General features: G+C 41.9%; 2 protein-coding genes and 1 long non-coding RNA gene across 36 annotated transcripts in view; all 3 read left to right on the forward strand.

The window, feature by feature from the left end:
- The first annotated feature begins 23,370 nt into the window (after window positions 1–23,370).
- TPPP (tubulin polymerization promoting protein) lies at window positions 23,371–89,897 on the forward strand. The gene is made up of 4 exons (XM_055800183.1): window positions 23,371–23,467; window positions 37,022–37,339; window positions 67,624–67,777; window positions 81,427–89,897. The coding sequence occupies exons 2-4, from the start codon at window positions 37,029–37,031 to the stop codon at window positions 81,619–81,621; spliced, it is 660 nt and encodes a 219-aa protein (XP_055656158.1). The 5' UTR covers window positions 23,371–23,467; window positions 37,022–37,028; the 3' UTR covers window positions 81,622–89,897.
- An 8,406-nt stretch (window positions 89,898–98,303) lies between these two features.
- LOC106112128 (uncharacterized) lies at window positions 98,304–122,380 on the forward strand. Of its 33 annotated transcripts, XR_008746555.1 has the most exons (9): window positions 98,304–98,566; window positions 99,561–99,635; window positions 99,846–99,914; window positions 102,958–103,166; window positions 104,764–111,124; window positions 111,358–111,509; window positions 113,330–113,404; window positions 119,474–119,578; window positions 121,438–122,380. It is a non-coding gene; the product is annotated as an uncharacterized LOC106112128 (long non-coding RNA). The 33 variants fall into 33 exon arrangements; XR_008746544.1 differs by lacking the exons at window positions 111,358–111,509; window positions 113,330–113,404; window positions 119,474–119,578 and adding an exon at window positions 104,049–104,157 and having other exon boundaries at window positions 98,305–98,566; window positions 104,764–104,845; window positions 105,469–111,124; XR_008746558.1 differs by lacking the exon at window positions 119,474–119,578 and having other exon boundaries at window positions 98,305–98,566.
- Window positions 122,381–142,299: 19,919 nt separating this feature from the next.
- Window positions 142,300–144,179, forward strand: part of SLC9A3 (solute carrier family 9 member A3) — a 53,879-nt gene continuing 51,999 nt past the window's right edge. For both annotated transcript variants that reach the window (XM_027779159.2, XM_013294916.3), the window contains exon 1: window positions 142,300–143,961. In XM_027779159.2, coding sequence (XP_027634960.1) covers window positions 143,766–143,961 — 196 coding nt within the window. In that variant the 5' untranslated portion in view covers window positions 142,300–143,765. The remainder of the gene's footprint in view (window positions 143,962–144,179) is intronic.

Genomic DNA, 144,179 nt, shown 5'->3' on the forward strand with positions numbered 1-144,179 from the left:
TGGACTATTTATTATTGCACTGTATTGTGACCTACTGAGACCATAGTGTGTTTCTACATAGCTGGCCCTCTTTGGTGGCTAAGTAGAAATGCTAATTTTCTACTGTGTACACACATACTGTCTCTCACAAAATGCCGCTACGGTTATTTGTACATCAAAGACACCAGTCTGACCATCTTTTCTGCTGAGTGGTTGGGTGTAGAAGTGTCTGGAAGTGGATTGCTGTGGAATGTATGTAAAGAGAATGATGATTTCTCTATGATGATTAAAAAAACCCCTCCAGCTAACTGTCTGTTCCTGCTTTGTGTATTCCCAATACAAAGCAAAGAAGACATTTTTCTTTAAAGGCCTTGTAAAAGCATTCGCCTCTCTTCTGCACCAACCCCTGTTGGCTTACCCTTCACTTACTCAATTGTTTGGGTTATGTTTATAGTCATTATTGACCCCTTTGTTAACATAGCTACTGTTGACATCATTCCTTATCCAACAGAGATAAGGCCTTGTGTTCTGTTGCATCGTTACAGGGCAGCTCTCCAAGTCCAAATTGTTCATCTATATTTGAAATATTTGTCTTTTGAGCTTTGTAATGAGGCTTGTTTACATGGGGGAGGGAAGGAGAAAAATCCCTGTAAATGAATGCAGTAGTTTCAGTGTAAAAACAAGAATTCAGTGAAAGAATAAGGAGAATGTGTTTTCCAGCTGCTGTTTGTAGATTCCAGTTGCTAGGGTGCTTGATATCACAGCATATAACCTTGTCCCGTGGTTACGGTTTGCATATCTTTGCTTTTCTTGACAACGAGGTTAAAGACTCATACCCTCATTACTTATCTGATTAGAACTTGCTCATAAAATTAATGGTAAGAGAAAAAAAATCTTATGCAGCCCATGTAACCATCAGAATGTTGGATTTAATTAACGAACTGTTAAACCTGTGAATGACTCATTGGAGGGGCAGACATAAAAACCTGCCTTGCTTGCATTCATTTTATTGACTCTAATTAAGGGAAACGTCCTTCAATGTGATAACATGCTGCTGTAGGCACAATGTCTTTGCAGGAAGGGGAAGCTTTTACTCTTTAGAATGAGCTGGCTGCTTGTTTCTTGCATTAAAAGAAACAGCCGTTTAACAATTTAACAAGCAAGCTGGATCATACATCTATCTCATTGCCCTCATGTGTGCCTGCAGATTGTAAAAAACCTCCCCTTCCCAGTTAGCTCAAACACCTCTTTGGTACCAGTTAGCCAGTGTCAAAATGTGTTCTAGGAGCTGCATAAAGAAACGTAGCAAGAGATTTGTCTTGAAAAATCCCTGTGCTCTGTGCTTGAAACAAGACTAAAACAACATAAAACAACAAAAAAGGAAGAAGGTAACAGACTAACAGCTGTGGCTGGAGGAAAAGAAAGCAAAGACTGGAAGAGATGGCAAAAGTTTATTAGTGTTCATGAGCTGCCAAAATGCGCTGTTGGGCTTTTACTTTTCTGTCTTCAACAGTAGATCTTGTTTGTGACCTGAATTGGTCCTCCCTAGCCTCATTAGCCTGGCTGTGTCCTAAGCTGAGCGGCTGCCTGATGGCACTGGACACACTGGACACACGCCAGCCATCAGGACCAGAACAACTCACGGGGCTTTGAACTCCCAGCGAGACCCAACTGTTGTTTGTCTGGGGCACGAACCTGCGCAGTACTTGAAATCTTGAATGTTAAGACTGTTTTTTATAAAACTGAGAAATATACACGTAATAGGCCTTTTAAAATAAGCTAGATAGGATATTTTGATTAAAAATGCTTTAGTGTTTCTCAGTTTTTCATTGCATTAATGCACTGGCATTAAGACAGCGAATTTTTCATCAAAAAATTAGCCTTCTTTGAAAGATACTGTCTTAAAAAGGAGAGTCTGGCCAGCACCTTTCCGTTCCTTTGCCATGGCTCCCCAGTCCTGGGAGGCATATTGGCCTCAGGTTCCTGGTTTGTGATAAAGTAATCTCGGGCTTACTCTTGGTTTTGCATGAGTAGTGAGTGTTCTAGACATGGCTGTTGAGAATCATTTTGTCACCATATCTCCCTGGCTGTGATTTCTCTTTTTCTTGCTTATGTCTTAAGTGTGAGGGCAGGAATGAAAAACTAAGATGCAGCTGGTCACCCGCTCTGCTTTCAGGAAGCGACATTCTTCGCTTGAGGTAAGGGAGCTCAGCTGCTTCATATGGTTGGTGTAAAGGGCACCTAGTAGCAAACTGTTAATAACGTTTGCAGTTGTGGATCTGTCATACTGAGCACATTTCAGTTAGAAAGCACCACTGATCCTTATTAATTTATCTGTTACATTTGCTTAGGCTACTAACCATTTGCAAAGAAGAATTGCAGCTAGAGTCATAATGTGACCTATGTCTGAGTGACCGAACAGCATGGTCCCCTTTTCAGTGGGGACTTGGGAGGAAAGCTGTTCAATGGACGAGCACAGGGTCCAGCTTCCACTGCTCTCAGTAACTTATCAGCCTCCTTTTTTAGAGAAACATAAAATGTCTGTAAATGAGCTTCAGACATTCACTTAGCTGTACATGAATAATAACAGTATTGCAATATGAAGGTAAATTTAAAATGTAAATGACCAGTGCTAAGGAGGCAGCATATTAGTCCAGGAGAATTATTGTCTGGTTTGACAGGAATTAATCAACAGGTATCAAGGTCACCAAACTGAGCATTCTACCAGAAAGATGCTCTAACTGCTCCTAATGTTCCAATGTTCATGACTCTCTTAAAAATACTGACAAAGTAGAGATTGGAAGAACTACCATCAGAGACCAAGCAGTTCTGCAGGAAGGGTACTGAAGATTCAAGTTCCTTAAAATCCTTCACCTTAAAATGGTCCAGTTCCTTAAGAGCCGTCCTGTGGTAACAGAAGTGTTAAACTACCAAGTTCAATTCCAAAAGAGCTCCTGTCTGTACGGATGTGGCTGAAAATAGCTGACCTTACCAGACCTTAGTCTTATCAGGAACTTGTTTGTCAAATAATTGAATGCTAGATGTGAGAGAATCCATATCTGTTCCTGCAGGTTCATGGGTGCCAACATGATAATTCTGTGAAATTCCTTTGTTAGCCAGCTGGATTTTCTTGCCCCATGCCTGTACTGTAAGTTTATTCCTCGCTTTGTTGTTGTTTGTAAGGTTTTCCTGTTTACACAGAAGTACTGGGTCCCTGGAGGCTGGCCAGCCTGGCCGCTGTGGTCGGGTGCAGCATCACTTAGCCGAGTCCTGACCACTTCCAGGGCTGGAGATACCTAACCTCTGCGGCAACCTGTTCCAGGGGTACACAACCCCTCCTAGGGGAAGTCTGTCCTGATGTTTTTCCTAACTCCTAGCAAGAAAATTATAAACCAGGGTCTGTGTACTTCACCATGCAAGAAATCCACAATCTAAAGCAGCATACAAACAAGGAAGACACCTTTCTTAAGTGATGTCCAATCTGTATTTTAAAGGGGAAGAAGTGGGACTTAGTTCACACTGACATTTATCCAACTAAACAAGGTGAGAATTTGTATCGGGTTGAAAAGTGAACGTATCATGTTAATTATTTTTTTTTTTTCCTGAGGTGCAAATCTGGCAATCCCGAAAATGGAAATTCACTTTCTTTTCTCTTACCCCTGACCTACTGCCTTTTCTTTAAGGGTTTTCCAGACACATTCATGGCCACCCTTCTCAAACCGGTTGGGGAGAGCCTGCAGACCTCTGTAAGAACTACTTCATTATTAATGCCCACTAATAAAAGGATGCTCTATATGGAACTGTATAAATTATGTACAGGCTTCCCCTAAAGTGGGCCTAACTGAAGAAACACCTTTGTGCAAAAGCACACTCAATTTTTATTCTGCATGTGAGATACTTCTTCCCTTCCCCACCTCCCCTTTTCACTTGTGCTCACACTGCCTTTACCAGGCGTGCCGAGAGCCTGTGCCACACTGCGCGTTCTTTTGCTTGGAAAAGGCAGAACCCCCCTGCTGAGCTGTCAGCCCCCTTCAGAGCATCACGCGGGAAAGAAGTATTGCCTGTCTTTTGCAGTCAATGTTGTCTTTGTGGGTTCAAGTTTTTTTTCCCATCAGTATTTTATCTTGAAATTAGTTCTGTGGGGAAGTAATAAATGTGCATTTGTACATTAATTTTATTACTCACCATTAGTATGCTGAGGGCACGATGAAGCAGATCATATTCTCTGCTTTGTTGCCTTTGGGAAGGACTCAGGCTGTCACGGACTGGCAGCCAAACAATTTGTTGGAACAGCAGCTTTACAGTATGACATAATGTGCTTTCGAATCACTTCTAAGTTGGGTCAAAGGAAAAACCCGAAGGATTGACCACAGCGATCCTGGGGCAAGGGGCTCTGCCCGCTGGTCGGGGTGCCGCAGGGCTCTGGCCATGTACAAGCAGGACTGTGGCTTTTCCTTTCCAGTTAGTGCAAAAACACTGGGAGAGAGCTTTCCACTTCCACTCCAAAGTGCGCTTTGGCACGGGTTCTAGGACAAGCCCTGTAACTCTGTCCTCACCTAAAACTTCACTTCGCTTTATAAGCTTAATCTCATGAATAATTTTAGTGTGGGTGAGCAACTGTGCTAGAAATGTTGTGATTCCTCTGCAAGTAACGCAGCAGCTCTTCACAGCCTCTGAAAATGGATTCCTTGTGGCTTTAGACGGGAAACAGCTGTGGAAGCTAAGCTCCGGTGGGTGCTTTGCGTTTTGCCGATTCTTCTGCAAAATAGCTTTCAACTTTATTGCTAACTTTTGACTGTATATTTTAACCTTTTGTTTGATTAGCGAAATATAACCTCCTAGGACAAAGTAGCATTGATTTTCTAAAGGCAGATAGTACTGCGTTGGGAGCAGAGTTTTCAGGAACTAAGTTCTTACTCATTCTGTGTTCTCACATGAAGCTAAAAAGCTCTTGGAGAAGTGCTACTCGCTGACATTTTCCATTCCCATTTCAGGCCGTGATTTCGGTACTCCATGGCTTTGGAGGGATGACTGCAGCTTCCATTTCCCGTGAAGTTCAGCTCCAAGCCATGGTGCTGCTCTGTGCCCTACCATATTCCCATTCAACCCAAAGGAGGGAGGTGGGGGGGGAGGCTGGCCTGGCATAGCAATGAATGAAATTCGGTAGTAGATGATATGAGGGAGTCAATTCGGTCATACACACCAGGCAGGCTCTGGTCTCACATAAATACAGCTCTTCCTTGTTACCTTCGTGGGGTGGGGAGTGGTTATGCATTTAAAAAAAGAAGTAAATTTGAAATGGCTCAAAGAGAACATTAGGCTGTGTGTTCACACAGAGCTGTGCGGGCACTGCAGGTGCTACCGTGCAAGAATTGCTGGGGATTTCCCATCTGATCCTGCTCACCAGAACTGCCAGGTGGGCATGCCTGGCTGGCAGGGAATGGCTAGGCATCGCTGCTGTCTTCTGGTCACTGTTCAGGGTTCTCCATAGGTGAAATTTCATCCTGACCTTCCTTTAAAGTTTGTCATTGTTTGACAGAGTACTAGTTGTAATTACATTTAACTTTATTAGTGTCATTTTTTTATTCCAGTAACCTATCCTGTGGGCTTCAGCCTGGACACAATGCTCCAGGAGCGCTGTGGCTGCCTGCGTGTGGCTAGGTGTGTTTCAGTTCCAGGAACGCACACTTTGGCATTCCAGGTCCTGAATGTAAAGCTGTATAGACAACCTTCCAAACTGAATGATTTCCCAGAGAAATTAGAGAGAGTAGTTGAGCCCTGCAACCGGTTCCAGAGGGAGATCTGTCTGTAGAGACAGCGGAGAACTGGCCTGAAGCCCAAGCACTGAACTTAGTCCTGCCTTCGCCCTGAAGTATGGAATGAGACGACCTCGGCAAGTCCCTTCCAGCCCAACTTATTTACAATTGATCTAGATACACCCTACAATGTTTCTCAAGGGAAATTTAATTTGTATTATTGGTAATAACTTTTTTAGCAGGTTTCTCTACTGACCTCAGAGAAAGTTACCATTTAAAGATGCAAAGAATTAAAATGAACAGACCAGTACTGATTGCAAAGTGAGCCAGTGGTGAAAATGAATTTCCTTTACCACTGCTCAGATGTCTTCTTTAATTTTCAAAATGTTTGTTAGTATGTAAGAGTGAGTGAGCTGATCAAATTTATTTTAAACCTTTTTCGTTTTCCTACCAGTTCTAATGAGCTTGGGTATATGAAATAGAATACTGGAATTTTATATTATTAAGAATTCCATTTGGTAATTAGTAGCAGTACTTATCACTCTTGTACCAGTTATCTGCTTCATTTGATCTTGCGTAATATTTCAATATACTATTTTATATATTTTTAACACTCTGATTAAGGCATATATTTTAAATAGCCTTCATGGTAATGAAAGCTATACTTGGGGAGATTTTAGGTATTATCCTTATTGCTATACTCCAGTGCATGTCTTCTGTTGCTTAATAAAGGTATGTGTTTATTTTATTAACTAGCTTTCTGAACAAAGTGGAGATGGTAAGGACCCGTATCATGGAAAATGCACGCTTCAGCTTTCTGATGGCTTATAGTCAATGGTTGGGTTTCTTTTAGTCTTTAATAATGCCTGAAATGTGTATGCATCTGGAAAATGTTTTCTATTACTTTTACACGTTAACAGTTGTGTGTGTTGAGATTATATCTGGAGAAGTTTAATCTATCTTCTTTGAACAGCACAGCTTTTGTTAGCTGTGTTTCCACAAACATGTAGAAAATGTTTTGGCTTTTTTGTGTGAATACGATACAATCTGGAGGAGAAGAACAAGTTAGGCAATGTAATACTGAGAGGGTACTGTTGAAAAGGTGCGTAACCAAACAATTACTTAGTGGTTGGAACTATTTGGCAAGATGAATGGTTTGCGGTTAGTGATCTTCCTGACTGAAATGTAATACTTATCAAAACTGAGTACAGATTTTCTCCCCAGAACCATTAAATAACGTCTCCAAACACATTCATCCACCTTACCATTTCTGCATTAGTTCTGTTCAGATTTTAAAGTCCATCTTCTAGGTTCAGGTTTTGATATTCTGCAGTGTGTTCTAGATGCAATGGGTTTTGTTGCCAGTATTTATAATTGCCTTTTTGTTTGGTATTTAATGAAAAAATGCAAGTAGAATAAATTTTAACTTTAAAATTAATCATAATTTAAATACAATTATTCTTGTTGTAAAGCTTTCCTTAATCCAACTTCCTCCAGTTTTAGCATGTAGTCTTGTGGGAAACTGGACAATTGTAACAAAGGCTGTAAAAACTACTTAAAAGAACTAGGTAAGTAAACTGGAAGTTTTGCACTGGTTTTAATTTGTGCTACTCTGCTGAAGAATCAAAAGGCTAGTCAGAGAAAACTAGAAAGAGGGAAAATGCAGTAATTCAGAGTTTCTTCCAAGCAACTGAGTTTCCTGGAGAGTGTACGACCTATTGCTGTTCTGTGTGCTCAGGGCTGGCTTATCTACATCTGGTAATTTTTCCATAGCCTTTGGCCAGTTTTTATCAGTGTTTGGTTTTAATCTTTTAATACCTAACTGGGTGGCCAGAGCTGTACAGGATGGTGAATGAATTCTCCCGTGGCAAGGTGGTCAAAAGCCCGCGATGCTCTGGCTCCCTGGCTCGCAGGGGGAAGGGCCAGGCAGAGGGTGGTTGTGCCAGCTCTGCGTGGGCACAGGCAAAGCGGGTGCTTCCTCAGCACATCACCAGGGTGTCAAGGTGTATCTCTCTCTGCTATGCATATCGTGTACTATGATATTATTTCTCAAGTAGTGCAATTTAACCTCTAGACATTTCCTCACCTTTTTTTGCTTTTGTTTCTTTGCTTGGTATTCTTTCTTTGCAAGAAGTTACCGGCCAGGCTTTGCAGGGTGAAGGCTTTGAGCCTCCCACGTAGCGTCTTTGCCTCGCAGGAGTGAGTGAACTGGTACGGAGGCAGCGAGAGGCAGACCCCCCCAGCTCGTCCCGTGTTCACTGTGAACACCCAGCGGAAGAACCTGCGTTTATATGGTATGAAGAAAAACGTAAGTGCGCTGCCTGTGTGTGGACTGCTAAGGGAATCCGGAGGGGAGGATTAGCTAATCTTGCACTGCTAATTAGAAAATCTTGCTTTTGACCACATCCTTACCTTCCCTTTCATGGGTCCGCTCCCCGTGCCGCTTTGTGACTGCGGAGGAACTGCACGCGCCTCAGCTGTAACAAGCCGCAACCGCGAGCTGCGCGGTGCTCCCCGCAACGGGAGCGGGGGCTCCGCAGCCGGTCACCAGCAGCTCCAGGGCAGCCCCGCCGGGGCAGCCCGCTCTCCGCTCTCGCCCCACACCCCGCTCCCGCTCCACGCTCCCCGCTCCCGCTCCCCGCGCCTCCTGCCGCACGGTGACCCGCCGCTCGGCGACGGACGGGCGGTGAGTGGCGCGTGCCTGGGCCCCCGCAAAGCCTTTGCCGCCGCCCCCCATCCCCCGGCAAAACGGGCCGCGGGTGGCCGGGGCTCGGCGGCGGCGGGGAGCGGCGGGGCCGCGGGGGCGCTGGGGGGGCCGCGGCGAGGGACCGCGTGGGGCCCGCCCCGCTCCCGCCCAGCGGCCGGCGGACCCGAACGCACCTCGCTGCGCCGCACGGGTTTGCCCGGCCCCCAGCCCCTGCCCCGCCGCCTGTGCTAGCGGGGGCAAGGCCGCCCCCCGGCCCGCCGGCGGCACGCTGCCGCACGCGGGCACCGCTCTGCTCCGCCCGGGGATGCCGCCGGTCCCCGCCTCCGGTCCCCGCCGCCCGCCTGGCAGCCGCCTTCCGACAGCTGCCGGGGTCCCCCGGCCACCCGCGTACCTGGGCCGCCCCGAAGATCTGCCCCGTCCCCGTCCTGTTGCGGGGGTAGGCTGCCGGCCGCTGCGGTGTTCGGGGAGGGGGCGCCGCGCGGGGGCGTCGCTCAGGCCCAGCCGCCTCCGCGCACCCCCGGCCAGACCAGCTGCCCCCCGCCGCGCAGCGGCAGCCCCTCGGTCGCGCTGCTGCTTGAATCCACCGTTTATTTCACTAAGAAGCCGGAGCGGCCATGGATTCCTTCCAGCCTTACTGGAAAAGGCTGTTTAACACAATGTTAGAACGTGTTTGCCTTTCAGTAACCTCATATTTTTGGTTTACTGGTAGCTAATACGTGTCCTTATGTTTACTTTCCAATTTTGGATTTTCTTCAGCTAATGCCCAAGGTTCAGTGTTTTATACTGTCCACTTGTAAGGTATTGCTGCAGTTCCGAGTCACCTGGTTTTATTGCTCAGTATCCTCCTGCTCTGAACTGGCCATGTCGCCCAGTGGTGTTGCTTTGTATGGGTGTTCCCTTTTCTTGGGCCTTAGTTAAGGAACCTGTTAAACCAAAGGCCCAGGTGCGAAACTAAATACCCAGCCCTTTAAGGAACACAACCTTTAACATCCTTCTGGTTCTGCCACGGAGAAGGAAGGTGCAATGTTTTGTTTTGTACGGATGTGAAGAAACAATTTTATCTCTCTTTTTTTCTTTCTGTCTTTATGCTGTATCTCTAACATAAGACCTATCCTCTTCTTTTAATGTGCTTTGATGGCTAAGAAATAATAAAAAAAAAAAAAGGCAAGAACAACTAAAAGAAAGCTATGGGTGTATGGAAAAGTTCAGGCAGAGATTACTGTATCCTGGGAGGCTGGCATCATTTCAGTGATGGTACCCATTGCTGCAACGACCTGGATTTGACTGTTCAGATATTCTTGGCCACGCAAGGTTCCCCGCACTGGGCATGACTGTCAAGGTTTCGGTAGCGGCTGGGCTGCAGGGTGACCCATGTGGGAGGGGGCCAGGCATGGCCCTGTGCCCATCACAGCCCCTCAGCAACAGCCAAGAAGCCGGTTCATGGCACCTCTGCAGAGCCCTGTTTAAGAAAGGGTGGTAACAGCTAGGAGAGGTAGGGGAGAGATGCCAAGCAGGAGGGGTGCTGAAGAAAGAGAGAGGCACAGGAGTGGCAAGGGACAGAACAGGGCTGGGCAACATGGGTGCATAAGGAGAGGTGCCAGGGCAGTGCTGGAGCATGTCGCTGCCTGGGCAGGGGCTGGAGCAAAGAGCTGCCCCAGAAAGGCCTGGTGCACAGAGCCACTGACAGAGGACGGAGGGGAGACCCAGGGCTGGGTACCACTCCAGAAGTCCTGGGGCCAGTGGAGGGACCTGTGATGGAGTAAGAAACAAAAAAGCAGCAAAAGAAAGGTAATTGGCGGCACAGCGACCCCCGCCCCCTGCACCAACTGTGCTCATGGCTGGACTGGGTGGAACTTGTGGCACAGAGGCTGGGTGTGGGAAGGGGGGTCAGGGTGGGAGCTGAGGTGTTCTAGCTGAGTGTTTGTCATTATTGCTCAATATTGGAATCAATAATGAACTTTTTTAATTACCAGTTAACTATATTAGCAATGTTCCATGACTTGAAACTTCTTTTTAACTGCGATGCTCCCACACGTGTAGTACAGTGAGACCTGCTTTCCTATGTTAAACCAGAGCAGGAAAGGGTGCAGACACCTGGCTGGGGATATATGCTACTCTTTATTATAGACTATTGTTTCTCTAAATTAGCGAAGTTCAGTAATGGCAATGCATGCCATTGATGTGGCATCTAATGTAAGCAAACTCGATGCAAGACCATACAGGAAGGGATGGCAATTTTTATTTTAAAGCTCATCTTACCTATGCTCACTCTCTTACATGTCACCCATTCTTTAGACCTCTTCTTGTGTACTCACATATTCAGAAGCACTAAGGTGTGTGTATCTGAGTGGTCTGGCCAGGATTACTTCTGGTGACAGAGCAAGGAGCGCTGGTTTCTAAATCCTCATCACACCTCCTGGATTACTGTTGACCAGTAACCACATCCTGGTTCTCTGGGCATACCTTTTGTACCTTTGTAAGTTCACAGTTTGGTCATCTTTTGTTTTTTTCATCATGTCCTACCTCTGAAAGTCATTAGGTAACATTACTAACTTACTAATTATCCTTTTGCCACCGCTTTGGAAAACAGTCTGTCCTTTGTCTCACTAAAGTGGGCATGTCAGTAAGTTGTGCATTCCTGTGCCGAGCCATGCCAGCCTGCTGTGCACCAGGGTCTGGGCTGTGCGAGGGGTGAGAGGGACAGTGCAGGGCTCCTCCTGCCACTTGCATGTCCACATGCACCATCGGATGGACCCTGGATAGATTTTGCCAGGGCACACCGTACGGGTGCCATCTGCCGAGGGAATCCTCCTTTTTGGTCCTTAGAGATAGTGAGTAATTTTCTTACAAGAAAGCAGCTCCTGACGGTTGCTGATGTGCGAGCTCATCGTGGCGCGGCTGGGCTCAGGCAGGGCGTGCAGGTGGCACAGTGCAGAGCGGGAGCTGCCCACGGGCTCTCAGCTGCAGCCGGGGTCTGAGGTGGCCGCACGCAGCCCCAGCACAGCACAGCCCGCGTGGGACACGCAGCGCAGCCCTGGGCCTGCTCGCACCAGCCGCACTGGCAGCCCAGTCACCATCAATACACCAGCTGATCCGGGTGTTGCTAGCACTTGCAGTTTATTTTCCCCCTCTGCTTTCACACTTAAATGTTTCCTGCTTGATTCATACCAGCCTTGATGCTTCTGTTTCTCTGCAGTGCTGTGTCCATGTACTGTTCCAGGGAGCACTGTGCAAAGGTCTGCCTCCCTCTGTGCTTCTCTTCGCATCAGCTAGAAAGATATGAGATAATGAGTTTAGTCTCTGAAAGGTTTTACCTGGGAAAAAACCCCAATCTCTTTGTGAAACTAGATCTCTCTTAAATTAAAATCCACTAAATTCCAAAATACAGAGTTGCATCAACCAGTGTGCACCATCTTCCCCTCCTGCCACCAGAAGAAGAGCGCACATGGATTATCAGACCAGTGGCCATGAAACATAGCGCTCTGCTTCATTATAAAAAACACTATTCTGGACATGAATAACTGGTGGAAGTGTTCTGAGACGGTCATTTTGTAAACTGATTTTTTTTAGATGCATCTGGGTGTAGTTTGGTATATAAAGAATGCCAGTGCAACATTTAGTGGCTTTATTGCTGACTTACTTTGTTGGGAAAAAAGTAGTCCACAATTGCATTTTGTAAAACCTTGCCAAATATTTTTCACAGAGATTTTATATCTATAACGCACAATGCTTTTTTTTTAACCCTTATATTTCATCTTGGATTTTTTGCTTAGCACTTTTCTGCTAGACTAATAGTGCTTTTAAAAAATAAAACTTGCACTTAATAAAGCAAAGTAATATTATTTTAAGCCAATTATTTATGAATCATTGGCTTATAGGGGAATGTAACAATTCACAGAGCCAAGGCTTTTGAAATTGAGCTATACAGCTCAGTTGAGATGGTAGCTGCTAAATCACAGCTTTGAGTACATTGCAGCCAACTGCCATAAGGACTTTGCTTTCCTTACAAATCTGAAGAAGTTGCCCCTCTGATTCCAGTTATTGTCAAATCTCTCTGTCTTATGAGACAAATGCATCTTTCTGGCTCACATTACTGGTTCTGCTGCTGTAATAAAAGAGTATGGGAGCATATTAAACAAATTTCCAATGTTGAAACATTTTTTGTTTGATAATTTAGTACTAATGGAGTGGGGTTTTTTGTTGATTTTAGGTTTTGTTTGTGGAGGTTTTTTTCCCCAAGCCCATCAAGTATTATCCCTCTGTGATGCAATCAGAGCACTAGTTATTGTTGTTCCTCTAAATAGGATGTATATCCAACACAAAAGCACAAAGCTGACAAACTATGTACTGTTTGTTCTGGGTCACTCTGCTGGTGTGATTTAGTGATCATTTAACCATGAGCATGTAAATGCGATCTGAGACTATTCTAGGAGAAGCCTGATCCCATGCTTGAGTCTGGTAATGCAAACAACATAGCCTTGCTGTTTGTCAGACATGACTTGTATGGCTACTTGATGTGCATGCGCACACACACGCACACAAAATGGGGGAGGGGGGGGGGGGAAGAGCAAGGACATAGCAAACCTCCAGATTTGAGGCTTAGAATGTCCTTTAGCAATTCATGCCTCATTACACCTCAGTATAATGTCTCATTTCTTTTCTTCCTTATACTTAGCTGTTTGTGTTCACTGCAGGGCAGGAGTTTTACAGTCCTAGAGCAGAAGCAGCAGAGCATCTTTCCATGGTGCAGGTATCCCCATTCACAGTCTGACACAGAGTAACCTGCCTGTAGCAGTACCTGGACATGTGAGAGCATGAAATTGCCTGTTTGAGATGTGGACAAGTACTGCGTTTGGACATTCTGCCACAATGGGGTAAAAGTGGAAGAGGTCTAACCTAAAACCCTTAAGACCAGGATTTCTTGATCAGCTTCAGCCAAAATTTGACAGAATGCGTCTGTGCCTTTCACTGTGAAAAGAACAGTCTTCACTTCCATTGGGTAGGAAAAAGGATTCTTGTATTAGCTGTCATTATTGACTGGAAAATACTCTGGTTTTACTCTAGTTGACTGCATGCTTTGTATTTTGTCATTGTTTGGCTTTTGTTTGTAGTAGATGAAGGCCTAAATTAAGAGTGGGATTCAGGTATTCAAATACTTCTAGGGAGTAAGCACTAAGTGGCCAAATATAACGTTAGACCTAAATCAAACAATACAGAATATGAGCACCTTTGTTATGTTTGGCCCTTTACTTGTCATGTTGAACCACGTGCTCCCTAAGAAGTACAGAACAGACTCTGTTTTAGTCTGGGTTTGGCTTGGTTTGGTTTTAAACTGACTTTTCTATGGCTTTATTGAGTAACAGTAGGTGAGAAAGCAAGGGAATTGCAAACGAAATGCTAACTGCTTTCATGTTAATGGTAAAACTCTCAGTTTTAGTGGAGCTATAACTTCACATCTTGATTCTAGGCTGAATTGCGTAAGTCCACATGCGGTATCTGGGTTTATTCGCACTGATGGGATGCGCTCTGACAAAGCTGTTTTTCTTACCACTACTAGAAAAAGAAGGTGTCACAACTAAGAGTGTTGGATAGGCTTATATTATTGTCTCTAGCCAAGAAAAAAGATGAGTGGTAGCTGCTTGGATAACTATTGCTTATTTTTAACACAAATCTACATCTCTTATCACTTCATTTCCTAATCAATGAATGCTTGTTAACAGTAGTCTGTTATACAATGTAACAGTAAAAGAATTCTTACTTTTACACAAAGAAAACAGTTGTGGAATTTAGTGCCAGGGGCAGTCAGCAACATTTGAGATGAACAAATGGGTGAGTTTAAGACACGCTTTGTATGTTTTCATATCTGCTGACACGAAGTAATTTAAGCTAAACTGAACAAAAAAGTACCCAGCTTCTCAGATTCTAGCAGCTTATTGCCGGGAGGACCTGAAGGGCTGCTTTTGTTCTGTGGGCAGACTTGGTAAAGTTTTTATTTTTCATTTTGGCTTCCCTACTTCTCCTTGAAGCATTCCAGAATGTAGGTCACCAGAGGCAGAACAGTGCTGAAAAAGTCTTGCACTAAGGAAATAGCTTGGCGTGGCCATTTCCATATAAATGCCGTCAGGTTTTGTTTACTGTCTTAACTGCATTGCTGAATCTTTGTTATTGGACATCACTGATGCTTACCCTCTCTGCACTTCTAAGGTTCACTTCCTAACCATCACCCTTCCTGTCAAAAGTGCAATTTATATCTCCTCCCACAGAGTATTTTAGGGCTTTGAATAAATGCTGAGTTAAGAAAGATAGAGTGAAGTTGCGACTATATGTGATAAATTGAATAAACTACCCAAAAAGGGACAAAAAATGTTTTTCAGCAGTTAACTGAGGGGAAAAGAAATCAGAAAACCAATAAGGCTGCAGCAACTACTTCAGTCTTTGTGATGCAGAAAACAGGTATTTAGAAGGAGAAGCGGCTGTGGGCTTTTGAATGTGCCGTCTTTAAACTCAAAGTCAGTGGCTTTAACTACAAAGTCACTTCATATAGAGCAAAGATACTCAGTGCATGAAGGACCTGCTTTAAAAAGCTTCCTCCCCCCACACACACACACCAAGAACTGCCTCTGGTCATAACCTTCACATCACTGAATGCTTCCCTAAGAAAGACTTTTTTCCTTTTAAGTAATGGCTTTGTGCTACAATATTTCTATGCCTCTCATATATCCTTACTGTAAAATGGATTTATCCTTACTGTAAAATGGATTGTCCCCAATTTATGTCCGCAAAACAGATGCAGATAGAAACTGAGCATGTTGCTAGCTGCTCCATGGAAAGCCTGTACAAAATACACTGCTGGAATCCAGTTTTCTTAAATCTGGTCCAAATTATTGGATCTGCTGCAGAAGTTTATTCTTTTCTAGAGTTGTTATGCATTGTCCTATTTTTTGTTCCTTTTCACTTTTTGGTAGGTGATTGGGGAAAAGAATAGACTAGGGGTTAGAATAGCATTCCATCTGAAAGAGCGAGCATGTGATAAGGTACTCCCCAAAAGGGTCTGTGTGCAACAGAGACGAGTGAAGAACATAGGCCATTTCTTTAACTTTATAGCTTCTGAAGCTCTGTGTGCTCTGATTCAAGTTCAGCTTTTCATTAACATTGTTTGTGACGAGACCTTTGGCAAATGCAAATAAATAAGGAATTCTATCATAGTCAGACATTTGCAGGACTGTGTGATCAAGTATTTTCAATAATACATGCACACATCTCCTGAACTCTGGCTTGTATATTTGCATGATTTTATTATTAATTTATATTCTAGTAAAATTGATGAGCAGCACAGATTCCATAAACATAATTGGATTAGTTTCTCTACAAAGTTACTGGACAGAACATTGCAAAATACAGAATGTTCTATGTCATACTTCCTGTGCACAAGAATGGCCCTTTATGCTTGTCTACCTATTTGAAATTCTGCCACGTTGTTTATACAATTAAATATTCCTTGTAATTTTATATCTAAAAAATGTATTTGCACTGCTAGTGGGGGTCTGGCAGGTAGCTAGGTTTTGCCCTCCTTAAATGATCGAGACTGTACATATAGCTGTACATAAATCAACTATGTGTAACATAGTATGACATATTGACAATACATACATTGCACATACTTATACAAATGACAATATATTTATGACTGTTAGTATAACATAATATAACTTGGGAAATGGTACTTGATTTTCACCAAATGAAAGACTGGAATAAACTTGATTGCTTTTTAGTTTCTGTAACTCTTCCAAGAAGTGGCTAAAAAAAGCAACAACAGAAAAAACCTGGTTTTCTAAATGGAGTGGCTACCGGCATTTAAAAATTATTCCATCATTTTGATGGAAGTTTCAACCAAATTAATACTTTTTGTTACACACAAGTATTCTGATTAAAACTTACAATGTTTGAAAATTACAAGTGAACTAAAGTGACCTTTTATAACGATAATAAGGTCTTGATGTTACATTTTACTACCCAGGCGTGATGACTTGAAAAATCTTTTTATTTACTGTTTAATAGTTCTGGCTCAAGGTATGATGTCACTGCTGATTCACTGAACACCCACTGTTTATGTAATCCATCACTTTGTCAGTGCTGCAGTCCATCTCTCTCAGTCCAGGAACTACTGTTGGGCACAAAGTTTTCCAACTCCAGTCAAACTAGTTCAGTGTATTAGCAAAGGAGCTGCCTAAGCAGAGAAGAATTCTCCATCTCATAGAGAACTAGGGAAGGAAGGAGGAAAAAGCTAAAACATATTTAAAATAACAAAACTTTTAAACAGAATTCATATGATAAACATCATATCAATAACAAGGATGGGCAATAACTATAGGATCTTGAAAAGAAGCTGTCCCAACTGCAGGAAGCTGATCTACCTCCCTCCCAAAAGACTTTGCCTTGAAAGAACTGGCATGTTACTTGACAGGGAGAATGAGGTAGGGGAATAGGTACAGTTTTATTTTTAATAGATCTGTATACTTCTCGTAGTGTTAATTAAAATCAGTAATATTCTGGAATTCAGCAAGAAGTATGGTTGTGCTTTTCTTATTGTGAAATGGGAAGTTTTAAAAAGCTTCCCCCCCCACCCCCCCCCCCTGCAAGAAATGCCTCTGGTCATAACCTTCACATCACTGAATGCTTCAAGAAAGACTTTTTTCCTTTTAAGTAATGGCTTTGTGCTACAATATTTAGAGGGAGTTTTCCCTCTGAAAAGAAAAAATGTAGGGTCAGTTTTTCTACTCTCTGTTGCCATTAGCCCAGAAGAAAGCCAGTTCATTCTCAAACTGCAGCTTGTAGGAATTTTGCATTCTGAAAGTCTCTGTGGGATCCAGGATACAGCCAGTGCCTGCACTCTGCTCCATTCCTGCACTCTAAGGAAATGTTCTCCAGCTGCAGTGGTTTGGGAATGTCTAACAAGAATCCATCAGAGAGAATGACATTTATCAATCATATTTTCAAATGTTTATTTCAAAGAGCGAAAGAGAAGTTACAATGCTAGCTCACACTGAGAAATCATCGGGTCACGCTGCATGTGGACTTACGCAGTGGCCTGTGCCTAGGAGAAAAGATGGTATCCTTCAGCCACAGCCTGCAAGCACAGCTGTGCTAGCCCCCTGGGGAAAGGCAGCCAATCTTAGGATAAGATAGCGAGGTCTCAAGGTTGTGGTCAAGGGTCTTGTTTCCTTGAGAGGGAATGGACTTCCAGAGGAGAGCGAGCTAATCAAGGGCTGGACTACTCTGGATTTGCTGCAAGGCCCTGTTCTGTGGCAGAGCACTACTGTCTTACCAGTGTACAACTGAATAGATTGTTTTCTGCACTGAGAAAAATCATTCTTTTTGCAGGGATGAGAGAAGGCTTCTGGGAGCTCTAGGGAATTAATTGTAACAGTGTAATTGCATCATGCAAAGTAAGCATAGAGAGTGGCAGAAATCCACAATATAGATGCATGTTGGCAGTCACGTGATTTTATTTTTGAATAAATGTCAAGGCACACATAGCACTCAATGATAGCATTCTCGCATTAAAAATGAAAATAAACGCAAACAAAGAACTGGCCAGGCTCCTGCTTTAAAATATAAAAGTTCATTTACACACAGGATTAAAATGAATCCAAAGTTACATTGCTTTATTTAGTGTGATAATATGGTGGGTTGGCCTTGGCTAGCTGCCAGGTTCCCACCAAGTCACTCTATTCCTCCCCTTCCTCAAGAGGAATTATGACAAAAGCCTCATCAATCAAGATAAAGATTGGGAGATCACTCAGCAATTACCATCGTTACCAAGGCAGACTCGACTCAGGGAAATTAATTTAATTTCTTACCAATTAAACAGAGTAGGGTAGTGAGAAATCGGAACAAACCCAAACCCATCTCCTCTCCACCCCTCCCTTCCCAGGCTCAACTTCACTCCTGACTTCTCTGCCTCCTCCCCTCAAGCAGCGCAGAGGGATGGGGAATGGGGGCTGTGGTCGGTTCATAACGCTTTGCCTCTGTCACTTCTTCCTCCTTTTGCTCTTCCCCTGCTCCAGCCTGGAGTCCTTCCATGGGAGACGGTCCTTCACAAACTTCTCCAGTGTGGGTCCTTCCCATGGGGTGCAGCTCTTCATGAACTGCTCCAGCGTGGGTCTCTTCCACAGGGTGCAGTCCAGGAACAGCCTGCTCCAGCATGGGACCCCCAGTGTGGTCACAGATCCTACCAGCAAACCTGCTGCAGCCTGGGCTTCTCTCCACAGGGCTGCAGGTCCTGCCAGGAGCCTGCTCCAGCACAGGCTTCCCATGGGGTCACAGCTTCCTTCAGGGATCATCCACCTGCTCCGGCGTGGGGTCCTCCCCAGGCTTTAGGTAAGTATCCGCGCCACCCTTAACCTCCACGGGCTGCAGGGGGACAGCCTGCCTCACCATGGGCTCCCACCACAGGCTGCTGAGGAACATCTGCTCTGGTGCCTGGCGCACCTCCTGCCCTCCTTCTGCACTGACTTTGGTGTATGCAGGGCTGTTTCTCTCGCATATTCTCACTCCTGTCTCCTGGCTGCTGCTGTTGTGCAGTGGTTTTCCCTCATTCTTCCATATGCTATCAGAGCGCACTACCACTGGGCTCAGCCTTGGCCGACAGTGGGTCCGTCTTGGAGCCAGCTGGAACTGGCTCTGTCTAACACAGGGGCAGCTTCTGTCAGCTTCTCACAGAAGCCTCCACTGTAGCCCCCAGCTACCAAAACCTTGCCACGTAAACCCAATACAGACAACCCTAAAATGGGCTCTTGTGATTTTATACTACATTTCTCTAAAAATTAGTTTGGGAGGTGTAAGAGATAAATGTCTTGAACAGCAAACATCAGTTGAAGAAAGAAATAAAGAAACTAACCTTTTTTCTCATCCCCACCCTGGCCCCTGGAGGGTGAGCTACCTGGCAAACTGTGAACTGAAAGATGGAATGGAAGCCAGTGAGGATTAGGTTGGCAGAACGTGCTTGCCCTTGAGGTATCCTTGATTTCTTTTAGTGACTCATTTATCTTTACCAAAACTGGATGATGGCAGATTTTCAACAGTATGCACTCAGGACTAGGAACGAAATACATAAATTTAGTTAAATTGCTAAATTAAACCTCTAAATCCCTGTCTATTTGAGAATATGGGGTCTTCAAAGTGCAACCAGAAATTGTTGTTAGGTTATTGGATAAAAAGTTCATCTCCACACACTAAATATAGCACAGAACAACAATGGAAAGCAGGATGGGTCAGGATGGGTCGGGTGAAAAGTAAAGTCAGAACTCTGAATTTTAGGAAAGCAAACTTCAAGGAGTTAGTCAATAGGACTACCTGGGAAACTGCTCTTAGGGACAGGGGAGCAGAACAGAGCTGACAGATCTTTAAGGATGCTGTAGGGTGCAAGAACTCTCGATCACCAGCTGTAAGAAAACAGGAAAGGAAGGCAAGAGACAAGCATGGGTAAGTCAAGACCTGCTGGTCAAACTAAAGAGCAAGAAGGAAATGCACAGGCAGTGGAAGCAGGGACCAGGACCAGGTATCCTGAGAATAGTATAGGGACGCTGCCCTGTTATGCAGAGGTGGGATCAGGAAGGCCAAGGTGCAGCTGGAGCTGAACTTAGCAAGAGATGCAAAAAAGATTAGCAAGAGCTTCTACAGATATGTCAGCCAGAAAAACAAGGTCAAAGAAAGTGTACTCCCCTGATGAACATGACTGGCAAACTGGTAACAATGGACAAGGAGAAGGCTGAGATACTCAACAAATTTTTTGCCTCAGTCTTCACTGGCAGTCTCTCTTCTCACACCTCTCGAGTGGATGGACCTCAAGGCAGGGACTGGGGGAGAAAAGTCCCTCCCACTGTAAGAGAAGAACAGGTTTGAGACCACCTGAGGGACCTGAACGTACATAAGTCTATGGGACCTGAAAAGATGCATCCCAGAGTCCTAAGGGAATTGGCTGATGTAGTTGCCAAGCCACCTGAAAAGTCATGGCAGTCAGTTGAAGACCTGGTGACTGGAAAAAGGGAAACATTGCACCCATTTTTAAAAACAGTCGAAAGGAGGGCCCTGGGAACTACCGACCTGTCAGCCTCACCTCTGTGCCTGGGAAGGTGGTGGAACAGATCCTCCCATGCCAAGGCACATGGAGGACGAGTAGGTGATTCGAGACAGCCAGCATGACTTCACCAAGGGCAGGTCTTTCCTGGCCAGCCTAGTGGCCTTCTGCAGTGGAGTGACTACATCAATGGACAAGGGATGTAGTCTATGGATGTTGTCTATCTGGACTTCTGTAAGGTCTTTGACATGGTCCCCCACAACATCCTTCTCTCTGAACTGGAGATACGGATTTGATGGGCAGACTGTTTGGTGGATAAGGAATTGGCTGGATAGACACATCCAGGGAGTAGTGGTCAAACACTCCATGTCCGAATGGAGATCAGTGATGAGTAATGTCCCTCAGGGATCCACATTGGGACCAGTATTGTTTAGTATCTTCATCGGTGATGTAGATGGTGGGATTGAGTGCACCCTCACCAAATTTGCAGATGACACCAAGCTGAGTGATGTGGTTGACATGCCTGAGGGACAGGATGCCATGCAGGGGGACCTGGACAACCTCAAGAAGTGGACCCATGTGAACCTCATGAGGTTCAACAAGGCCAAGTGCAAACTCCTGCACCAGCACTGGGGCAAGCCCCGGTATTGATGCAAGCTGGGGGATGAAAGGATTGAGAGCAGCCCTGTGGAGAAGGACTTGGGGATGCTGGTGGATGAAAAATTGGGTATAAGCTGACAATGTGCACTTGCAGCCCAGAAAGCCAACCATACCCCGGTGGCATCACTAGCAGCATGGCTGGCAGGTGGAGGGAGCTGATTCTGCCCCTCTGCTCTGTTCTTGTGAGACCCCATCTGGAGTACTGCATCCAGCTCTGGAGTCCTCAGTACAGGAAAGACATGGACCTGTTGGAGTATGTCCAGAGGAGGCCACAACAATGCTCAGAGGGATGGAGCAGCTCTCCTGTGAGGGAAGGCTGAGAGAGTTGGGGTGGCTCAGCCTGGGGAAGAGAAGGCTCTGCGGAAACCTGTCTGCAGCCTTTAAATACTGAAGGGGAGGTTATAAGAAAGATGGGGACAGATTTTTAGGATGACCAGTAGCGATAGGACAAGGGCGAATGGCTTTAAACTAGAAGACAGCAGATGCAGACTAGATGTGAGGAAGAAAGTTTTTGCGATGAGGGTGGTGGGGCACTGGCACAGGTTGCCCAGAGAGGCTGTGGGTGCTCCATCCCTGGGAACATCCAAGGCCAGCCTGGCCGGGGCTCTGAGCATCCCGATCCAGCTGAAGGTGTTCCTGCCCGTGGCAGGGGGGCTGGGCTAGATGGCCTTGGAAGGTCCCTTCCTACACAAACCATTCTAACAATCTATGATTCTGTGAATTTTGCTTCCTCCTGTTTTTATTTTTTTAAATGAAGCTCAAATAAATAGTGAAATTTGTCTGAATTCTATCACAGAATAAAATTTGGGTGATTCTGATTCTGCATATTTTGTAAGATTGATGGTATGGCTTGTGACAGAAAATTCTGTCACAGAAACAGATAGTTGTATTCTAAACTGTGTAGGATAGGTGAGAGAATTGAAAATAATGTAGGACTAGCCCCATATTAAACATTAGCAGAATAGTCTCTACTATCATACCTTGTTTCATGTTAATCCATATTGCATTCATTTTTGCCCTTGAGAGCATGTTCTGATTTAAAGCTGTACCTGTCCTAATCTGTGCCTCAGCTGTATGGCAGGCACTCCTCTGGTGTCTCCAAAGGGTGCGTTTGTGCCTGTGTGATGAAGGAGAAAACTTGGGGGGAAAAAAACCAACGTGATTTTGGTTTGTGCTCTCTTGAGAGATCGCAAGTCCAGTTGCCATGCTGTACCACAAACCCCCGGTCGGTAGTGCAGCCAAACTCCACCCCAGCATGACATGGTCTTAGAGCATTTATGACATTCTGGGTCATCCCAATGGTTGCCATAAGATACTGAACTAAGGGTTTATAAGGTAGTTTTAGAATAGCTCATAAATTATTATTGTGCTTCTTAAGGCAAGTGTAGGTGTATGACTGTTTTAGAGGTTCACCCTGCACCCCTGCTGCCTCCGAGGCACTGAGGCTCCGCGGCGCCGGGGCTGGGCCACCCTGCTCCCCCCTCATGGCTGCAGGTGGGCGCCTCAACCCGACTCCCGCGCAGCAGCCGCCGAGTCGCGGCCCGCCGCCCCTGTGGGCCCCGGGCGCCTGGCTGGGGGGCTCCTGGCTGCGGGGCGGGCCGGGGGTCGCGCAGCCGGTGCCCCAGGGTAGGGGGGCTGCGGGCCGGCGGCGGGCCCGGGGAGCGCCAGGCCGTAGGAGGCGGCCGCCGCACCGCGCACCCGCTCTTTTGCACGGCGTTTACTTGCTTTGTCAACAACCGCAGCCTAAAGCACAGCCGAACGGCACCCCGGGCCCAGGCGAGCCAGGGCCCGGCATGACGTTGGGGGCCGCCCTTCGGCCCCGGGGAGGGGGCGCGGGATGCGCGGAGCCGGCCGGGCGAGGTCTCACCTGGCCCGCCACGCCACGCCGCCAGCGGCCGGCGAGGGAAGCGGCCCAGTGGCTGCCGCCCGCCGGCCTCACCTGCCGCCGGCACCGGGCAGCGAGCGGGGCGGAGCGGAGCGAGCAGGGCAGCGCCAGCCACCACAGCCATGTAAGGAGCGGAGGCGGCTGCGGCCCCGCGCTGAGCCATTACCTCAGGCTCCGCGGGGGGCGGGAGCGGCCGGAGCGGCGGCCAATGCCCGGGCGACGGGGGCGGTGCCTGCCGGGGCGGCCGCGCCGGCTTGACAGGGGCTGCGGAGCGCGGCGGAGCCGAGCGAGCGGCGGTTAGGCTGCGGGACCTGCCGCCCCCGGAGCCGGCGGTGAGCGGGCGCCTGTGGTGGGGAGCGCGGGGGTGGCGGCGCGTCGGTAGCTGATCGCAGCTGAGGAGGGTACGGGGGCTCTCGGTGCCGGGGGAGCGCCCGGGGGGGGAGGGTGGCGCCCGGCGGGGGCGCGCCGCCCGGCCCGGCCGCGCCGCCGTTGTGTAACGCGGGCGGGGGGCTGCGGGCGAGGCGGCGGCTTGCCTCCGCTGGATTAACCCCCTGCTACCCTCCCCCAGGAAGGGCCGGCGGGGAGGGAGGCCCGGTACGGAGCCGCTTCTCTCCGCCTGCCCGTCGGTTCTCGCACCTCCACGGCAGCGGAACGGTGCCGGGGCGGCCCCGCGCTCCTGCGGCCGCGCCCGGGGCGGCGAGGGAGGCCGCGCCGCCGTTGGCTATCGGCCGGAGGCGGCGGAGGAGCCGCCGCTGCGTGCCGCCGGGCGGAGCGGGTGGCCCGTCTCCCGGAGGCTGACAGGCGCAGCCGTTCGGTGCCAGACGCGCAGGTGTCAGCTGGAGGCTGCGGGCTCCGCCGCCCCCCGGCGCCCTGCGTGAGGAGGCCCCGGGCGCGGGGCTGCGGGGGGCGCGGGGCGAGGCGGAGCCCCCGGGCCGGCCCGGACTCGCCGGCGGCCCAGAGCGGCGGCGCCCCCCAGGTCCGCGTGGCGCCCCCGAGGGCCGAGCGCGTGCCGCGGGGCCAGTGAGCTGCGTGCGGGGCCGCGTGCCCGCGGGCCGGGCGGGGGTCGTCGCGCGCAGCGGGTGGCGCAGCTGCCGGGGCTGCCCGGGAGCGCGGAGGAGGGGCGGTGTCGCCCCCGGCGTGGAGCCGGGCGGCGGCGCGGGGCTGCGCTCACCGGCGCTGCGCGCTGGCGCCGTGCCCGGCCGTGCCCCGCAGCACTGCGCCTCGGGGGCCGCTCGGCCTCAGCCCGGCCGTGGAGCGCGGGGGCTGGGGGCTTCTCCCACCCATACTGCGAGCGGGCGGAGGAAGAGCGGAGCGGCGCGTACGGGCTCCCGGAGTCTCGGGCTTAAAATACCACGGGTGGCTATTTGGACGCGCGCGCTGTATTTACTTTGAGATGTCGGTGCTCTTTTTGCTAATCGTTTAGTGATGAGCTGCTGCTTTTTCGAATTATGTTTTTCACACCGGCTCAACCTCGCTCCTCCCAGAGCCAAAATAAAAATAAAATGCTGTTTCGATTGCTCTTGTGCCTCTGTGGGTGACAGTCATAGGCCTTTAAATAGCCGGGCCCCGGTGATTGCTGCAGCGCGTGCCCGGCTCGGGAGCGGCCGCGCGGCTCCGGTGCAGATAAAGTTCCCACAGGAGCCTCCTGCAGTGCTCGCGCTCGGCCCTCGTGAATGTAGGAACAGATCTTTATACAGGGAAGTACACATCCAGCAATTCTGTGCCCCATTTAAACTGTGGCTTGAATGTGGTGAAAAATAACATCTTTTAATTTAGTTTTCGTGGTAGATATATTTATGCCAGCTACTTTCCCTAGGCAGCTGTATGATGCAAGTTATTTTTATTTATTGTACCTTGCAAAAAGAAGGCTCTTAAAGAGTGAGGCAGGCAGTTAATTTATGTTTAGTGTATTCTCTTTATAGGCAGAGGCAATTAATTGTTTTTCGTGTATCTTGGAATGCTTTAAAGAATAAACCATATTTAAGCTTGGTAACTTGCTCTGAGATGATAAGCTTAATATGTAAATTAAAATAATATCAATATATTTTTCTTGCTTGGCACACTTTGATTATGTAAAAGTCTTTGAGTGTGAGAATGTGACTGTATTCACAATCCTGTATCACTGTATGAAGAAAAATTTATAACAAGAACAGTCTTTCCTGTAGTCACTCAGTGATGTCATGTCCTTTCTATTTGTATGTGCATACTGCTTGCAGCCCTTGCATAAATGATACTCTTTTTCAGCAAGCAACAAACAGGGGTTTGGGGTTTTTTCTCCCTCTAAAAAAACATTTTTATGCCATGTGTAACTGAAATTAAATGCAGGTGTATAATTTTAACGCCTAGTGTTTCTCTGCCATAGTGGCATGACTACTACTAATGGCATAAAAGCATTATGTGGGCATAAATGCTTTTAGGTGCCTCTGCCAGTGGAAGAGAAATTAGTGGAAAAGAAACATTTTGCCCACTGTTTATATTGCCATAGTGTCTAGGAGTTGTGATCAGGGACCTTAACTATATGTGTTGGGTACAAAAACTTGGGCCTGGCCCTCAAAATATTGTGATCCAAAATACAGAACAAGATACTGTTAAATGATATAAAAAAGGGAATGCAGCTGCTATTAAGAAGGATACATTGGTACATGTGTGCATTATCCGGCTAGGTATTTTCTTTTTCTCGTATGTTGGAGCAAAGGAAGTTGTAGAACTTCATGTAAGACTTGCACGGTTCTCTGAGGGAAGTTCTGATATCAGAGGGTGATCTTGGGATATGTAAATGGTTTGGGGGAATTTTTAAGTGTATTTAGCTTCACTAAATGCTGAAACAAATTAAATTTAAAATAAACCAAACACCTACATTGACCCAATATAAAACATTTTATCTTCAAGCTACTTATTTTTTACCGTAGTTTAAATTTAACACCATTTAAAAACATTTTGAAATGGAATTTTTGTTTAGAAAAATCAAAGTTATACAGGAAAAATCACATTGCTTTGCCTTTCCCCCAGTGTTATCTATAAATTGTTTTAGTTCTTTCTTCTTCTCATCTTCTTTATGTGCCCAAACCCACAAAAAATACATGGTAACAAATACAGCTTCAACAGAAAGAAATTTCTTGGTGAATACATCTTTCTGCCCATCCCAAATTGCCATACACAGAGGTACTGCAAGAATTTCCCATCACAATGTAGTCTGGTTATTGGAATATTTTGAAATAGTAGTGAAAGTAACTGTGCATTGAGAGGGTGTTATTGGTAAAATACTCCAATATAAATATGGTATTTACGTTCACAGGGCCCGTACATGTGATACAGGATGAGTATGCGTAGCCTGGCTGGGTTTCAGGGAGCTTCTTCTGACTGGATGTTCACCTTAAACGCTGATGGAGCAGAACAGACTGACTGTGCTGGTTGTTTCTTGCCTCACAGTGGTGTGTCCATCAAAGGAGAGGGAGATTTTTACTCTGTTGTTAGTTGTTATGTGTAGTGGGTGGGCAATTAAGATTCCCTTGTAGCAGAAGAAAACTGAACTGTGTCAGGACCCTAAGGCAGACGTGGAGAAGCCCAGGTTCTTACTCTTGCCAGTTGTCTTAAGATTCCCTCTTCCTTTTCTTTTCCTCCTGGTCTTTCCCCTGCCTCATAGTGTTCTGAGTGCGTGATATAAACTTACCTTCTCCGTGTTAGAAAACCAGAAGCATACAGACCAAAGTTTCAATGTGTTATGGGGCAAGTGAAAAGAAAAATGAATCTGCAGTAGAACCATCTTAGATAATTTTATGAGGTTAATTCTTGCCTGGTTTGGCTGATCTCAAGAATATGCTTGTGTGTCAGTGTCCATGTATTGGAGTATTTGGCAAAGTGAGCACAGAAAAACTTCTTTTAAAAAAAAGAGAAGTCAAGGATGTAGCAGGTTTTGGTTGAATCTCTTAGGGATGCAGTCTTAGTTCAAACAAGTTCTTAAATGCACAGTTGAGGAGCGCTGTTCTGTTGGATCAGTGCTAAGGAGTTTTTTGCGATGGAAATTCAAATGCTAAGAGGTCTTGCTCCCAAAAGTGTTCCTTCGTTGTTGATGAGACTATTTTTAGATTAAAAACAAATCTGTGTCTGCCTGTCTCATGTCATTTCACAATCAGAAGGACCAGTACCCAAACAGTTCATCTTAGTGAAGCTTATAGATGTGAAATAATTATTGATGATTTAACAAGGGAAGTATTCCCCTCCTATTTTGTACTGAGCTGTGGGTGGTTGAAAAAAATCTGTACTTAAAGGTTAGTTTTGGGGGTTTTTTGATTCAGACAAAACTGAAGCACCAGACTTTTAAGAACATATAAGAGATCTTCAGGCAGTCTAATCTGACTCAAGTAGTATTTGCTTGACGTTAATTACCTGAGACCAATAACATACACTTAGTCAAACGTCTCTGAAAGACAGGTTTTTATCAACGTTCTTCTGCATTAAAGGAACTCTAATGTGCAGACATCAGGTTATGAGCAGCAATTCTTGGAAGTTACCTGTAGTATTTCCCATGGTTGATTGTCCCTCCCTAAGAAAGTCTTATTTCTAATTTGCGTTGGCATAGCCTGAATTTTCAGCTGTTGAGGTTTTTGAGATCTTTGACAGTTAAGAGCCATTTAGTATGTGATGTTTGAATACCTTGTGGAAGTGACTTTAATTGCCTAACAGATCACATTGGTGGCATTCTTTAAGTCTTACAGGTAAAACATCTCGTCTCATGATTTTATAGCTCTTATACCATCTCCAGTTCTTTGATCAGAGGTGATGCTTCATGACTATTAAATCTTACTTTCAAGGCCTATAAGTCTCAATTAGCTCATTTTTTCTTGAATCCAGTTCCATCCCTGTCAATAGTATTGCCATAGTTCTCTTGATATTTTTGCATATAGGTGGTTACAAAGCTCGCTGGCATTCAAAGTCATCTCCTTGCTGTATGGTCTCCGACCTCCTTTCATGGAGTGGTTCTTTATTGCTCGTGGCTTTTGCAGAAATATTTTGGAAAGGTTCTATGGAAGTTCAGATTAGTGGTCTGCTGTGGATGCGGGTGGCAGGGAGGGTACAGTGTGTAGTGATGAAGAAACGAGGCTGAGCAAACTCTACAATTGTAATGGTACAAGCCAGGGAACCTGTACTCAGCTAATCTCTGAAGTGATGATGATAGGCCTGGCATGTTATTTGGAGCTATAAATTAATTGTAAGACTAACTGCTGCAGAGAGCAGCTGTTGTCTACCAGTCTTTTTGGATCTGTGGTTCCCAAGTCTTTTTCTGATACACCGTGAAAAAGTACCTCGTCGAAATAGTTGAGGCTCCTCTTTTGTTGTGCTCTAATCAGTGTCATATTCACTTTATTCTGTGAAGGCTGTTCTAGGCACTGGCTTATATCCTTGCCTGTGTGTGTAATTGCAGAGCAATTGTGTCCAGATTATTTCTTCATCTAACAATGATAGCAGCCTAGTGGAGCTCAGGATGAATACTTAGTAAGTGGAATCCTCAAGTGGGACAGTTGCATAATGGGGAAAAAAAAGTGTGATAGGAGTTCACCAGTACATAAATGTGTGGTGGATAGCTGTATTTATGATTCTGCCTTCACAGTTGAAACCTGGTATGACGCAGTGGTATTACAGTATGTTGTAGAGTTAGTCAAGAGTTATTTCGTTAAAGAGTTTTTGTGTAGCTTTAAGTGTTGTCAAGTGAACGCATGCCTTTTGAAACAAAAAAGTTCTAATACAACTATTGCTGATAAAGGTGTGTATATGTTTGTGTATAGGTGCTTCATTTATGGGTATATAAAGAGGTGGTATTTTATGAAGTAGTTCTTTGGAATGGAGGAATGTAATTTACTAACAGCTAAACTTATATTTGTATATAAATGATACAGTACCAGTAACTGTGTAGGCAGGTAGCAATAGTTTTTAGAAATAGAACAGTAGAAGCCATTTGCCAGCACTCAAAATTATTGTGTTTGGTAATGTGTTTTCTAAGGTTGTTCTTTTAATGACACACGTAACTTCATCACAGTTTGAAATAGTGTTTTGCTGAGGAGAGAAACTGGACAGCTAGACTAACCACCTTTTTTGTTACTCTGTGTGTCCTGCTGAAGGTCTTAATGTAGCTCTGTATGATCTAGCCAGCTTTGTCTGTGTCCATAATGCTGGGTGCATGTATATCGGTCAAGAGAACTCAAGGTTCAGCCATGCAGTTCCTCATAAAGCCTGTGAAAAGATTTAATTTTCTTTAAATAAGGGTTGGTTTAAATGTAAATAGAGTTGTTAGCTTTGCTTGGTCTGCAGTGTTCCCTGCTCATTTTCCTTCTGCTATATGCTAGGGAAAATGGATGGCACTCATGCACTTGAGCACCACACGTGGAGAAATACATTCAAAGTACAACTCAAAAGAAAAATGCCTTAACTCTGGTTCCTACAGATAGCTCTGAAGGAGGCTTTAGGACCATTATCTAAAGCATTGCATCTTATTAGGAGGATGTTGCATTTCTCCAGTTGTATATCACTTCCTTCAGCTTGAATGTTTATCCAAAAATGTGGGAAAAAGATTCCATCTTCTGTGCTTTGTCCCTGCTGTTGTTATTTTGTATAAATAATTACAGACAAAATAAATGAGAATTCCTTTTAACTGCAATTCTGTAACATTTCTAAAAGAAGGGGAAGATAGTTCGAGTACTAAAATAAAACAGATGCAGTCAGACAAATTTCAAATGCCTTGCACAGTTTGACAGTGTTATGCATCCAGTTCACTCATAAAAATAGCACCTCTCGTGCTCGTTGAAGAGGTGCTTTCTTTTTTTGCTCAGATTGGCTAGAAGGTCTTAAGAAATCTTGGATGACAGCTATTTGTGGTGTAGTGAATAAGTTTTACCGACAGCACACCAACAGTGCAGAAACAGATTCTGATAAAGGTTACATGTTAAGCACTTGCATGCTTACTAACACTTGATGCGCAGGAATGATTAGCAGGAGAATGGAAGGTAAAACCGGGTAACAATTAACGTAAAACTACTAGGTTGTGTACCTGTGGGCAGAATTCTTTGTAGCATGCCTATTTTCTAAAAGCCAATAAATGAGCTTTCAGGTTTAAGACTATCTAAGAAATATCATTAGGAAGGCTGTTAGTTTGTCTGGGTTGAGGAGCTGAGAATGTAAGTACAGAGAGGCTGAGGCTAATGCATTTATAAGAGAATGGCACAGAAATATTACTGCTTATTGTGACATAAAACAGAAGTAAAATTGTTAATGTTAACAATGTATGGTTCTTCAAATCTTTATGGAATACCAGATGTACCTCACCTTGCTGGCAGTGTTAACCGCATTGCAAGGGTCCACCATCTTTCTCCTTTCCCCCTACTCTGTTTCTGGTTCTCCATAAAATTGGTAGATATCTGACTGCTGCTTTCTTGAGCGTTCATTCACATGTCTGATGTGATCACATACATGAGAGATACTGTCTGACAATGTAGAATCATATTTTCCTTGGCCAACTAAACAGATGCATAGATGCTTTTGCAGATGAATCTGTTATATTTTCCCACCCTTTGGAAGGTGAGGATGCCAGGAAGATCAGTTGAGTGCCATTTGCCCATGAACTGGGGAATTTTTTGATCTGAGTATCCGTTACAAAGAGCAAGAGTATTGGAAAGCCTGCATACTCGGCTTAAGGCCAGCAAGAAATGGAATAGAGTGCTTGAAAGAATATTTTTACTGGTTTTTTTAACCTGCTGGTGACATTTTGCAGATAGTAGAACAGTATCTTTGCTTATAAGTCTAGGGTTTGTGCTGTGGAGTACCTACTTGCCCTTCTCACTTAAGAGCTCATGGAGACAAAAGGTACAACAGAATTGCTGGGTGGCAAGGAGGTTGCAGAAAGACTGTCTGGGCAATCTCTGGTTTGGATTATATCTTGGTGGATATTTAGGGCACAGTTAGCGTATCACCTCCACTCTGCCTTGTGGCCAAAGCTCTATGGTGTGACTGTAAGCAAAGCAGAACCTTGGACTCTGCATAAAAAGAACAGCAAAAAGAATTGCAAAATCAAGAATTCGTAGATTTTTGCTGCTTAGTTGCCTGGGGCATATGGTGGAAAGGGTTAAGAATTTAGGGAGGGGATCAGGACTAAGATTGAGAACTTGAGCAGATACTCCATTTTAGGGCTATTTTATCCAAGTTACTGTCTTTGGGCTCAAGATGAGGAATCTGGACTGCAGACTTTGGATTTTAGCTAGAGGATGACCCCGATGCTCAGTGTAAACATAACTTTGGGGTCTTTTGGGGGTTGTGTCGCAAATTGCAATGGAGCTAGGTTGCACCTGAGAAATAAGGCTGGCATATGCAAAGGTGAGCATTACAGGGAAGAGCAGATGTTACTGCATTGCAGTTGCGCCATGGTGCTATTGAATGGTTTCTTGAAATTTGTCAGTCTCGGCAGTTTCCTAAACAGAGGTCTGCTTGATGCTTGAATGCTTTCTGCCATTATAAAATTTGAACTGAAAGTGTTCCTTAGTTCACAGGACTTTCAGTATAGTTTTAGTCAATTCTTGGTTGGTAAATATGCTGAAGAATGAACAGTTTTAAAATAAGCTGCCTTTTCCATTACCTGAATTGTATCTGAGGCTGCTGTAAGTATCAACTGTAGTGTTCTAGTCTTTTGGACAAATAGACTGTTATTAATTTCCATGCCAGTTAATGCTGCAAGAATACTTCCACTAAAACCTGGTTTTGTAATACTTGCAAATGAAAGCAATTTAATGTACATTGGGACAGAATATTCCTAGCATTCTAGGGGCAAGCTAAACAAAGCAGATGAGAAAGTACATGGTATAGTTCAAAAAGTTAGCTATTCACACTTTTGATAGTTTTCTGTTAATTTTTTTAAAGCATTTTTTGATGTGGAGATCATAAACTGGGTTAATACATTTGCAGCTGGTGAGACTATATTTCCTTCATAGAGCCAGAGAACACTGGTTCTTCTGAGCGCTCCATACAGTCATGTACCTGCTTTGTGTGGCCCAATAATTAAAGCAGTGTGGAGTACGGGTCCTAGGGCCCTCATTATGCTCTGAACTCTGGCAGCAGAACAGACATGTTTCTCTGTCCTTCTGCTTTGGCTTCCCTGTCTGTGACATGGCAGTGAGGCTAACTTCTGTTACAATCTGTGCTTCCTGAGCAGATTAGCCATGCACTAGTTCTCAGGGACAGGGAAGATGCTGCAGTGAATTCTGACCAGGTAGGACACATGGATATTCTGTAGAGTTGCATAAGCTGCAGAAGTTGTTGGCAAAAATACTCTGGGTTTTAGTAAGACTTCAGGTCTTCCTTGTTGGCGCTGAGAGATGGATTGCTTCTAAGAGCAATTCCCCCAAATCTAAATCAAAGCTGTACCAGAAATTTCTGCACTGCATTATATTGATACCTGGAGAGGATTTGGGTAAGTGAAAGAGTGTGAATTCGTAGAAATCTTTCAGTAGAGCTGACAGTTGGTCGGTACTGAGGCTTTGGGTTTGTTTACATGTACCTGGTGTTCATGCAACTATAGAGAATCAGCAAGTGGAATTCACAGGAACAATAGCTGCTTGTCTCCCTCATTTTTGGAAGAATCCAGATTAATAGGTGGCTTTATCTGGGAGAGCTCTCCCAGCTGTCTGTCAGCAGATGAGTATGTTTTGTAGTTGCTGGCTGAAAGGAAGTTCGATGATATGAGAAAACTTTTTCTAATGGGTTAGGCATACGCTGAGAACACAGATCTACACTTCCAGTCTATTTTAGCATGGGCTAGCCATGACCTCAGTCAGTTTGATGCCTAGCTTAATCTCCGTCTGCATAGATATCTCTCTGTGATGTGCTGTGTTATTTACCTGTTGCAGAGTGGGAGAAGGGACAAGAACTGCTTTTTCATTATGCTAAAGGAGTATTACATGACACAGACTATAGCAGATCATAACACCTGGTTGCCTAAATATTTTGTGGATTTCTGGAACTCCATTTTTTGGGAACAGTTCTTTCACAAAGCCTTCTGAATTCTGGCATCTGCTTATACCTCTTTCTTAATTTTTGTGATGTGGACCTGCTAGGTTGGAGCCAGAAGTACTTGGAGAGGATGCGATGGGTGGCTAGTCCCACCTCCCTTCCCTCTGCCAGCTCTGGAAATGTAATATTATCTAATTGTGTGCATACTAGACTTTTTGGGTGGTGATGAAAGGTGTTTCTTTGGTTAACTGCAGTTGTTATAGTTGGTATCCTCACAGTTAAGGCTTTTGAACAGTCGCTTAATTTTATGTTACTGAATTTCAGAATTGGTACTTTAGAGTAGTCACTTTCTTTTGTCACTTCCATCTATCACCCTGCTGTGGCCCCTCCACAAGTAACTGCTAATCTTTCCTTCTGGCAGAAGCCAGCAAGTGCCTGCTGATCCCTTTGTCTAACGGAGAAAGGGTAAGGAAGACTCAAACCAGCATTTGATCTTGAATTTTTAGCAAACAAGTTATTCTGTACTTCTCTTTTAGAGATCATTTCTTTAACGTGGCATGATCTCCTTCCTCATCTCTAATAGCTAAAAAAAGTTAAAGGAGCTGACGTCATTAAAAATCTGATGTCATATCCTGTGTTGTACAATTCTTTACCTTCTGATATAGTATATTAATGAATATTCTCTTCAGAGTGTGTTCTTTCTAATGTTAAGAAACAAAAAATTAAGTTGAGGCTAGGTCAGTATTTTCATAAACAAGGTAGCTTCTTTTAGTAAATTTCACGCTATTACATGGGATTTTTAATAAGTAAACTGTAATTACGGTTCAACAAGAAAAAGAGTATCCATGACAATTTTTGGCAACCACAGCAGAACCCTTAGTTTAATCTATCCTTGACCTTTAGTTGGTGAGGATTGCTTTGAAATTAGTCCACTTTGTGTACCAGATTTCATCATTCAAAACTGAAACCTTTTCTGTAGAGTGTATCCTATTCCCCCTGGCCCAGAAAAACTCAAAACAGCCCAATACAAACTTCATTTATTGATGTCTGAGGGAACTAAGTCTGGAATTGAAGTGTCTTTCTCAAGGCCAAATATGTTCCTTTAAGAATTTTTCTTATGCCAAGTTTATAAACTTTTAACGTATTAGCAACTGAAAGTAAGCAAAAAATATTTTCAATCACTACAGCTATCATATTAAAGACAGTATAAGACAGCAGCACAGACGAAAAATGATGTAGTCCTTTTAAAAATCACACCGTTCAGAAACTCGGAACCCTTTCAAGTGTGGGTTTCAGCTCATCGTTTGAAATCATGACTTGCTTTTTAAAACCCAGTTCTGCTGTGCTGTGTGAAGTTGAGTTGTGGTTATGGGTGATGTGGGACTGGACAGAGTTGGCCAGCAAGGTGCTGATACTGGCTAAAGAAAGATTTTGTTCAGGGGAGAGTTAAAGGTGTAGACATGTAGTTATTTTTTCTAATTTCAGATGAGACAGAGTGGCACAGTCATTTTCTTACTTACAGTTTGTAAGCTGTGCAAGTGTCTCAAGGATGTTCACACGGAGCATAGCTTCTTGACAGAATTGCTAAGAGCAGGCGGGGGCTATCCCCAAAAATCTTGTGGAAGGTTTATTTGGCACAAGCTAAAATGGCAATGTGGTATGAGCTGCACACAGTATAACAGATCTTCACCTTTCATCCTGTTACTTCTTCTGGAGGTAACTTCAGGTTTTAATGTCCTATACAGACATTATTCTTTTTGCTGATGTGTACTCTCCCTGCTTTCCCTTTCCACCAGTTAGTGTTAGCTTGGTAGATCTCTGGTTCTAATTTCCAGTTCTAGTAGATTTGAAATGGTGGAAGCTTGGAAGAGACTTCTGCTTTTGGAAGTCAGGCTGCCTCACAGACGGAGGTGGATCATAGATCTTCATGATCTGATTTTTTTAATGTAATTCTTTTTTGCATAGATTGTGTCAGCAGTGTTTTTGTTTTCTTCTTACATTTGCTCATCACTGTTTTGTTAGCAAAAGAATGTGCGTAGCCTGGTGAATCAGACATTTCAGACTGATGTAGGCACTATTTTGGTAAACATGTATGCATCTGCAATACTTGTAAATCTTAAGCTACTATTGTGGGTACTTATAGTATGGAGTTTCAGTGTTGGCAGACTATCAGAAAAGTTTATTGAGGTAAAATTGCTGTTCTTTGGAGAGAGGCAGGGTGCAAAGGAAATGGAAATGGGAATTGGTGAGTTTTTAAACTTTTTAATGAACTTCTGCGTTTTCAAACTTTTTATCTCCCTCTGTGCTTTTCTTTTAATTTCAGGGTGCATCTAGAACTCTCAGGCAACAGTCAGTAAATTCCTGACATGTTAACTTTAATTTAGCGTTTTGGTTATTTGGCCGGAATTTGTGCTGGCATTGTAAACAAAACGGAAGGATCTCCAGGCTTAAGATATAACAAAGTTTTTAGGCATTTACTTGAATGTTTTCAAAATAGACAGTAGTGATTTGGCCATGCTGCATTTGCTCAAGTGTAAAGGATAAAGGTCCTTTAGTATAATTTTTATTAAAAGGTTGTTTCTAATCATGAAGCTTAGCAGTAACTGCTGCAGAGAAGGTAATTACAGTTAGTTCTGTTGCAGCTTGCAAGAAAGGGTATGCCTTGGCTACTCAAGTGACAGAGCTTAATCAATATCAGAAGAGGCAGAATTCTAGAATTGTTTCCATTGCTGAGGAGTTTGTATTGAAGTACAGTATATAAGCTAAAAGAGCTTTCTGTCTGATGCAGAACTAAAACCTTAACTAGAAATACATACCAACCTTTGCATGTTAGTTGCATACCATGTGTAGCTGTGACTTCAGAAGAGTGGATGAGGCAAGTATAGTGGGCTTTCCAGCCCTTACCTAGTATTTGCCCAACTTCTGATACCTTAAGCACCTCTTTATGGGTTAAAATTTCTAGCAGCACCACAGATGTGCGTCTGGGCCACAGTCTGTGTGTAGCTGTTGGGACAGGCACACAGAGCACCCTATCCCTAAGCTTTTCAGTGCCTCTTGCTTCTGCCAAGCTGAGTGGGTGAGCAAAAAGCAAAGGCTTCTGTGAGATGCTTCTGGCATGATAGGTTTTTACTCTTTATGAAGACACCTGAAAATGACTTGGTGTTCTGTTTCTCAGTTTATGGTTTCTTTTAAGAGGCAAACCTGTCCTACGTGAACATGGTAATCTGAAAGTTGTTCTCTGCAGTAATGACATCCCTTCTCAGTGCTCCTGCATCATGAATGTATTCATTCCAAATTAATTCCACAGCTACAGTTCTTTGGGCATAAACTTGAGAAATGGTTTTGTTAACAAGAGAGACTTGTCTAAGCATTTCTGAGGCTTCCTTACTTACTAGCCCTTACATTATATAACACAAGGGTTATAACATTAATATTTTTTGCTGCACTTTAAAAATACTTAATTTGTCAATGAATAAAAAAATATTTAAACCCCACAGTCCAGAAAATAAAATGCTGCTTATTTTTCCATCAGAAATAAAAGTAGGTAGTAATGCCTACAATGTAAAGGGAATACTTATATTCAAATCAGTAAAGTGACCGTGGTGATTGCCATTGGAAAAAAAAAAAGATCACACACCCCCACAAATACCTACATGCTCTCTTCTCTTGTTGGCTGATAATGGTGAAATTAGGTTTGTGCCCCATTTTGGAATGTTCTTTCCCTGTCCTTTTTTTTTTTTTTTTTTTTTTTTTTTTTTTTTTAAATATGCTAGATTTTTTTTCTAGATGGGCAGAGTTCCATAGTTCTGTGTGTAGACTGTTGTTTGATGGTAGAGGGCACTGAGTTCTTGATAGCTGTATAAACCACTTACTCTTCATAAGTTGTGAAATGAATGTAGCCTGTAACTTAACAGAAAGTGAACCTAGTGCAAATTAATGTACTGAGTTTACCCTCTTCTTTGCAGCACAAAAATGGCTGACAGTAAAGGAAAGATGACCAAACCTGCGAATAAGACTCCTCCAAAGTCTCCTTCGGACCCAGCAAAGGACCGAGCAGCAAAACGATTATCCTGTGATTCAAACAGCTCCCATGAGGGGGCTATGGCAGGAGAAATAAGTGCTCTGGAAGAGGCCTTTAGAAAATTTGCCATCCATGGTGATACAAGAGCCACAGGAAAAGAAATGCATGGGAAGAACTGGTCAAAGCTATGTAAGGACTGTCATGTGATAGATGGGAAAAACGTGACAATCACAGATGTTGACATTGTCTTCAGTAAAATCAAGTAAGTTCCTTTCTGCCATCATTTCCCTGTTTCCCCAACATGTTCTGTAGATATCATCTAAACTTACCTTCTGTTGCTTACAGATGTTGCAAGGCACTGTTTGTATTTGTCACAATTGGTCTCTTGTGTTCTTCTATGAAATTGTGCTGCTTTGTCTGAAAATACAGCTTTCAGCTTCTGTCATGCTGTCTTAAATGGACTTCAGTGTCACAGGTGTTACGCTGTATGAAGAGGTATGATGTGATTGGGACAAATGCAGGCTATTTCATGAAAAGTAATTTTTTTTTTACTGCAGTAAATAATGTGAATGTTTCCTGAAGGATATCTGGATGAAGTCAGGATGTAGTTTCACATCTTGCCAAAACTTAGCCTCAGAAGAATGAGGCTAAGCTGGGACATGTACTAAAAGCCATTATTCTAATAGTCCTGGTGTCCAGCACACCACCTACTCATGTTTAAAGTGTTGTAGGGCCATGCCATACTGATGGTGAATTTGTGATGGAGACTGATGGCTGTGATTAATTGGTTAGGATTATCTCAGTGGACCTAGCTTATTCTTGTGAGCAGACTGGAGCTTTAGTTGAACTTTCTCCCCAGATTGAAAACCTAGGCAAGCGTGATCCAGAAAGTCATCAAATCCAAGGAAAGGCATTCAGCTGTTCCAGCATATTCTGTATGAAGCCCCAAATAATTGTTTTTGTTCTTGCTTGATGTGCTGAACTGGATCGTTCTCACCTGCCGCAGTATCTGATCTGATAGCCCTGTCCTCCCACCCCCACCCCACCACTGTTCGATACCACAGTAACTGTTTAAAATGTCCCTCAACACAACCAGGAGTCAGACAAGCTTTAAGGAAGGTCCCTTAATTGTACTTGCAGCTCGTAGGAACATCTGTTTGGCTTGTGTTTTCAACTGCTCTGCTATAATGCTGGGGAGGACAAGCAAACCTAGCTGCTGACAAGGGTAGTTTGGAAAACTGGCTACAAGCACTGACTCTTCAAGAGTGCATCAAAGCATAGAAAGGCAGAGGAGAAAAGGCCCTTGATCTCCAAAGACTGTCCAGTGTAACATGCGCAGTTAGGATGACATTATGTATTTTATTTCTTTCTTTGTTACTTTTCTCCTTGGGGATTTTACTAGGCAATTTAAAACACTATATATGCGTACTCCAGCCCACTTGATCTTGTAATAATAATATTAATAAATATATTTAAAAATAATAACAAATAAAAATAAAATAACTTTCTCTTTGAGTCCCTACTTTTACGTTTTGGAAGCTGTGTTGCCAGAGTCAGGTATGCTGTCAGTGAACTAGTCATTTGAAATGGATGTTTAGGCGGTAGGGTTGTTTGTTTCTTTTTTGATCTATGATAGGCAATGCTGGCATTTATTTTCAATTTTTCTTCGGCTTTCATTGACTTAAAAATTTCTCTGTATCTGTCATCTGAGAAAAAATCTTAGCGCTGCTTTCTCATGTTGGTATCTGGGCAAGTTAGTGGTAGGCCAGCGCAGTGGTACGGCATAAGCAGCTATGCAGCATTGGCAGGTACAAAGGAGTGTCAGTTCTGGTGCCTGAGGGGCAGGAGGAGTCCTGTCCTCTTCTCCGGAGGAGCTGTGAGGGGTGGGTACCCGTGGCCCCAGGGGAAGGGGAGGTGTCCCCTTGCAGCTGCTCAGCAGCCCCTCCTCAGCCCCGAGGTTCCGTCTCTGCCTCTGGGGAGGTGCCTGTTCAGCAGTTTCTCAGACCTTTCTCCCATGACCACTGTGAAGCGTTGCCATTTCTCTTGAAAGAACGTGCCATCTTTTCCTCTCTTTATCTGGTATTTAATAGTTCAGAAGAGAACTGCGTTAAATGCAAAAGCATCTTTATCTTAATTGTTTATTAATTACTTGCTTATTCCTCACCTGTGCGTGTACATATAACGTGTTTTATCCATTCTTATCTTTTAAAATTATTATGTTTTTAAATTAATACCGCTTAAAAGGCAAGTGGGGAAACTTACAGTAGCTGAGACTTGCTGTCTTTATTAGGAAGGTCTGGTTTTCATGTGCATGTTTTCGGTAGGTATACTTCCATGTTTCCTGACGTGTTGGGTTTTTTTTACATTTTTATTCTTGAGAGCATGTGTCAACAATTCCTTTTAGTCTCAATCACATTTATTTCACATCTAGTATTTTAAGTCTTACAAAGGAAGATTTTAATGGCTGTAGTTACTCAAGTGTTAGTAATATGCTGTAACATAGGAGGTTTATGCATAGGCTGAGTATACAGGGTTTCTCAAGCATGTTCAGACAACTGCTTTTCCTTGCTTTCTCTTTTGCCTCACATTTAACCCTAAGCTAAAGGATAATGATAGATTTGATGATGCTTCAAAACAGGCATACTTGCAAAATAAACTTTTGCTCATTTCCATTTTGCAGGCAACTTCCTCCCAGCAGAGCACAAAGGTTTTTTGACAACCCAAGTTTTTCCCCATTTGTTGAAACTCTTAAGTCCCCATAATGCACAAGAGTACTGCTTCCATGCCTAATACACCCATAAGCATAATAGGGGTTATGCTTATGTGTGTCAGAAGACTCTGTACTTTGGCTTTAGGTTCTTCAGCCAGTCGGCATCTCTCGAGATGGACTCTGGGACAACCACAGTGGTTCAGTGAGGTGGGGCTGGTGGGTCTTGGCCATTGTAGTCTGGCCAGGGAGCTGGCCAAAGGTAAGAAGAGACATCTGTCAGATCCAACTACAGTTGCTATCTAGCATTGCAGTAGACTTGGGTTTTCTCTTGGGTCTGTTACTGGAAAGCCACTGTGTTTAGCAAGTTTTGCTTTCTAGCCAGCTCTGCCTACAGTTTATGACAATGGCACATGTTGTCCGAATGTTAGAAAATAATTAATCTAATAGAATTGTTCTTTGGATTATGAATTACTACGTCTGTGTATAAAGCCCATGTTTGTCATCTTGCTAAATTTACCAGCCTTCATTTATTGTTCTGCGATAGATACTTGCAAAATAGGTAGGAACACAGCATTGCTGACAGTCAGGGTAAAGTAAGAGGGAAGTTAGTAACAGATATGTTTACCTAAGAGCTACTTAAAGATAGTGTTTTATTTTCTTGGATTGGTGACTTTCTCTACTGCAGGAGAGATTTTATCTGTTCTATCCTGAGAAGTAATGAACATTTTTGTAGATTCAACACCCCCGTCCCCACCTCTGCCAAACCAGGTGAACAAAACTTCTGAAAGTTTTGAATAGTCCATGATAACTTCTTCAAAGCTGGAACTGTGTCAGTCTTCCAGAGATTAGTTTGTATAAGGTTATGTTATAAAAGTTGAGGAAATTCTGATGAACCTTTGTTACAAATAAGACAGTAAGTGTAGAATGCTGTTGTCCTTCTGCACGAGGATGTCAGGACAGACTGAAGTGTAATTTTTCTATTTATCTTGCATAAAAAGTCCATTAAAGGCTTTCATATAAGTGCATTTGTATGTACTTCAGGACAAGAAGAATGAATGGTCTAATGCAGAAAATGCACAGTAGCAGGCATGAAAGAAGAACTGCTAGAATTGCATTCTTTGGTAAGAAAAGATAAAAATTGAGTGATCTCCCCCTTCTCCCCAACAAGTATTTTTGTTTGACAGCAATTTGTAGGTTCTTAAGGGTCTTGCAAATCCTTCCAGTTTGGTAGATTGAAATGTAAGCTGTGTTAAGAAATGATTTAATAGATGTCTTTTTTTTCTTTTTTTTTTTTTCTTTTCTATTGTAAGAACTTCATATTTTCAGCTCGGAAAATCCAAGAAATTAAGCAGCATTGAATCTTGCAATGGAATTGCTTGAAATGAAAAGCCAAAGTCCACTTGTGAGAGTAGTCACATGTATGCATATTTATAATTTGCACCACTACAGATCAGAGGAAAACCACTTACACTTTTGCCAAATATTTGGATTGCATTAATATAGTTGGGATAGACTGCCATTTCTGTAATAAGCAGAAAAGTAATTTTTAATTTTTTTGGTTATAAAAACATACAATAAAGATATCTCATACAATATCATTATCTTTTTGTGCATGTTGCAGCTGTAAAAGCAAGACGTGAAGAGGGAATTACAAAGTTTTGCAATATCTTATGGGATTAAATCTATGAAAAAAGCAGCAAAACCAATAGAAGTGTACATAACTAAATGCAATTATGTAGTAGACTTTCCCTGCTATATTTTGTAGTTTCACAGTCAAAACTTGTGATGTTGGACTCTTCTTCGTATGTTCATTGGACTGCATACAACAGTAACTATGGTTGCAGGGTAAATTTTTATTTCAAAGCTAGCTCCTTGCTTAAGGTAATGTAAAAATCTCTTTTGCTGATTGGTATCAGGATAGCTTTCTCTTTTTAAATGGCAAGAATGAAGCAACTCTTTCTCTGAAAAACCTGCTGATAAAATTGTTTTTTAAAAAAAGCCTGAAAATACTTTGTAGGAAGCAGTTTTTTTCAACTGGTCCCTAAATTCTCTGCCATACTTGAAGACAAAGTCACAGTCATGTTCTATGAGAAGGAGAGTTTTTATGAATGACTGACATTTTCATGACAGGACCAAAAACAGTATTTCACCACTTTTGTAATGATAACTTCAGTTTCCCTGTAGTTCAGGCTTCTGCTAAAATACCACATTTTCATATAAATAGCTTAGTAATATTTGATTGTTCCAAGGATTAATTTTTCACATACTATCTGAACTTTATATAGATATCTTTCTTTTATATTTTGTAAATTAAGAGTGGTAATGCAATCTGGGTCTACTGAATTTAGAGACCTACGATTTGCAGACATAGCAGTAGCATTTGAAAATGGATGGATTTCATGAAGAATGAGATTTTCGTGTGTGTCTTTTTAATAGCTGAAACAATTGCCTGCCTTCTTGGAAATTTTCCTCATTAATGACAATTTCTTTTATGTTACTCTTCCAGAGTTGCAGGAGTTGGTAGGCTGTGTGTCTCATATTGTGCTTGCAGAGTGCAAATATGGGTTTAGTGAATCTTGTTGCCTCGGAGAAAGCAAGCTCATTGGTGATACAGGAGAAGGGCATAGAAATGTTGTGTGTTTGGTATGAAAAGCAACATGTGGCTGCATTCTTTTTAATCCAGCAAGACAGTGAGACACAGCAGTCTAAGAACTTCAGGGTTTTTGTATTAAGGAAAGCAGAATACCCAAGAAGAATAGATGTTACTGATCTCTGACCAGCATTCTGGCATGTTGCCTTAGGAACTTAAATTTCTTTGTTTATTGGGGTCAACAACTGCTCTGGGAAATGTGATATGTTAGCTATGCCATACACATACTCCACTTGTTGTATGTAGTTAATATGGTAATAGTAATAGCCTTGATAGAAATGCCTCTGCTCTTATTTTAGAAGTGTTACCACTCAGCACTGCAAGAATATGGTTTAAGCACTGCCATAAAACTTCTAATTCTATGACATTATTAGACAGAAAAATAAAAATATTTCTGTTTACACTGGCATGTTGCTATGGTTGCAGGCAGGCCTGGGTGACGTCACACCTTGGATCCATTGTGAGCATTTATTTAGGTAGTTGTCTCCATGGAAACATTTGTTTGTTTTCATGTTACTATGTGTTAAATTTTAAACAAATTTTTGTGGTTCTATACTGGATTGTTAACTGAAGACTAGTTAATCTACAGAAGCTTTTTAAATATACCTTACTCCCTGCCCTCTAAAATATTTCTGGTAAAAGATCAAGTGAAAGCATAATTGTCCTCTCAAATTCCATTAATAGCTTCTTATGTTGCTTTGACATGTTTTCTTGTTGCTGAGGAAGCCGTGTGTTCTGAAGGGCAGAAAACTCTCCTCCATCTTTTTGAGAAAGGAAGGTTTTGTTCCCATGGAGAATCTTCACAACACACTTTATTGTGCCCTGACTTCTGCACAGTTCCACCCATACTCTGTCCTTCGTATATCTTGCACAGTCAGCTATTTAGCCTAATTCCCACAGTGTGGATCCATCAGGTCTCTGCAGGAGCACTTCCACTGAAGACCAGCTGGGTCTTAATTCAACAGTAATTCACCATTGCTGCAAGACTGTGGAAGAATTAAAAAGGATGCTTGCTCCAAGCAGCTAGCAAGATAACACTTGGCAAGAATGAGTGCATGCCTTCCCTATTTGTCACCTAGAATATAATTATTGTCTTGTCTTTGTATCAAAACATTATGATGCTTCTTGCTTTCTTCATGTATTTGAAAGGAGTAGTACTTCGACACCAATACTGTGACTCTCATTCAAAACAACTCGCTCTCCGTGAGATTCTCTGATGTCATTTATGTCTAGCAGAGGTTTTACTGAAGCTTCTCTTAATTTTTTTAAAATATGTAAATAGATATGAAGTGGTCTTTGTATATAAATGAAGCACATGTTAGTTGTAAGTGGTGTTTTACTTCCCTACCAGGGAGATTATTTTTCTAGTGACACAGAATTTGATTTGTGTAATGCTACTTTGTGCATGAAGTAGGCATAACAGTTGACTTCTGTACTTTTAAAATGTCTGCATGAGGAAGTAAATTTTAAGTGGATATAGAATGGTATGCAGAGCATAATCTGTGCTGATAAATCTCTCCCAGGATAATTGGGAAATAGTGTGGTTATAGGTAGAAATGTAGGTAAAGTTACCACAGAACATGTTCCTTGCCACATCATCTCTACTTTATTTTAATTGAAATTAAGAGATATTTTTCATTCTTGACCAAGAAGCTAAATGTAATGTTGCCTTTTGCACTTTATCCTTGAAATGCTTTTTATTTAAAAAAACAAAGTAACACTTCTCCCACTTCTGCCAAGAGGCATAAATTCTAAAAGTAAACCAGTGATAGATTTAGATTCACTGGCTTGTTACGCAGGCTTGCTTTTTGCATGTGAGATGGTAAGTTCTGTACCTCTAAAGATGTATGCTGATTATGATTTTAAAAACACCTTTTTGTGTGAGTAGACATCACATGAAAACCTATAGATACAGTGGTGGGTGATTCATTTCCTGGCTGATATGGAATGCTGCATGATATACACAGTACTATATAGCAGCTTGCATGGTATTTGCTATACTTTGTGGCATATGTTGCTTGTGGACTACAAGGACTACTTCTACTGGTTTCGAGTAGTAGGGATCTGGTATGAGATCTTGTCTTGTGGGTATTTAGAGGACTTTTCCTGTCCTGTCCAACCCCTCACGCCACCCCCACCCTCTTTCTTTTGGAAATAAGCCTAGTATGACCATATTGCACCTGGTTTTCATTTATAAATTGCATCTATGCGAAATCTGTGTTAGTTTTACTGATTAGCAAGTGAATATTTTCCATATTCTTAAACATCAGTGTAGTTTCTCAGTTTCCATGGATTGAAGTAGAAGACGATTAAGATGTCAGGGATCAGGCAGGCTTGGCATAGGGAGGAGACAGCAAGTTGCAATGGATAATGGCTGCATAATGATCTTTATTACTTCCTATCCATTGAGCAACACTGAGGTTCATTCTTTTCCTGCAGCAAAAGCAGTGTGCTGTAGCTGTCAAATGCATTTCTACACCTTCTGTGGAGCAGATACTTGCTTTGGTCATTGCTGGCTCTCAAAGTGAAACCAGTTGAAGCTCAGTGTATATCCACTGTGTCCCTGACATAGAAATGTAATTTCGATGGAAGGGACCTGGGATGGGCTCATTCAACCTGCTGCTCGGGGGGAGAGCCATCTGCAAAGCTGGGTGAGGTTGCTCGGGGCCCAGCACAGTTGAATTTGCTCCGAGGGTGGTGTGGGTGGCAGGGCAGTGCAGCAGCGACAGCACTTTGAAAGCTAGGTGTGGGTGCTCCGGGTGCTGGCAATGCAGGCAGGACTGTATTCTCACCAGAAGGGACCCATCAGGGGAAAGCAAGGAAGCCAGAGTGCAGCCCCGAGAGCGCAGCAGCTGAGATGTGGCAGTGGTTGCAGCAGGAGCGCAGAGAGGCTCAGGAGTTCCACTTGGCACTATGTGGGTCTGCCTGAAGGCTGGACAGCGGTGGTCTCTGCACGCTGCAGGATGTGGTCCCCAGCACATGGACACCCGCTGGGATGCAGTGGTACTCCACAGGAGTGCCGTTAGCACATCGAGTCCTGGGCCCCAGGGCTGGAGCCCTCTGTCCAGGCCCTGTGCTGCAGAGGGCTCCTGCCTGTCGCTGGGGTCGGGGCAGGGGTGGCCTCTCCTGTGGGAGATGTGCTACGGCCAAGGCCCCGAGGTCCCAGGCTGAGGGGAAGGGTGAGGAGGAGACTGATGTGGTATTTGTGGAAAACCCAAGCTACACAAGGGGAGGAAGGAGCAGCAGCTGGAGACCAAGTGGACAGAGACTGTCAGGATGGAGAAGGCTGGAAGCTCCTGACTTCTGGCAGTAAGGAGTAGTCACAAACGTGTTCCACCTGCAGGTCTCCAGTCTGAGTACTCTGGGCACTCGTGGGGGTCAACGAGACCCATCAGAGTCAGCTGAGCCTGGGCTTAGTGCCCACACACAAGGGGAAAAATGGGCGATAGCGTGACCCAGCACCACCTGATGCTATGGGGGCAGGCAGGTTCTTTTAAGGATCCTTGGTAGCATGGGAACTCGCCACAGGTTTGTAGTTCTAATTATGAGCTTTATTATTGTAGAAAGATTTGAGTAATCAGCGTAGCTTGTTGTTAGACAGAATTGTTAACATTTAGGATCTCTTTCTTACTAGGTAAAATTGCAGTTACCTATTCTTTTCAGTCACCTGGACCCTCTACAGATCAGGTCAAATCCTTAATAATCAGCATGCAATAGATTAGCCATGATGTGGACTCTGACTTTAAATCTGGTACCCAAGAGGTGAGCCATTTCCAAGTTACGCACACACCCCCCTTAGGCACTAACAGCACGTCTAAAGCAGATGCGTGTATGTATGTTGTTTGACTGTGAAAATAAAGACATTAGCTGGAAATCATCCATCTCGTAGAGAAGATTAATATATCATAAATGTTGTAATTAAGCTATATTTAATCTACCTATGTCTATAAAGCTACTAAAAGAATTGGGATGTGATGCTGGTAAAGGGGAGCATGCTGCATTTGATGCAGTTTTTTATTTTCCTTCAGCTGTGGCAGGTTGGTTGGTTGGTTAGTTTGTTTTGAAAAAAACCAACAAAGCAAACAATGGGTTGGCTTGGGAGACACCAGCTCTTGCAATGTTTCCCATTATCTAGAAGGTTAAGAGGGCTGTAGCCAGATGCTCATTGGTGAGGAGTTTTAGGCGCTACATGTAGAGCCAGGACTTGCAATGTTGAAACACCTGAGTGGCGTTACTGGAAACCAGTCCTTTGAAAGTCATTGCCCTGATTGATTAAAACGGGTGTTACTTTCTACTTTCTGGCTTTATTGGAGTGGCTTATCGCTTTCTTTTGTGTGTCTGTGTGCACACTAAACTGAAGAAACATGAATGAAATCCGGATTTTTCATTGAAGCTTGACACCTGTTCCTGGCTTTTTGCAGGTTTTTTTATAATGCATACGCATGTGTTCCCATGATTTTTTTTTATTTTTTTTTTAAATTTATTTTTAAATCCTTTTGGTATGGAGTCCTGGTATAATCCCCAGAAAAGGAAAAACTTAGGCTTTGAGAATTTCTTTTTTCCTGTTTCCTCGTGAGTTTGAGGGTCTCATTCTTTACAAAGGTTCTGGATGTTACCAGCAAATAAATAATTTTAAAAGACTTGCTCAGATTGCTGACGGTGGTGCGGATTCTGAAGGCTCCCAGAACATTTTAATTACATAACCAGATCTCTATGGCAACGTTTTCTAGGAAGAAATGCTATTGGGTACTAAAGTTTTATGGTTGAAGGAGCAAATACAGAAAGCCAGCCAGTTTCAGTGAGGAGCTGAGCAAGGGTGATCACAGTTGACAGTGTAGCCGGGAAGACTGTGGCTAAAATGCGTACCGTCCTGGTGAGGAGCAATGTTAGCGCCTTGCCCCCTGCCCATCACCAGCGCTTTTGGCAGTGCAAGCACTGCCAGCACGCTGCTGCCTTCCTGCACAGAAGTGCTGCTCCCAAGTTCCTGGCTGTTCTGAGGAGCGGCATTGCTTCCGTAGTAGCCAGCTCCAAGTTTTGCAGCTCTCCCATCAGAGTGTTAATATTGTTGATTTCATTCAGCAGGTCAGTTGAGAAAAAGTTAAAAAAAAGGTGTGTGGGGGCAGCAGTGCTTGCAGTCTGCCATTTTGCTAGGTGATGTTGGCCTCCCATACTTCATGTGATCCACCACCTACTAAAAAGACACAGTACCTAGGGCAGGAAGGGAATGTTTCTGTACTATCTGGACACTCATAGATCGGGCAGAACACCCCAGAAAACCTTACTGCAGTGTTTTGCGTCAAGCCAGTAAGTTTCTGCTTAAGCTGTGGAGCAGCTTTAAATCAAATCTGAACCTTTGTCAGTGATGGCAAGCAGTGGAAAATCTCTTCAGGCAAGGTGTTTCAGTGGAGACAAGTTCATGGCAAAAACCATTGCACTTCATGTCTGTTTTGAATGTGTGGTACTCCTACAGCCCAGTAGCTTTTCTTGCTGCATTTAGCCCCAGTAACTGGTTTGGGAGATCCTTTTAGGGATGGTGCCAGGCTCTGTGCAAAGCCCCACGGCGCACGGCTGACGAGAGCTCACACGGGCTGTGCTGGCTGCAGAAGTGGAAGCCCTGCAGCTGCCTGGTGCTGCGCTGATCTGGTTGTCCAGCCTGTTGCATTGTGCCAGGTGGATGCCCCAGCTTTCTTGGCGTTAGCTCGGCATTTTAAACTGCGTGCTTCATAAAAAGGATGGTAATGAGTGCTAACTGAAAACGGTGGACATGACGTTAGCAGCACTGAATTGTCTTCCTTCTTCTTTGCCTTAGCCTTGTCCTGGAAGGAAGAGTCCTGAAAGTCTGGGGGATCTTTTAGTCTTACGCTGTTTTTCTATTTTCATGGTTGTGGCACAGGCGTCATAGGATGCTTAGGAAAGTGAAAAGCTTTCTGGAGTGCTCCTTCAGCAGACACAGTAATACAGTACTCCAAAGAAAAGGATAAGGCAGCATCATCTGGTGAGAAGGACTTAGTGCTGTAGACCTGTTCATCTCCTTGTCTCTGCTGGTACAGCTGAGCATTGTACCACTTAGTGTCATTTGTGATCATGGGCACCAGCAGCTGCAGAACAGTGGTGGTCCTTGGCACCAGGCTGTGACTCTCATGACACATGACAGCACTTGCTTCATTGCCCAGATGTCTTGGGTCTTTATGCCCTTCAGTTGCAGATAGTGTTTAAAAATGCAAGTGAGCCAATGAGAGGAGCAGTAGTTGTGCTGTCAGAGGCTGTGATTTTTTTACGCTGTGTAAAATACGCAGCTGATAGCTTTTATATCATGATAAAAGTGTGTATAAGGATGTTGTTTTTCTTTCAGCTAACAGTAGGTATACAGTGATGCTGTAATGTGATAGCAGTTCATTACACCACAACCGAAAAATAAGTATGAGAAAACAAGATAGGCCTGGGCTTACTGTTTGGAATTTCACTCAGTTACACAAGTTCTCCAGAATACTCAATATAATTCCCTGTGCAGTAGCAATTAACCCTGGATTTGTCTGCTTCAGGATATTTGAGGTGTTTGTTACTCATTGCTGTGAGGTGGTGTTTGTTAAGCTGCTGAATGGAACTGACAGTGCTGAAGATGGAGAGTTTATCCAACCCAGAGCAGCGTGGGAGGAATACAAGAGGCTACTGAAGAGGATCACAGAGGAGAGGACAGGCAGCTCTTACTCATCATCATGTGCAGTCTGTATTTCACAAAAAGGTGTTGTGTCTTCTCTTCTGCAAGAACAGGGCTCTGTGGTATGGGATAGATGAAAAAATGGTGACTGCACTGTTTACCATTCTGTCCAGTTACTTCCCTGTGTACAGCAGCTACTACTGCTGCATGCCAAGCTAGTTTGTGGCACTAGGGGAATGTAATGAACTCTCTTTTGATAGTCCTTATGCTTGGTCTTCCTGTGTCTCAATTTGAAGCAGGTAGTAACCTTTCTTCCAAATTTAAGCTATTTATATTTTCTTCCTGTGGTGGATGCTGTATGGAAACAGGTGTCTGGGGCACTTGTAATCCAAGTGGAGATCAGTGTGCTCCTGTGGGTGAATAGCATGTGTCATACTATGCTCATCTAGCATGGTGTCAATTAAGGTGTTGCAGGTTTGCAAGCAGTGTACGTTGATTGGTGTTTACAGCTCTGCAAGAGGGTGTCTAGGGAGAAGATTTTAAGTGGGGTTTTTTGGTGTCCTGGGGTTTTTTTTGGTTTGTTTTTTTGGCAAATTAAATGAGCAGATGAGTTGCTGTTCTTAAGAGTCTATGAATAGACAGCGGAAGAAAAATGGAGTAATTTGGCATTTATAGGGTCTTAAGTTTTTTATTTACAGTGCTTTGTAAGTTGAGAGGTAGGTTTCACATATAAGAAAACAATAGGAGAAGATACTGAAAGGTAGCTGTATACCTTTATATATGTATATATGTATACTTGTATATATATACCTGTATACATATGTATACCTGTATAATGGATATGTTGTGTGTGCAGCACGTAGAGCTTAACAGTGTGTATGTACATGGCATTGTCTTAATCTGTTGATTTTACGTCATCTTGTGTTCCTGCAGTGGTCATTTTGCAGTTTTGCAAGTCAGGTATATCCTTACAGTCTATAAAGCAGTGTACCCTACAGGCAGTGCTAGTGGAGTGTGAAAGACCAGGTGTCAAATTAGCTCCCATGGAAATTCATTAGTGGTCCTCATTCAGAAGATTTTATGTTGCAAATAAATGGGTATATAAGAATCTGGTAGGTAAGATAGTCTTCTGACGCTGCGCTGGAATAAGAGCACAGGATTCTGATACTAATTGCACCATTAACAGGCCACAATGTAAAACCCTTACCTACCTATACTAAATGTTGTGGGAATGGATATTACTATACTGAGTATCCTTCTTGCACCAAAATACTGTATTGTCAGCAAATGACCGTTTGGAGGAATACTTGACTTTCTTGCTTCAGCTGGTAAAATCATTGGCTTTGGAGAAAATGGAAGCTTTAGAACTGACATAGTAATTCAGGAAAAAAGATGTGAAACCTTATTTTCTGAATGTAACTAACTAAACTGCTAGGTACTGCTAATGTAAGAATGTAATAATTCCTGTTTGGAAATGAAACAGAAAGTGCCCTTTGTAGAAAGCAAAAATTAAGAGGTCAGGACAGCACATGTTTAGAAGTTTGTATTCAGAACCTGGAGAGTTGTTACCTCTCAGAGAATGAGAAACAGATGCATCGAGAGGGGGTTGGTATTCCCCTTCAAGAAGGTTTCTGATGTTTGGTATGGCTTGTTACGTTGGGAGTGAGTGTGTGTGTGTGTTCTTGGAAGGAAAAGTTTCTAAGGTGTTTTGAGTTTATTAAATGCTATTAACTATTCAGTGGCATCTGATCACAGCAACGTTGTTCAACTGGAATCATCTAAGGACAGCTTTGCTTTCACCCTGGCATGCAGGGTGGTCCTGTGCCCTGATAGACTTTGCAGCAGATGTGAGAGAGGCTAAATTTGACAGAAATTTCCCTTAATAGTTCAGTAACTAGCTGCTTCCTTAGTTCAGTCACTGAGGTTATGTCAGGCATCTCCAAAACTGTTGGAATCTTTCCAGCCCTGGCTTGATACACAGACTAGTCAGGGTGGGAAGGGACCTCTGGAGACCACCCAGTCCAGCCCCTGCTAGGGCTGCACAGAGCTGCATCCAGGCGAGTTTGAATGTCTCCAGAGAAGGAGCCTCCACAGCCTTTCTGGCAGCCTGTTCAGTGCTCTGGCACCCTCAAGGGAAAGAAGTTCTTCCTCACGTTCAGGTGGAACTTCTTGTGTCATAGTTGGTGCCCATTGCCCCTTGTTCTGTCACTGGACACCACTGGAAAGAGCCCATCTCTGTCCTCCTGACACCTGCCCCTCAGGTATCTGTAGGCATTGATGGGATCCCCTCAGCCTCCTCTTCTCCAGGCTGAACAGCCCCAGCTCCCTCAGCCCTTCCCTCTCAGGAAGATGCTCCAGCCCCTCATCACCTTCACAGCCTTCGCTGGACCCTCACCAGTGGTTCCCTCTCTCCTGAACTGGGGCGCCCAGCACTGGACCCAGCACTCCAGATGTGCCTCACCAGGGCAGAGCAGAGGGGCAGCATCCCCTCCCTCGACCTGCTGGCCACGCTCCTCCTCACACCCCCCAGGGTCCCACTGGCCCCTTGGCCACCGGGTCACGCTGCTGGCCCAGGGGCAACGTGCTGCCCCCCAGCCCTCCCAGGCCCTTCCCTGCAGAGCTGCCCCCCAGCAGGCCAGCCCAGCCCGTGCTGGTGCGTGGGGCTGGCCCTGCCCAGGGGCAGGACCCAACACTGGCTGTGGTTGGTCTGGCTGAGTGGCAGCACAGCCTCTGGGGTACCAGCTGCTCCTCTGGGTTTTGCATCATCTGTAATCAGTATCATCACCTTCCTTCAGTAGCTGTTGATCTAAACAAGTCACCAATTTCCAGAAGAATGTACACTTGTTCTCTGCTTTCACGATTCATTCCAGCATCTTGGAGGCTTCCCAGTTGTTCCTTGTCATCTTGGTTCATGATGGTGATGTCTGCAAGGTAGACAACTATGTGGGTAAATCTCTGTTTATTGAAACCTGTGGATCTTTTAAATACAGCTAGGGCTTTGACTTGAGAGAAGTATGATATAAATGTTAGAATATCTGTATTGATGTTAACTGTCATAATTTTCTGCATTTCTTTTGTGTTGGTTTCAGATGCACATGAGTCAGCACTGTAAAGTGATAAACAAACCTTTAATCCAGGGGAGGGGAGAGATTCCCACAGAGAATTTGGTCACTGTTTATAGCTTTCACAGAATGCCAGCACATTTTTGGCATGGGCTGTTCTGCAGATTCTGTGGTACAACTGAGACTTCCATTAGTAAAATATGTTTCCCTCTTTGGACACGGAGAGAGGATTGATCTCTCTCACCCCAAGGAGGACTGCCTTAGAATCAAAATTACTTTTTTCTGAACCTGGGTGTAGCTACTTGTTTGGCAGACTTTCTCTGGTAGAGTTAGCTTAGGATTTTTATCAGGAAATGGATAGAACTCTGTGGTTTGTAAACCCTCTGGTTTTTATCTTCAACCTGTGCTTTGCCTACATGGAATTGTTTAGGTCCCAGAGCTCAAGGGCCTGCACTTAACGCTTGCGAGGTATATTGTGCTTCCTGCAGATACTCCTTGTTATAATTAGTAGGGGAATCTTCATTCAGATTGATGGTTGCCTTGTCAATTACTGCAACTTCGTGTTGGGAGGGAAAGTGCACAGAGATGGCTCTTGAGATATACAAAACAAGTAAGTAGGCAGATGCATTAGCTATTTTTTCTGTAAGCTGTGCAAAGGAGAAATGACAGGGGCACAGCAGAGGGATTTAGTACAGAATGTTCTCTGCATTGGCAGTAGCATACATACAAAATTGTCTTTAGACTTGTGGATCTGTAGAGTAAATGAGGTGCCACATCTCTTATATGCAAGTGTTACACAGCTTTTGCTGCCGTGTAATTTAACCTGAAGACTTCCCATCTGTTTTGACTACCTGAGCCCCAGTTCTCTTTCTGTAGGAAAGAGAAACTTGCTACTGGAGGAATTAACAACCAGTGAAACAGTTCAGAACTGGTACTTGACCAGAAGGCATAGATAACAGAAAAGCAAGTATTTTTATGGATATCTCTGTGGAACACAGGAGCAATAGTGTTTTGAGACCAGATACAAGTGTTAGCAGAACATGAGACTTTTCAGCTTCTACATGAAAAGTCTTGGACTTCCCAATAGTCAGAAACTGCTCATCACTCTGTACATTCTCATGGAGGTTGTTTCAGTGCCTGTTCTGCAAAGAAACAGTAAGATTTTTCTGGAAATTACATTGACGCTTGAGTGAGCAGAGAGAAGTGACTTCTGTAATGTGCATCGTTGCTTTATGGTAATGTTGCAACAGAGCTTTTTCTGAGAATGTAGGACATGTATGAAATCAGACCACTCAAAGCCAAATTAGCTTCTTTGGATCCAGACAAAAAACTAAAGCACTGTGCTTAAATAAGGATCCTGTTGCCATGACAATTGTCTTACACTTATTCTTCGGTCTAAATGGAAGCAGCTTTGGTTTATGGATATTCTTGGGTTTGGTTTGCTGGGTTTGTTAGTTTCTTGTCATCTTTACAGCATCAGCTCTCTGAAAAATGTTGGCATGTTTGTTTTTGTTGGGCTCTTTTTCACTATGTTTCAGTTTCAGGTTAACTCTAAAGCATTTTATTACGTGTCATGTGAAGAATTCAGTGTTCCGTGTTCCCCTATTTATTCACTGTGGTCAGGACATACCGAAGCTATTGCAAAAGGGGAACTGAGCAAAACTGTGCTCTTGTCAGAGAATTTCTCTTCTGACACTCTCTTGAGCACCTCACCTTAGAGAATTAATTTGCAACGTGATTTCTGAGCAGGTTACAATTTTGCATATGTAGTTTTCAAAGATACTGTGTTCACCAATTGTCCTGGTTTCAGCTAGGGTGGAGTTAATTATCTTCCTAGGAGCTAGTGTGGTCCTGTGTTTTGGCTTCATGTATTGGCTTCCAGTTTCTCAGGCCTTGCTAGCAAAAAGGCTGAAGGGGCACAAGGAACTGGGAGGGCACACAGCCAGGCCAGCTGACCTGAACCAGGCAAAGAGGTATTCCATACCATGGGATGTCATCCTTGGTATATCTACCTGGGGGGTTGGCCGGGGCAGGTGGATCATTCTCTGGGACTGGCTGGGCATCTGGGTGATGAGCAAGTTGCATTGTGCACCATGTGCTCCCTTCTTCTTTTCCCTCTGGATTTTAGTCTTTTCCTCCCCCTTTTCATTTTAACTGTTATTGTCATCATTGTTATTATTCTTTCATTTTTATTATATTTCAATTATAAAATTTTTCTTACCTCAACCCCGGAGTTTTACATGCCTTTCCAACTCTCCTCCTCGTCCCTGTGGGTGAGGGGGGAGTGAGCGACTGGCCGGGGTTAAGCTATGACACCAATTAAAACTCTTTGTGGATTAAAAGCCTTCATTTATGTGCATAGTGTTCTAGATGACTTGTATATAATCTGAACTAGAAATCATAATGTCTACCAAATAAGAATAAGAGCAAATTTAGAGATATTTCTGAAAATTTGGATTTGATGTCTGGAGTACCTTTTGGTTTTTATTTTGTTTTGTCATGTGAAGATTTTAAAAATGCAAGACTGGACATTTTAAAACTAATTCTTACAATACTTGTTTAAGTTCAGCTTGCCTACATAGGAAAATAGAAAGTAAGAATTAGCTTGGACTCATAGATTTCCTGCTTTGTTTCCCATCTCCTGGTTGTTTCTTTTCCCCAAATTTTTTTCCAAATGAAAGGAAAATACTTTTTTTCCACAATTTTTTGTGTGCATTCAGTTTTTGAGTGAACTAATTAGCTTTGTTCCTGGTTGAAGTAACTTGATGTTTTAGCAAGTTTGTAGCTGATTGAACAACTCTGTACCCAAAGCAAGAATATGATTTAAAGTGTTGAAATGTCAATTGTATACATCTCAAATATGTGCAGTCTTTTTTTACTCTGTGTATCCTTTTTTCACTTGTGGGCAAAGATTAGGAGGAATAATTTGCACATCAAACAACTACAGGTTTCCTGTTTTCCTCTTTTAAATAGTATGGTTTTCTTCGGGTTGATACCTCTTCAAATATTCTCATACTCCCATTGTAAAAACTGTTTCAGAGACTGTTGTGGCCACAATCTGACTGGTTTTCTGTCATGCTTTTTGTTTTGTAAAATGGGAATGACTGCTGACAATGCAAACAATTGCATCGGCAATATTAATTCTCTTAACTGTTGTTTCAGAAGACATGAAGGTAAGAGGGATATGGGGAGCAGGACATTGTCATGAATGTTGGAGTTTTAACACAGATTTAAGTCTCCCATACAAGGAGCACAGATAGAATGGGAAGGTTGGAGACCATCTGCATATTCAGAGCTTTTCCATGTCCAGCTTTCCCTTTCATGCGGGGAGGCAATTTTCCGGGGGGGGGGGGGGGGGGGGGCATGTGAAGTTTCTTTATTATTTAGGTTATACGTCTTGTTTTGATTGACAGAGAAATTGTGATATTTCTGCTGCATGCATACCTGCAGTGTGGAGTCTCCTTTCTTGAAGGCTGTGATTTGGTCCTTGGCCGTTGGTTATGACAAACAGATGTCTTGTGGGGCATGAATAGTCCCTGGATATGGACTGCCATTGTAGTTAGTTTTTCTTCTTTCCCTTGGTGTGTCATTCTTGATTTCACACCTTTCTATCTCCGTCTGTGTTCAGTGATTCCCATAGACTGAGCTTGCGCTCCCAGTTAACGCCAGCTGTCTATTTTTAATGCTGCCACCTTCTCATGTTGCCAGCAGAAAATGTTAGCAGATATACATATGTCCATGTTTTCACCCTGTCTTCAGGATCACTAAAACAACCCCTCCCACATACACACATTTTGTAACTTACTTGCATATATCTGACCTCTCAGGAAAGTTCACTATCATTGAAGTTACTTTCATGCTTATGTGATTTCACATGGGAAAAATCCCAACCCTGTTAAATCCTTTAAAAAAAATTGAAATGTTGCTGTTGTAAAACCATCTGAAAATGGTATTTTGTTATTGGGTCAGTCTGATAAAAATGTGCTGTTTTTCAATTCTGTGTTACTAAATTCTAAAGGAAAGTCCCAACTTGCATTAGATGAGACTGATGCTCTGGCTTCCGTAGTAGCATTTTTGGAAGCAATGAGCTACTGTCACAGTCCCCAAATACATCAAGCCATGTCACTTGATGTTTAAGTTGTTTTAGAAATAGCTATCCAAAGACACTTGGTTTGTGTAGTGTTAAATGGTACTATACTTTTCTCTCTCAAAAAAACTCCCACCAAACCAACTCCCAACCAGTTTGTAACTTGGAAATATTTACTGGAAATATTACTGGATACCTCAGCTGTCAGCTAGTGCTTTCTTGGCACAAAATATGAATAAACTTGCTGTGTCTTGGCAGTGTGGTCCTTAACAAACAGCTACAGTGCCTGAATAATAGAGTGAATATGCTCTGTGTGAATTAAAGGTTGCTTTTCCCATCCCTTTCTCTTAATTTTTCTTGTCTTCAGTCAGTGACAAGACTTTTATTTTCTTCTTTATACTGAACAGTATATCTTCGGAATTAGGATGGGAGTTTTGTTGGAGGCCTCCCTGGAACAGCGTGTTCCAGACATGTTTCCCTCCAGCAATAAAATGTTCAAATAGCACTTGTAGTTTTGCTTGAGCTTCATAGTGACTTAAAAATGGGTCCCCACAATACACACCATTTGCCTTGCCACCATCTTGCATTGTTCTTTTCATGCTCCATTGATGTGGATTGCTCCAACATAGGTGAAATGGCCATTTTGGTAGCTATAAAGGTCCTTCCTGGGAATTAAAAAGCCTTTATTAATATGTGGAGCTAGGCTTTTTGCTGAAACATCACAAAATCCCAGGAGGAAAACAAGAAAGAAATTCTAGGAAAGTTAGCAGCACATAGAAGTGGTTTGTGGTTTTTTAAAGTGTAATTTTAAGGAAAACAGAGAAGAAAACCTTTTGGATGATAAGTTGCTAGAAAGACGCTTGGATTCTCATTGTTCTTGCATAATAATGAGTTTGATGAATTTATTATTCTGTTCCTTGTGCAATGGTTTACTTTCAAGGTCCAATTCTGTTCTTAATGAAAGCATAATTTGAGCTCTAATATCTTGAGACTTAATGAGTTAAGATCTTACTGTGTCAAATCCTATTTAATAATGCCATTGTTCTTTGACCTCTTCTGTTTGAATTTTGTCTGAACTAAGTTGTTGCATCATATAATCATACAATATCTAGCCCTCAGTGAGATACTGAGCTTTTCTGAGTCTCATTAATGAAAACAGCACTGTCTTATGTAACTGTTTGATTTCTGCTGCAGAAATTTCATTTTTTTTTTTTCCTCTATGTGAAAATACTTGGTTAACTGGTCTCATCAAAAGAGGTAACTTGGCTTCCCTGAATGTCCACACAGTCAGAACACAGATACTGCATCTGGAGAGAAAGCAGTAAAGGCAGGCTGTTGGCTTTCCAGAGCCTGAGGGGACTGGGTGCTAACATGAAAATTCACTGGGTTACATCTCTTCTATCTCTGGGGTTATGTATTTATACAGATTCAGGCTAATAGTGTAACTGAAGTCCTGAAAAAATGGCTGATAATCTGAAAGCTGTCCTTGAGAATCTGCTTTTCATACTTACGAACTATTTTGTATAGTTTCTCTGGGTAAACTGCTTGAGATAAAATGCATTCGCTTTTGCTTAGAGGATGTTTAGCCATGCAGTGCTGGCCTGCCTGCGGTCACGACTTGTGACAGTATTCTAGCTTCCTTTCAGCAGTGTTTGTGTTGGACATTGTTTCATTGTATGTAGACTGGTCTCCTTTTTAACCAAATATTTTCACATTGCTGGAGAGAGTGAATCAAAGCAAACCTAGCTGATGATTTGTTTTGTTTTGGTGGTTGGGGTTTTTTTCTGGGACATGAATGACATGCTCACCAGCAATCGCATATGAGCTGACAAGAAGGGTGCTTTACCTGTGTTTCCTTCTTCTCTTTCCCTGGGTTATCAAGCAATGAGTTTATGTGCACTGCTTTAGCTGACTGAGAAAGTACAGGTGATGCTGGTTCTTTGCCCTGTCCTGTCAGCTGTAATGTATTTGCCATAAGCCTCTGTACTTCAGCAGCAGAAAGAGGTTTTGAAACTGTAATGGTTGTATCAGCTTCTTCATCCCTCAAAGATAAAATGCTAAGTATTATTATAAGAAAGTAGCTTCTTACTACTAACTTGTATAGTAAGCTTGTCACAGCCTGGGGAAGACTGACAGATTAGACGATTAGCTATTGAGAACTATTAGTAAATCTTGAGCTTCCTTAACTGCTTTCATTTATTGGTATGAGGCTGACTTAATGAGCACTACAACATCATCCTCTTGGATTTTTGTGTTTTGGATGTGCTCAGCAGTATCCTGGCAGCTGTGAACTGTATTAGATTGTTAGACTGCAGTTAACAGTTTCCACTCCCTTGCTCTATGATTCTGCACGTGTGCCCAGCCTAGTGCATATACTTACTTAAGGGAAAAGAACCAAAGAGAACGGCAAATAAATTGAGCACTCTGGAGAAGGGGCCAGCATATCTGCAAAACTCTGATGCTGAGGCATTGTCTTTCTGCTTCAGCACTAGCTTGTCCCCTACCATTTGGGTCTGAGATCTGTCTGCAGCCTCTCATTTTTTTGGCTATCCATTTCTTACAATTTTCTTTACTTTGGCTAACTTCCCTGCTTTTGTCACTTACTCCTGCCATGTCCTTTCACTTGCACCTGAGTTGTGCTGACAAATAGTGCCAGTCCTTCGTGCACCCAAAAGATAGATTTCTACATTACTGAACAACATGCACTGTAAGTTGCCTGTCATTTATTGGGTTCTTTCACAGAAGTAGATAACATTCTAAGGATAAAAGCAATGTATATGATAAAATCACTATAATTTATCTGTGTACGGTTATTACATTATTTGTGTAGAGTCCAGGGCACTGACAGCCAGAACATGTCTTCTTTTTATGATACCAGTTAACAAGGAAAAGTTGAAGTCCTCCCAGACTAATTGGTAGTACGTTTCTAACTCTTCTCAAACTCAGGTACATGCCCGTCATGAGAAATGCACTTGCAAGCTCCTGCGGCGCAGGTTGGGGAATAGGCCTTCTCCAGGCTTCGCAGTGTTTTCCAAGTACTTCCTTTGCAGCTTGTTATCAATAGCTGTTACGTGGATCTTTATTCTTAAATACCCAGATACAACATTATTTTTGTTCTCTTAAACAGAAAAAAACCAACCCAAACAAACCCCAAAGAAGTAGATTCTGCTACTCTTTTAAGCTAATTTCATCTCTTTCTCTAAACCCTATATATTTGTCAGACCTACTTTCTGCTTGGACTTTTTCTTTTCCTCATTGTCCTTAAGTCCTGTTAATCTCTTAACTCATTCTGGGGTTTGCTTTCCTTTGGGAGCTCTCACCTACTACGTGTTTTTGCCAAGTCATTTTTTTCTCCAGTCCCCTTCTTCATTCCCTTCCCAATAGTATTTTGTCTTATAGGCTTATAGCTTTTGGGTTTGCCCTTCTTGTTTGTTGTTTTGGCTTTTTTTAAACTTTAGATTTTATTTTAATGGAAATAAATTTCCATTGTGAGTGAAGCAATGGAAGGAAATACTACCAAAATAAAGCCAAGAGGAGAAAAACATTAACTTCAGGTACAGGAGAGGAGAATTTTCATGATAAAACCCTGAAATATTTAGGTTAAATTAAAGTCTGTTATAGATACCAACTGCTGGTTTAGTGAGCTGCTGAAGTCCTCTTGCTTCAGATCTTCAAAGCATGGCAGTTCACAAGCTGTCACAGTTTCAGATACATGGAATGAACTAGGCACATTCTCCTCTACCCTTGCTCAGTAATGAGACAAAAAGCATCTGGAGGGAAACTGGCACTTCAGATTCAGTTCCTGAGTACATGATGTGTGCTCTGCCTTTGCTGCCCACTCCTGGCTCCAGAGAGGCTTCTGCAAGTCATGACAGTTGCTGTGGTATGGAGAAAGCATTTTGCACTGCATTTTGCATTGTGCCTCTTTTTTCGCTTTGGTCTCCTGGAATGATGAGAAAACCGATAATGATGCTGCCTTGTGATCATGGAGTATATGAAACTGTTCAGTCCAACTCCTTATGTCTGACTTGGCCAAGATGCTAGAAATTATAGAGTAATTGTGAAGGTCATCAGAGTGTTGTCTTTGTCAGTCCTAGTCTTTCCCCCAAGGGAATCCACTTTAGTAAATAGTAAATAGCTATGCACTCAAAGATGCCTGCGTTCCAGAAGTGACCACGACCACGAAGATCTCTGTTGTAGCTTCTTCCTAGCATCAGTTTTCTGAGGATATCTTTTGGAAGGATATCTTCTTTCCTAACAATTTGCCAGTTTACTCCTGCTTGCATTAATATCCAGATGCCTAATTTTGGTATCTCAGTTCTACCCATTAATTGGGTAATTAATGGGGCTCTTTTTTGGCTGTGAGTTGTGGGGCTGATGGCCAGTAAAAATGCTGAGCTGCGTGGCCCAAAGAGAGCAGAAATTCTAAATTGTAAACCACAAAAGGAAAAGAATAAACTACCACCCCTGGGGCATAATCTGCTTCTTGGTTGAACAGATTAGCCTTGGACTTTGTGCTGGTAACATTACAGCAGACAACCTTGGAAAAAGAATGCATGTTTGATGAGCGATGTGTTTTTCAGAGACCAGTACAAACCTTTTTTGCCTCAAGGAATTTGTATGTGGTACCTTTTTACTGTCACTGTGTGCAGTACAAATAGCACTAAAAATTGTTATTAAATGTACATTATGTTTATAGACTACATCAAGAAGACTTTGTGTGTTATCACAAGTAGCAAGAAAAGAATAAATGTCAATTCTACTAAATGAACAGGAGTGAATGCTTTGGGAAATACCACAGTAGTAATCATAAAGTTGCTGCTGTAAAGTGGTAAATTAAAAAAATCTGTTTGTACGAAAATCAGGGAGTTTCAGCTGTAATGAGGTTTTAGTATGGCAGATTGTTCTTGCCCAAAATTTTTTACTTTTTTTCCAAGTTGAGAAAGATCCATCTATTATTTCTCTTAAAAAAAACCCAACAAAATGTTTTTTAAAAGAAATGCTTCCCATTTCCTTTTTTTTGTTTGTTTGTTAAAATAAAGTAGAAACAGCTAAAGGTTCAAAGTCTGGTGTGAATGTCATCTGGAAATATGCCTTTGTCTCTTGTTAGGGTTTGGGGTAAAAAGTCTGACTTACGGTCTGTTCTCAATGTTATCATGACATGCTTATATAATTGATTAGAATAATTTAAATTATTAATGCTGATAATTCAGGAGTGTTTCTTATTACTTGGTTAGCAGTTACCTACATGGATGTGGGACCAGTAGCAGCAAATTGGAAATTGCCTCATTAAACTTACTGTGCCAGTAATAAGTCAGGAACTGTGAGGAGCTGTGACAAGTAAGCCACTCAGGCATTCTGTTGCCAGCACAGTCCTTCGTATTCTGTCTTTTGAATGACAGGGGCTGCCTTGGGAAGGGGGTAAGTACAGGGAGTACCCAAAACCCTGTTTGTTCTGTTTTCCAAGAGTTGGTGCTGCTGAGTTTTACTTGACTACTCTGTTGGCTGACACTCCCCAAGTCCGTGGTGAATTTAGACTAAATAAACCTTACAAAGTTCCTTGTACAAGAGTTTGCACAAATATTTGTTGGGCTCCCACCTCTAGTTACGCTGCCTGCAAACCGTTGTCAGACTTTCTGTACACCTTAGTTAGACCTTTGTGGGTAGATGGCAGCTTCCATGGCAAAACAGTCCTGGTTAGTATATCCTGCTGTAATCTTCTCTGGCATGCTAGCAAGAACAGAGGCTTCTCCAAGTGTTTTTACATCTTCTTTCCCCTCTTCAATCTACAGAAATTGAAAGGAAAAGTGACCTCTTGGGATAGGAGTATGGGCTGACTTTTGGTAGCTCAGAGATTAAGAGAGGAAACTATTAAACGGAGACTTTTCTGTGTTAACAGTGAACTGTAATAGTGCTGTAGAGGTAAAGATTTCTAATACTGGTCAAGGATTTTGTGTATTGGGTATATGGAGTGTATTTGTATAGCTTTTCTTTTTAGCTAAAATTGTAGACAACTATTAATCCAAGTAATACTCAAGTCCAAATAATGTAGAACTATTAATTTGGAACACTACGTTTTTACACTGCATCGTTTCTGATCTTGTGAACACAGAACACTGTTGGTGTCAGTATGTGCAAGTGAAATCTACATCACTTGCTATTGCAGTCTATTTTGGGCCGATGTTTGATCTTTTACACTTTGTGTTCACAATGGTGATGCCCAGGCTCAGAACTGATGCTGTTACAGATGTGAACTTGGGCTCCCAACAGCAAACTGAGGAATTCAAACTTCAGTTCAGAATCTCCCCATATTGCAGGGGTTATTTGTGGAGAGACCCATCAAGGAAAGGGAAGTGATGGGAAGCTTCCTAAAATTCTTCTGAGTATGTTCAGTCTGTTCCCAAAGGTAGGCATAGGTGCAAGCAGCTTTCATGAGTGGGCAATGAATACGCTGTTTCCTCCACAGAAGGGTGATGCATCAGAGTAATTCTGTTTGTTGTAAGAAGCAGAGCTTAAAATAGAATTGTATCCTTCCTAAACATAAAGATTTCTTTGTGTCATAGTAAAGCGCAGGGCTTTAAAAATTTCTATTATTAATGTCCCTCGTATATATTTTGTTCTTTTCATCGAGGTGGCCAACTTTATGACATCTATTATTACAACAGCCTTTTTTCCGCCCTACTTTCCCTCTGTTGTTTTTTGTTTTCCATTTTGTCTCATTTTCTGGTCAGATAGCTTTAATTAGCATTTCCAGTGTCTGATTGTATTGTGTTCACACATTCTTTCTATTCCATTCATCATATTTTTTTAATTTTTTTTCTTTTTTCTTTTTTTTTCCTTTTCTTTATTAATGTACAGTGGGTTATCTTCTTTCTAGGTCTCTATTAACTCTCTGGAGTGCTAAACTTGAGAGAGGAGTGTTAATAGCTGAGAGATTGCCCTTGGCATACTTATTTGTAGGCAAGTTGTTTGAACTTGTAATACTTGGAAAATGAAAGTTAATATATTTGTTTTGTTATTCCCATGGAAACGAGATATTTATAATGAGCTTCTAAAAACAAGTTACAAATACACACAAAGAAGCTGATTCTTTGTAGCAGTTGCTTAATAGAAAAAACTGGTTCATTTGGGGGTTTTTAATGGGTTTTTTTAGTTCATGACCTCTGAAAAGCTGGTGTCAGGAAGGGGCTTCCTGAATGTGAACAGGGCATTAAAAATAGCTGAAATAAACTGAGGATACAATTGCCTTCTGTATCATGCAGTGTTCATAGGTTTATCATTTTTCATGGAGTCACAGAATGGTTTGTGTAGGAAGGGACCTTCCAAGGCCATCTAGCCCAGCCCCCCTGCCACGGGCAGGAACACCTTCAGCTGGATCAGGATGCTCAGAGCCCCGGCCAGGCTGGCCTTGGATGTTCCCAGGGATGGAGCACCCACAGCCTCTCTGGGCAACCTGTGCCAGTGCCCCACCACCCTCATCATCAAGGATTTCCTCCTCACATCCAGTCCGAATCTGCCGTCTTCTAGTTTAAAGCCATTCCCCCTTGTCCTATCGCTACAGCCCCTGCTAAAGTCTGTCCCATCCCTCCTGTGAGCCCCCGTTACGTGCTGGAAGGCTGCAGTGAGTGTCCCCGGAGCCTTCTCTTCCCCAGGCTGAGCCACCCCAGCTCTCCCAGCCTTCCCTCACGGCAGAGCTGCTGCAGCCCTCGGAGCATTTCTGTGCCTCCTCTGGACCCGCTATGACAGGTCCATGTCTGTCCTGTGCTGGGGCCCCCCGCACTGCAGGGGGTTTCACCCGGGCAGAGGGGCACAGCCCCCTCCCTCCACCTGCCAGCCACACTGCTGGTGATGCCACCAGGACATGGGTGGCTTTCTGGGCTGTGAGCACACAGTGCCGGCTCACATCCAGCATTTCATCCACCAGCACCCCCATGTCCTTCTCCACAGGGCATTTGGTGGAGCTGGAGGAGACTGATCCTGTGGAGTGTGTAAATCCAGACCTATGAAGGGTTGTTGGGAGACTGCCTCTGTCATTTCTCTCTGCTTGGTCCGTTCTCCCCTTGCATTCAACCCACAACTGTAGGGGTGGGAGAGAGGGCTGGTGCGTGTGGTCCCGCTGAGCAGCAATGGTCGCAGGGCTGCTCGGAGCTCTGAGACCTCTCTCCAGAGGCAGCAGGGCCTGCAGCACTGCTACTTGGTAACTTTGAGGCTGTGGTATGTGGCATACATGTCCCATACGTGGCATACCAGAGGTGCCAAAACATGTTAAGAGATAATTAAGGGTTATGTTTTTGGGGTTTCTACAAGGCTTGGCATGCCTTGCAACTGCAGAATTTTTGAGTTAAGTAGAATGTTTTTCAGATGGGTTTGATAATACTGTGGTAGATGGGACAGGGAAAGAGGATGTTTTTGGAGTGTAGGAAAAGATAATGAATTTCAGAATTAAAGCTGCTTTATTTAGGAAACTTGGGATACAGTTCCAAAAATTCCTGCATTCACAATCCTGTTTTTAGTGTCACTCCAATTAATGTTTTTTTGCTGGTAAAGGATATCTGCCATGATGCACGTTTCTTTTTGAGTCCAGCAGCAATACTACATTGATCATATGTGTATCCAATTTGTGGTTACTTTTTATGTTGGAGGGAAAGAAGAACCCATTTCCTTTCCCTGTGTTACTCTGACAGGGAAAAGACCAACTGTGAGAGGTAGGAGTGGCTTTGTCTTAGACCAGGAACAGATGTTCTCTGCTCCTTTTGGCACCCTTATTTATGTATTTTTACTTTTAATACAGAATTAAAAAAAAAAAAAGTTGTTCTTTTGCATTTGATGTGTGGAACCATAAATTCTACATGTATTAATAAAAATAAAAGGAGTCAGCATGAATTTCAACAGTTTTTTCTGAAAGGGGTCATTCCCTTTCCCATTGTGATGACCCTGACCGATGATCCAAGCCAAACTGTAGCAGTCCTGATTGGAGACTTGCAGGTAATCAATGTGCTACAGAAAACTGAATCTGAAAGGTCTGTGTGTTAGACTTGTCAGTGAGTCTGTAGTGAACAAGGGCCTTCGTGTGGTGTCACACTTAAGCTCTGCAATGACTGCCGATGTCATCTTTCTCGAAATGAGAGGCAAAACAAAATGAAGTCCTGACCTCTTGAAGGTTTTTGGACGTGTTTCATCAGAAGAGGGATATTAATCCTATTAATGAGAGTCCTGGACAAATTCCAAGTAGTTAATTGCAGTTATTCCATGTCTGTCTAAGTAATGAAATACTGGATTCTGTGCTTCATTTCCACTGTCATGATATGCTTTGACTAGCTAATGCCATGAGAAACTCCAGCATATGCTTCACCTAAAGCAGACAAGTAGTCACAAACAGCAAAGTTTGATCAAAAAACAAATAAACTTTATTTCTGGCTAAAATAGTGAGTGTGAGGATGTAGGAATTTGCTACGTGTTGGGCTGTGTTTGAAATAAAGGATACTAGTATTGAATGATATGTAAAGGGTTGTGTTAGGGTTGAATTTTTCTGTGAATAACCAATTTCTTCTTGTTTTAAAAGCCTTGGATAAAATTTCACTTTGTGTTTATTTAATTGAAGTAGAAGTCACTTCCTAACTGTTGGTGTCTAAACCTGAGAAATCTCACTCCCTCCTTTCGTTAGTGGAGGCACCCTCCGAGTGAGGTAAATTGATGACAGATAAATAGATGAATAGCTCTTGGCAGTGGCTCTGTGTGACACTTGAATTAAAATCAGATTTCTATGCATAGTTTTTCTACCCTGAGGTTTCTGTTGCCAGTGCACTTTCTCTATCCTTGCATCTATTGTTTATTCCTGTATAAACAGCCATCACTGTTTAAAGGACTGGTCTGGGTTGTGTGATGTTTTGTTGGTTTTTTTTTCTGGTTTGCTTGAAATGCTCTCTAAATTGGCATAAAAAGAAATGCTTAAGCAGCAAGCAAAACTCACATAGTAGCATGTTTCCCAGCAATATGGACTCTCAAATGTTTCTTTGACTTTGAGGATTTCATGATGTTGTAAGCAACAGAAAAACATCTTCTGCTATTAAAGATGGTACTATTTAAGATTACATCAATATAAGTATCAACATTTTTTTGAAACTTTTCTATTTGATGTTAAATTTTAGCTTAAAACATATGGCTAAATTTTGGTGGTTAAATTATTGATCTAAAGATCAGGGAATCTGTAACTTAATAATACAAGAAAAGGTGCATTTTGTGGGCAGTACAATTCATAGAAAAGAAATTTATTAAATTTTTAGATCATGAGTAATCTCACTAATGCTGTGGCCTCATACCTGCGTTTTAAAATGTGGAACACTGCAAATGGTTTTGTGTTAAGGAAAAGACAGCAACAGTGTGTACTCTACTACGTTATCTCCTGCCTAAACTGAATAGTTTGAAATCCTAGAAAACAGACTTGCAGTAATCTCCTTTTGGTTAAATGCATCTCTCATGAATGCTGAGTTTCTTTGTAGGAGTTTTATCAATTGAACCCTTTGGCCTGATGAGTGTAAAAGTTCTGCAGGAGTGACTGTATAAATAGATGTTTGTAAAGTGTGAATTTCCCACTCTGTCAGATTTGGTACTGTACACTAGCAGAATCTTCTCTACTGAAAGTAAACCTGATTAAGTAATTTACTGGTGTGGAAATATGGGCTTCCTGTTAGTGAAAACAACAAGTCTTCAGCTCTGAATTTCTGGGGGGGCGTGTGTGTGTGTGAGTTGTTGGACTGCTATAGTGTGTTTTTCATGAACCTGTGAATGTTCTATGAAGGTGATGGGTCCGAGAAGGAAAACAGGCATTAAATGTAAATGCATCACTTTAAAATTTGTCAGTCTTGAATAGAGAAGGAATTTCAAGTTTGTAAATGCTTTTCAATAGTTTGCTTTACACAGCAGCATTATTTTTAATTTACTTGTGAATACATGAATAAGTGACCTGTAAATGATATGTCTAGCTAGGCTAGAAATAAAAAAATACTAAATAACAAAACTCACCTAAGATGCTTCAGTTCTTGTCTTTTATGCATGCAGACTTTATATTAGTCATCAACTAAATGAGACTATATTTGGTTTGATGAGCTGGAGGCATTTGGACAGTAGGCCAGGTCCCTTTATTTCTTCCACATTTCTGACTGTTCATCGAGGGAAGTTTCTAAAGTGCTATCCTGCTGGTGTACATAAAAAAAGGAAGTGCTGTTCCTGGGATATGTTTTATTTGACACCATGTATGGGCTGCATGGGTCTTCCTGTTCTGTTGCATTTTTCTGTTTTGAACTGCAACTGTTCCACTATTCTGGGAATGCTTGTTGTGCTCTCTTGTAATTTCTTTTTAATTTCTGTGTGTTTCAACAGGGGAAAGTCTTCCAGAACTATCACTTTTGAGCAGTTTAAGGAGGCTCTTCAAGAACTCTCCAAGAAGCGATTTAAAGACAAAAGTGATGAGGAAGCAGTTCAAGAAATATATAAACTAATTGAAGGGAAAACCCCAATTATATCTGGAGTAACGGTATGTTACTGATCTCATGGATGGATTGTTCTAGCTGTCCGTTGCTCTGCTGCAGTGTTGTTACATTCACCCGCTTCCTTTCGCAGCCCACAGGCCTGGGCAGCCTGCCCCTGTGGGCCTGGGGGCCGCGGCTGTGCTGCGCTGGGTGGGAGCCGTGTGTGAAAGTAGAGTGCGGGGGGTGGTGTTCCTGCGGGCACAGCCATAGCCTCTGCTAGGAATGGCAGGACCACCCAGCGGCACGGTCAGGAGATTTCAAGGAGCTCTCTTGTGTGTGGTTAGAACGTAGAAACATTCGTGAAGAGTGCTGTATCCAAATCAAAAAGAGTAGAAGGGAGTTAAATTTACAACCTCATTAAACAGTTCTAAGATATTGTGTGAAATATCAAAAAGACGGAAGCAAAGACACCTTGAAAATACATTTAATACAGCATTTGAATCCCAAAACACTGGAAATCTGGCAATAATTATCATGTGGTCTGGTCTTTGCTTTTTGTTTGTTCAAAGTCTGTCAGTTCTTTATTTTTCTTTTTAAAATATTGGCATTAAGATTTATATATGAAAATGAAGTTATAAAGCCTAGAGTACATAAGTTGGGTTGTCCTTGTAAATGCTCAAGTTAGGCAAGCTTTTACCCTGTAGTTTAGGAGATACTGGAGTGTTTACCATCGACTTGAATAGTCCTGTTATCTGCTTAAAATTTGTGATCTTCCTGAGTTTTGGCTGTAGGGCTGTGAATGAAAATCTAATTATAAATAATCTTTCCAGAAATTGATTCTGCACAAACGAACAGTGGAAATGTCAAGTGGAGACATCTCTTTCGAGTTATACAGTTTGTCAGATTTTTACAAGATTTGATTTTATTACTCCTGTACTCTTGCTTGAAACAGGTGATTGTTTTTATACAGGCTTAAAATAACGAACCTTCCTTTTTGTCCTTCACTGATTTTAGTGAGTTTAAGTAGCTTGTTCATCTACTCAAGGAAAATCCTTTGAGTTGGGCACATTCTTCTAGGCTTCACTCCTGATTCAGTTTTCGGTGTTTCAGCAGTCACATATTGAAATGCTAACAAGCGAACAGCCTTTTTCTGCGTGGATGACAGGAGGGCGAGAGCGCTTTGTGGGTGCAGAGTAGTATCGTACAGGTGCTGCAGAGGTAATGAAAGTGCCATCAACAGGGGGAGAGGAATGGAGGGGGGGGATATGAGCCAGCAGTGTGTGGCTTGCCAGTACTCCTATTGTATTTGCAATCCTGGGGAATGTTGGGAGATGTAATGAAGAAATAATGGGAGAGTGGGACGTGGGGGTGGGGGATCACAATATTCACTCCTTGCTTGCTGGCAAAGTAAGGAGCAGGAGGCGGAGCTTAAAGGAAGGGAGATTGCAGGCTGGGAGAAAAAAAAAACCAAATTTGATGTTTGATTTATCGTGCTAATTTAGTTTCCAGGTGGTAAAACTGACCCAATCACTTGGATATTAAAGGCATTAAAATAAATAAATATGCAGCCAATCTCCCTCCAGCAACCTGGAAATGCAGATATGAAATCTGTATGCAAGCATTCTAATGCTTTGTTTACATTGGGAAGCCTGTGTCCTGGAAATTTTAAGTAGGACTGCTTTCTATATGAAGCTTTTCTTAAACTGTCCTAGGATCAGTCAGTCATGCCAGGTGGTGTGTGCCCCACTCTGTATAGCTGTGCTGTAGGTCACATAGATTTGGTTCAGGTTTCAGCCAGAAAACTGTAGTGTGACTACTGACACATTAATCTAAATGTATTAGGGAGGGAGTTGAAAGTGTGATTAATACTTGGGGATAAGTATACTTTAGCAGCATTTGGAGATTTTTATGTCTTAACTTCTGATATTTTGTGCTCTTTGTTGGGGAGGCAGGGCAATATGTCTGTATTAAATGGCAGCTTGGGGGAATCACTGCTTCCACAGGATGGTCAGAAACCTTACTTTCACATGAGACAATGAGAATTTTAGTGTATATTATGATAAAAGAGGAGTTTTCTTTTTCTGTTTATTTTTTCTTGACCTTCAAAATGTTGTAGATTTACAAAAATCCCTGCTTGTGGTTGATGTGGTTGAGAAGGCTCAGCAGCCAGACATTGAAACGGAGAAATTCTGGGCTGCTTTCTTATCTGCAACAGAAGGTGTATGCTTCGCTTGGTCACACAGAAGGAAAAAGAACAGGCAAGTGATGGGGGCTAGTTAAGCCATAGCTTTATTAGCTAATGTGTTAGTATATCTGACAACAAAATATCCAGTGCAGGCCGTGCAGCTTTGACAGTTTACAGTCAGACATGTAAACAAAGTCTAGAACCTTTTAGTTGCCCTCACTCCTAGACAAAGCCTGCAAGAGCCAGGCTGAGGTTCATTCTTTTCCTGCAGCAAAAGCAGTGTGCTGTAGCTGTCAAATGCATTTCTACACCTTCTGTGGAGCAGATACTTGCTTTGGTCATTGCTGGCTCTCAAAGTGAAACCAGTTGAAGCTCAGTGTATATCCACTGTGTCCCTGACATAGAAATGTAATTTCGATGGAAGGGACCTGGGATGGGCTCATTCAACCTGCTGCTCGGGGGGAGAGCCATCTGCAAAGCTGGGTGAGGTTGCTCAGGGCCCAGCACAGTTGAATTTGCTCCGAGGGTGGTGTGGGTGGCAGGGCAGTGCAGCAGCGACAGCACTTTGAAAGCTAGGTGTGGGTGCTCCGGGTGCTGGCAATGCAGGCAGGACTGTATTCTCACCAGAAGGGACCCATCAGGGGAAAGCAAGGAAGCCAGAGTGCAGCCCCGAGAGCGCAGCAGCTGAGATGTGGCAGTGGTTGCAGCAGGAGCGCAGAGAGGCTCAGGAGTTCCACTTGGCACTATGTGGGTCTGCCTGAAGGCTGGACAGCGGTGGTCTCTGCACGCTGCAGGATGTGGTCCCCAGCACATGGACACCCGCTGGGATGCAGTGGTACTCCACAGGAGTGCCGTTAGCACATCGAGTCCTGGGCCCCAGGGCTGGAGCCCTCTGTCCAGGCCCTGTGCTGCAGAGGGCTCCTGCCTGTCGCTGGGGTCGGGGCAGGGGTGGCCTCTCCTGTGGGAGATGTGCTACGGCCAAGGCCCCGAGGTCCCAGGCTGAGGGGAAGGGTGAGGAGGAGACTGATGTGGTATTTGTGGTAAACCCAAGCTACACAAGGGGAGGAAGGAGCAGCAGCTGGAGACCAAGTGGACAGAGACTGTCAGGATGGAGAAGGCTGGAAGCTCCTGACTTCTGGCAGTAAGGAGTAGTCACAAATGTGTTCCACCTGCAGGTCTCCAGTCTGAGTACTCTGGGCACTCGTGGGGGTCAACGAGACCCATCAGAGTCAGCTGAGCCTGGGCTTAGTGCCCACACACAAGGGGAAAAATGGGCGATAGCGTGACCCAGCACCACCTGATGCTATGGGGGCAGGCAGGTTCTTTTAAGGATCCTTGGTAGCATGGGAACTCGCCACAGGTTTGTAGTTCTAATTATGAGCTTTATTATTGTAGAAAGATTTGAGTAATCAGCGTAGCTTGTTGTTAGACAGAATTGTTAACATTTAGGATCTCTTTCTTACTAGGTAAAATTGCAGTTACCTATTCTTTTCAGTCACCTGGACCCTCTACAGATCAGGTCAAATCCTTAATAATCAGCATGCAATAGATTAGCCATGATGTGGACTCTGACTTTAAATCTGGTACCCAAGAGGTGAGCCATTTCCAAGTTACGCACACACCCCCCTTAGGCACTAACAGCACGTCTAAAGCAGATGCGTGTATGTATGTTGTTTGACTGTGAAAATAAAGACATTAGCTGGAAATCATCCATCTCGTAGAGAAGATTAATATATCATAAATGTTGTAATTAAGCTATATTTAATCTACCTATGTCTATAAAGCTACTAAAAGAATTGGGATGTGATGCTGGTAAAGGGGAGCATGCTGCATTTGATGCAGTTTTTTATTTTCCTTCAGCTGTGGCAGGTTGGTTGGTTGGTTAGTTTGTTTTGAAAAAAACCAACAAAGCAAACAATGGGTTGGCTTGGGAGACACCAGCTCTTGCAATGTTTCCCATTATCTAGAAGGTTAAGAGGGCTGTAGCCAGATGCTCATTGGTGAGGAGTTTTAGGCGCTACATGTAGAGCCAGGACTTGCAATGTTGAAACACCTGAGTGGCGTTACTGGAAACCAGTCCTTTGAAAGTCATTGCCCTGATTGATTAAAACGGGTGTTACTTTCTACTTTCTGGCTTTATTGGAGTGGCTTATCGCTTTCTTTTGTGTGTCTGTGTGCACACTAAACTGAAGAAACATGAATGAAATCCGGATTTTTCATTGAAGCTTGACACCTGTTCCTGGCTTTTTGCAGGTTTTTTTATAATGCATACGCATGTGTTCCCATGATTTTTTTTTATTTTTTTTTTAAATTTATTTTTAAATCCTTTTGGTATGGAGTCCTGGTATAATCCCCAGAAAAGGAAAAACTTAGGCTTTGAGAATTTCTTTTTTCCTGTTTCCTCGTGAGTCTGAGGGTCTCATTCTTTACAAAGGTTCTGGATGTTACCAGCAAATAAATAATTTTAAAAGACTTGCTCAGATTGCTGACGGTGGTGCGGATTCTGAAGGCTCCCAGAACATTTTAATTACATAACCAGATCTCTATGGCAACGTTTTCTAGGAAGAAATGCTATTGGGTACTAAAGTTTTATGGTTGAAGGAGCAAATACAGAAAGCCAGCCAGTTTCAGTGAGGAGCTGAGCAAGGGTGATCACAGTTGACAGTGTAGCCGGGAAGACTGTGGCTAAAATGCGTACCGTCCTGGTGAGGAGCAATGTTAGCGCCTTGCCCCCTGCCCATCACCAGCGCTTTTGGCAGTGCAAGCACTGCCAGCACGCTGCTGCCTTCCTGCACAGAAGTGCTGCTCCCAAGTTCCTGGCTGTTCTGAGGAGCGGCATTGCTTCCGTAGTAGCCAGCTCCAAGTTTTGCAGCTCTCCCATCAGAGTGTTAATATTGTTGATTTCATTCAGCAGGTCAGTTGAGAAAAAGTTAAAAAAAAGGTGTGTGGGGGCAGCAGTGCTTGCAGTCTGCCATTTTGCTAGGTGATGTTGGCCTCCCATACTTCATGTGATCCACCACCTACTAAAAAGACACAGTACCTAGGGCAGGAAGGGAATGTTTCTGTACTATCTGGACACTCATAGATCGGGCAGAACACCCCAGAAAACCTTACTGCAGTGTTTTGCGTCAAGCCAGTAAGTTTCTGCTTAAGCTGTGGAGCAGCTTTAAATCAAATCTGAACCTTTGTCAGTGATGGCAAGCAGTGGAAAACCTCTTCAGGCAAGGTGTTTCAGTGGAGACAAGTTCATGGCAAAAACCATTGCACTTCATGTCTGTTTTGAATGTGTGGTACTCCTACAGCCCAGTAGCTTTTCTTGCTGCATTTAGCCCCAGTAACTGGTTTGGGAGATCCTTTTAGGGATGGTGCCAGGCTCTGTGCAAAGCCCCACGGCGCACGGCTGACGAGAGCTCACACGGGCTGTGCTGGCTGCAGAAGTGGAAGCCCTGCAGCTGCCTGGTGCTGCGCTGATCTGGTTGTCCAGCCTGTTGCATTGTGCCAGGTGGATGCCCCAGCTTTCTTGGCGTTAGCTCGGCATTTTAAACTGCGTGCTTCATAAAAAGGATGGTAATGAGTGCTAACTGAAAACGGTGGACATGACGTTAGCAGCACTGAATTGTCTTCCTTCTTCTTTGCCTTAGCCTTGTCCTGGAAGGAAGAGTCCTGAAAGTCTGGGGGATCTTTTAGTCTTACGCTGTTTTTCTATTTTCATGGTTGTGGCACAGGTGTCATAGGATGCTTCTAAGCCTTTGACACCAAAGCTGAGATAGAGGTCCTGTTGATTCTCTTAACATTCATGCTGATTTAACTGCATTGCTGCAGTTTCTCTGTAGCAAACCAGCCAAATGAGTGCAAGAGCATGTTTTTCAGTGGATGTATTTTTCTTCAGCAAATAGCTATGTTCCTCTTCAGCTGTCTCATGGAATGTGTGTTCTTGATTTCTGTGTTCTCCTTTCCTTTTTTGTGTAGTTCCTTTCAGCTTTTTAAAGATTTATAGTACACTTCTGAAACTTATTCTGATTTTCCAGACTGATGAAATGGAATGGTTGACTTGCTCTATAAACTGCTTTTTGGTTTGTCTTTTTTCTTGAAGTCTAAGGCAAAATCGCCCAGGTGTGCAGAGGTATCTTTCATAAGAAAGGAGGAGGGAAGCATGTGGCACTCTGAAAGGGTTTCAGGGTTTAAACAGACTCTGCAGCTTTCTCTTCCTCTCTGGTATGAGGGCTGTTGCAGACAGACAGAAGTTGGAACATGGCTAATTGGTAATTTGGATGGGTTGTTTGATATTTTTATTATTATTATTATTATTATTATTTTGGTTTTTACCCAAATGTGGTCAAACACTAGAACAAGTTGCCCACAGAAGCTGTGGAACCTCTGTCTTTGGAGGCCTTAACTGAAGAAGTTTCTGTGTAAGCTCATTTGGGCCTTGCTGTGTGAAGGGCTTAGGCTAGATAAGGACTCTTAGCAAAAGTTCCTTCCAACCGAAATTGTTCTGTGACTTCATGATTTCAAGTTCTTATATCTCCAGTCCTCAGTCTCTCCAGGTAAGCAGTTTCTGTGCTTGACCAATCACAGTGATGAAGAATTTTTTTCTGTGTGTCTAGTTGGAATTTCCCATCTTCCAAATCGTGTTCATAATCTTCTCCCTCCCACCCCCTTCTCTTGTGTACTTCTGAACTAGCACTATTTCTAATATCACCCCTCTGTTGAGGGCAGGACTAAGATTTACCTCCCCTCCTCTTATTCTCTTACGAGTCTGAATAAAATTTCTTTTTTTAGAGAAAATTTCCTTTTATTTCCCATAGCTGACTCTTGAGACTGTGGCCTGTTCTGATCTTCCCAGTGAGGTTTTGATGTGAGAGGAGATGTAGCTGAAAGAGACAGAAGGCATGCATACCTTTCCTGACTCATCTGAGATGTTTCCTTGAACTTGGAGGTCATGTGATGCCCTCTTTGGTTGGAAACTGGCAGTGAAGGAACAATGACCATTTTTGAAAGATGTTTTTAAGATTAGAAGCAGCACAATGGTCCAGCAAAACACCAGTAAAAATACAAGCTTGATGATTGAAGAAAACAAACAAAAGAATGAATCTTTTTTCAGTGATCTCCTCTTTTGACAGAGGCAAAGACATGGAAATGATAGCAGCTGTCTTGTGTTAATGGAAATAACTGAGTGAAGCGAACAATGGTTGGTCTTGGAGGACAGAAGTCTTAATATTTTTTGAGAGTATCTTTGGTTGATTCATTTGCTGTTCCAAAATGAGCTTGCACAGACATTATATTTGGTTCTGTTGTGCTAAGTAAAACTTCCCTCTTAAAGAGAAAGTTTAAAAAAAAAATCAAGTTCATGTGCATCTTCTGTGATATGCAAACTTTGTGGTTAACTGTGTGTGCAAATAAGACAAGGAAAATGGTGGAGGCTTCTGTGGGCTCACAGAAGGGAAAGGAGGAGGTTGGCCCCAAGTAATTTGTTGCCTTTAGAAAAATGTAACTAGAGATATTATATAACTTACTCCAGATAGTGAGCAGTTCAAGCAGACCTGCTGTATGAAAAAAGAGAATAATTTTTTTGTGTTTCATTGTGAAAAAGAAGAGAGAGTGTTGACTTGCTAAGATGGAAATTGTCTTCATACAGCCCTTTGTGCTGTTCACTTTGTTTCTTCCGACACTTCTCCTCAGTGATGAGAGACGGTCAGCTCCCCTCACACCCTGTTTTTTATTTGCCTTCCAATGCCCATGTGCAATTGGTAATGAACAGCTGGCCTGCACAGAATGAGTTCCCAGCCACACTTTTAATTGTTTTTGCCCTTTGCTCAATTCCAGTTTGGTCTCCATGATTGGTTTTGTTGTTCATAAACAGAAAAAGCATTTTGATAAAAACAAGTTGGGTCCATATTTGGTTCATAAAGGCAGTTCACTAAAAATAAGTCATCAGCTCATACAGGAACCTTTTATGAATAAACTTGCCACCTTAGGACACTGAAGGTGATTGAAAAGCTAGAAATCATTTCCAGGCACATGAAGGACAAGAAAGTCGTCGGAGTAGCCAGCATGGCTTTGACAAGGGGAAGTCATGCTTGACCCACCTGGTTAACTTACATGATTAAATGCCCAGCCTGGTAGGTGTGGGGAGAGCAGTGGGCAGTGTCCACTGGCCTTCAGCAGGGCCTTTGGCACGGTCGAGGCTGCGAGTGCAGGGCCCAGGCGAGCAGACAGCAAGGTGGGTTGGACACGGGCTGGATGGCCAGGCCCTGGCAGTGCTCGCCAGTGGCACAGAGCCCAGCTGGAGGCCGGTGGCTAGTGCTGTACCCCAGGGCTCCGCGCTGGGTCCCCTCCTGTCCAACGGCCTCATCAGTGATCTGGAGGGTGGGCAGAGCGCACCCCCAGCGAGGCGGATGACGGCACAAGCTCTGGGCGGGTGGCCAACGGGCCAGAGCTGTGCTGCCATCCCGCAGGACCCGGGCAGGCTCGAGGGACGGGCTGCAGGAGCCTGGGGAGGCTCGGCAAGGAGCGGCACAAAGTCCCGCACCTGGTGAGGAGCGGCTGCAGGCACCAACTGGGATGTGCTGGGGGCCGCTGGCTGGAAGGCGGCTGGGCAGGGAAGGACCCGGGCGTCCCGGTGGACACGGAATTGAACTAGAACTATGTCCCTTTGCCACATGGAAGCCTACTGGTGTCCTGGGCTGCACTAGGCAAAGTATACTTTGCTAAGTATACAAAACACTTGTCAAGTATTCCTACCCCTCTTCTCAGCACTGGTGAGGTCACATCTGGAGTGCTGCCTTCAGCTCTGGGCTCCCCACTAGAAGACTGATATGGAGCTACTGGGAGAGAGTCCAGTGAAGAACCAGGAAGATGATTAAGGAACTGGAGCATCTCTCCTATGAGGAAAGGCTGAGAGAGCTGGGACTGTTAGCCTGGAGAAGGCTCAGAGGGAATCTCATCTGTGTATATAAATACCTGAAGGGAGGATGTAAAGAGGAGAACAGAGCCAGGCTCTTTTCAGTGGTGCTCAGTGACAGGACAAGGCAGTAGGCACAGACTGAAACACAGGAGGTTCCCTCTGAACATCAGGAAACACTTTTTCACTGTGACGATGACCAAGCACTGTCGTAGGTTGCCCAGGAAGGTTGTTGAGTGTCCACTCTTGGAGATACTCACAATCCATCTGGACACAGTTCTGGGCAACCAGCTGTAGGTGAGGAGGTGGGGGTTTGGGGCAGATGACCTCCAGAGGTCTTTTCCAACCTTAACCCGTCTATGATTCTGCGATAACATAGTACTGCTAGATGCTTCTGGTTGAGGAGTCCAAGACAGACATGAAGTCTCTGTGTATTCTGGTTTGTATCTACAAAGGCTTTTTGGAAAGAAAGCACGTTGGCAGGATGCTTAGATTGCAGGTGGCCCTTCTGTGTAATGTTCATGTGAGCTTGAAGAGGAAGCAGTATTCTCTTTTTAATGGATACACATTCATCATAAGAAACATCAAAGAAGAAAAAGGAGAAATGGGGTGTTCTGCATAGTTTTATGGTGGCATCTCATTGTCTCTAGTCTTTTATATGGATAGATCAATTCAGGGAGTGAGCATGTCGTACAAGGAATTAAAATTGCTTGAATTTTGTATTGTTGGAAAGAAAGTGAGCCTCCCATTTCACAGAAATTATGCCAGCAGGAAACCGATGGGGACTGTCGTCTTTCAGTTGTAATGTTCTGTCATGTGTGGGAACAGGTACACCACTGACTTCACATGCAACGTAGGAAAAGGCTGCAGTTCTTACTCGGTTACAAACAATTTAGAGAAAGTGTCTGCCTTGCAGCTGCTGCCTTTATATTCATCTCACGTACTGTGACTCCTGTGATGCAGGAAGCCTTCTAATGCATCCCAGGCTGAAAGAACACAGGATATGGGATTGCTATTGTTCATGCTCTGCATTTGTGATGTTTGTTGTGCTGATGCTTTAGGGTTTTTTAGGTTTTATTTAACTGTATAATATATATTATTTATATATATATAATATATATAATATAATTTTATTAAATCTATAATAATAATATAACTGTATAATAAGGACAAAAAGATTGTATTTTATTAATTTGCCAAGCTGTTGCCCATCCTCCGTTTCCCTTGTTGGTTTGAAATGTGTACCTGTTTTCCCAGTAGACTTATCGGGAGAAGGAAAGGATCAAAGGATCATGTGGCACACTGCAACCTTGTTGCTAATGTCTTGTTGTTAGGATGCACCCACCCCCCCCAGCCCCAAGAAGTTGTCTGTGTTGTGGCCTTATCAAAAGTGCAGGCTGTCTTGATATAAACACCACATTCCTCAAGGTGGCCACTGGGAATGATGTCCTGGGAGTAATTTCCTGGGAATGTCCTTCATTCTTCACACAGGCCATTCTATTAATTCCTTTTTTACTGTTTCTTCTTGTATGTAAATATATGGGCATTCCTTTCATATTGCAGTCATACAAGTATTAGTAAGTCTGTTACAGTTATGTTACTGTACCATAATTCTTACTTATTTTTATTGTAATTTGGGTATTGAGGCAAATTTCGTACTCATCATGCAAACCCTTTGAAACAGAGGAGCAGAACCTGTTGTTCTTTTTCCAAATAGTAATCAAACTTACCATGACACATTCTCAGAACAGAAGTCTGTTCTGAGAATTGATTTGGTAAAGAAAAGACAGTCAGCTAGAGTTTCTGAGACCTCTCTCTGTGAGAATGCAGAATGTATACACATTTAGAGAAAACTGATTTTCCATAAAGTAGTGGTGGTGAAATATAAGGAAAGTGAATATGTGTCAAGTTTAATTAACTTTATACTGAATGCTGCCCGTCTTGTATTTGGAGTTTTTACAGTACAAACAGCTTTTGTCACTGTGGCTTTTAGCAATAGTGTTATCTAAGTAAACATGGAGCAAAGTTTAGTCCTTTGATTATATGATAAGCTTTCTTGCATCTTGTATAGCAGCTGCTTCTGCTGTTGGGGATGATGAAAGACACTTTGGCAAGTATTGTACCATGGCTTTTTGCTTGCTGGCTTACATAAGGAGAGTCACAAGTAGGATCTTCATTGTCTTCATAGTAAGTTTGTTAAGAACACACAAGTGTGCTAATAGTTAAGAAAATGCCTTTAGTAGGAAGCATCATACATTTCGTTTTGAGGGAGAATGATCTAGTAATAACCAAGCATAAGAAACTTCCCCACATGTATTCTGTCCTAGAGTCAGCCTTTATTGGTATGCTCCTGCAGCTGTTATGACCTGCAGGGGATTTAAAACGAAGGTGAAACAAGGGAGCCTGTGTATTTACATGAGTTAGGTGTACTATGTGCTAGGTATACTAGTATACATGTGTACTGCCCACTAGTATAGATGCTTCATGGTTCAAACTGAATGGTGTCATCCACCAACCACCAAACAGTCTGACAGCTTGTCTCCAAGCAGCGGCTGGGTTCTTACTCCTGAACACTGCATAACAGGAAACGCTACGCCATACAGAAGCTTATTTCTACTGGTTTGTGCCAGAATTCTTGTTCAAGGTACAAGCCCCCCATGTTTCCCTTCCACTACCAAACTAAACAGCGATTCACAAGTAAGACTTAAAGTACCACAGAATTCCTAGTGCTTGTGCCCAGGGTGAAGCTAACAGCTTATGCTGTTATCTTACAGAAGTGTGTGTCTTTGTTTTCCTCGAGAAACTTACTTTTCCTAACAACAGTAATTTCCAGTGGCTGGACAATCCTTTGGTTCTGTTGTCTGCTGTGTGTACAACTGGAAAGAACAAATTCTCAGCTGGGCAACAGATCGGAAGTTTTTACTTTGTTGCTTTTGATGTCTCAGTTTATACATTTTTATTGCATTTTCATCTTTCTTTAGCTGGGCTGCTAACACAGTTACTGATCATAGGGTGTATTTTTTTAATTAGCTCTACTGTGAATACAGGTTTCCTGGTTATAAGGTGCTAGCAGGCCAACATGGACAAGAAAACTGCAGGTGTTAAGAAGCAGCACTTCTTGCTAGGCATTGTCTTCATTTCTGTTTTTCAATATAGATAAATAACCTCTGATGCAGATAGTACTCCGAGACTGCAAGTTTGAAGTCCCTAAAGGTATTGCTGTTCTGAGAAATGCATGTTCTGGTGCTCAGTTTCTTTTGGATAGTGACAGAACTCGCACCTCTGAACACTCTTTCCCTCAGGGCCTTATGCAAAAGTAACACTGCAGAGAGGTGCAGTCTTGTCTCACACATTGGGTATGTTTGGAGGGAGAAAAGCAGAAGTTTACAACATGAGATTCTGATTAAGTAGTTACGTATGTGGACAAATTCCCTCAAAACAGCTTTTATGTAACTGTGGAGGATGTGTGGCTTCCATGGTGTACAAGTTACGTCATTCATTCCCAGTCTAACTGAATCCAAGTATCCTGTTCCTCTTGGTACAGATTCAAGCGTCTTTTCCAAGTCTCTGGCCTTTTAATGTTCAGCATTAAAAGATATTTGACATGTGTCGTCCTATGGAAGAGCTATGTGTTACTTTGAAAGTCTGTTAGGTCTCATTAATGAGCATTTATTTGGGCTGAGAATGGCTCGAAGGGGAATGAGTTTTTGGATGAAAGATAAGTTTCCCAGAGCATTTACTTCACTGCAGTGAACCCCATGTCACTTTTGTCTCTAAAATGCACCCTAACAGGATGGTGCGCAGAAGAAAGATACCCAGATTTTACCAGTCTGCTCATCTTGGCTCCATTTCCACCACTATGCAAAAATCTTTTGTTTTCTCTTTAGTGCCCTTTCTTTTCTGATTTTAAGTGTAAGCTTAAGGATCAAAGAGACTACTCCTAGTCCAAGCACACAGGTTAGCGTGCTCCTGTATTGTTCTGTGAAATATCCTTTTCTTTCTGTTTGTGTAGTCAAATTTTCTTTGTCTCAATAACATCAGAAGTTTGATTTTTAAGTAGCCTGATATGACTCAGTGGAAGCAATGCAAAGGGAAGTCTTTGCTCAGTGCCATTTTATAGACTGCTAATTTGCTAACACTGAAAATAACTTTCAGTCCTTCTAGTTTGTTACTTCTTTCATGACTCCTAGAGTTTAGAAGGAATTTGTCTCTTGAAGCAGTGAATTGAAGCTGTATTGGTTTGCTTTTCTGTGTTGGTGGCGCCAGGCTTATTTATGCTCAGATGTTGACATAATGGGTTTTGAACACGGCTGTTCCCTGTGACTTCTTCATATCTCTGGTGCTTAGAACTTGATTATTACTCAGAAGTATCTCCTATTGAAAGTTTCTTCCAAAAGTTTTTGACATAACTTGTACTATTTTGTTCTTGTCGATCTGATTATTGTCATTGTATGTTACAGCAAGAAACAAACATTTTTTGGTATCCTTTTGCTGGAAGTGAGTAGACATTTACATAGTCTCCATCGTTACAAAGATTTAAATGTTAGTAGCATGTTCAAATATCTGTATTAAGAATAATTGATTTTTGATGAGGGTTTATTGTTTCTTCTCTTTTCTTCCAATAGAAAGCCGTATCATCTCCAACTGTGTCACGCCTTACAGATACGTCAAAATTCACGGGTTCTCACAAAGAGAGGTTTGATCCCAGTGGGAAAGGAAAAGGCAAAGCTGGCCGAGAAGATCTGGTGGATGCTTCAGGATATGTATCTGGCTATAAGCATGCAGGCACATATGATCATAAAGTACAAGGAAGCAAGTAAGGCTGAGGGTTTACAACACAGAGGGAGAAAGAGAAGGGGAAGGAGAGTATATTTGTAAGAATGATGTAGATGAATCCCACATGTTTTGGTTATTGTGAATGCTAAGACTGTCGTCAAGAAGTTGTTTTCAGGAACTGGAACTGATTTCAACATCTGCTGAGCTACTTGCAGCACAATGCCACTTCATTACATTCCTCATGCATATATTGGCAAAAATAAATATATAGGTACAAAAAATGCATTGTTTTGTTGAACTTTAGACAAAAAAACACCACCCAAAGTCAAAAGCAGTTATACCACACTTTGTCAATTCAAGCAAAATATCTCAAACATTCCTAAATGTCCAGTTGTCCTGAAGATGTCAAAGAGAACCTCTTGAAAAGAGGGTCTTCCGTAGCAGTTTTTCTGAAGAGTATCCCATTATTTATGCAGTTTGATTAGACTACTGTTTGGGGCCTTTTAAAAAATGTCTTATATAGGACCTGGCACTTTCCTTAAAACGTTCAACAATATACTACTGGGGGAGTAAGTGGTTGTAACACACAAGGTGCTAGCCTGTAAATGTCATACACCACTCATCAAAAAAACAAAACAAAACAAAAGCTATTTCTAGGACAGTATAGGTTCTAAAGTATTTTATGTCAACAAAAAGAGGTGGAAAATACCAGTCCTTACTTTCCTCCTGTCTATACTTTGTGCTTGATACTGTGCGTACTGTAGCATTGTTCTGACTGGGTGGATTTGGCTGGAGCTTTTGTACTAACTTGAGAGGTGAGGAACAAGACATTACTAAGAAAGTCTATTAAGGCTTTTTGCAGTCTGTTTTCAAGTTTTTATTAGCTCACATTTGAAATGAAGGGGGCATTAAGCTAATAATGCTTTAAAATATTTATTATGACTAAACAGGTTGCTATTAAGTGAATGTTATTATGCACATACATTAGCTTATGTACCCTTTAAGCTAGGACATAAGGAAAGTTTATGGCCCATTGGAATAAGGACATTTGCAATTAATATCCATGTATTTGCCTACAAAAATGTACTATTATAACTGGGCTACATTTTATGTTAGGTTTGTTTGAAGACAAGGGATTTGATTTTCTGTTCACTTTTACTGCCTGACTTGGGAGTAATTGACAGGAATGGCTTTCCACTGCTATAGAAGGAGAACCAATTTCACAGGCTTAAGGTACAGGCAGCTAAGTGTGACCTGCCTGGGGCCCAGAATGTCAAAACTGCTGAACAGGAAGGAGTAAGAATAACTCATTTTTTATATTTGTTAAAAAGGAGAGAAGAGGCTGGTCTAATTTTCCACAAGAGCTGAACCCTAATGTATTAATGTGCTTCTCTAAAATTATGAAAGGTAAGATTTTCAGTATTCAGAAACAGCTGCTAGCAGTTCTGCTTTGCTTTTCTTCAAAAAGAGTTCATGCACTGATTTAAATGTTTGACCCAGATGAAAGATTAACAAATTTATTGCTTTCCCCCAGCCCTTATTGGCATCCCACTCACAGTACATAAAATGCAGTGAGCAGTGTGTGTTATGTGCCAGGCAGGTCAACAGTCTGTATCTGGCCAGTGTCCAGAAACGGAGGTTTTCAGCCCTTAACTTGTTCATATTTTGTTTTTTTTCTGACATGGAATTGCCTTTCTTGTAACTTTGCCTTCAGTGACCCTTTGAGCCCATACATCAGCCTGAAACCAAAACACCAATAGCAAACAAAGGCAAGGACTTCCTTGTAGACTTGGAGATTTTCTTTGTTTACAATTTATTTTGGTGTTTGTTTTGAAGAGGGAGGGAAGTTTGCCAAAACTCGGCACATGTTTGTGTAAAGACTTAAATGACTTTTCCCATGGTTGACTCTGGTTACCTGGGAAGATTTTTGATGTATGTAAGGATGCACAGGATGAGAGGCATCCATCTTCGTGAAGCCTTTCAAAGAGTTACCCATTGTTCTTGAAGAAAAATTTCCATGGAATGAAGGATTATCCACTCCTTTGTTGCACGGCTGACCTGTCACGCTCTGAGGCAGAAAATAGTGTACTGTGATCCCAGCAATGACTGAATCGTTCCAGCATGGTAGTGAACTGTCTAAACGTGGAGAACCTTCTTCCAATCACTGGTGCCTGTGCACATGAAGAAGTCTCCAGGATAGTCCTGTTTTTTATGAATAAAAAGGCTGAGCCTCTAACCCTTGATAAATCCTTCAGCTAAGTTACAGGCAAAACCAGTGTCCCTGTTCTTCCCACTGACTTTAAAACTTGACTCATAACTCACTGCTAACAGCCCCAGCCCGAGTGAAGGGTGAAGTCCAGCCTACTGCAGGACCCTCTCAGCTTGCTCATCTGGCTGTTGGTTCCTAGCTAGTTCCCAATCAGGCACATCTGGTGGTACTTACCCTGAGGTGCACAAGTGACAGACTTCCTCAGGTACCACATACTGAGTGTTGGTAGCACAAGGCTGTTGCTACACAAGAGGAGTAGTTGGTTAGGCAGTTTGTAAGGTATGATTCGGTTTTAAGCTGCTAGTTCACAGTATGAGAGAGGCCATCATGCTCTGAAGATAGAAGGCAGGTGAAGGAATTGAGAATGTGGACAGACCCGAGCTGACATGGACTAGAAATTGAACTACTCTGTTTGCTCAGAAGAGGCTGATAGAACTACCTGAGGTTCTGCCAGTGCTTACTTTGCATTACTTGTACCGTATAAAATCCCGGCTATGCACCAAAGCACTTTGTATGGGCCTGATGCAAAGTTCTTTGAAATACTGTCAGTGGTGACTAAGCTTTAGATCAGGACCTGAAAAGATGCCTCAGGCAGTGGTATTTTATTTTGAGGAGCACGCTTTTTCTACAGTTGGATAGTTTAAAAAACTCAATAAAACAGATGCATGAAAAGAAGTCATTCTGATGCAACAGTGACAAAACAAAGTTGTGGCTGGAAAGACAGTACTTTGGAAAGATTTCTCCCTTTATTTGGTGTGGAAGATAAGGGCTATGAATAAAAGTACCAGATGCAGCTGTATTAGGGGTTCAGCCACCTTCTTAAGCTCTTTTCCACTAATATCTGTAGGAAATTAAAGGCCTAAATACTGGCTTGAAAGTTAGCCATACATTCCAGGCCTGCTTGGGAATGAGGCAAAGTACATTTTCTTGTTCACCTGCCATGCCCTTGACTCTCAGGACAGCAAATACAGCTGGTACCTCAGAGATGAGGGGAAGGGATAGCTCAGGAGTTGTAGGAGGTAACCAATTTTCAGCACTTGAAGTGGTGTAGAGCATATGCTCTTCCTGTGTGCCATACTCCAGACTGTAACTAAATATCATGTCTGAAGTAAAGACATGGGTATCCTACAAAGTTTAAAATCATCTCCTTTTTTGGGGCATCTCAACTCATTCCATCTAACCTTCCAGTCTGATTTTCAGCATCTTATACTATGCAGCACCCTTCTATGTGACATATTCTGTAAAATCCTGTTGTTCCTAATTTGCTTTCGTTACTGCTGAACCTGCTACCAAAAGAGATGTGATCAGAAAGTTCAGGTAGTTTTAGCAATAACTGCCTTAAAGAATAAACTCAAATTACACCGTTAATTTAAAATTAAACCCGTAAATACTAGGTGAGTACACAATTTGCCTGTATCTCCACTGAGGCTTAACCTGGGCACCAAATCCTTTGCAAAACTGAGGACAAGAAACAGATGAATAGAGAAGCAAAAGAATAGTCCTTACAAATCATTCTCTAAAAGTAACGTCGTCTTAAAATAAAATATGCAGAAGTCAAATGGGTTTTCTTACTAGTGCTTGCTTACTAATTCCTTCTGGTCACTCCGTTACTTGTTGAGAGTTTTGCAACAATCTTATGAATATGGAAATAACAGAAACAAAAATTATTGTCCTGCTTTTTGTGGCTGTCAGAGTTACCACAGTAGTGTTACTGAGAAGCAGATGTTAAAAAACAGACATGGTTTCAACAGTCCTATGTAAACAGTTGTAATTAATCGTAATCAAATATTTGGAATCTCAAAGGAAATGTTGAACGTTGGACAGTGGCCAAGATCTAGCCACTGTTAATGTTTTTTTCTTAAACCAACAGTATTTCTTACCTCTTTTTCACTTTAGGGAAAGGGAGGTTTCAAAATTACTGATATGTCACAACTTGTGTTTTTCATCACCATAGAGATTGTCCTTCAAAGATATTTTGGATTGAAGTATGGTATTTTCCATGTATTTTACTGACCTTACCTAAATTAAAAATTCCTCTGACAGCTTTTTGACATTATAGAAAGCTTTGTTCATGAATTAGCATTTCAGTCACCCATATCTTCTCTTTATTGGCTCAATTAATTTTTTTTTAAATGGTAGCTGGAATTAGCCAGAACTAAAAGGCAAGTGACTGCCAAGGGGTTGGCTTGCAAGTGGTGGGTATATCCCAGGATCTGTAGAGAAAAATCCTTATGTATCTTTCTCCAAAACCAAAGCTTTAAAGTTGTAATTTATAGGGTTTTTTTTCCTTAAGGCTTGTTATAGTTAGGAATTTTAATTTATGATATTCAAAACATAACTCTGCCTTTCAGTGATGCATGCGTGTGTGGGGCATGTGCCTGTCATCCATGAATGAGAATTCTCTGTTTGCACTGGCCAAGAAACCTTTTACCTTCACGATAGAGGAAATGTAATGTGTTGCACTAGTACATGTCCTCTTAACTGACTGTTAGCCTTGCACGTGTGCCAAAATAGCTACACCTTTGTGTACGTTATTTGTAGTGTAAATATTGTGTTCTTGGCTCGTCTGTTAGTTGGTAATAATGTAATATACAAGACTTGTACAAGTTTGTGTGAGCGTACACATACTCTTTGGATCTAGCTAAGTAATTAAACCATATAGATGTTGATCCAAACCTTACATCTTACTAAGGCCATACCCTTGTCTTTCAGCCAATGCTGTTCAGCTTGGCCAGTTGGTGACACTGCTATTCTCCCTCCATAGCATGAAGGTAGAGATCGAAGGAGGCTTTTATTGTTTTACATGTCTACCCTGTTCCTATTTCTGGGGGAAATCACTCTTCAGTGTTTCTAACATTGTCTTGGTGTGACAAGAAGAAATTCTAGTGAGGAAGGAGGGGAGAGTCAGAGTGAAAGCAAGATTTCCTCCAACTGCTTTCAAAAGACCATTTAAAATTTTGCCCTGCATGGGCCTTACTTTTTCCCTTGCCCCAACTTTATGATGCAAGTGGATGCTCAGTACGTATACACAGTTGTTTATCATCAGTTAGTAAGCGTAGTTATGGTACGTTGAGGTGGGAAGAGGAAACAGGACTGTCATACAATGCTTATGGACTTAAATCTTGCCCTTTATAAAATTAAATACCTGAAACACAGTGACGGATCTCAAACTCATGCGAAGTTCTCATAGTCTGGAGTGCCTCAACTTGATATGTGTACCTCCTGTATTTGGAATGTTTGCCCATAAAATAGCATTTAGACATTCAGTTAGTCATGCTGTGCACTCCCAAGTGCCCATTTGGCTTACCCAGTATAAGCTGGAAATGGCGGACCGAGATGTTCTTTTTAAGTCTTCAGAATCCCAGAACTAGTAAGAGACCTTTAGTTGTGGTCATGCTTACTCATTAAACTCAAAAACAATGCTTTGAAAGATGTTCCAGCTAGGAGTAGTTTTTTGGGAAGCTAAAGAATATTGCAGCTAGAACTTCCATGTCTTAGTTGTTCAAGTAATTTGGTTTTGCCAGGAGAAATAACTGTAATATATTTGGGTTTTTTTCACGTTTTTCAGTATATTACCTTGGCTATATTGCTTCAAAATCCATATGGAGGTGGATTTCAAAACAAGTTTATAGTGTAACTCTACTTTGTTGTCAGAAAACATTTGAATTAGCTTGTTTCATTCAAACTAATTGATCATCCACTTTAGGAAGACTTTAGCAAGAGCAAGCTTGATAATAAATAAAAGGGCAAAACCCCCAGCCTATTTTCTGACTGTTGACAGACTTTTGCAATACTGGTAGTCTGAAATGATTTTTTTCTAAAAAATTAATTCTTTTTCACAATCATACACATGCACTACTTTGCAGCATATATATACATGAGCGCCAAGAATACAAAAAAGCTTTTTTTTTTTTTTTTTTCTTTAAATACCTTACATTTAGAAATTGACACTGAAATGCCCAACTGACTAACCTGATCTGGAAAAATGTTAAGCACCTACCATATTCCATTGCAGGTAAACAGCCAATGAATAAATTTTCAAATAGTTATACAACATCTCTTTTTGTGAGTTACTGTAAAGCACATGGCATGTACAAAGTAAGTTTTGTTGTAAGCATTTGTAAAGGTCTTAAAGATAACACTTATGATAAATTGCCCTTCCCTTCAGTTAACTTTATTTGAGATTTTTCTATTACTTTGCACTTTTTCAGAGCAGATCACAAATGTAAATAAAGTTACATTAAAGTTAATTTAAAAAGTAGCCCTAAAAACACTCATACTTCATCCATCTTTACATTTTGATCAGGAATTATATTATGGATGATCAACAAAACAAGAAAAATGATGGCCGTCTGTATCCCCACAATGGTGAATTATTTTAAGCTTCACTTTACATCCAATGAGTTTCTGTATGCTTCCATTTGTGTATGAAATATCAGGGTCATAGAGAAGAACAAGTTATAGGATGCAGCAAGTGTGCTTGTGTCTGTCTTTGTGCTGGGTTTGGAATATGTCAGCTTTGGCAAACTGTTGCAGCAGGGAAAATGTTTTGTATAATGCTTATAATACAAAGTACATTCTGTAAAGCAGAGAAATGGTCAATGTTGGATAAGTATATTGAAGTTTATTCTTAGCAAGGTTTTAGGTTTCACAGATTTAAATATTACAGGAGAAATATATATTTATACAGAAATGTAATTTTTGAATGTTTGAGGTTGGGTTTCTTCAGTCGTGAACCATTTATTTATCCACATTATGCTTTATTCCTTTGCTGGCTTGGTCATCTGTCCATGCTCTTCCAACATCCATTTCTAATTTGGTTTAGATGTTTTCATTCTTTATTTGCACAAATCTGGATGTGCATGCTGTCAGGACCTAATTGTAAAGTGTAGAGGCAAAACTGTTTTATCTTTGATTACCTAGAACACTAAAAAATTTAATCATTAAATAGTTGTGATACGGATATAGGTCTTGACATAGTCTTCCTTGGAGCGCTGTACAGTATGATAAAAACTTTCAGTGAATCTTACTATTTCTTGTTCTTAGTTTCATTTGTCTTTCATTAACCAGGAAGCTGCTGTGTGCTATTAATTACCTGCAATATTTATAATTGCAGGCATTGCAAACATTAACATTCAGCTGTACTAGCCTACTGTGTTCACTGTGAAATTTTCAATACGGTAAGAATATTACATGATCATTTAACCTGACAAGTTTACTTTTTTCCTCACTAATTTAACACTGAACCTTTTTTTTTTTCCATTATTACAAATGAACAACTTGAGCATAGTATTTCTTAATTGTAACTATAATAGATAAATTATATCCTAAGCAAACATTTTTAATCACTTGATGAAGGGGGTCAGGCATCACCCAGTGCAGAGTGCACTGGGCAATGTCTTATCCCCACTGCAGTCAGTGCCAAAATTCTAACTGATGTTAGCAAAAATGGAGCCACCATTACCAAGGGGTTAATATGCTTAGTAACCATGACAAGAGGTTATGGGAGAGCACAACAGTGATTCTCTATTTCCATATCTTTGTTTCTGTTAATTTAAAACTACTACTATTCAATCTTTAAAATAAGTAAAAGAAACTTGAAGGGGGGATCATATACTACTAGTTTGTACTAGGTTTTTTCAGGAAAAGGAAACAAATTTATATATATATATATATGCAATATATTTTTACACTGTTTATTAATGCTAGGAAGTATTAAGTGTATCACTTTATCAGTGTGAATGTTAAAGTAATGACAACGTTGTGGATGTTTTAAACCTTTAAAAGTTGTCTTGTTAAATTCTAAATCCACATTAATAGAAAAGCTACTTTGTCTACAACATTATTGTTGATGTTTTAGGGAAAATGTTCAAGTATAGCAGTTGTTTGATTAGCACTGTAAAAGCTTGGCTTGAAAAGCTGTAGTGAAATCCATATTGTAAACACCATTTTTTAAAGCATAGCTTCTTATAAAGTATGTTACTGCTGTTGACTGACTGTAAAATTGTATCCTTAGTTGGTAAAGTGATCAATAAAAGTGTTACTACATCAGCTGCTGGATTTCTTGAAGTAAATGGTATTTGTTGATAAACTTTGTTAGCCACACTTATTTTGCAGTTTGGATGTTAAGCAAATTGCTAATTAATGTATAAATTACATCAAAATACTCTCTGAACCAGCTCTCTCATTCTAAGCAGAATATATTTCTTCTTTATCAGTTATTTTCCTAGTTTTAATAAGTAGTAAAGTTGACCATTAACATTTTGAGAACTCCGCTGTGATCCTTGAACAGCCAGAGATCCACCAAATGCAATCAGTCAGGATGGTGGTGTGCTGTCCTCGCCTTCCCTTCTCTGCTGAAGCAATAGCCACCATCGGTGGTCATTGTGGCAGCCTCTGGCTCAAGCTGGAATTTGGGAGACAGGTAACAACACAATAGCTAAGGGCCATAAATCATGCTCAGCAGCTGAGGGCTAGTTGAGCATGCACCCACCGAAATACAGCTGGTATGCACATATGACTGTAAGTCGATCGCCTTACCCCATAAATAGTGGACAGCCCAGGGCCCGCTGAGCTGTCCTGCGCAGCAGCTGGCTGCATGCCAGGATCTCCTGTTGAGTAGGGACACCTCTCAAGGTACCCCTCAAGGTTGAGAGATTCCTTGCTGCTGAGTCTTGGTAAGCAATTAATAGCATGCTAAACTTTGAAATCTTAGCTAAGTGATACGAAGGATTGATTGCTCATATATAATCTTTTAGACATAAACCACTGACAGGTCAGGGACCAGGACTGGATCTAGCTGCACCCAGACTCCTCTCCAAGGAGTTTAGAATGCAAGAGGGTCCTTTCTGAACCTCCTGACTCAGCGGGAGGGTCTCCCTGACAGTTTTGTCTGACCCTGTCCCCTAGGCAGTAAATAGTCAAGTGTACCTTGCCATCAAATCTTGTTAAACCACTGTCACATCTACTGTCAAACTTTGTTAAATTGATGTTTTATATCAGTGAACATCTTGCTGTTTCTGTCTTACAAGTGAGGTGCGTCGCTTGTTCCCACAGCAGTCAGGGATGAAACAATATCTTCTTAACTAGCTACTTAAGATTAGTCCTCAGTCTCAAAAGCCTGAGTTACTTCTCTCACATTCTCTCAGTGGTGTTGAAAATGTTTTACTTGCAAGGAAAGTCATTTGTTACACAGAACATGGTTTTAAGGATCTTATGTTCAAAAGCAAATGTGGACTTTTTATTCATAAATAACAACATTCTTCAGCTTCCCACTGGGGAATGATAGCAATAATACCATGATTATTCAAGAAATGGAAGACTGAAGTTATTTAATTAAACTCAGAACATCATAATAACATAATCAACAATGTGACAATAACCCAGACACAGTGCTGCTCTAGAAATGTAGAAGTACTGGATTAGGAACTACAAGGAAACAACTAAAAAGCTTGCAGCTACACTGTCTCTTCTCCAGTTCTCAAACTGGAAGTGGTCTCTGCGCTCACACACCTTCTTTAGAAATGCCTTTTAAGTGAAATCTAATACAATTACGTCCTGGGATAACTCTTCTTCCTGCATAGAGACCATATACTGTTTATAGTGTGACTGCCAGATAAAGCTCCTTTTATCTCTGAGCGTGTATGGTTACTGAAACTGTAAAAACCTGATGAAGCAGAACCTTTAGAGATTACTAAAGGAAAAAGCAAGATTTTTTTTCCATTCACAAAGACCCTAAGGAAGGGGAGGTAGTGCCCTTCTGCCATATGAGAATATTGGACACTAAGATCTGTAATTTCAAAAGCACTGAGCATTTTTTATTATTTTTATGTAGAGCCTTTAGAATGCCCGCTCAGCCCTACAGGCCACTTATGCATCATGACTTTAAAATAAATAAACGTCACCCAGGATGTGTTCTCTTTACTCCAGGAACACAATTACTTCAGCTAGCTTTTTTTCTGTGTTGAACTACTGTTGTATTAACTACACAGAGGTTGTACGTGTAGAGGTAGCCCCATTGAGATGGGACTGACGAAGTGCCACCTAACCGTTGCTGGCTTTCTGTTCCAAGTTTTCAAAACTGAGCGCTAACAGCATCAGGTAGGCCCCCTGCTCTCATGTTGATATGCCAAGTGCAGGCTGCTGTCTCCAGGTTCTACCAGGTATTCTACCACAGCCAGGACGGGGGGGGGGGGGGGGGGGGGGGGGCGTCGCAAGATAAACAAGCTACCTCTGCCAAGTCGAAGGCTTCAGGGGACTTATAAAACCCAGTCTTCTAGTTGGCCTTTTTCATTTCCTCAGCTTCCTATTTAACTCACTGCACTGCTTTAGTAATAATGTAAACTAACCCAGGCTCACTGACATTTACTGCTCTGGTTCACATTCCAGCCAGAAGTTCATCCCAGGTCTGCATCACTTTGTTTCCAAAACTCTGAACTCGAGAGATTCCACAACCATCCATGGGCTCAAACGGCTGCAGAGGTTTTCCGGCTGAGGGGGCTGCAGCACCGCTCGCCGGAGTGTGCCCCAGAGCGGCCGGGAGGGACCGGGCGGCTGCGGCCGGCGGCGGCAGCGCAGGCTTCGCGGGCGTCTGTCGCTGTGCGGGAGGCGACTGGGACCGCGGCTACCGAGCGGGCCGGCTACCGAGCGGGCCGGCTACCGAGCTGGCCGCGCCGGTCAGCCCCGTGCAGAGGCCCGCCGCGCGTGCCGGGAGCGCGAGGGCAAGGGGCAGCGGCGGGGGTGCTGCGGGCCGCGGGGAGGGGCGCCGGGCCCGCCGTTGGGCGCTGTCTGGAGGGGGTCACTTGGAATGCCTTCACGGCTCCCTGACGCCCCTTGCCCGCCGGCCGGGGCCGGCTGCTGCCGGGCTGGCTTCGGCTTGCGAGTGCCGAGCGTTCCTGCTGCGCGCCGCCGCGTCCGCCTCCCCTGCAGCACCGACAGCTGCTGCTGCCCGTACTGTTAAGAAAAAGTTGATTCATTGTGTTCCTTAACTGCTAATAGCTCCAGTTAAATTGCTCAACGTCAGTCTTGTGGCATGTGCATGCCTGCTAATTCTTGGTAGAAATCAACGTTCTGCAAATTAAAAAAAATCAGGCAACCAATTCTGTTCGCTTCCCCAGCTAAATTAATTGATTTTTTGAAAGTTTTCTTTCAGTAGTATTTTGGTGGGTTTAGTCCATTTTAGTACTACTAATTCTAAATTTTACTTCAAAGGAAACTTTTTACACGAACAATTCTTATAAATTACTTAGTGGAAAAAATTCTTGCAGTCATATACTGATATTTATCCAATGAAAATAGGTTCCACACGTTGAAGTCACTGACAATACACAGCACAGCAAACATTTAAACATCCATTCCCCACATCCTAGAGAGGATGGACAGTGCCTATCCAAAAGAAATGCATTCTAGAGCATTTCTAAAAACAAAAAAGGAGATCAGAAATGTTACTGACCTTAGACTTTACTAGGAATCTGTCATGGGTGGGTGAAAGTATTTTATCCCAAACTTTAAAAAAAAACCAAGACGGAAGAGCCCCAAACACACAGATCAAAGCCACTGTAGTTTGCTATTTAAGTGGAGGATAAAAAACTATAAACGTAATGATTACACTACAAAGGTTACCTCATGACACATATAAGAAATGTAAAACACACAGAGTCTCTACACAAGATTTTTAAGTAAACTCCCAACTTTCCTTAAATTTGCCTGTCCTATAAAAACAAGGGAATGCATGTACTGTTTACTTAGTTACATAATTGTCTAAGTCTTGGAAGTATGAGCACTATGAAAAGGCAATAATCAGGGTTTTTTTTCACATTAATTCAAATTCAGGTCTAAATCTTGGAGTGCAGTAAGCTATAAAGTCTAAACACTTCTGATAGATATGAAATGTAGTTGTAGTAGAGACTGAGATTTTCTAAAGAATTTAGATGCTGAATACCCTTTTAATAAATAGAAAACAAAGCAACTTAACATTTGTACATCACTTCATTAAGCCAGGAAGCTAGAAACTAGAAGTTTTTGCTGCATGGCATGAGACAGTAGCATCTTGTAAGTGAAGTGAATACTAATGTTGTCCATGTTCTGATGGACACATTGAGTTAAACCCCTCCTAACAAAACAAAATTTCAAGTTAGTAACACCTACTAGGCTCTATCAAAAGGCAGAACCGACAGACTCACCTGTACAAGGTTTAGGTCTCCACACAAAATGGCATGGGGTGGGGAAAGGGTGGTGTTTGGTGGTGTTTGTTTAGGGAGTGAGGAGAGGTGCAAAAAAAGAAACAGACATGACAGGGTATCTGTTATCTATATAAAGGTATTTGGTGAACAAAGCCTGCCTTTACACATTTTCCAAACAAACAACATTGTGCTTTAGATAAGCATAAAGTTAAGAGAGGCAAGACTGAATTATGAGCTCAGTCATCAGTTAATATTGGCATTCATCAGCCTGTGGCATCCTGAGATGTACCTGATCTAACAGCTCACAGACCCTGTAAGAGGAAGCTGAAAATCCTTTTCCCCTATTTTTCACTCTCCAGCCTTCCAATTAGAAGTTGTCAGTGCCCATACTTTTTACTTTGCACAAACTCCTGTGTTCTCTGGATTCCTCTGTGAGCACGTGCAATGTGTCAACTTGCCAGAAAACAAGTCTACCAGGAAAAAGAAGGCTGTCTTCTCTGATAGATTAATGAACCAAACTGACTCACAGAATTGTCTGATGAGTGCCAGAGAGAAGACAAGGGAGTGTGCCAGGAGCTGTGGATGAGGGAGGGAGACCTCAGGTATGAGAAGGGAACAGAGAAGGACAATACAGGAACAAAAATTCTCCCTTGCTACGGCAGCAAGCTGTTCACTCCATTTTTCTTGAAAATAACCTGATAGTTACAAACTAGGAAAAAAGAGTGATTTTATTTTTGGTATTAACATTGCAAAAAGCTATAAAAAGTGGAAGAAAAATTAGCAAACTTCATTTTAACTACAGAAAGACATCTAAGGGTAAAGCCTGACATCCAGATTTTGAAGCAGTGTGTGTAACCTCAGTGCTTGCTATTTCTCTCCTCCTTGCTATTTCCAGTCACTTGTTCACGTTCTCACTCTCTGCATTGTATTTCTTCATTATTCCAGGTGTCACATCACTACAGTAAACCAGACTGGAAAGCTGATGCAGCTGGAAAGATATTTTTTGGTGCTCTAGTATCTTTTCTTTTTCAGATATATTTCAGCACTCAGCCATACAAAGGTCTGGTTTAGTGCTTGTGGTAGGGGCAGGAAGCAGCTAAATACGTTCATTTCAGCAACTCAACATCAATTCATGGACTTAATTGCTATCTCACCTGAGTCAGAAAAACTTGTAATAACTGCTGAATATACTGATGCCATTCTTCAACTTGAGTAACTCAGCTCTGAAACTCAAGCAACTACTTAAGATCCCCAGGATAATAAGCACCTGGGATCCCCATGATGCTGCTGAGAGTTCTGTGATTTGCTATGTTTGAGTTTTTGTGGAATTGTAGTCGCTACTAAAGAGAAGTTCCTACAAGTGCTGCCAATTTAACATGCAGAGCATTGCAATATATTCTTCTGCATACTCACTAGTGCAATATAATCTTTGTGAAAGACAAACTTTGAAGTTTGAAATACTTACTCAAGCTCTGTATCAACCTCACTGAAACTACTGCCAAAGGTTTGCTTGCTATGGCTGCTCATCTTGCAATAGACTGTATCAACACATGCTTTCTAAAGCGTATTGAATAGCTACAGGAAAATAAGCTTCAACTGCTGACAATCAAGTGCCAAAGTAAAGTTATGATCTCAGCATGAAACCTACCACTTGCCCATCTCTTTGGACACACATCTCAGGAACCAATACCTTAGTTACACGTTCAGTGGTATGCTGGAACTGGAATTAGGCACTGAGACTCTCAGTTAAAAAATGCTGATTTTCCATTTTATTGGAAAATAAACTTCTCCGTCATACTTCCCCTTCTTTGTCCACAGAAAACAAATATGAACAAAGCATACATGTAACTTTCACAATGTTGCTCCAGACAGCTGACATTTTCTTAGCCTTGTCTTCCATTTGCTTTCAAAACCTAGTGTGTATTGGTTACATTTTTCCTAAGCTAGCTGTTAAAAAACCAAACAAACATACAAAGTCCTTACTGCCAAACTAACCAATGGATTGTGAGAGAAATCTAGGGATTTCAGATGACTAAAATTTTTCAGATTATCTTATAAATGAGCAATTTTCTTACATGTTTTCCAGAAAGGTGCAAGGATTGAGCATCACCTACAGCAGAGCAAAAGGGCAGGCAGGGTAGGGGCCTGCCTGGGAAGGGAATCTTATGAGAAGACATAACCTCAGCATATTTATAAAAAAGGCGGGTAATAGCTTCTATACATTTTAATACTTAATATGGTTAATGCAAAATACAGAATGAAGCTATTCTTAAGTATCTCATTTTTAGTACTAAACAAAAATAGGAAATGGGTTTCTTGTTGCTACTTCAGGGGGGTTTCTTGATAGTTTGGTTTTGGGTTTTTTACGGTAGAACTAGTAATAGCAACTATTTGGTAATGATTGCAAAAGGATGCTAGAAAGAAGTATGACATCTTTCAAATATCATTTAATATCAAGCCTGCAGCTGCTCAAAATCCTGCATACTCACTGTCCAGGAAAAAATAACCTCTGTGCTTCCAACTTTTCCCTGAAAACAAGTATTTTCAGCAGGTGCATGTTACACAAATTAAATCACTATCGTCTTGTCTATGGGGAGAACACACCTGACCTGTGTACCTACCATCTTCCTTAGGACAGAAGCTATGGAACAAAAAAACCTCAGTTTCTAAATATATGAGGGTTTTGACCACAACCAACCTTTTAGATTTGTCTTATGAACCTGCAATAATCAAGGGCTTTTTTGGTTTTGTTTGTTTGTTTGAGTTTTTTTTTGTTGTTTAATTTAAAGGTAATCTATGAAAGAGAAAATGGGTTGTGCGGTCTCTGGTAACACTGGGTCTATCTCTGCTCAAATCTATGACATTATTTCTGTAGAAATAATTACAAAGGAAAGGTACTTAATATAGTGCAGGAGCCACCCCAAGTAAGATCTATCCAGAACGCAAGAAACAAAGTATGTATTTCAAAATTGGGAGCTCCTACTCTGTCTCTCTCTGTATCCATCACTACCTATACTCCTACCATGATTTAACTCAACATATAACATCTTTTCTGAAACATTTATAAGCCTTAATGGGCTTTGTTTCCATATCTAGGAATGCTATTCCCAAGAACCTTGGGGTGTTTGAGCATTACATCCATTTTAAAAACCTTAGGTTTTCAGGGATCAGATTATAAAAAACACTTTGTATTTCATGTTACTCAAAGTTCAAGAAACAATGAAACAGAACATATTTAAACACTGAACTATGTCAATGGCACATCTAAATCAAGTTAGCTCTTATTGGGACTCTGGCAGTGACTCTATCAGCTTGTGTGGAATAATGGACTACAAAACCGGAATTGTGCAATAGCTTTTTGCTGGGTCAGTGACTGGAACTGGTGTACTGCAAGAACTGATGAGTGCCAGAGATGATTCAAAGTAGGAGGATATAGCAGTGGAAGGGAAGAAAAGAGAAAGAAGAGCATTAAGGAAAGATGAAAATGAAGACAAGGCACCCCCGTATGTCATCTATCTATTAATTAATCAGAAGCATATTAAGAAAACACATAATTTCAGAGACTGTCTCTCTCTTGCAGTACTTCTGTGTATACACATACATCTGAACGAGTCACACGTTCTGATTTTGTAAAGGTTTACATCCCCTGAGCACGCAAATAAGCCACTGAAGGGCAAGATGACAAGAGACTCAGCCAGCCAGCAAACTACAGCCGTTCCAGCGCACAGCACTTGAAAAACAGCCGGCGTGTTCCTGCGGTGCGGCGGCTGCGGTTTGTGCCGGTGGCCCCGGGCCAAGGGGACCGTGCCCGCGGCAGCGCGCTGGGCCCGCCAAGCCTCCCACCGGCGCCTGCGGGGAGCAGGGGGCGGCGGGGCTGAAGCCCCGAGTCGGGTGCTCTTCTGACATAAACCACCGTGAAGCCATTTTCTCCTGAACGTATGAATCCATCAAGGGAGAAGTGACACCGGTTCGCACTCGGCCGCACTACAGCGGCGCTTGTCTCTCGGGCCTGCGGCGAGCGGGAGCGCGGAGGCAGTCGTGTCACCGGCAGCTCCCCCTGACAGCGAGGGCGGTGTTAGGGGCTGCCCCCCGCCGCGGGGCAACCGGCCGTGCCTGGCCCGCCGGCACCGCACGGCCACCGTACGGCCCGCCGGCACCGCCGCTCACACGGCGTAAGGCCGGCCGCCACCCTGGGCAGGCCTCCCGGCCCCGCTGCTCTGCGGCCAACCGGGACCCGCCAGGGCGGGGCCGGGGCCCGCCACCGCCGGCTGCGGCTGTCGCCACCGCTGGGCTGTCGCTAGGGCTGCCGCTTTCTGCGCCGCCGCTACCTTCGCCCCGCTGCGGGAGCGGAGCGGGGCAGCTGCCCGGGGCCTGCGCCGAGTGCGCGGGGGCGGGAGAAGCGCCGCCGGGCCCGGAGTCGTGCGGGGGAGCGCAGCGGCCGCAGCCGCCGGGGCGGGACAGCGGGCGGACGGTTGAAGTCCCGAGCGCCTCAGCGAGAGCAGGGCCTGCGGCGGCGGAGCCGCAGCACTGGTGCTGCCCGTAAGAACAGAGCGGCGGGGCGCGGGGGCCGAGCCGCCACCCCGGGGAGCGGTCACGGGAGGGGAGGGGCAGGGAGGGTGGCTCAGGCCGCCTGTAGGTGTCCCGGCGCGGCCCGCCCCGCTGTGGCGGCCCGCGGGTGCCCCGCTCGCAGCGGAGGGGACCGGGTGGCCCCTACAGGGCCCTGCCGGCCTGGACTGCTCGTCAGCCTGAGGGGGCCGTGCCGCCTGCCGGGGCGTGGAGTGGCCGCGGGCGCCTGCTCCGTCACCGTGGGCGCGCTGGCGTTAGGCGAGCTCATTTGCCGCCCTCTGTGATCTATTAACTTGAAGTATTTTAGTTGTTGGTTATGTAAAAGTACATTCTGGGAAAGTGCATAGACAGTGAAATGCATTTTAACTTGCTGGGCTTCCTTAATGTGTTTACTTGGCGTAGGCAGGTTCTGAGCTGTGGCTGTTTATGGGCTGTGAGCAGGACCGGGCCCTTTTACCGCCTGTCGCTTTGCAACAGCGCGGTCACACTCGGGTGTGACACAGTGCGCCGCAGGGTCCTCCGAACGGGGCTTACACATGGGTGTAACACAGTGCTCCGCAGGGTCCTCTGAACTGTCACCACGGGCTGTACTAAGGAAGAGGAGCATGTGACCATCTTTAGCCACAAAAATGTCTTGTCTTTTTACCTGCCTGTACTGCCTTTGTAAAAAATGGATATGAAGACAAGCTCTATAGTGTTGATTATCTACCTGGTTTTATTTCTGTTCATATCTCTAATAAATACATACTTGATAAGAGGTATGGTGACCAGGCAGGAACTGGCAGAACATAACAGCAGCAATCGCGTCCTTGTGCGAGTTTTCAGGGTTTGTACTTGTGATGATAACTTTTAGTAAACTAATGTAATTAATGTAAAACATTTCTGAATTCTGATGAAGCATGAAAAACTAGTAAATCTGTTACCTTCATATTCATTACTAATCTGCTTTTTACAATCTCTTCTTCAGATGGCAGCAGATAACATGTCATCCCTGTAGTGTACTGGAACTGTTGGAGTTGCCTTACCTTTAATCTCATTGCAGGTACTGGATGACATACCATTTTGTTTGTAATAAATCTTTGTATGTCAGATCATTATTATTTGTGTATTTCCAGCGTATATCTGTGATAAAATCCCCATGTTTTTCATTCACAGTTAGAAGGCCAACCTTTTCTTTGTTTGGGTACTCACCATTAAACTTCCTTGGGCACACATGGTGACTGTCACTTCTTGCATTTCTGTTTTTTTTAAGCTGTTGCTCTAGATTGCTGGTTCCCTGGAGCCAAATAAGGGACTTCTAATGACCTCAGTAAATTTCTGGGTAAGTGTTCATTTATGAAATGTGTATATATATAAATATGGTACAAATATGGGCCAACTCCCTAACCTTAAGAGACTTCCATAGGATGTTTGACAGAGAACTGCAACATTGTTGTCATGTACTTGAAACTAGTGAATCTAGAACCTTTGGAAGTAACTGGTTTCCAGAAGAGGGTAGTGTTTTATCAGAAATTCCATTGCTTCACTGCAGAATGCAGCTCAGCTGGGCATGCAGCTGACTCCCAGGGGAATCCCTGCAAGTTTCATGGAATTCTGCTGATTCTACTTCCCCTTTAGCCAGGGGTTTGGACTACTTAGCATTCCGTATTTCTTAGCATTCCCTGTCCCTACTTAATATTCCTTTCATAACTGGTTAGTTGAAGTACTCAGGTAAAGGAGCTACTTTGGAATGTTTGCCAGCTATGTGTGGCTCAGAGTAGAAATCTGGGATGTATAGCTTTTTTGCCAATGTGATACCTTCAAGTAGTTTGAGAGTTATTCTTAAATCAGTATTTGATTATGTTATCATCTTTCATTCAATCAAAGTTTTTTCACTACAACCCATCACAACAGGTTTGGTCCTTATACATTCAGAGAAGCCGGAATGATAACGTGCTTTCAAAGTAATACTCCCATCAATTTTTGTACTCCAGTCAAAATATGTTATCTTCAACCTGATTTTTAAGCAATCTAAACATATTCATCTTCACATTGACTACAAATTCAGTTCTTCTCAGAAGGGTGTATTATCTTGTAAGATTATCTTGTAAGATCCTTAGCATTTTCTTTCATGACAGATTCAGTTCACTGTGTAAGTTTCTTTAAGGAAATCAGTTTTGTTAGTTTGGACTTTCATCTCTAACTTCAAGACAGCAAAAAGTTTCAGGGTTTTGCAACCATCTGAATAGACATTGTTCTTAAGTCTAACAGCTTAGTAGGTTTGTAGCTTAGCTAGTAGATTTTTAGTTCTGGGTCACATAAATCCATGAGATTATGTGAAGTTTGGCATTGAAACGTGTGTGCTTCCAAGAGACATGATGAGTTCATCCAATAGCTCACCACTACCGAAACTCTCCTTGTCATCCCCATTGCTGATCATACAATTCTTTCTTCTCATTTGTGCAAGCTGTGGCACTGGCTAAATCTTTTTCTGAACAAATTCTACTCCTTAGGACTATCTGCTTCCTCTTTTCCCTATGCAGAAATGGCCTGAGAGAACTGTAAGTATATGTCTGCACCATTCTGTCAGATTTTAGAAAGAATATCTGAGATTTGGAAGACTGGTGCAAAGAGTGGAGAATTACTTGTTTTCGTATTCGCCACTCCCAGAGTAGTTCCGCACCTCATGCACTTACAGATGTGTTTTTCTTCTTGCACATTCCAAAAACCTCTGCTTTGCTAAATAATCCATTAATGTCAATAGGAGAGCAGTACTGCTTACCAGCTGGTGACTAATTTGCCTCTGTAAAATGAGCTCCTAATAGATCTTCCAAAGGACAGAAAAAAATACCTAATCTATGAAAATCTTCTTGGTAGGCATAGCACTGAAGATACCAGATGGGTAGGAGTTGCATTTATTATTTACTTGTTTCTATAAATGTCAGTAATTGCTTCATTAATGTATTTTCAGAATAAGTATGGAGGTAAAAAAAAGTATCTGTTTTTTTAAATTCAGATCAATCCATTATGGTGAAGTTAAAAGAAACAGCTGAGCCAATCTAGTAACCGCAGCTTCTGGAAAGGGATGTCCTTGTTCCTTGTGCTGCTTCCAGCTACACAGTTCCATCTACTCCTTTTTACCAGCTTTACTGTTTGCTGGAGCTTTCTGTGATTGATCCAACTTCTTAATGTAGCACAAGGCTGTCTACCCAGCTAGAGCCAGGGTAACTCAAGTACCATTGAGTGTACAGCAGGAGCAAGACAGCCATTCACCAGTGGTAAGACTTTAGATCTGCTGACTTTGCCTTATATGAGTTCAGTCTGATTTCTAGGATCTAGGATTTTCCTAGACCACTGTGGCTGTGCAAAGGCATATGACAAGATCATTTTAGTATGTAGCCACATAAATCTTTGTCCTGGGTTCAGTTGCTTGCGATAAGGACTGTATTCTCAGTGCACTATTTTGCAAACAAATAGATGGAGAAGTGTGTGGGTAGGTGTGGTTCTGTCGTATTTCCCACATCATGATACAAAAAGTCTCTTTTTTGACTCACGGTTCCTCATTAGGTCCCTGCTGAGTGATGTTCTGGGACAAAATACAGCCTTAATCTTATACCTGCATGGGTAACTCCTGGCTTTACCAGCATAGTAAATAATGATTGATGTTAGAAGGAAGTAGAACCCATAAAGTGGTTTGGATTGATCTGGGATTAGGGTATACTGAATAATACTGATTTACTTTTGTATTTTTAATAGAAAATACAGTGTTGTATAATTTTATTGTGGACAAATTCTGTAGCATGTTTCTAATTTTATTAGTCTTTGAAAAATACTAGGTTATTTTAATTTATGTCAAAATATTTATGCCCAAGAGGAAATGATTTTAATTATAACTATTTGCAGATAAGATGTTGTAATGTGATATTCTGATAGGTGTAAGAAAACGCCTCCCATTCTGATATATTAACATATAAAAAAAGGCATCCCTTTTTCCTCAAAGGAGGTAAAACCCCAGTGGTAAGAAAAAGAGTAGGATAAGTCTGGGTTAGAATTCTTTCTTCCAGCACTGCATCAAGAAACAAAATCTTGGGGCTACAGTGTTAAGGAATTTAGAGCAAAAGAGCAAGTGGAGTTCCGCAAAAGAAACAGTCTGTAGCTCTAAATGTTGTCAAAATTCATTTTTAAAAGCCAAATGTTTGGATTTTTTTTTTAAAAAGGGTGATCAAGATACTAGAAGTAAAGTTTATTCATATTGGCCAGAACAGGGGAAACTGGAAAATAAAGTCCAAAATCAAGGCAAAGACATCTATAGAAGAATTGTTGACAGCAAAGGCGAGAAAGTTTAAACTCTCTCATCTGTGCTGTTGGTGTTACTTTTTGTGCAGTCTGTGGAACTAGCTGGAAGCATCTTCCCTTCAGCCCTTCAGTTATGGTGTTTGAAGCATTCCAAGACATGGCTGAATTTCCAGACAGATGAAACAGAAATAACAGAAGTGATACTAAGCATGGATTAAACATACTTGCTCTTGATATGACGTTCATGTACTGTATCTCATTTCTTTCTGGATCCTGGTGGCTCTTGGATCTCATCTGGGTAAGTGAACTGTTAGGTGTTAACTTTATTAATTCAAATACACATTCTTATGACACTGAAAGGTGAAAGGTGTACCATATAAAATACGAAAATATGAACCATAATGAAATATAAATATACCACTTTGCTATCTGTAGTTTTTCTAGTTATCATTTTGGAGTTCTGTCATCAATCACTTAATACTATGCTCCAATGACTGTCATCATTACCATGTTTTTCTATCCTTGACCTTTTATTGATTTGATTTGCTTTAATTCATCAGCAAGAACTAAATGTTTTATAAGTGTTCAATTTTGTAGATGAAGCAGATGAGTTCTTTTGGAATACTAACCTATTCCAAAAAGCCAGCTGCTGAAATACAGCATCTTCTCCAGTTGATACTCATGGTAGACCATCCTCTGTGTCATATGTACTGTCCCTGTGTATTTACATTGTATAGAAAATCAAGAAATACACACATGTCCCACTTGCATTCATTCCAGTGGAAAAATTAAAAACTGCTAACCACTGTATATTTCAGGAATGCATCCTCAGCAGATAGCAGGGTATGACATAATTACTTTTTTTTGTGATCTGGGTATGTTTCTTTTTCAATTAGTAATTAAAGCATGAGTTTTGAAAGGCTGTTTTAATTGACTCTGATATGCTTCTTTACATGTGTGTTGTTATGAAATCTAAGAATGTTTAAGCTCTATGGCAGTTCAAAATATATGTACACTAAGACAGAAAGATATATTTAAGATTTTTTAAGAAAACTGATATAACAGATGTGAATCAAGTGTAATACTGTTGCTTTTGGCCACAGTACATTTTTAGTCTCTAGTTCTGTGATTTTATGAGAATTTTTTAGCTGAAACTGAGATTAAGAACTATTTCCATCAGGCACATGATACATTTCTCAACCTGGAGGAAGGATAATCTTCAGTTTTTTTAATCATTTAAGTATGCTGGGAGCAGTTGCCTCCATGAGAACACTTTACATTCAGAGAAGGTACAGTGCTGTAATCTGTAATTCATGTGTATATGAATGCATTTTAATTCAGTGCTGGGGGACTTTATGCTTGATACTTAATAGTGAGACAGTGTGCTCCAGACTTCACTGTTCAAGCTAGGCTGAGAGAGAGCGTAACAACCGTTCAAGACTAAGGAGACTGTTGTGTTTAAGCATGGGTGATATTGCTCTTGATACATGTTTAAGCAATATATATCCATTCCAGTCCAAATTGTTATATGAGTGACTGCAATCATCACTAGAACAAAAGATTCCCAAACCATACTTGATGATGCACCCACAAATCTTGCTCTATCAAGAACTTGTACACCACTAGACAATCCAGCAGTGATCATATCATGGTAACTATAGTTTCTAAGGCTGCTCTTACTAATGTAACAAAGTGACTATAACACAGGTGAGCATTTGGGACTCCAAAAAACCATGACTACTTTTTCTTTCATTTTCAAAACCTTACAGAAAGGAAGAAGCAGCTCAATGCCTGTCTTTAGTTGTCTGTGTCAGTATGACAAAGAATCAGTTTAGAATTTCAGACCTCATTGTTACAATCAACTAAAGTACCTCCGTTGGTGTTTCCTTCTTCAGCATCTGTTCATTTTTCTCTAAAAGGAAGTCCCTGAAATGGTGGCTGCAAGACATTCTGTGAAGGTGAAGCTGTGAAATACTGGTAAGGTAGTGTGAATACTGACAGCTATGAATCTCGTCAAGGGACATTGTGGTCTGATTTTTGTTGTTCTTTTGGAACAGATTCCTCATGCATGCTGAAATTTTGCTGTGCATGTCCTTATGCAAATTCTGCAAGGAACAGGCAGCATTCTATATCCCCTCTATTATATGGAGTACTTGGTGGAAAAAATAGTTTGCTCTTCAGTGCACAGATTACAACCAGTTGCATAGAATGATTTTAATGCATAATGGATTGCTTCATATGGAGAGCAAGTCCTTAATTTCTATTAATATATATATAAATATAATGAAATATGTTAATATTTGCAATATCTCATTGATTTTTGGGTTTGACCATTGGATATTGGCCTCGTTGGGTCACTATCTTGAACTTTAGTACCAAACTTCTACTCAGGCCCTAGAGTAGGTGTCAAAAATTACCTCTGTGGAGCTGGCCAAGGTCCAGATGTACTCCTGACAAGGGAGCAACTCAGTGTTACTTTTGGAAACAAAACCACCAACCTTATTTGCAGTTTTCTCTGTCCAAGGACTTTCTGGATGTATTATTCTTTTTATACAGATGTCTGTTAAGTCTAACATACAGTCTTTAATCTTCTCTCACAGTGGTTTCTTACGTTTTTTAATTAAAACAGACAACTGAACTGTAAGTAGAAAATGACATTTATCTTTTAGACTGACTTTTATAAAGGGTTTTTGTGGAAACAGATCATAAATCTCAAGTTTTACAGTTGGCAGAGCTGATCAAATGCTTTCTTACTGCTGAAGGTAGCATGTCTTAGAGATATTTTTTTTGTCCTGCTTTACTCTGTCCTCCCTTGTTCCAGGTCACATGCTACTGTCCCTTTCTTTGTGCCAGTCTGGTGCTTGTCAGACTCCTGTGAGCCGTTCCAACTCACTAGCAAGGCAGAAAACTGATACATGTTTAAGCAACATATGTCCATTCCAGTCCAAATTGTTATGTGAGTGACTGCGATCATTACTAGAACAAAAGATTCCCAAACCTTTCCTGCCAAGCTAGATTTCTGTTAATTTACTCAGTTAAAGACACTCGCGGAAAGGTCCAAAATCCACCAGATGGAAGATGTGGAACGTGCTGGAGATAGGAAGATGAACGGGTTGTAGGCAGAAAGGAGCAGAAACTCACTTTCTGGGAGCAGTGCACATCAGTTTACCGTATACTGAGGCATCTCAAAAATGGATCTTCAAATCTACACTCTCTCTAGTCTGTGAAGACAGACCTCTCCACAAGATAATTCATCTTGTAAGGCAGATATCTAAGACAAATTGTAGGAATAACCTTTTTAATTACTTTGTCTCCATGGCTTACAAGGGGATCTCGTAGGTGAATAGAGGATTCACGTTATCTATAAAACTAAGAGAGATTAATTTTAGTTTCCTGGCTTTCAACAAATCTTAGAGTAGGACTTGAGGCAGCATTTTCTTTCACAATGTATTTTAGGGGAGGCTAAGAGTGCACACACTTTCAGTTACCACAGCTTAGCTGGTGAGTAGTCACTGGCTATGATCTGGTGCCTTGGGAGCCTGAGGTCACTAGTCCATACCCTCAGCCTCTGCTGATGCTGTAGGCTGCACTGGCGGGAAGACCAGCCTCTGAGGGTGGCTGCTGTAAATTTCTTGTTCGTTACTATTGCCCCTGGGAACGAGTTTCAATGCAAGTAGTGTACGACACAAACCAGAACTGTATTATGTTAAAAGACATTTGCAACAGGTGCTGGTGTTGTAAAGAGCTGTCACAGGTCAAGTGGAAGAGTAGAGACAACAGGCAGCACAGTAGCAGTCAGCACAGCTGTGTGGTGCAGACTGTGGGCATGGAATTGATGACAATTACTTGGTATCTTAGAAGCAAGCTTTCAGAACAGTTCTGTAATGGAGCTAAACAAAATTTGTTTTGTTTATGCTTCCTTACTTGTAATCTATCTATAACTAGGCTAACAGCCCCTGATAATCTTCTTGTAACAGTTTTTATGTGTGATAAAATACTGAGCATTTATTTCCAGAAAGGATATTGTACTCCAGATCCCTTGCTGGCCGTATAATGTAATTTCTGTATTTTAATTATTTCTCCAATAGATGGCAGTAGCTGCTTATTGCCTGATAAATTAAAACCATTCATAGTATGCTATATACACATAAAGCAGTAAAACCCAATTATATTCATATATAGGTACTTAACATATAACTGACACATATTTATATATGTTAAAAGTGTGTCACTGGTTTTCCATATTTGAAAATGAAATGCTTTCTGAATATTTTCCTTTTGAGTCTGTTGGTTTGCTCAGAATTACATGGTAGTCTTCTGTAGGCTTTCTGTTCATCCATGTTGCCTTTTCTGTCCTGGAGGCATGACAGAGAGGTTGTTACTGTGCTGTTTAAATGTTGATCTGAAGACTTTTACATGGTCGTGCCTAATTCTTTAGGAATTCACAAACCAGAGCTCTTGTTGCTTCATCTACCATATATGATGTTTTCTGCAGTCATATACTGAGAAGCTTGGAGTGGAGTCTTCTTCCACCAGAATGATCTGCACTACTTTAACTGTTCTGCAGTTATATAAACAACCACCATTATGCAGATGAAGGAATACATGAGATGAATTCTGGTTTTACTAAATACCTTATCAGTAGATTTTGGATGATAATTACCACGGTCTGCTATGGCTATGAAGAGTTTGATGTTATCTTGCTAACTAGGCTATGGCAGTCTCAGTAACACAAATATGAGTATGTCAGACCCATTGGATCTCATAAACCTTGACAGAGACATGGAGAACTAGAAGACCCTGAAAAACATTGAAGAATCAGTCTGAACCACAAGCAGAGGACAAAACCCATGCATGGGGTCAAATCCAGTAAGGAGAAGTTGTTACGGTGGAATATAACTTCAGCGTAGGTGGGTAGGGAGGTTTAAATAATTTAATGGCACTAACACATTTTTCCAGCCTTTCTTTGTTTCATGGGTTAAAGTGCCCTTCCTACCACCTTGCCTGCACCCTGACTGATGCTTGGCTGTCCTGCACACCACCTGTTACCACTTCCCTATTTCTGTAAGAACATACAAACAGAAACAGTGTCCCGATCATGGTGCTTCATCTCTTCACTTCTCCTTAGTTGACATTTAATTCCCTGAAAAAAGTGATATCCAGGTGACTGTTTTAAAGAAAGATGTAGAGGAGAGACAGTCAGTAAGTGATACCTTGGAGAGGGTGAAAGAGCACACATAACTTACAGCTTTTCACTAACGTGCTGTCATTATGTGGCTTTACAATATTCACAAGAACAGCCAGTTTGTCAGTGCTCATTCATTTCTCCAGGTTGGCAGAGCAACCAGTTTTCACTGTGATGCTTCATATCACACCTGGGGAGTAGCAATGCACATGAGGAAGCTAACTTTTTTTGCTTTTTGCTTTATAGCTCTAATGCCATGAAAAAGCTTGCTTTTCTCCTGCTCCCTTGTATAGGATGCTCTCTTGCTCTCCTGAGCTTCTGTGAACCATCAGTCAGCAATCAAAAGGAATATGTGTTTTTTTTCCTCTGGAATCTCTGCCTGCCCTTCAGTCTTCTAGACATGCCACTGTGTTAAGCCTTAGTCTTTTCTATATATCTCATTACCGTAGGTGGACTTTCCATATGCGGACCAAACAATGACATACCGTGGAGAAACATTTTTTCTCTGTTTATGAACCTTGGTGTATAGGGTAAAAAAACCCAACCATTTGTACAATCAATAGCTGCCTTTGGTTTGGAGAATGCCAGCTACGTAAAACCATTTGTAGCAATCAATACAGATAAAAGATACAGCTTGGGTTGTTGCAGTATTCTTGGATAGAGTAACATGTCTCATTATGACAGCCCTAATGTTTGAGCTACTTGTGTGCCAAATTAATTAGTAATCACCAGGGTGGTAAAATAACTACTTTCACATGTTTTCTGTCTTGAGGTCGTTCTTTTGTATGGGAGGTAATATCCGCAGCTACAGGATAGACCAGGCAGGGAGTTCTAAGAAAGTGGGTTTGAGATCCTACCATTCTGCTGCCATGTCATGCTTGTCTTTTGTCCCACTAGTGAGCAGTATTTGATTGAGCCCAGAGCCTTAAACTGGGTACCTTATCAAAACAGGCCTATGGAATGCAGAAGAGCTCCTATGCAAGATGCCCAAGGTGCCAAAATGGCTTGCTGTGACCCTGCTCCACTACAACCCCGTCAGTGCTAGGTGCAGTGCATCTTGCCCATCTGGATGAATATTGCACTGTTAAAGACCTGTTTCCAGTGAACACTGTACCTTTCAAGTCATTGCAGGATTAAACCTATGACATGTGCTTGGCTTCTGGAGTCTGTTCACACAGCAACTGGGTGTGCCTGACCTTTCTGACACTGATACTGTCAAGTTTCTGGAACACAAGGAGAACATAAACTTCGGTAGGCACTGAGAAGTCATCCACTGCCACAACAGACTGACCTTTCCTAGTCTATGTGCTTATCACATGTGCCTGCATATCTTGATTCCTGGCAGGAATATTTAGAATATACGTAAACTTTGCTGGAGTGCACTGCTTGTCCTGGAGAGGATAGTGTTTAGTGTTTAGATAGTGTCTAGGTGTATGAACCTGTGCCTTTGGTGTGTATCACTTAGCTGCTGAGATAAACAAGTAGGTTACTACTCCCAAGCAGGAGTAGTTGGCTCCTTGGAGCTAGCTAGCTCCTGTTCCTACTTGCAGCCTCTAAAATACATTTACAGAGCTGTTTGTATGAACACCCCCTAGTCTTTTTTGGTCAAAATGAGCTGACTAAGAAGCATCTTATCATTCATACTTATTATCTTGATCCCATCTGATCTTGTTTGACCATGAGCTTTACACTCAATATGGAGAGTATGAAAAAATACACTGCTCCAGGGAAGACAGAGTTCCTTATATTCCATAGATTGGCTGCGTGATAAACATTACTTGGTTTGAATTAGAATTAAAAATCCTGCCTTAGTGCGAGAATGCTATAAATGCAAAGATGCCATAAAAGCATTTGCTTATATAGTAATTTGAAGAATTCATTCTGGTTCTTTTTCTTTGCCTTTAAAAAAATCAGTCTATGGCAGTTTCATGCTCTAAGCATTTTTATGTTATAAAAAGATGGGTTATTTATGTCATCCTGTGTATCCAACTACCCCCAAAGTGTGGAAACTCAATGAACAGGCTCTAGCAGCAAAAATCTTTACCAAGTTTTTCAGAGCCTTCCTCTAATATTTTTTTCACATGAGAAAAGGACATAGGCATACCAGCATGCCATGGGACATAACTAACAAATAATTATAGACTGTGAGCAATTGGAAGGCAGTCAAGGATACCGTGCTGTGTCTACATTCCCAATATTGTCTCCTGCTCCCTGCTATAGCATTTTTCCAGCAGATAGAAGCAATCAGTATCGGACATCATGTATGTGTAGATTGTGTCATTTGCAGTCTGCTATCCAGATACTGCCACATAGTTCTTTAAAAATATCTTCAGGCACATTCAGGCCACTGTGAGAAGTAGTTAAGGTATTGTTCCTCCCTCACTGTCAGGATCTCTGGAGGTGCTTGTGGTTGGGACAAGAAACTGATAATTTCTATGCCAGAGCAGCTGTCTTGTTCCTATAGTCTTTGCAGGTGGAACCGGAGCCTATCTAATCCCGTTTTTTTCTTGAGCACAGAGAATTCACTTGGGACGACTCATAGATCAGCACTGGCTTCCAGGCCTGCTCTGTTCGGCTTGCATGCAGAGTCAGCAGGCAGTGTGCACCTGAAAACAGCTTGGCTGACAACAGTTGGGCACTTAATAAATTGACAGGTGGGATGAAGAAACTTTTGCCTCAGTAAAGCAAGGTATTTCACTAACTAGCTAATATAACTGTGAGGGCATGGCCTTTTGTCAGCAAAGAAACAACTGAGACAGCTTTTGGGCAAATGCTGATGGCTGAAAAGATTTGACAGGTATGAGAGCAAGTCACTAACTTGTATCCTTTCAGGAAGAAGGAAAATTCCTGCTTTCTTGTTTCACCAATAGAATAAAAGAAAAGAATGTGGAAATAGTTGAGTAATTCACTTAGTTTGTGAAATCAAAACTCAGCCAAATACTTCTGCTTGGTCAATAAACTAGTGCTTTTCTTTAATTGTAGGTCTGACATATTCACAACAGTGCAACACAGATTGGAACTACATTTGAGTTTGAAGATTTAGTCTCTACATCTGTATGTGAACATGAAATGTAAGATTTAAAATTTTATTTAATTATAAGCAAGATCATAATTCCAAAAACTGTACAAGCTTAACAGGACTGACCAAACCTGGTATCAGGTATTTTTCATGAGAACTTTTGAGATTTTGATCTTGATTTTTCCATCCTTCAACAAGAAACAAAGCCCTTTGAGCGGTTGTTTGGGTTTTTTTTGAAAAAATTGTCTGCTTTTGAATCAGAACTTTTTGGTACTCCCTAAGCAGAAAAGATCCAGCAGCCCAGACATCTCTCCAAGGAGAAACTTGGGGTCCTAATGGAAACATTTCACCCATCATGGGACTTGGTGAATCACAGTGCTGGGAATTTGTCAGTCAGCTGGAGCTGGAAGGCATGAGATTGGGGGAGTGAGAAACTAGTAAGTTTGGTATAAATATATAAACTATCTTTGCTAAATAAGGTTCTTCCCTACTATGCTGTCTTCTTACAAAATCACATATTTCAGGAAGTTGTGATTTCCATATACTAAAAGGCCTCCTAAAATAGAAAAACTAGTTCCATTTTAAACACGTGTGTTTAACTAGCTTAAAAAATAATGCATTCTAAAGCATTCTCATGAACTACATTTCATCGTTGCTAAGTTTGCACAGATGAGTTTCTGCTGACCTGCAGTCTTTTCTGAGGGTCTCAGTGCAAGCTGTGTGAATTGTTACAGGGTACAGTCTTGAGACAACAGCATATGTTGATTACAACATTAAAATGGGTATGTTCTTACATTCTAGTATAAGGAATATAATTTGCTGATGTCTAGTAAGACAGCTGGTAGCACACTCAGTGATTCAGACAGTAAAACCAAGACTGTCCCTGCTGCAGAGTTTCATAGTTACAAAAAGAAAATACATAAATACCAGTAACAGGAAACTGCTGTTGTGCAAACGCTGTTATATCCTCTGCAGTAATTAAGAAGTAGGAAATACTTATGGTTTTACTCACATGTGCACATACAGACACAGACAGATCCCCTTGTATGAGAGTTTAAATTCTTGCGGTTTTGGCTCAATTTGATTCAGTTACAAGCTTTGAATACCCCACCTAACTTGCGGGAAATCCTTTCTCTGTGTTCACAGACCTTTTTTTGTGTGTGTTTACTTCTTGCAAACTGAGAACAATGGTGGCTTTTTTTTAATGCTTTTTATCTTTTGGAATTGCTAGAGGTCCCACAGTTCTGCTGTCACTAGGTCACTTAACAGACAGTTTAGCTTTTCCCTGGTGTGTCCTGTAGGAGAGTAACTCTGCTTTGATACCTAAATCCAGGCTTCAAAGCCATCTAGTTTTTAAAGCTGGCTGAAGTGTTGCATCTCTTTAGAAAAGGTAAAAAACAATTTGCTTTTGTAGACACAGCTTTTCAGCTGATACAACTCTACCAAAACACTTTAGCTGACTTTCCCAAGGTGGAGGGTAATGGCAGAAGGATGTGGTTTCAGCCCTTCCACCTGGTCATGTGGTGTCCTGTCACATGTCCTGCATTAAGTTAAATGAAGGGGATATGCTTCTGGAGAGGCAGCACATCACTGCAGGACCACAGGCACACCCCATTAGAGCCATCCCTCCTTAGGGCCTGGAGCTTCATCAGCTGGGACAGAGAGCAGGGCTGGCCCAGTTTCAGCTCAGTTTTTGAGATAGTTAGTTTAGGCAATCCACTCTATCTCATTGTATCTTGATTTTCAAACTATAATGATTAAGACCACTTTTCACAGTATGTTAAGAAATTCCATGTAAGATCTAAGTAAGAGTATTGCTCAGGTCTAAGTGTCCTCTTCCGATCTGGCAATCACAGATGCCCTTTATCCCAGGGACCGTGTCGTTTATGTTAAATAAAATACAGGCATAGGCAGAGACAGAAACACATCACTTGGACACTTAGATTGTTTATAGATCACACACATATATATTTTTTCATTTTTATTTTTAGTTGGATTGTAAATTCTGATGTATTATAATGTGAATTCGGCCAAAAGTTGATACGTGATGTGTACAGATGAATGGATAAATGCTTCTATTCGGAAGAGCTTAAAATTGATAGAACAACATTTACAAGTCATGATATATGTATAACCTTGCATGAAAGAATTTGGGTTTTTTAGTTGTTTTTTTTAAATTATTTATTGCTAGTCATGTTGTACGTATAGTGCTAGAACCTAGCTTATGAAATGGAACTTTAAATTCTTTTTTTTTCAGGTATTGATGAGTAGTACCATGCAATTTGTCCAGGAAAATGAAAGACTATCTAAACCATTAGTTCTTCACAAGAAGGTAACTCATGTACTTTCTAGCAAAATCCAGAGAAACAGCTGGACAGCTAACACATGATGTCTTCTGCTTGTAGTTCAGGTTAATTATGAGAGACAAGCATCTTCTGAGAGATTGTTATATAAAATATAACACAATATATTTTACATAATATACAGTATTTTTACCGTATAAGAATAACTTACTAAATGCTGCAAGTGGGTTTCTGAAATATGATGTGCTACCTACCTGAGTTATGTCTTTGCTTGTGTGGTAGTGGCTGGGGAACTTTTTCCTTCATTGAAGCTTTTCCCTTTAGACATAATATTATGGTGGTTTGAGTATGACTTAACTGACTTTGAATCTGGTCTGTTATTCGTGCCAGGTTACTTTTCCTTGTTTGTAGCATTTCATGAGTGTGCTTTGTAGACTCAAAATCTAGGTCTTGTGTGGTTTTGCGTAAATGTACTCTGCTGGTGTTTCTGTTGTCTGTTCAAATCTTCATTACCAAGCCTGTGGCAACACCAAATGGTAGTGACAAGATGTAATCCTGTATAAACCTAGTGATTCCACATGGAAATATTCTTTTATCTGGAGGTTAAAACCCTACAGGTCACTTCACACATCTGAACATAAAGATATTGATGGCCAAACTGGAATTCCATGGAGCTGAAGGTCCGCACTGCAGGTCTTTGCAGGGTAATGCCTTCTGAAAAGAAACAAAACCAGCGCTGGGTTAGTTGACTGTTCTGTGCGTACGACTGTGAATGTTAGTGTGAATACCTGCTAATATACAGTACATTTAATATGCAGTAAAAAGGAAGTTTTCAGCTTTCTTTGAGCTTTGCATGCTGCACATGATGCTTTTGCATCATGCAGCTGAAGGCTCTTTGTGCAACAGGGATTATCAAGATTTCTCTCCAGTCACACTTGGTGAAATATCCTTTGCTAGATATTCTGTCAAAGGTCCCAAGTTTCTTTCAGCAAGCAGTGGGCCCCTTTTTCAGCTTTTACTCAGCAGTGCTGTCAGTTTTAATGGTAGGGAGGCTGCTTTAAAATCACTGTTCTGACTTGAGTTTCTCCTTTTGCTTCTCTGTTTATCAGTTTCTTGATTACAGTCTGTATTTCTTGTTTCCATTGGACTGATGGTTCATGTATTTCACAAAAATCATGTGCCGAGTTAGTGGTCTGTGAGAATTCCTTTGAAATGCTGTGCCCATCCACTTACCTATTTTATCTCAATTATGAATAAGTTGATGCTGACTGGATAGTTGGATTTTCCCAACGTATGAGCAGCCAGACCTCTCTCACATCTAATAAGTCCCTGACTCCTTCAAGACTATTTGAAGTGTTTGGGTTATACAGCTTAAAATGGCAAGCAGAGATGAACTTGCAACATGATGCTTTCCATGGCATGCTTAATGAATGACTCATTGCTTCAGATAGACTCACCCAGATAATGGTGCAGTACAATGGAATCTTACTTTGACAGAAGCATATCCTTCTGTCCAAAGCCTGAAACTTCGGATCTGCCTCCATCACAGAGTGCAGCTTCACATAGCAAAGGTGGAGCTAGTTCTGCTTAAGCTGGTATGTCTACAGTGGGCAGCTAGGTGCCATACAGAGATAGTAGCCTTGACCGACATCAGTGCACACTCCACTTTCAATAACGTATCCTGCTTCCCAGTAAAAATAATTATACAGCAACAGAGCTATCCACTGAGGCAGCCACAATGCTGACCTCTTAGCTAGTTATTTTTGAATTAGCATAAGCATCTTGGTGGGTCTGTGCTCTGTGCTGCATAGAGGTATTCTATACTGCAGTGCTGATAGGTCGTATTATGTTTTGTTGAGCATGTGTAGCAGAGAGTGTATCTTTCCTGACTAATCTAACTCGTTCCATAATTTCAGACTTGAATTTAAGTGTTTCCTGGAATGCATCTGAAAAGAAAAATGCTGCTTTAATTCATTACTGATAAATTAGTAATTATTCTTCTTTCCCACAAACAACATTGAGTCAGCTATCACAGCCCTGGAAAGGGCAGAGCCCACCTTAGTTTTATTAAGGGTGCAACCTGCTATCTCCTCATGTTCAGCACAGGTCTGTTCTCTGCTCTTTGCCCTGAAAACAGTACAGTAGTTGTGCTATACTCAGACTATATATAGCACTTAAGAGATACCAAGGGTTGACCTTGACCTCAAGCCTTTACAGGTACTTAAGCTTTAAGGAGTCACCTGATGGATGGTAACAGAGGTGTTTCAGCCCATATGCTTCTTTCTGAAAATTTTATCAATGCTTGAGGAGACACACTTACTGAATATCTTTCTGTCGTATTTTATGTGCATTTCTTTAAAAAGCCAATGGAGACAATGGGTGCTCTGATGATTATGTTTAACTGTGTTTCTCTATATTGAATATTTATTGTGATAGTGATTGCCCATTAACAAAAAAACCTCTTCCCTCTGATTTTCCCCATCTAAGCTCTTTATAATGAGCACAAATAATTGCAAGATTTTCCATATTTTAGGAAAAAATTACCAATAGTATCCTGTATTACCTGAAGCACATTACAAAATAAACTGCCAAAGATTGACTTGCCTGCTACAGGCGTTTGTTGTAAAAGAAAACTAAGCAAAGTTTATGCTATTCCAAGTCCACACAAGATTTTTTAATGCAAAAATTATTAATAACACAGTGCTTATTACTCCAATAATGAGTTTTTCTTACAATAATAAGTTCAGTGAGAATAAGCTTTTATGGAGAGTGTATGTGGAACTTGGTGTTATATTGGAGCTGAGACCTCTATCTGCTGGCTTGCAATGGTGCAGTTCCCTCTCCCCAGCTTTTGGTAGTGCTCCTTTAATCACATGATAAGCTGGCCTGATTCACTAACCAAGCAAAAATATATGTGTGTTTAGCTTAAGTAAGCTCACAGTGCAAGCAGACAAGTGCCAGAGTTAGCGGAATCTGAAAACAGTGTTTGATTAGAAAAGGAAGATCGAGGAAAGAGCAAGTGGATTCTTTCCTTTTGAGCAATGAAAAATTATTAGTCTCACTGCAATATGAAACCATATTTAGTTGCAGACTGTACAGTGACTGTTCTGCAGAGACAAGGATGATATCAATAAAAGAGCATGTTCTAATGCACATTTCTCATTTCTTGTGTGCTTGAGAATTTTTAAAATACTGTCATTTGCAGAATCATTAGTAAGAACAGGCAGTTTGAATGTAGCTCTTCTGGAAGAAAGTTACATGTAACTTGAAGTATTTTGTTTAAAATCATCTACATCTAATATATACAGTAATGCAAGTATTACATTCACTAACACCAATTGCTAGTGAAAAAAGCTACAAATTAAATGCCTTATTAGACTACATATTGCTGAACTCTGTTTCTAAAGAAACCTGAAATAAGTGTCAAAATTGTTAGACAGTTTTGAGATGACAAATTCTTTGCTCTCAAACAATTTCAGTTCAAAATTAGTCAGGCTAGTACAGAATGTGCTTGAATATGCTAAACAGTAAATACAGCTTCTCAAAGAAGTGGAATATCTGCTGAAGTTCCATTTCAAAAAGGATCTTCAGAACTTTTTTTTTTTATTTATTTTGTTTTCACAAATCATTTACAGGTCTGAAGTAGAGTAGCATGTAGACCTTTCTTTGAGTACCCCTACCACTGCCAGCAGAATAATGATCAGAAGATTCTGTTTAAGATGAGTGTGACTGTTCACTCAACTCCAGCTCAGATTTTGGCTAAGCCAACTCTCTCTAAGGCCTGACATATGCTGAGAACAGCACCGTTAGCTCAAAGCAAGGGCAGCACATTGGCAGGGTATGGTGGCCAGAAATGGCTAAAGATCATTATGCAGCCAGTATTACCTACAGCTTGCAGTCTCCTGCAGCCATAATCCTTGCAGTAGCAATTGTCTGGCAGTTTCTTAAGAATCTGCTAAATATGGATGAAATACATCAGACTTCCCAGCTGGAAGGTATAGATGCATCAGCTTACCCAAAAAGTTTTTGAAGTGGATCCAACAGCTGCTGGACTCCGAGGCTTTCATACGTGCTTGTGGGATACAGGGGATGCCCAGACTGTGACAGAGGAGAAAGGATGAGCGCTCTTCCCATCAGCTGGGTAACAGTTTTTTTCATAGGTTCATGAGTTATGTGTTATGAGCTGCAAGTTATGAATTAAAGAACTTGAGTTAGAAACCTCATTAAGTGATGAATTAGTGAATTCATATATTAGACTAGTCTGTACAAAAGGGATTGAGCCCTTGTTTATCATGTTTGCTAGTTTTCTTTCCTAATGAGCTCATAAAATAACATTTAATTTACAGAGTACATTTGAGAGATCTAAACAGACATTGACAGATGAGCCAAGAACACTAGGACATTTGGCCTCTCTGTAGAAAAATCACTAGCAAATGGGGAAGAGGTGACAGATGTTACAAAGGGATGTGCTGAAATGGGCTGGAAAGATCTGTTTGAGCCTGACCAAGTCCCACTGTGTGCTGGTGTGATAATTGTGTCCTGATAGGATAGATAGCCAGACAGGACTATATAGAGCACTGCTGTTTCCGTCAGTGGAATTACAGGTCAAATTCTCAAGCTTCTAGGTTAATCACTTTAGGGACAACACGCCTGGAAATGCAGAAATAGAAATTTAGGAAAGATTTTTTTAAAGTCATCTTATCTTTGAAACACTCAGATGTTAGAGGCACACCTTCTCCTAGTCTGATTTCACTTTCTGTGTGAGCCCAGATTCTCAGTATCTTAGATTAGGCAGAGCTCTCTTGCCTGCAAAGCACTGCTTCCTTTATTACCTCTTTAATTTGCCATCCCATTGCTTCTCAAGCATAGTCCTTCATGGAGACATCAAGCTTCCTTGCCGCATGACAACTGTTAATAATACAGCACGTTATTGTTGCAGACAACCTAATACTGAACTGATGTTCAGCATAAAAATGCAAACTGGTGTTTATAATTTCATTTATTTTTTTTTCTCCCTCTGTCCTAACCTTTTGCATCAAAACAATTTTTCTTTCCCAAAGCACTAAATTCTTTCAATTCAGAATAGTCAATGTTGAATTTTATTTGTTATTCAAAAGCATGTACTTCAGGTATCTAAACTCAAAAAACCCCCCACAAATAGAGTGATTATTGCCTGACAATACATTTTTCCATATACACCTCTATAAGACAGAAACATTAAAGCAGTATAGTAAATAGGTTGGATTTTGATGTCTGCTCATCTCAAGATGGCCAATCAATAAAGGAAATGCTGTCTTTTTGGAGTTTGAACAGTAATCTGATGATATACCTAATGGAAGAATCAAGTTTTTAAGTTTACCAGTCCATTGTGTGCTATCAGATCAGGCGAAGTTTAATATACGAACGACTTCCTGTCATGCACCAGGTCTGGTATGGAAGAGAATTTAATGGAAGAATACCCTACTCATCCAAGTGTGCCTTTTTACCTGAAGGGAATTTGAAACCAAAATACAGACTGTTTTGCACTTTTTCTAGTCAGTGATGTGAACATTATTAAGATATTGCAAGCAAGTCCAGAGGAGGCCACGAGGATGATCAGAGGTCTGGAGCCCTCTCCTACAGGGACAGGCTGAGGGAGTTGGGGCTGTTTCAGCCTGGAGAAGAGATGGCTCCGGGGAGACCTAAAAGCATCTTCCAATACCTAAAAGGGCTGACAAGAAAGCTAGCGAGGGCCTTTTTACAATGGCATGTAGTGATAGGACAGGGGGGTGATGGTTTTAAACTAAGAGAGGGTAGATGTAGATCTGATATTAGGAAGAAATTCTTCACTGTGAGGGCAGTTAGGCACCAGCACCGGCTGCCCGGAGCAGCTGTGGGTGCCCCATCCCTGGCAGTGTCCAAGGCCAGGCTGGGCGGGGCTGGGAGCAGCTGGGTCTGGAAGAAAGTGTCCCCATGGCAGGGGTTGGAACCAGATGGTCTTTAATGTCTTTTCCAACCCAAACCATTCTAGGATTCTATATTGCACATGAGTAACAATAGTAATGTATTAAGTACATTTTGCATTTAGAAAGGGGCCATGTCCCTGTGTTTTACTTCAGAAATTCAGAAGTCTCAGAACTGGTTCGAGTGAAGGTGCGCTTGTCAAGAATGGTCCTACCCCAGGAATGCCCAGGCTTGGAAGTTCTCCCACTTCAGCTGAGTTGGTAAACTCTTGAAAATAAGTAACAAAAGGTGTCCTTCCTCAATTTTTATCAATAGAGAGCAACAGTCTACAGAAAAACAGAGTAAGAATCGAAAGGTTCTAGATTACCTAATCATAAAGCCTGTCCTCACCTATTGGCTACTGTTCACTTTCTTAACTATTGCAGTGCCATAATTGTACTCGCTATCCAATTGTCAGGAAGTCTGTATGGCAGATAAGGCAGCAGTTTCAATCAGTCTAAAATATCTTTCATATCGGTACAAATACATACATACATACACACACACGCATATATATAAAACCAGCTTTTCTTCATACCAGGTAGTTCCCTTGAAGGAAATTAAATTATAATATCAGACCATGTATTTTTCCATGTAATTTTAAGGCAAAGCCTTAACACATCCAGCCATGTTGTACTTTAGATATCATGCCCATGCTTTGTTATTTAGCTCATCAGCTATTTTCAAGCACTCAAAGGACTGTGTAAGATAAGAAAAAGAACAAAAAGAATCAGTAAAAAGAACAAGGAAGGCTTAAAGCCTTATATACAATTGTAATAATGAGTCAACATCTTGCTTTTTGAAGGGAGGTAAACCTAGGTGGGACAAGATCAGTATTCAGAAATTTCAGAAACTAGTTGGGGTTTAAATATGTTCCTTAAATATAACCTGTGCTGGGAGCAAGCCTAGAAGCAATGAGGATTTTGGATTCCATTTTATTTGGGCCAGTTTTTCCCCAGGAACACATTCTGCAAGTCTGTAAAGGAGCTGAGATTAGAATTAGTATAAAGGGCAGTTCAGGAGTGTGAGAAAGTTTAAAACTAGTGGCAGATGTTGAGTTCCACAAAACTTGCTGTAATAGGAACAAGCCAGAGAAACCAGTTCTTTAGCTTAGTTTGACCCTGTCAATCAGCAAAAAGGTAATAGAGATGGAGCCTAAAGTCAGCTGTTTCTTCAAGGAAATAGGAAAGAGTTGTTTACTTGTAAGGCTTATTGCCCTAAAACTTTATCCAGTCTGGTCCAGGAGCACAGTGTAGAAATCATAGTTCTGCTTTCACTCCTTCAAATAGGTCTAACCCTTTTCCTTGAAGATAGCAATGCACATGGACTATTGCAAATAAAAAAATACTATGAAGGCAAAGTATTTCAAGTTTAATAGAAAGAGAACGTGAAGCACATACACTGTCTTTTTGGTAAAACTGAAGCAATTTTTTCTTCATTGCACTCTTTGTCCAAGAGAATTTTTATGTGTTGGTTACTTTCAAAGTGAAAACCAAGCAAGGAAGCAAACAAGCAAAAACTACAGGGAAAGCAAATTGCTAGTTGCTATGTCTGGCTGAGTTTGGAAGAAATCTTAGGTTTAGGATTAAAAGTATTTCATATGTTCTAGTGGAGTCAGCAAACTTAATTTTTCAACAATTAGCTTTTCCTAGGGTTTTACAAACTATTGTAACTCTTTTATATACATAATTAAAATAAAGTTTAGCATATGAAGTCTTGCTTTTAAGGTTATTTGTATGAAATAATTAAAACGAGCAGAATATGTATGCTTTTCTTGTCTTCAGACCTTGTTTGTTCACCCTTTTCCAATCACTAAATACTGCCTTCCATTCCTTTGCCTACTATTAGGTAAAAAATTAATTAGAAAGAAGCAGTAAATCTAATTCACATATAAAAGATGAACTAAGCACCAAAAGGAAAGTTCTAGGTCTCGTGGAGGCAAGAATTTCTACATAAATTCAGTTTTGAATTGTGAATTGGAGATTCAGTTCTCCAGTGACGGATCTGGACGATGCACTTACAGAAGGGGTTGAGGAAGAAAGACCCTCTCATACACACTTGCTTTCCTTTCTCTGTGCAGGCTACCTACCTCATCAACATCCACAACCATCTCAGAGCATGAAGGCAGGCAGAAAACGTGGAGGAGAACCAGTCTAAGCCTTACATCAGACATGCCCCAGATGATGGCCAATGATGCCGATTGAGCAGTAAATTATTATCGCCTTGAAGCAATGAGGAAACAACGGGTATGTTTTGGCCCCGAGGTGTGTCTCTGGGACATAGTGCCTCCTCTGTCTCCCACTCCCACAATGGACATTAAACACCAACCTTTGCTTAGGGCTGTGCCCTAAGGCACAGTCTACCTTTCGGAAGCAGATTCAGGCTTCTATTTCTGGCCTTAACTGTATGCCACCAGCCAAGACACTGCGTGCAGGAGAGCGTGTCACGGGGACTCTGTCCTCAGCTGTTGTGGTGCTAGGCAAGGGCTGGCCAGTGTGCAGACAGTCCTGAATCAGTTTTGCAGCATTGTACTTGGTTGTGGGTGAAACACTGAGTCTTCTGGGGCTCTAGTTTTGTAAAGATGCAGACATTCATTTTCACTGTGTATTTTTGTTGCTGATGTTGCTTTCCCAGGGGCAGGCTGATCTTCGAATCTCGAAAGGGCAGATAACCAGTGCATAACAACAGTGAGTGAAATGAGCTGCAGAAAACCTTCTGTTTATAAGACTTACTTGTTAAGGGATTGTACATTCATTAAAGCATTCATGACCTAGGCAATGGTCTTTTGACCCTGGTCTGCTTCCTGTGTGTATGTGGTTGTGGAGGCTAAAGGTATTTTTGTTCTAGACGTTTCCAGTGTTCTCTCAGATTTGAACCTGGCTGCTAATATGTGTGTAGTGGTATACCTCAGGGCCATTATACAGTGCTGTTACTTACTACATCACATATGTGGGAAATGCTTCTAGGAGCGTTTGATTGACTCTATATGTGGCCAAATAAAGCTCTAAAATAATGTGACTATACATTCTACCAGTACTGTTTGTCACTTAGGGTATTCAGTAAATATTACTTGTTTGCCATGGTTTTCTACAAGGCTTCTGTGGTGTATTTCTACATTAAATGAATTTTACAGCACAAAATATGTCTGTCGTAAACTAGGAAGCATGTATAGGCTTTATGCTTGCTTCAGCACTCATTTTGTCCTGCTAATTCTGTATTTCAGGGGTACTGGATGGCTTGGGGCATTCATTAGGAAGTCCTGCATCTTATTATCTGTATTATCACTAGCGATTTGCTGGACATCTGGAGTTGATGGTCACTGGAGGCAGTAGTGTGAAGGCCAGCATCTAATGGAATAACCTATATTTTTCAGTTTACCTATCTCCACCAGGCTAAGTTGTTAAAATCTGGGATGTATTGTAAGTCTTTTTCTTGAGGAAGTAGGGTGGAGAGGAGTTCAGATAACCTCATATCTTCTTGCATTAACAATTAAGGAACTTTCAGGATACAAATATATATGATTAATACTGAAATGAGCAGCCCAGAGCTTCCTGAAAGTGGTTATTAAGCCTCCACACATGCATATTACTTTCATCAGTTTATACACAGAGATTCCCAGGTAAGAGCCAACGGTCATGAAATGGCCCTTTGATCTCCCTGGTTAATGATAGGCTATGGCAAATAGAACGCCCTGCTTCATTAGAAATATCAGTGTTACCGTGTCCTGAAATACAGAAGGTAATGAAATGGTAAACAGTTCTGCACAGCAGTAAGTGGTAATGCAAGAAGAGAGATGTTCCTAATTGGTTAATATCCATGCACTAGTTATTACAGGAGCTGGAGGGTAATTTCCTATTCTTTTGTCTTGGCTATGGTTACTAATATCCCCTTTTTTCCGGTCTGTCTCACTTTAATGTCAAAATAATTATTAAAATCTAAGTACCCCCATTTGGCAAATGCTCTTTATAGGAAGTCTCAACAAATCTAAAAGGGTGAGAGTCAATGACAATAAGTATGCCTTGTACCAGTTTGTGCAGATTTGCTACAATGCCAGCAGAAGCCCCCCAGAAAAGGAACTGTTAATTGTCTGTTAATCCTGTCACGAGGAGAAGTATGTATCAGTCTACAAAGTGTGACTAATTTTTTAAGTGACCCACCCCACAAGAGCCTTCACAACAGTTAGATGTGGTTTAACAACAAAGACATCAGTTTAATGTCATCCTTTGGTAAATTACTGACCACTTACTAACATGCACTGAAAGAACACATTGCATCTGCCAATCTTTATTCAGGGGTCTGGGTGCTAACTTAAATAATGCAGTTTTGTGTTTTCTCTGGTTTCTGTGTATTTTTGTTCCTGTAGAAATAATGCTGCACTGAAGTATTTTTCCTCCTGGGCATTGTATAAAGATAACCATCTGTGTTCCCTACAAGTGATTCCCACTTGCTTGTTGACGAGTTGTTTACAGGAGTAAGAGACATGGGCACTGGAGGTGAAATACAGCACAGGGCTCGAATAAATAGATTCTCTGCTTGTACCACAGAGTGCAGTTCTGCTGTCTGCACCAAACATTACTGGAAGCAGATGTGCTGAGGAGCAGAGTGCAGGGACACAGTATGAATCCCAAATGGCATTAGCTGATCTTGTTTGTGTGGCTTTGGAAGCCAGAAAGTGGTGGCGGCCACCCTGGAGCAGTGCAAGGTGAAAGCTCAGGGAAGGAAATGGATCCCAGTGAGATGTTAGTCACCGGCAGATTCTTCCAAGTGACACAAGCAGACTCAGAAACTGCAGCCTGAAATGGAGCTGACCGTTACATGGTGTTCCAAAACAAGCAGCTGTGTGTCTTGTCTGTCTGACAGTAACTTTTTCTTTTTGCAAATATATAGAAAAAGCACGCACTGGCATTCCTGTGTATCTGTTCTACAGTTTGAGAAAATGCTTCTTCCTCCTAGCTGTACGTTCCCCCCGTACACCTACTTATGTCAAGACACTTTAAGGTAAAGGTTTGAGAGTACATAAATGCTGAAGTCAGTATACTTTAAATCATCTAGCATTATTGGAGCCAAATGACTTCATCTGAACTTACTTCAGTCAAAATCTCAGTCCAGTTAAAATATTTCTGTAATATCCATCTAAAATTGGCTTAGGCTGTGCTCATTTATGCTCTTACTGTGTTAAAGCAACAGAGGGGAAACACTACCACTGCAAAGGGTTTAAGTGCATGGTGCCTAGTGCTCTTTAGTTTCTGTTGCAGTAGACCATGTATGCACCCTCCTTTTTTTCAGTGGCAGTAATTTCTTTATCTACTGTTATGGTTCAAAATTCCAACTTGGCTATACCCTCAGGTGAGTAGGACAGCATCAGAGTTTCATGAGCAACAAAATTTGCCTCTGGAAAAACAAAAACATACAACAGGCTTTGCCTCAGGAAATTTAAGCTAGCTGTAGAATGAAAAGCCACTAGACTGAAATGAATAAGTGAATGGTGACTAGCATATCTGTACTCAGCGTTGTTTATGCTACCAGATCCATTTTTATTTGATCAATGAGAAATAGAAGGAAATATAATATTAATTTTCTAATGTTATTACTTTCATGGGAATTTTCATTTTTAAAAATTGTAATGATCATATAAAATCTTCCTTTTGTTGCTTTGATCCTTTTATTACTGATGCTTTCCTGTTGTTCAAGAAAAAAACAGCAATGTTCTTGTCTAGAAATGCTTTACTGATGTTATTTTCTTTTGTTCAAAAACACTTACCTGACAAGATTAAACTGTTGGACAGCTGTGATACTCAGGTATGCAATCTGAAATATTCTGGGAGTGGCAGCTAAAAGGAGTTTGAAAAACAAAGTCTATTTAAGACAAGTCCTCATGGCTATGATTAAGCCAGCTGAGAAATCCAAAATAAAAGTAAACTCTTCACAAAATTCAATGAAGTGTGTGCTAATGGGACAGCTGAATTATCTTGCTTTTATTAATAGCTGCTCTTAATGGGCTCCTGAGGCACCCTACAGGTGAAACACAGCTGTAGGAGATGTAGTCAGCAGAGCCTAATTGCCTAACGCAAACGAAAGCAATTCAGTTCCAGCTTCTGACACGGATGGGAATTCCTTTCTGTTATTTATCATGGGGGAAGTAGAAGTTCTGCAGTCACTCCAGAACTGTGAGAGGATATGAAGCAGAGGAGAAAGACAGGATGGCAATGGATGGTATAATAGCCGATAAGAAATAAGGACTGGAAGATTCAGTAAGAAGGCATTTTCCTACAGCATACACCAGTATGAAGATCCACCTTCTTGAAACTAATGGAGTTACAGTAAGTTAATAAATAAGAAAGCATCAAAGCTATATGCATTGACATTTGATCGCATTTATGTGGACTTTCCTTGCAGTAGAATACTAGTAGCAGTATACTACTTTTCCTACTGGTAGAAAACTGTTCTTATCTTTATGAATCTTGCCTTCACCTTAAAAAGAAAGTATGGTTTCTTGGGTCCCAAGAGAATTTGCTGTGAGGCATGACTCACCAAATCTGCAAAGACATGCACCTCCTCTTTTGCACACAGGAGAAAAACTTTTTTTTCGTGGACTTTTACTATTTCCCTCCCCCATCAAAGTCTGATAGTGTTATATGCTCCTTCAGCTGTAATAACTGAAAAACACGATCACGAATCTTAAGATGAAAGGGAGGGAATGGCAAAAGATTTCTTCCTGTCACACTCGCTTCTGTTCTTGGCTTCGGTCTCTAGTGTTACAGACCCACCATCACAGACCCACTGTGAGGCAGGAGACGCGCTCCAGACGTTAGAATCAGTATAGATCTGAGAAAGAAGAGCACTGGTTCCCAGTAAGATAGAACTATGAAGGGGCATCAAATCATGAAGTGTGTGCCAGAACCATGGCTCTAGGCCCAGCTTACTGCATGCTTCTCTATTTCAGGGCATTTCTTGCCATTTCACACAAAAATAACTTGTCCAGAGTCTCGCTGTGCTCTTCTTTTGCCCTGTGCTCACCATCTCCCTGTTTTTCACCCTGGGTGTTTCCAAGTTTCTTCACTACTCACACCGCTTATACTGCGGCTTCCTGCAATACCAAAAACCAGGGTCTCTGACTTTCCCTCATTCATATCTTCTCTCATTATGAGCAGCTCAGTAAATGAGTGTCCTGTGGTTATACATTGGCAGCAAAAGCTGGGGCCATTCACGCCAAGAACTTTCCCTAAAACGTGAGAAAGTAAGAATAATGATATTCCATTAGTCATATACATCCAGGCTGACAGAACCTGGAATGCCAGCAAGACCTGAGGGTGGCTGGCTAGCTTTTACTGTACATACTGTGTAGTTACTTCATTGTTAAGTAGCGGCACTGTGACCACTGCTGCATCCATGCCTCGGGGGGACAGTCATGGGCAATACCCGGTGGTTGCTCAGTGTTCAGGGAGATGCAAAGGAAGAGTAAGCCTACACCTGCACGATGGTTCGCAGCCATCGCGGCAGGGAAATGTGCTGCCAGTGTGTGCAGTACAGTCCCTGGGGTCCCTCAGGGGAAACATTACAGACATTTCTCACTCCCTGGCCTATGCTCATCATGCTGCAGTTAGTAACAAACCTTTCCCTGAAACAAAAATTTGTCAGAAAATACTGAAAAGAAAATACAAGAAAAAAATTTATTGATCCAGAACACCAACACTTTTGTGTTTCTCAGAGTCCTGGCAAGATGACCCCACACACACCTTGGGGGTGCTGAAGTGTTGGCATCGGCTTCGTGGGTCTGCAGGTTCTTGGCAGGCTGCTGCAGTTGCCCAGAAAAACTGTCATTCCTGTCAATTCTGATTAATAATTTGTTAGAAAAATACTGATAGCTACATGAACTTTAAATTCCCTGAGCAGCTGCAGGGTACCTGGGGCACTTTCCTTAGAATTTCAGGTTCTGAAAATAAAACTAACTAAAATGTCAGACCTGTTCAGACCAAGTGTAAACAAGAGTAAGCAAACCCTGCTTTTCAGTGAACTCAACAAGTCCTTGCACTTCACACCTCCTTCGGCACAGACTGTGTTTTAGTAGACATAGTCTAGACACCAACATTTTGAAACTTACTCAGTCTCTGATATGCTAAACTTTAGCTCACTTCTTTCTTCATATGTTACTGTACCAGAACAACGAGTTGTACTTGAATAGAGATCTGTTGTAAATTAGAGGTATTGCGGGATGCATGTTAGGGGACTAACATTTTGAATTAATATAATGTAAGTTTGTTTTCCAGATATTTCTGTTCCTACTGATCAGTGTAAATTCATTTATTGTCCTGTGTATTGCAATTACTAATAGGAAATCATTGTTTTCTACTATACCCCGTGGAATGATGCTGGAGCACTTTGATTCTTAATTAATTATGACTGCCAAAAATGAATTCAGTGCAGAGCAATCGGTATCAGACCAATTTGTCCTACTCACCTGGTGTTTTCAAACAGGCTAATGAAAAGAGAAGTGGAACCTGGGTCCCACTCAGGTATTACTTTGTTTCAGAATCTACTTCATTAATAGCTCGGTACTAAAAAAGCAACACTCACAGCAAGGGGGGAAAGAAAAACAATTAGTTGTGCTTTCAAATTCTTTTTTAAGGCAAAGTATTTCAGCATTAATAATAATAAATCAACTCAGAGAGTAAAGACAATGATTACTTGGCATATGATGACCATTTCCATCTTTGTTATATACAACCTGAATTATTTTTAAAGCAAACTCAATGATAACCATAATTCCGAGAGGACTAAACTGCTTACTAGAAAATGTTTTACTTGAAAAAATCTGGTGAGTGATGAAAATATTAAAATTTCTGAATTACTGATCTTGAATGATTCAGAATAAATTATTTGTTTTGAACAGTAATTTTCATTTTGCATTTACCGTATGCAAAAACCTGAGGCTAAGTAACTTGGAAAATAAGTTTTTAAGGCCATTTTTCTTTCTAGAGTGAAAGATTTCAGGTTTATCAGAAATTACTGTGGTTTTCTTTTTAAAAATTTTGTATCATTTTTTTAAAATTGTGATTTCACCCAAATCAATACTTTTTTTCTTCTATTCTAGTGATGTAGCCACTGAATAAACAAGAAAATATTTGCATTGCTCTAAATGCATCCTTTTAGATACCAGTAGAAAAGCTACATGCATGTTTGCTGCTGCAGTTGAATTTTATCAGGCCACAAACAGCAGTCAGGCTGGAAAAATGCAGCACTTTTGAGTTTGAACACAGGACATAATAAATGTTATGAAGGTGCAGTTTGACATCACTCCTCTCTACAGTGATGGCAGCCCTTAAGTGGGAGAGAAAATAGTTTTACAGATCAGTATGGATACCAGAGGGCCTGGCCAGAAGGGGTTGTCTACCTCAAGATCAAAGTTCTGAACTAACCCCACACTTAGGAGTTTTGGGCTAGGATGGTCACTAAATTGTTACAAATTTAGGAAAATCCTGATCAGAGCAGGTTAAAAAATTGTTGTGAATGATAAAGATCTGGGTTTGAAATTATACTAATGATAGTAATACAGAATGTGGCTAATGAAATAATCAGACAGGTAATGTGCCTACTGCAAACAGGGCTTTGCAGCTACCAAAGCCAGGACCACGCAGTACAGGATGGAGACTTCCAAGCCAGTAGCTGGGTGTTGTGATGCTGTACTGCATTAGAGAACACAGAAAGTGTCTTTAATCACTCCCAGTAAGTCTGTGACAGATTCAGCTAAATGAGCCAGTAAGTCTGTTCCTTATACTCAAGATCTTATATGCAAGTTATTTGCCATGAACGTGCCAAGAGCAGAAACATAAACAAATGTGAAATATTGCTCAATGATGTGTATCCTATGGTAACAATGTTATTTTGTTTCTCCAAACATCATCACGTTTTTACTGCACCTCTAGGTCATATTTATGAAGTACTTTCCTTAAAAACCTTCATTTTTGGCTGAGCTTTTGAAGTTATTTCCTTAACTATGCTAAATAAATTGATTTCATATAGCCCACGTGGTGATTGCAAAGAATTTCCATAACTTACACCCATTCCTTCATACATGATTTTAGAATGTGGGGTCTTTCCCCTGTTATGTGGTTTTTTTAATTTGTTTTCTTTAGCTATTGAAATTAAATAACTGAAAGCAAAAGCAAACATTTCCTAATAGCTGGATTAAGGTAGCTCTTCTTTTTCCCTTCAGTTTTCAATTTCTTGTTATGTCAATATTTTGTTTGTGTTGTAGCCCTTACAGAATCTTCCTGTGTATAGCTATGCTCTATGTTAAAAAAAACCAGAAGCACAGAAGAGCCCTCGAGTGTTTTCAATACCAATTAAAAAAAAAAAAAAAAAAAAAGAAAAATAGCCCTAATTTCTAGATACCTCTACGATCCCAGGCAAAAGGTTACCTAAATCCACAAGTAGAAATACTGCTGTCTGCCTTCCCAGAATCTCATGTGCATAATAACCATTTGCGTTTCTGCCATGAGCTATCAATCTGTGTTAAAAACATGTTTTTGATAGAAAGTATTTTAATGGTCATGTTGGAATGTACATATATTTTCAATATGAAATCAAGTGCAACGAAGCAGATTTTCTGGGAAAAAGACATAACAGTAAAGTCAAGGTCTGTAGTATTTTTTCTTTTGAATAGAATCTTGCGGTTTCTGCTAAAACATGCCAAATATGCCAGATAACAATATGACTTCTAAATGATAACATGAAGGGGGCAAAAAAACCCCCACCCAAACTCCTACAATTAAACAGATCTTTTTGCTAAGTGTGTATTCCTCACTTCTCTGTAATATCTTTGGTGGAGTGGTCACTGTATTAGATTTCCTAAAGCAATACAATTTACAAAGACCCCCAAGAGAGAAAAGAATGACCGAGATTATATTAAGCTTTGTGTTTGATATATGGGAAGTTACTCATAGCTGTAAGGAAGAACAACATGTAGAAGCAGCTTTGTTGTTGTTGCATTTGTTACGTTGCCAAGATTAGAGTTTACTGAGGATTACAGTTCAGTCTGCAAACTAAAGCAATGCCTTATTTGATCTAAAATAAGATCATACTCTCATCAGTTCAAAAGAAAATACGAGTCATTTTTATATAACTGTGAAATTGCAAAGGGATTGCAAACAGTGCTTCTGAAAACGAGTTTTCAGCTGATACCATTTTCTTGGTAGCAATTGATTGTAAACTTTTGAATTGGTAGAAATCAAGCTTTATCTCCCTCCTTAAGAGAAGCAAATGTGTATACCACTCCCTGGTTAAAGATGCTTTAATTTCAAATGTATTTAAACTTAAGTTGTAATAGCTTCCAATTTAATACACTTAAAAATATGCAAGTGATATTATGTTACAGAAGCTAGTCAAAGAAAGAAAAAAACTGAGGAACTTTAGAGGAATTGGCTTATGATGAAAGTCTGTTGATTGAAGCAAAGTGTTTGACTGTGGAGGCCAGGGATCTGAACTCATAGAAGTTCTAAGTACTCATTCTAAACACTCATAAAATTCTAAGTAAATCCTATCATCTTTAGGATAGGTTAGATGTAATAAAAATATAATTTTATTTTTATTTATAAAAATAAAAAATAATTTTTGTCAACTCAACAAAAACCCAACCAAACAACTCTGGCAAGCATGTAGCAGTAATAAGGATATAGAATTAAAAAAAAAATAGAAAAGAATGAGAATATAACATAAGTTGAAATTACAATCTTATTTAGAGTATTTTGTTCACTATCTGTAGCTTCACATTCTTCTCACTTAATTGTAAGAGTATCATTGAAATGGCTGAATTATTAAAGTAGACCCCCCCTAACCCTCCAGAAGGTAATTAATTTTTGTTTTGGAATTTCCCGAGTTTCCCTATGTATAGCCTGTGTCTTTCCACTGAATGCAGAACACTGAAGTAAATACGGTCTTAACTTCAGTGAGGTACATAATGTAAAGTGCAATGAACCCTTGTCCAAATCTGAAATACTGAAGTGGTAACTCAGAATGAGGCAGCACTGTGGAAGCTGGGAAGCATGGGGAAAAATCCTGCATCTAAAGAACAACTAGAAAGAATGATATGGTTTAAGAGGACAGTGAGTAAGAGGGTATATGGTAATTGTACATTGTAAAATAACACTGGAAGTAAGTTGGAACCCTTTGTTCTTCCTATCACATAACAGGAACAAGGAAACGTTCTGTGAAATTGCAGGATAATAAATTCAAAAGTCATGCACAGAAAAAGAAATAAAATCAATAATTACAGTCCTAGAAATTAGAGGTGGGAACAAAAAAGAGGTTAGTCAATGCTCGTGGGTGCCACGGTATTTGGAGTAAATAATAAAATCACTAAATGCTCTGTTCTGTAAATCTAAGTCCTGTCTTTTAAGAACTCTCCAGGCTTAAACATTTATTTTGTGAACGTCTCTTGCTTATATAGAGCCTAATAATTACAAATATTGTATAAACTCAACCCCTGCTGCTGATTTTAGATATTTTTTTTAACTGTGTTGTCCGTACACTACTGCGTTCTATTTCAGAAACTTTCTGACCTTTCAGAAACCTCCCCTATAATGAGAAACTGACACTGTTTAGCTTCCTTTTCCTTTGTTAGATTATTTTCTAGGTCACAAAGTTTCACGTGAAGTGTTAGTCATGAGCACTGCTGCTAGAGCTAAATGTGCTGTGATTATGAGAATAAGGAAAGGTCACCCTGCTTCCAGCCAGCCCCCTAGCTCTCTGACGGTGGCCGATACCTGTGGCCTCGTAAGGAGTTCGAGAACAGGATAAGTGTGCATCTGCTGTTTTTTCCTGGAAGGAAACTGTGTATTTGTTGCTGGAGTTCTGTTTGATTTTTGTTTCCAATTCCTATGACAATTTTGAGCAGCCTGCAGGTTTTGAAGGTGCCTTGGAAGTAGCTAGCTGGTATTGATGACTTCTTTCTCTATAAATCATGTAGTCTAGAGAATATCAAAAGAATTTCAGTGACTGACTTCCACTGAGATACTTCTGGGCCTCTTCCTCTTTCCTCTCTCCCACTGCCTGCAAACCATTATAAACATGCTCCCACTGATACAACTGAAAAGTGAATATGATTTTATGAAGATTTTCTCATAGTAATATCATCAGCTGAATTATGATACACCTTTACACATAAAGAAAGCAAAATTTAATCTGCCATAATTTATTATGGGAGAGAAAGAAAGGGCATTTGCTCAAGAGAAAAATGAGAAATAGATGTTTACTATGGAGATCTATCACCACTGTTAATCAACAGTATTCAATCTTATCTCAAGATTAAAAATACCAGTATAAATAAGGAGATGATATGATAAGCAATTTGAGTCATCCTTAAATCTAGTGATCAGCATATAGTATCCAAGACTGCAGTACCCTAATGCAGTATGTAGATCCGAATTCACTAACACAGTTAGATCATTAGATACACAACACAGATACATTTTTATCTCGCAGTGTTTACATTTTGATGGCTGCTTTTTAATGCCGAAAGGTTATATATGATTCTCAAAGTGACACAACATACATGTTGTGACATTACCTTTTTCTTAGTGATTTGAGGGCTCCATGCAAGTAGGGCCAGAAAGCCAAATTCTTTCCTTTGAATCATAAATACATCATCCCTGAGGTTTAAAAAGATCTCTGGTTTAACTGAAGAATTGGAATTGTAATATGTAGCTTGTATTGAAATCTGTACTGGACGCCAGTCTGTAACGGGTTACGTGGCCTGTGTCTGGCTTGGTTGTGAAGGTGCTTGTTGCTTCAGCCCTGCCTGGTGGGGGAGCAGAACGAAGGTAGCTGGTTCAAGGTCACTAGCACAAACACATGATGCAAAGTGATGCAAACCGAGTTAGGAGGAACCCAGACTCGGTGTAGAAGGAAACAGAGAAGTAATAAATTGTAGTTTGTGTGTTTCTTTCAGATACAGAACACTGCACTGTTGAAGAAGCATTCTCTCTGTCTCTCTCTTTCACGGAATATAGCTGACAGTTAAAATGAAAATAAAACTGGTCATGTAAAAGTAGATCAAGGACATTTTCTATTTGTTTAAGAGGGAAAAAAGTAAAGCATGTGGAATGTTGAGATCATAATTTAAAAATTTTCAGAAAGGGCAGTAAAAATTATTTTACTGAACCTCAATAAGGGAAGTATTAATGTACTGCTCAGTGATTCCTCTTTTCATAGTGAAATTTAGATGAAGGATAATTAATAAGCAGAAGTAAAAATTAAAACAAATACGCACTGCTTCCTACCTGCATTAATATTAATGTCTAGATCAATAAGTCTGAAAATTTCTCTGGATACCTACAATAATAATGCTTGCTTTGATAAACACCTAATAACTCTGGAGGTCACAGAAGGAAAAGGTGAAGCAGGACATTTATGAGGTAAGGGACACAGGGAAAAGTTGAATTTTGTTGATGCCCATGTGTGATGTTGACTTCCCAAGTGTGGCATGAAAAAACCCCTACTCTTTCAGGAAAAACTTTGTGGAATATGTTTGTAATTTGTGAGCTATCTTAACAAAATCTTAGTGCTTTATTTCACTTTTTCTGAATTTATAGTGGGCCTACTGTTTATGAATCATTATCAAGTACAGTCCTGAGAGGAAAACATTTTGGCAAAAAAAAATCAGTAGTAGATTTCCCCATTTCAAGAAAATTGGGCTTTCAGTTAATTAAATAACAGCCCTGTATTTTTTTAATAAAGGATTTTTTTAAAATATTTTAAAAATAATTTTTCTTTTGCAGATGATAGAAAAGATGGAATGTTTGGGAACACTGAGTAAAAGAATCCCAGGTTATTTGCTTATATTTAATTTCAGTTAAACTGCTCACCATTGCCAAAAGGGAAAGATTTTTGTGCTTTGGCTTGTGTCTGCTTCTTCCTCATTTCCCTGCTCTGGGACAGATGGTGCCTATTTCTTCCCTTGCCCAAGCTGTGGAGCTTATTGGACCTTCAGTGGACCTGTTCAGCTTAGTAACTCAGTAGAAATCTATTCTGGTATTTTTTGCTGGCCTATGAGAATGATGTCAGGAACAGTTCTGTTGACTGTTAAAGACAGCACAAAGCAAGTGGCAAGCTGCGGCAATGGGGAAGCAGAAATGAATACCAGCCTCTCATTCTAATGATGAGATCACTGACGTACTGAATGGTTGAGGTTGGAAGGGACCTCTGGAGATCATCTGATCCAGCTTCCCTGCTCAGCCAGGGCCACCTACTGCTGGTCACCCAGGACCGTGCCCAGGCAGCTTTTGGACATCTCCAGGGGTGAAGACTCAGACTCCACAACCTCCCTGGGCAGCCTGTGCCAGTGCTCGGCCACCCTCACCATGAAAAAGTGTTTCCTGACTCTCAGAGGGACCCTCCCGTGTTTGTGCCCACTGCCACTGGTCCTGTCACCGGGCACCCCTGAGAAGAGCCTGGCTCTGTCCCCTTTGCACCCTCCCACACGGATGAGATTCCCCTGAGCCTTCTTTTCTCCAGGCTGAACAGTCCCAGCCTCTCCTCATGGAGAGAGGCGCCAGTCCCTTAATATTAGTTAAGTTCTCAACATTTCTGCTTCTCAATAATAAGATGATAGGTAAGCTCACCACATCATTTGAAACCATGGGCTCAGTTCACTGAAGCAGCTTAACAAAGCTTGATGCCTGTTCTCAAATCCAACTCCACAGTTTCTCACGTATCTGAAAATCATATAGGAAATCACAGTTCTTTAGGCTGGGCACAGTTCTCCAACCTGATCATAGCAACTTTGCTGACCGTGTGGTTTTCCCAAACGGTCATAAACTCTGGTTTGGTTTAAAATGTCCATTTTTATGAAGACTTCTTTTTAAATAGAATGGTTGGCGCTATGTGTGGACAACTAAATATGTTAAAAATTCAAATAGCTAAATCTATTGAGCTGTCAATTTTCAAAAAATGTGAACCTAATGAAAACTGATTTTGTTTTCACTCAGCATAAATATTTTAATTTTTTTAAGCTAATAATCATGGGGGAAATCTTGCCTCATTTGTTAGTGCATGCCATGCTGCAATAACATATATACCTGGAATTTTGTCATGTATAAGCAGCAGAGTTAGAGGTACAGAGATGACGTACGTATTTTAGGACACACAAATATTTACCACAATTTCATGCAGGAATACCACATTCTCAGTGTTCTGTTTGTCAAGGTGTTAAGCTATTGTTTGTAGACTGCAGTGATCTGTGGAGAAAACTGCTACTGAAAAAGGGGGGAGACAATCAGGCTGGAAGGAGGTCAAAAGAGAAATACCTCAAGGGTACACTTCAGGATCCATCTTGTTTAATATTTTCATTAATGCTTTTGGCATCCACAACTGATTGCTGATGATGCGGAGTTTGGAGTCACCATCCACAGAAAGGAAGATTGCATCAGAAGGACTTGCTGACACTGAGGACTTGTGTAACATTAGCATAGCGAAATTCCAAGCTGTGAAATGAAAGACCATGCAACAGCAGCAAAACAATCGCCTGTGAGCTACAAGCTCATTCACTGAAAACCAGTGGAAAAGGGTAGGATTTGGCTACGTTACTTGATTACAGGATGAGTATTGCAATGGGTTCTGAGATGCGGCCATAAAAACAAATGCCATTCTGGAGTGTCTTGGGCTGTACATTTCAGAGATGAGGAGGTACTGTGGCCAGCCCGCAAGGCTTAGTAAAACCTCACCTGTGTGTGTGCGCTGCTGAGCTCTGTTAAGAAAGATTAATTCAAGCTTCTTTCCAGAGAAGGACTGCTCAGGCCGTTTGGGACAGCCTGTCATATAAATGCAGATATATGTCATATAAATAAAGTTCAGGTTAACCCAGTTTTGGTTAAAAGAATGCTGAAAGAGAGTATGATTGCTTTTATAGGGTAAAAAACATCAGCACAAACAACAGTAAAGGGCAACGCTCACACAGCAATAAATAGGTTGTGAACTTTCTGATGAAATTTAGGCTAGAAATTATATGAATATCCCTAATGAGCAGAAAGTATTTGACATAACGTTTTCAAGACAGCGGGTGGTAAATCTGTTCAGGCAGCATAAAACGTGCGTGGAAGTCCATTGTCCCAGGAGACTGTGTTTGGTGACCAGGGCAGCCCTCAAGGTCTTACCTTCCTGTACCTCTTTTCAGTATTACCTGCATTTCTGTGCATTTTTCTTCACTTTGTAGACTGGGGTACAGTATGTTAAACTTGATGGTGTCCTAAACTGAGATTTGTCTGGTGAACAAGTACCAGAACAAGTTCAGAACAAGTACCTCTGATTTTCGTATCACCTCTGCTTCAGGACTGCAGCAGACTGAAAGCAGAAATGGTCTGTCAAAATCTCCAGCAAGGAAACAAGGAAAAGAGTAGCAATGTGCAGCCGAGGGGCAAGTGATAGGATGGAATCCTTAGTCCCAGACACAAATTCTCCAGCAGCTCCCAAAGAGGTGGTGCATTGCTATGTCACCGTGTTGAACCGTGCCTCTGAGGTGACTACAGCAGTTGAAATTCAGAAAGCTTTTCCAAATGACTTGTTTACTGTGTGGATTCTTATTTTCATGTAGCAGATGAAATTAATAACTCTTCTCTGCAACTGTCACCTTATTTTTCTGTATTTCCAAAAGCGTGACTTTGTAGGAAACGGCAGTTTTAAATACATTAGTCTGACAAAATCTGGGTCCACTGCATAATTTTATTTGTACAGCTTTATTCATGAGAGTAATGTTCTAATCAGTTCCTTTCTTGTTTCACTTTAAAGTTATCATGATAAAGTTACCTTTTTTTCAGTATATTATTTCATTTTAGAAAGAGTTCTTGAAAATTCAGTCATAGTAACTCTGGTTGAGGCTTCCACATGCCAGAAATTTGCCAAAGCAGTTTGATGTAGTTAATTATTAAATATGATAGTGTCAAATTATTTTGCATGTCTGGGAAATATCACTCTTCCTGTTTACACATTCATTTACCGATCTTAGTTTACAGCTGCTATTTTGGTACTGTGGAAGTGCATGCCATGTATATGCTGCACCTTGTGGCCTTTGGAACTTCAGTAAGATAAGCAGGAATCCAGTTCAGATTCCCTCAATTCAAAGTAGAATTTCCTCGAATCAAAGTAAATCCTTTCTACTTCAAAGAATCTCTGTTACTTTTTACACCTGCAGCAAAGGACCACCTCTTCCCATTCCACTCCACTACTGTTCAATTGACTGCAAAACATGTACTGCCTGCCTTTTAAATTGACATTTGAATACTGCATGCAAACATCTTCAAATTGATCATAACTTCTAGCACACTTAGTGCAAACGTTTCAGTACTAATGTAATACATGTTTTTAAAAGCCCAAACTAGCTGAAAACCAGTTTTCAAAAAATTTTTCCCCAAAAATGAAGTTTCAACAATTGTTTTTGCTTCAGCACAAAACAAAATTAAATTGGGACCGTCGTAATTTCTTCTAAGTCAGGATCAACATCAGAGCATTCACCTGAAATATGAGATTCAAGATCTTGCCTTTGCACCAAATTAGGCAGATTATTGATATTATCACCAGCTCTGAAGTTTTCCCTTCCTTTGTGGCTTTGAGCAGGAATACTGTTCTGATCATGTGATGATTTCCTAAACCATGATTCATAAAAATATGAGTGTTCTAGTTAAATGTGTTGATTTCAATCAATTGTAATTATCCAACAAAACCCTCCACCACCTCTAGTGCAACATTCTTAAGTATCTACAGGATTTAAACTATGCATCAACGACACAGTACTGACTGTTACCTCTTTTTTTGTTGTTGATCAAATGGCCATAATCAGTACCTTAAGCCATAACTTGTGTTGGCGGGTTTTGTTTCTATCATAATTAATTAAATTATTGGACTCTGGTTTACCTGATTTAAGTTCAAAGTAACTGCTATTATTACACGATTATCGTTGCACGTCAGCCAAGGTTCACTGTTTTCTTTACCATAATTTAGATGAAGGGGGAGAAAAAGAAAAAAAAAAAAAAGGAAAGAAAAATTTTGCCGCCGGAGAATCTCAGCTGCCCTCTACAGCTCTTCCCCCGGAGGGCTGCGGCCCGCCCGACGGCAGTGGCGGCGCTCGGTCCGGCCGTGCTGCCGCGGGGCGGCATCCTGAAGGCAGGCGCCAAGCCCCGGGAGCCGGGGCCCGTCCCGCGGTGGGGCGGTGTCGCCCCCAGAGCTGGAGCGGCCCCGGGCCGCGGCGGGTGCGCGCAGGGACTGGCCTTGCCGCGGCCCCGCGCCGCGGTGGGACCGGCCGCGCCCCTCGGGCGGGGGTCCCCGCCCCACAGCCCGCGCGCGGCGGGGCGGGGGACAGGCTGCACCCGTGCGCGGGCTGGGGGGCTCCCCACCTGCCGGGATCACGGGCGCTTCCGAGCAAGTCCTGGGTGCCTGCCGAAAGGGGAGCTGGGGGGGCATCGGGAATTCTGTCGCTGCTCTAGGTGAGGCCCACCGGACCTGCCGATGTGAACGCGCACACATTGCGCTAGATAAGGCAGGCATGCATTTCAGAGCCATGGCACACGGAGAATCAGGAGATTCCCTCTCCACAGGTCAGCCAAAACTTAACATCAGGAAGCATCTAAGCCTAGATACAAACCCAAGAAATAAATGTAAAATCATGCTAGAAATTGAAACTGTTCTATTTCGCTGCCTTAGTTATTGAAGGGTAATTTGCTTTTCCCCTAATTTGCTGTTTGTTTTGCTTTCCCTCACAGGTTAAATTACAGAAAGCTGAATACCCATACACAGAAGGCACGCACTTTTATTTCCTTCTTTTTTTTTTTACACACTTGATCTCTGAAATCTGTAGTTATGGTTTCTGACACAGTATTCCCCCAGCCTTTTTAACAAAGAGCAACATGGCAACGGAGTTTTAAAGATCAGCATATACAATCTCCTTTATGCCTAGGAAAACTAGTAGTGATTTGTGTCTTGAATGTAGTTTTTGCATTTGTGTCAGGCTGGTGTGAGTACCTGGAGGAAGGGTATGTGGTGAAAAATGACACAGCTGAATTTGAAGGGATAGAGAGAGTGTCATGCGGGAGCTGAAATACTAGGATGAAACATCATACACAGCGTTTTGAGTGTCCCTCAGGTCTCAGTATTTGGGATTTTTGGTGAGTATTGACAGGAGACATGCATGAAAAGGAAGGAGGGCTGAGACCAGGAGAACGGGGAAGTAGGAGTGAGATGCCAAAACCATGGGAATGCAAACGATAGAAGAGGGAACGTGTGGAAGACATAGTCTGTCACAGGTGAAAATCTGTGCAGCCATCTTTGACTAGTAGCAAGCCCTGAAGAGTCACAATACGCAACAGAAGAATTTTCATTGAAATTGGAGCTTAAAGAAGGACTTCTAATATACATGGCATCTCATAAAAATACTTTTTTCCCCCCTGAACATAGTCTGATAAAATGTATTAGGTATCTGGTACTATGTAACAACTTCTTTCTTAGTCCCATTCCCTTTTCACTACCCATTACACTGAAAGCTCCCACAAATACAATCCCTTAGGGAGGGGACTGCCTTTACCAGAGGTAATAGGTGTGGTGGTTAATGTTTGCCACTTGCACCCTCCCAGTCCTACTAGATTAGCTGCTAATCTAATATAAATGTGAAAACAACACGTGAAAACAACAATAGCAACAACAGAAAAGAAAAGCCTCACAATCTGCTTGGAAGATCTGCCGTGAGGCTAAAAATGAGGGATCTGGTAAAACTTCCCTCCACTTACTGGCCTTAAATTCAGTTGTGTCTTGAATTGGTTCATGAAAAATCCAGCTAATTTCCTCTGCCATCCTACCTCCCAGTCAAGTCCATTTCCATCTGCCTCTTTGATTCATTCATGCTCACCCTGGTCTTCATTTTGTTCACTCACTGTAATGTGTGCAGGCTGAATTAATGCATTGCTTCTCAAAGTGATTTCAGAGGTTCATATTCATCATGCTGTAACATAATGCTCTGCAATATTACTCAGTCCAGCAATATTTGTCCAGCTTCATGCAGAGTAAACTTGCTCAGCTGCACTCATGTCACTTGGAGAGAAGCTGGCAAAATATCAGCTGCTGAATCAAGTAAATTCACTACAAATTTGCATAGTTCTACATTCATCTGCATATAAACCACATTAATTTTCACCACATCATACAGTTACATTGGTACAATGCCAGTCACAAGAATTACTGTTCTGTTTAACTATGTATATAGTTGGAATTATGGCATAAAAATATATGCTGGAACTCTGTTCCTTTCAAAATCTTAACCTTAACCTGCTTATGCATTTAATAGACAATAATATAAAAAGAGTGCATTTCCCTGAGGAAAGACAGGAATGATAATAAGTGATTTATGATGGTTTATGTTGCCTGAGGAGATTTTTCACGGTTCATTTGCCAGATCGTCACTACTTAGATTTATTTATTTTCATTTATTAAAGTTCTGGGTTCCACAGGAATGTGTTTCTTAATTTCACCTCAGCTTAAACACATTTATTGTAAATGTTAATATTGAAAGTTTAATTGTAACTTCACCTCTGAGTCAGGACAACTGAAATACTGTGCGTGTTTTCTAGAGAAAACCAATAGAATTTTAAAGATTTCAGTTTATTTGTTGGGGGTTTTTTTAACTGAAATTGTATTTTACTTTTCACCACAGTTTTTAAAAAAATCCCCAAGAAGTAATCTTTACAGGACACCGATCATGCAAAGGTGTATAAGATAGTACTAATTCTTTTCTCTAAGCAATTATTTACACAACATTGCCAGAAACAACAATAGCGGAGGTCTTTCAGTTAAAAATAAACAAACAAACAAACAAATAAATAAATAAATCACACAGGGCACGAAGCCATTCTTTTACAGTAAGTAGAAATCTTCTTTGTAGGATTTTTTGGAGAGTCAGGAAATATCAGCTGCTGTGCGATATGGTATCTTTATTACAAACATAGTACTCCAGCTAATGCTTTTTGTTACTGATACAGAATGAGGTCATAGGAAACTACATAAGGGCTTCCATCAAGAACTTTCAATAAAATAGAATCTATTAATAAATACATAAAGGCAAAGTATTATTGTACAACAATATATTCTGTACCTCATTTCATGTGTATTCAGTGGACTGTTGGTTTAGCATGCATTCAGGTGCATACAGGAGATTCATGATTGTCAGGTCATTCCTCTGTCCTGTGTCATACTCACGTACTAATGAATTGCACAAGAATTCCCTGATATGTACAGTCATTTGATATGCACCCTACTTTAAAAAAAATCCATAAGCAGTTGGATGACAGTTCAAATGTCACAGATGCTCCTTGAACCATTGATTTGTTATTGTTAAACGAAAAGAGTTTGTTGGCATTTTAACAGTGTTGTAAACCTCGTTTTGAGAAGATTTTTGTGACAAAAAAAATTATGCACTTTTCTAGCAGTTTAGACCAAGGCCTTAAAAAAATCTTTACAAATCCTAAAATTCTCACACCACCCCTTTAAGGTAGCTCGCTGGGCGTTATACTTTCAGCTGAGGAGGTATTAACATTAGCTTATCCGTGCTGAGGTGGTGCTTCCAACATTTTTTGTTTGCTAATGATGGTTTATCTCCACCAACAGACTCGGAATTGTCATGTAACTTGGTTGCCGTTGCCACTATTGTCCCGAGTAGAACATTACCTAAGGGCAATCAGAGGAGTGATCTTGGCTGCAGCTCCTCCAAGTGAAGCGTGAGCCTCTCTTATCTCCAGAAACAATCCACTGGAGCAGGCGTTATCGTCTTTCTAGCACAGCTGCAGGTATTCGTGATCTATGACCCATTTGTCCCAACAACACGGTTAGCTTCAGCACTTCAAGTAGCGAGGTTTGTTTCTAACCCAGTTATCGTTTTATGGAATTAGATTTGGGAAGAATCACATAAATAAGACGGGACACTGGCAGGCGTGGTGCCCTTTTATCAACTGCAGCTGAAATGTTTAATTGTGATGTGATGGTACTTGGAATAAGTTGTGATAATGAAAACAGTGCTGACAGCTTGTCTCTACTGAAGTTCATTGTTCTAGTATCAGCAAGTAACAGCTAGAACTGCTGCTACCCACAGGGCTCAGCAACTACTTGCTTCCCGCTGTAGTTGTCTCTTATAATCGCAGTGCACAAAAACGTTACTCTCGCCTTAGCCAGGACCATTTATAGGACTAAAGAACACCACAAAAAACCAAACCCAAACCAAAGCCCACCCCCCCAAAAAAAACCCAACAAACCCAACATCCACCACCAAACTAAAAAAAAAAACGTTGATAAAACCGTCACGTAAGTATAAAGGTGGTATTTTTCAAGAGAAAAATCAGAGAAGCAGCGGACCAGTGTGAGCAGCGGGATGGCTCCGCAGCACGCACCGGGGCAGGGGCTGCTGCTGCGGCGTGCGGGGGGTGCGCTCCGCTCTGCTGGGGACGCACGGCTTTGCTGCGGGTTTGCCGCAGGGTTACGGTGGTGGCGGGTCCACCTGGCCACAGCACCCCGCAGGGGCCGGCCGGGATAGCGGGCAGATGTTATCAGCAAGAAAGACGGCTTCAGGGGGAAAGCGGAAACCCTTTAGACGGTTCCACGTTGCAGCCATAAAAAAAGAAGAGGAAAAGCAACCAGGTGGCGTATTTAACATAGACACCTTAACAGACAGTTGCAAGCAAATCTAAAAGGAAAGCCAAACCTTGCCTGCCTGTGTCACTTTCCCGAGCGCAGTGGGGAAAGGTGCTCTCTGCTGGACGAAAGAAAAAGCTGTTTTGAGGGAGCTGCTGCGCTTTGGGCCAGCTAGGTCCCGGCGCGCTGGACAGCCGAAAGGAGACAGGAGTGCGCTGTCCGGGTCAGCCGGCGGGCAGCGTCGGCGAGACAGGGGGGCTAGCCCCGGCCCCGACCGGCGGCTGGCGGCTCTGTAGCACGCCCGGCTCGGGGCCGCTCCTCGTCCCCCGCGGCGTGGCTGGAGCCGGGCGGGGGGTGCAGCCTGCCGCCACCACCGCCCCCTTAGCGGCGCGGAGCTCCCCGCCGCGCCCCGTCGGGCACCGCCGCCCGCGCGCGGCGGGAGCGCAGGGAAGCCCCGCCCCCGGCCGTTCCCCAGCGGCCCGATAAAGGCAGGTGCGGGCAGGCAGCGGGACCCCGGCTCGACGCGCCCGCCGATGCGCAGAGCCCTTGCCCCCCGGACGCTCCGCGCAGAGCGGCCCCCACCTGCCGGTGCAGAGCCCGCGGTGGCGGGGCAGGGTCGCCGCCGACTGGACGCGCCGCTGCCCGCGCCCCCCGGCCGCCGGGCTGCGGGGTGACCGGGAGCTCGCCGCTCCGGACCTCCGCAGAGGCGGGATTTCTGCGGGAAGGGGGCGCGGGGTTTCGCAGCGTGGCTCGGCGATGAGGCAGGTGTCTGTAGTGGGGCTCCTCCTGGGGCTAGCGGCTCTCCCAGCGGCGCTGGGACAGAGGAGCTCGGGCAGCCCTATAAATAGCAGCCAGCCTCAGAGCTTTGCTATCGTCTCGTTCAAATGGGATCACGTCAAGGACCCTTACATCATTACGCTCTGGATACTTGTGGCCAGCTTGGCCAAAATCGGTGAGTCCGGAGCTACGTGTTGATGCGTGTTCTCTCTTTTTTTTCCTCCGCTTTTCCCCTTCTCCCACCTAGCAGTCAATGAAGAAAGTTTAAGTGCGCAGCCCCGTGCTCGGGGCTGTACTGTGCTCGGTTCCGATCCCGCGTCACGGCCCGACCAGGTGCCAGGCGGCGGGGGCCCGGGCCCCCAGCCCCCTCCCGCGCCTGGGGCTGCGGCGGCC

This window comes from Falco peregrinus, chromosome 3 (genome assembly GCF_023634155.1).
Source record: "Falco peregrinus isolate bFalPer1 chromosome 3, bFalPer1.pri, whole genome shotgun sequence".
Taxonomy (NCBI): Eukaryota; Metazoa; Chordata; class Aves; order Falconiformes; family Falconidae; genus Falco; species Falco peregrinus.

What these genes read in the sequence shown, in the direction of transcription:
- TPPP (XM_055800183.1), top strand. Translation starts at nt 37,029, where the DNA reads ATGGCTGACAGTAAAGGAAAGATGACCAAACCTGCGAATAAGACTCCT. An exon ending in ATTGTCTTCAGTAAAATCAA is followed by an intron (nt 37,340 to 67,623) that starts GTAAGTTCCTTT and finishes GTGTTTCAACAG; the next exon opens with GGGAAAGTCTTCCAGAACTA. An exon ending in CAATTATATCTGGAGTAACG is followed by an intron (nt 67,778 to 81,426) that starts GTATGTTACTGA and finishes TTCTTCCAATAG; the next exon opens with AAAGCCGTATCATCTCCAAC.